We start from the raw sequence: 144,179 nt of genomic DNA on the forward strand, positions 1-144,179 counted from the left end.
GGGTCTGGCCAACAGAGGGCAGTAGAGGCCATATATCAAATCAGAGGGGCAGACTTGCTCCTAAATCCAACATGTCACAACACTGTTATCAAAATAATGGCAACTGTGCCCTTATTTGGGAGAGTGGAACCTGTGGTTTGTGTAAAACCCACATCGCTTCACTTACAGTTCATCAATTACATTTTGAAAACATAACAACCAGTTTATTTTGCTTAGCAGAGGGAAAATGCTTTGACCTAAACGATTACTTAAAATGCAACTGTATTTCAGTCCAGTGGTGACCAAACTTCATATTGCCTCAATAAAAATAAAATGCATCAGTAACTGTCACATGCTGAGTGAAAATCAGAGCATCAGTCAGAGTGAAATTAACCTTCCTTGTGTAAATGTAGAAAAGGACATCATGCTGATTCACACGCTGGACACGGGCCAGTTTTGTCTCAGTGGTTTGGGTTTCCCAGAATCGACTGGCAGACATTTCGGAAATAACTTCAGAGAACACAACAAGTACATACAAGCTGATACATAAAGAGAAGTTTTATTACATAATGTGAAACATATATGGATTGTCTTTAAGTGTACATAAACACAGGCAAATGTCTAATATGTTTACGACAGTGAGGTCTCTCATATTTTATATATATATATATTCTGCTTAAGGCCAAGAACATTTGCATTTTTATTCAGCTTTAGCAAAAGCAGCAGCACTGCTGTAAGTTTGTTGGTATAAAACAAAAGTAAAAAAAAAAAGTTTCTGTGACAAAATTCTGAAGGAGTGTGCTCTACGACAGAGTTTGAGAAAGCAATGTTCAGTACATCTGTTTCTTACATAACATTTTAAACCACCATGTTCAGCTCTTCAAAATGTTTACAAAATACTGTATAGTGCTCCTTTAAGACATTTTAGTCAGACCAAGGGTTATGGCAACACCACTTATTTCTCTTAATGACACATGGACCTTTGATTAGCGCGTGTAAGTAAGCAGCGGTTAAGCCCGGCTCACAAGCATCTCTTATTGGTTTATTATTTTAAGGTTTTCAACAGCATGGTTGGCATTCAGCAAATTTCCTGTGGAAATTTCTGGACTCCTTGCTGGAATGTAGCCACACATGTCCACTAACATGAGTGTGCAGCTTACGCAGAGCCAACTAGGTACGACATGAAAACAGCGCGCTGTGTGTATTTTTTTATGATGCATCTAATTCCGTGGTGTGTAGTGTACATGCATTACCATTCTACATATTGCTGATGTGTTTTTATGAATGTAACAGACCGGTGGGCGTCTGTCATCTGCTGTGTGTGTGGATTATCTCTCCTCTTGCAGTAGCTGAAGCCTGTCCTCTGCATAGTGAGGGCTGCTGTGTCCAGTGTCAATAGCCTCACAGTCATCGGTGAAAAACACCAGGTCCTGCCAACCAAACAAAGACACGTGGTCAAGAAACTCGAGCCTGAAAACAAGAGCGAACAAGAAAGAAGAAAAAACAACATTGCAGGCGTTTTAGATGCTCTTACCCGATAACAGACTCTGGTGATGATGGTGTGCAAGTTCTGGACTTTACGTTTGAGCAGCACCATTCTGGGACGCTCTCTACAGTACTGGTCAGGATGGTTCAGCACCACGTAGAGAAAGTCACGGAGCTTGGTTGTGACACATGAGTTCTAGAAAGATAAAACAGCTTTTTTTTTTTAATGAACAGTGTCCTCTCAAACTTTTTACAAATTTACACATCTTCTAGTGAATGATTCTCATTTTTTTAAATCAGAGATTTTGTTTTTGCATGAAAGATTAACAGTATTTACACTTTTTTAAATCTAGATTACTCTCATAAACCCTCAAACATACAAACAACAGGACCTGCTACCATATTAGGTAGGATTTGTCAGAGGATACATTGATTTGCATTGAATTAGCTTCCTGTTCAAAGTTAAAAGTTGGGCACTGAGTGAAAGCTACAGCTCCTATCTAACTGGGATGGTTATCAGTGGGGAAGGTGGTTGCTAGTAGAAAATAAAAACTGATATGCAAATTTCCCAATTTCCTTTTAAACACTTTCAGCAGCCTTGTGTCCCACATCACATGCATTCCTCCATTGTTTGAAACTTACATGCACATCAAGGAAGATCGTGGGTAGAATCTTGGCACACTTTATCTGCAACCCAACGAACATGATCGTTAGAGAGAACATAACACGGTGTACAAGTCTACACGGCCTTGTGTGCAGAACAGGACAATGCGATGGACGTCAAAGCGCTTACCGTGCGATGGTACGTGTGTATTTTATCCAGCAGAGACATGACTTCTTTGCTCAGGCCGAGCGCTCTGGAGTAGCAGGTCGGAGGCGCGCACTCCGACAGCCACACGAAGCTGAAGAAACACGCGAGGGCGGCGAGTCCCAGCCTCATGTCGGACAACGCTGCTGCTCCGGACTGCTTACAGCTGCCGTGACGGTCAACGGAGGTAAAATAGTAAAAGAGGAGTAGTTTTGCGGCAGTTTTAAGGATGGAGTGGTAGAGGGGACGACGACGACGACGACGAAGATGACGTGGACGTGGACACGCAGCAGTCTGAGGGGGGGAAACATTTGGGGTCGCAAACACACTCGTGCACGCTCCAAATACCGGGGATGATGGAGCTTCTGCTGCTGATAACACAGCCAAAACATTTCGCAACTTTTCCTCAACACATGTTGAGGCTTTGTCAATTCCTAAAATCAGGATATTAATGACAGCTATTAAGTGTCAATGTAGCCTACACGGTACATGCCAAAAAGAAGAAAGGCAAAATTCAGGGGCTTGATTTGTAATGATGACGTTCAACGATTTAAAAAATAAACATTAATTACAAAATAAATTTAAACTGTTGCACATGAAATAACTTGGAATTTTGATACATTTAATGTACCTGTGCATATTGAGTGTAGGGAGGTATACAATCCTCACATCAAACCACAAACACTAATATCTGGAGTTTTGAACATGAATAATAATAATAATACTCTTGATATTTAATGCAGTACACACCAATACTGCAAGAGTGGGGTTTTTAATCTGTTCTCTTCCCCAATAACACATTTCTAAAGTGAAAGCGAGTATGTACTTGAGTGGATATTTCCCAGCACTTAAAAGATTCAAGCCAACACCATTGGAAATGATGGAACTGTTTGTCAACCTCCTTAATGTACCCACCATGCAACATACGCCACTGAAAATGTTTTGCTACACACAGCAAACCTATTGGTTTATTTTGGATTCTAATATTATATATCATAATAAAGTACCATCATCATAAAACCTCGCAAAAGACAATGTCAGTCAGTCTCGAGAAAGGTTTGATGGAGCCACTGAGCCTTTCTTCAGATTGAGAAAGTTCTTTTTCTTTTTTCTTTTCGGAGCACCCACGCTGCCACTTGAATCAGGTGGATCCCGGAACACAAATAATCTCTCTCCGGTAGCAGGGACGCCCAGTACGCTGCTGGCAGAGGCTGGCATCATGTATTCCTCTGCCGTGCTTTGTAATGTTTCATTCACTGTGTCCACAAACCTTCCCTTTGCAGTGTCATTTTGCCGCTCTGTAACTGTGTTTTCTGTCAGGGTTGAGTCATGAATAGGCTGTTGGGCTTTAGTAAAACTGTCCTCCTTTCCTTTCTCTTTAACCAGCAGCAGTGCAACATCTCTGGAAACCAGGAGACGGCTTCTGGGGAGCAGTTTTTCCATCAAACATTGCCTCTTTTCCTGGAGTCTGCAATTTAGAGGACAAAGGAGCTGTTGTTAGTGGGCTTGGAGTGTTAAAGCGCTTACCTCATGCATGTGGTCACTGCAGCCCAGCTATGTTAACTGATGAAAGGCATATTACACATCAAATAAGGATTTGTCTATGAGGTTGGTGATCACTGAACTACGAATTAGTCTTGCAGAAAGCGTAACGTCAGGTCCATATATAGCAGCCAGTAGCCAGACACAGAAATGTGTTGAACTCACCTCTCTCTTTCCAAAGTGCAGCTTGGCATATTTTTATGCACCAGGTCTTCTCTCAGTTTGACAGAAAGAGGTCTGTTCACCCCGCCGGCACACCTGGTCAAAAGGTCATGAAATATATTATAAAGCCGTTAAGTGCGATACAATCTCTGCAGACAATGATTGGCTTTGATTAAAAAATGGTCAGGGATGCCTGGCTATCTGATACGCTGTCATAACTTTTCATTGGTTTAGAGGGAGAGCTTTGTGATCTTTTCCATTAAAGTAAAAGATTAGATATTTAAAGGGGTGATAGAATGCAAAACAGATTTTACCTTGTCATAGTTGAATAATGACAGTTTAGTGGGTAACTAGGACATACATAGAACCTCTAAATCCCACTGACACCTCTTTCCTCTGCAAATCTGATTTTTGAAATTTGAAACTGCCTCTGAAAACGGGCAAATCTCAACGAGCCCCATAGTTGACGTCAACTATTGCGGCTCCTCCTCATTTGGCTCTAGTCTGTGTTTGTCACGCCCCAACATGTGCATAGGCTACACAACTGACCTGAGATCAGTTAGTCTTCTGAATCTAGGTCGTGCAGATCTCAGAAATTGTATACATTGTTCATCTGCTATTTTACCATTAAATTCACTTCTGAGACTTTTTTATGCGAGAAATCAACTATGTAGAGGTCAAATACGGGCCGTTTTATGAAAATGTATGTCTAATTGCAAATTTTGTCCTACTGTGTCGGAGTTTAGCGGCCAGTGCTGCCTGGGTTGTGGCCTCGCCGCCCGGCCTGCCTGCCTTCACAGACCCCGGCCTGCTGTGAGCTCGATTGAGCTCCGTTACGTCTGGCAACCCACAGCACTCTATACCCGCGCAAAGTCACCGTTTTGGGCTAATGGACTACGAAACGCCGCTGCTCTGACAGAGCTCCAGGGCCTGCAACTCCCCTCTTCCTGCTAGCTAAATGCCCGGTGTATGTGAGTGAAAGCGCGGTCAGCGAGCTTGTTACGCCAGCATTCTCTTACCACAGGTTCCAGTTACTCTTTTGTGTGTAATTATAATGTGTTGAGTTATTTAAACAAACGATTGGGGAAATAAACGCCGCTTGTCCGTGAGTCTCATTGATAGAGCCTGCGGCTGGATGGAGCTCTATCAATGAGAGCTAGCTAGCCTCCTCTTAGAATTCCTCTGGAATTCACAAAAATTCATTAACTTGAAATCGGACACCGTTGTTAGCTTTATAAGACATTTAGTTAGATGTTGTATAAGTGGCGTGACATGTGTGTAACATGTGGTAAGAGATTGCTGGTGTAACAAGCTCGCTGACCGTGCTCTCACTCTCACACAACGGGCCATTTAGCTAGCAGGAAGAGAGGAGATGCAGGCCCTGGAGCTCTGTCAGGGCAGCGGCGTTTGGTAGCTAGTCCATTAGCCCAAACGGTGACTTTGCGCGGGTATGAGGTGCTGTGGGCTGCCTGAGCTCAAAGCAGGCCGGGGTCTGTGGAGGAAGTCAGGCCGGGCGGCGAGGCAGCGACACAGGCAGCACCGGCCGCTCAACTCAGACACACAGTTTTACCAAATTTGCAATTAGCCATCCATTTTCGTAAAACGGCCCATATTTGAGCTTTATATAGTTGATTTCTCGCATAAAAAAGTCTCAGAAGTGAATTTGGTAACGAAACATTGCAGTGTCTGGAATATGAGATTCTGTCGCGTCTCTAATGTGTGTGATAGAATGTATTGTGTATTGGGGATTCGCTCAACCAATCAGCATGCGTCTCTAATGCGTGTGTATGGCGATTCGCTCAACCAATCAGCGCGCGTCACTACGTGTGTGTACGGGGATAAGGCTCAACCAAGCAACACGCAGCTCATCTAAATATTCATGACCATACCATATTTGGAAGAAATTCTATCACCCCTTTAATCCCTTTCTTAGAAGGGTAAATCGTTTTAGGACCGTCAAATCAGTAACTAAGTATGGATAATTCTAACTGCAAAATCACACAAGGCTATTTTTCTTTAAGAGAATGAATATGTCTTATGAATATGTTTCATATCCTACTACTGAAATGAAAATATTACAAATTGTTCCAAAGAACGGCTAAACTCTGTTCTGCAAACAAAAAGCAGAAACTTAAGAGCTGAAAAAGAGAAGAAAAACACATGTTTTGCATATTGTTCCATTTTCATTCTCTTGTCCTTTGGCCAGACAGCTCCGGTCCTCATGCATGAGACATGATTCATCAGTAAAGTAATCCAAACTCAGCTGGGGCCAGTCATGAGTGTTCCAGTGTATCAGGAAGAGAGGGGAAATTAAATGATGGGTATAATCATTTATCTCTCCATCTTGGCTCAGGAAGAAGGACCCTTGTGGAATCGTGTACAAACAGTATTTAAATGTGAGACGATGCTTGGAGATGGGTTTGTTTCAGCCATGTTTAAACTTATGTTTTGTGTTTTTAATCAGTGGCTTCGGTCAAAAAACTACTTTCTTAAACCACATAACTTGAAATCGATGAGACTGTGGCTGCATACTTGGGACAAAAAGGTTTTCACTACGGTATATTCAAATTGTTCTATTCTTTTTTTTCCTTAAAGAAAGGAGGGTAAAGACATTAGAAAATGGGGAAAGTATTTAAGCTTTCTGGAGGGCTCCTAACATGGACTAGGAGACAAGTGCATGACACAAGCTTTTGATAGCTTATCCACATTGGTTGGTAACCAAACTCAAAACTTTGTTTGCAAGATGGAAGAGCCAGACAGATTTGGTATGTTGATGTGCAATCGTTCTGCCGCATGGGGCTTATTAGAAGACGAACAGAGAAAAGAAAAAAAATACACTACAATTCGAATATATATATAGAGAGATATATGTGTGTTATTGCACTACCAATAATGATCACCTCTCATGAGTCAAACACATTCACCTAATGTGATCCTACACTGTGTAAATTAGATGTGTAAAACTGGATATCTACACGAATGTTTGCCAGTGGACGGATCCAGAACCCTGGTTCTTACCCCGAGTGTTCCTGCTCTGCCGGTGATGAAACAGGGTGCTGTTTGGGGCAGAGGGCGTCAGTGATGGAAATGAGTTCGCTTTCAGGCAGGGTGGGGAGGAGGAGACGCAGGGCCTCCAGGAGAACCTCAGCAGATACCTGACTCTGCTTCACCAGCCGAGATGCAAACTCCAAATCCTGAGATGAAGAGCAGGGCACAGGGCCAACTTAAAGTACAGTTTATTCTCTACTTCCTCTGGCATGCACACAGAAGGGAGGATGCCCCTGTATTTTTCCATGCCGTTAATATGTTTGTGTTGAATAAAACATTGAAAAAAAAAAAAAAAAGTCTTAATAAATAAGTTCAGACCTGGTCACAGTTTGCATAAAGTCTCCTGAGCTCCATTTGCTCTTTTAAATCTTCCATGGCTTGATTGTTGCCAGTCATTTTCTGCCACCTGAAAACACCAGAGTTTCACTGTAAAATGTAACCGTGTCAATCCACAAAATGTCTAATTACTCCCGAGTTAGTCTATATCGGCAACATAAAATGTACGGGATTGTTCCGGTGCCGCCGCAGGTTCCCGCCGGATGTCCCTCACCTTCCGCTTTCTTTCTTTTTATAGCGCCGCCCAAGACGATTGTGATTGATTTAAAAGAAATGCCAATCAAGCAGAGCACGTTTTTCTCCCATCCCGGTATGTTGTGGAGATAGGTCTGGCAATGAGACACTAGCTAAGTTTCCATCCACTTGTCAATCGAATTATCTGAAGTTCGGTAAAAAAAACTCATGCGAATAAATCTGATGAAAGTGTGTTTCCATCCAACGGCTTTAAAGCGAATAAAAACCTGTGTGTAATGACGTCACATGCTGTTTTGCGATTAAATTAGTATATTGAATTGATTTGAGACATTTTAAGGTGTTTCCGTTCATTTTCGCACTGAATCGCACAACATTCAAGCAAACTTTTGCGAACAAAGTTTTGCTAGACAAAAGTAGTTGTTGTTGTTAATATTAGAAGCCAAGGAAGCTCCGATGGGCCTTTGGCCGAGGATTTGATCCAGCTCATCAAAAAGGTGGAACTTGCCTTTTATTTTCCATCCGGCACCGCTGCGAGACAACTCTCTTTTCTGAGACATGTATCGCTGTTTGAGCGCCTTCCATTTACTCCGGAGGACGTCCCGCGGCTTGTCGTAACCTTGTTGGTCATTTCCTTCGCGAGTTCCTGATAAATTATGGCATTTCTTAGATTTTTGCTATCTAAAATAGCCGTTATATTTTGCTCGTAAATTAAATTCAAAAGTCTCTTGCTTTTTTTTTTCACCTGTTCATGTGTGCAAACAGAGCGGAAATACTGGGCGGAAATGAACTAAAACTTCTTCTTCATCGTTTTGTGGCGGGTTGCAACCATAAAATGACCTAAAACTTAATCGCAATTCATTAATTTATTCGGCAAATAGCGTTTCCATCAGCGTTTATCGCATAAGCCGTATATTGATCAAGAGAAAATCCGATGAGACCGAACGTATTTCATTTGAGTCGATATTCATGAAATTCTATCGAATTTTACTATTTCCATAAGGCATTTTTCATTCGATATCACGTAATTCGGATAAAAACGTGTGGATGGAAACATCTATTTTCAAAGCTATTTACTCCTGAGTTAACACTGACATGACAGCTCACCTCTCAGCCAACAGTGTGATGACCTGATCCCTCTTGTAGAGTGCCTCCTGGAGGATGGACGTCATCCTGCAATCCTGCTGCAGCTGAAACAGTCTCTCCTCCTCACTCTCCCCCTCGCCCTCATCAGGGTCATCTCTCCGTGTTGGATTGGACCCGACTCTGGACCGAGACATTTGCAGGCCATCCAGCTTAGCCCTCTCCTTCTGAAGCTCTTGTTCTGCTTCCTCTAGGCCCTGTGGCGAGAGTCAAATTACACTCTGAGAAAAGTCTATAAGGTTTAATGAGAAACTAATAGTATCATTTTCTAAAAATTACACATTTGTTTGAACCTTATTATATGCCCATGAGCAGCCCTGCAACCATGCAGTGCTACAGCACAGAGGTTAACTTGGGAGTCGAGCATTGCCTACCAAGCAGTGGTTCTGTATACTCTGGGCCACGTCTTGTCTCTCCAGGCTCTTTCTCTCTCTGAGCTGCAGAATGAGCAGGCTGTGCAGAGTGAGCATTGCTCCGCAGGTCTGCAAGACTTTGGTCCTCCTCTCAGCCTTCTGGTAGTGGATGGTAGCCATCTGCATCGCCAGGCTGTCGCCCTGAGAGCGCAGACCGTCCTCTCTCTCCCTACGCATCTCCTCCATCACCTGCCAAAATACAGATGGATGTATTTCAGTCATCTCGTATGAACTCAAAACCACCTTGGTGTGCAAGCTAGACATTAAACTTTAACACAGACAGTCCTTCACTTGAAGGAGAATGGCTTCTGCTACTGAATGAGCTTAGGGTTTGATATTGTATAAAGTTAATACACCCTTCATACCCTTTTTGCCTCTCAGTAACTTACTGCACTTTAAAATGACTTATATTAAAAGGTCGTTTTACACCTTTACCTTGTTCATGACGCCGCTCTCCGTCTCCTTCTCCTTCTCAAACAGTTGGATGCTGTCCTCCAGCTTTTTCTGGAAAAGCAGCAGTTCCGACGTGTCCGTTTTCTGTCTTGACTCGCTGGTTATCCCCTTGGATTGCTTATTTGTCTGCAAAAACCACAACATCCATACGTTGGCTGGGAAATGACTCCAAGCATGCTGTTATGATGCGATTAGAAATGAAACCAGAATTATTTCTGAATCATAATGTGCACTTATCCAGCGGCCACACAATTGAGGCTGATCGCAGTGTGGTTTGCATTGGCGGTCGCCATTCTCCATTTCTTACTCATCTGAGAAAATATTAAATGTACCATTCTATCCTGCTGTAGTTTAATACATGTGGGCTTTAGAATAGTCTCAAGAGATTAGATTTAAAACAAAACGTGATCATCAAAGTTAGCACAGAGTAAAAGAAGTGGTCATAGAGACTTCCTTCCCAAGAAAGGGAAGAAGCATTTCAATCTGGTCAACTGAGCTCTAATGCTATTATACTACGAACATACATATTTGTGGATGTTGAAATGGGGGATTTCTGCTTGTTCCCCTCATCATGTTGATGTACACTCATAGTACACAGATACAATGGGGTGTGGTTTAGATCACTGTGTCTTTTGTTCCTTTTATCTAATATTCCCTATATTCTTATGTTCATAGTCTAACAATTTCAGTGCAAAAACTAAAGGGTACATTATTTTACAATTTGGTTTGGCTCATGTCGTGGACAAGTACTAACACTCATAATTTTGACTTTTCTGTTCATTAGCAATATAGAGTGTTCCACCTGCATTTTCAATCAAATAGATTGGATGCTATGAACTCTTTGACGGTAATGTAAATATTACACCAAAATAAGTGTGGAAGGGTGTATTGTTGTCTGCCACTGTGGCCTTTTGTTAGATACTAAAACTAGCAGTAGCCAAAGTCAGAAATGCTCTAATCAGTCCTTCCAGAAAAATGCGGAGTTTTTTTGTGATTGTTGCAGGCAAAAATCCTTGATTATGCATCACGTTTTCTTAAAAAATGCAATGGAATATGCGGGATATTTAAGAAATTTTATGCGATGAAATTGCGCAAACTTGCAAAAACTGCGGTTTGATGAAAAAGAGAAAAAAAATGATTCCCCCAACACCCTGCTTTTCGATGATGTGCACGTCACGTAATTACGTCACTTCATAACGTTCCCATGGCAACAGGGGAAAATGGCTGAACTTGTGTGAAGTTAACGCAACAGTTTTCAACTTTCTGCTAAGATATATGTGACGAAAATGCGGTGATTATGAAATCATGCAAGCACCGCATATTTTGCGCGAAAATAGGCAATTTATGTGGCGAAAGTGCGGCGTATTTGAAAAAATGCGGCCCCCGCATAAATATGCAGACTTATGCTTATGGCTGATTATGCATTGAATTATGCGATCGCATAATCACGTTTTTCTGGAGGGACTGTCTAATACTACACACACAGGTTTCAAGAACATAACTTCATTCAGTAATGTGTGATGATTGTGTGTTCACCATCTGTTGCTCGCGCTCCTTTCTCCAAGCTGCAAGAGCGGTGTGGAGTTTGGTTCTGGAGATGGCGTGGGGCAGCACCAGGCAGCGGTCCATCACAGACAGGCACTTCTGAAACTCCAGTTTCATCCTGAGCCGGTCATCTTCAGACAGGGTCAACTGGGACGAACACAAACACCTGGGACAGAAGGAGAAAAGGAAGACAGATCAACACACAGGAGTTCCACCATGAGACTTTACATGGCCGTTTGGAGAGTGGAATAACATTAACCCTGGACGGTGCAATTATTGTTTGTTGATGTTGTTTTTCAATCCACAAAAGTTCTTGTGGGGGGACAGTCTGGTATCTAACAATTTTTGCTGTAGAGAACACATCTGATGTCCTCAACCTATCCAGATAATGCTTCATTCTCTGTCCATCTCTCCCAGAAAAATACACAGCAAATAGGAACACACACACTTTGAATCCCCTGAAATGAAACGGCCGGTGTTATTATATCACTGACCTGAAGAAAGCTCTGCATTGCGCCCTGAGCTCTCTCTGCTCCTGCAGCTCTCTCTCAATGGCATCCCGCAGAGCCTCCCTGGTGCAGCTGAGGGTGCGTAAGGCTGCCTTGCCTTCCTGGTGCAACCTTTCCTGGCCCTGCAAGAGAGCGCTCACTCCTTGTCCCTGGGCATGTCCTGGTCCTGCCTCAGGTTCCACCTGCAGCACGGAGCGTTGTGCCCCTGGAGGCAGAAGGGTTAGCAAGGCCTGGGTTGCAGAAGGCTGGATGGCTTTGACTTCTATTAAGGCACCCTGGATCATACGCATGGTCACCTACAGAACAGACAGAGGATCAAGACAGAGAGTAAATCAAACTCAATCAAGCTCCGTGGGATTTTGTTGTTGTTGTGATTAACCATTTTTTTTTTTTTTTTTAACAAAATACCAAACATACAACTCGCAACATGAACAAATCCCCAATCAAGAAAAGATCACACAGTAACTACAATATTCCAGACCATTCAACACAGTAAGTTACAAAATAGACAATAAACCAAATTAACATATTTGTAAATGACAACACCATAAGCCCATCATACAAGTCTCTCCCCAGCAGAAAGCTTCTTAGGAGCCCTCCAGAAAGATCAGGTACTTTTACTACCCATTTTCTAGTATATACATCCAATCTGGCAAACCGTTTATGTGTAACATTTTCTCAAACACCGCCACCCCAGCCATCTCACAAGCCCACTCCTTGATTGACGATACCCCTTCATTCTTCCATCTATCCCCTTAAAACAATCTGTCTGGCTATCATCAAACTAGTCTGGACCCAGCTTCTTATGCTCCGTGGGATGTTTGTGTGTGGGTTTTTATGCATCTTTTAAAAGCGCCTTGCCACACAAAATTGGCATTTTTTACTTGTATTTTTTAGGGATGCACCGAATATTCGGCCACCGAAAACTTTCGGCCGAAAATGGCCCAAAAGGGCATTTTCGGTTTTCGGCCGAAATACTTTTATCATTATTGATCGTTCAATCTGCAAACAAAGTCCTCCTAAGCAACGAGGTTGAGACGGACCACGGAGTGAAAACAATGAAAAGTACGCTCTTAAGAGTCTGTCAGCACACGTTTCAGTGAGATCTATTCGGATCATCTGCACTTCATCGCGACTGTACTTGATCCGCGTTATAAAGACCATTACTTGGATGCGGAAATAAAGCAGGGCGCACGGGAAATGATCCAGGCCGATGGATGCAGAGAACCCGCGTGGAGAGCGGAGACAGAGCAGCGCCAGCGCAGGGAGGAGATCAGAGCGCAGAAAAAAAAAAAGACTTGTCTCTCTGCACCAGATAAGGGGCCCCTAGTAAATGCACCGCAAGAAAGTGCCTCAAAAAAAAAAAAAAAATATATAATAATAATAATAATAATAATAATAATAATAATAATAATAATAATAATAGGTAAGCTATTCTGTTCTTAGGCTACTATATACTGTATGTGACTATCAGATTGTAGCCATATTTCTGCTAGATATTTTTTTAATTAAACTTTAATATTAATTTATACAATTGCAATGCCTTGATTTTAGTAAAGTTAGTACACAGTCATAATTGCAATGGTACTAATAATTGGCATAATTTCTTTCGGTGTTTCGGTTTTCGGTCTCCTCTTTTTCGGTTTTCGGTTTCGGCCAAGAATTTTCATTTCGGTGCATCCCTAGTATTTTTTGAAATATATATTAGGTCCATATGTGTTTGTGTTATGTTGTGAATGTGAAAATGAACTGCTACCTCCTCTGTCAGCTCTAGCCACTGAAAAGAAATTAGCGGAGAAATCAGGCCAATTCCAAAAGCTGATCAGTCTGACGTGGTTCTGCCTGAGCTCATTACTATTCATGAGCTCGCCCAGTTGCGCTGGGTAAAGGATGCTGATAGCCAGGCTCTCATTGGCTAGCTGTTAGCCAATCAGAGTCAAGCAGCTTAGGTCGTTGAATATTAATGAGAACTGGCACAAATCGAGAAGAGTCTTCCTGCAGGCTTTCTATACCACGCTATAATGGCTTGAAACAAGGTAACCAAGGTATTTTTTCCACAAAACATTTTACAAAGTCCATGGTAGAACTTCAGACATTACCACAAAGTCATGAAATACGTGTGGCAGGGCATCTAAAAAGTGATTAGGTCATGAATAAGCCTGATGTGTACTGTTAGAGTGGCACCTTGCGAATGTCGGCAGCAGCCTCCTCATCCAGGTTGTTGATGAGCTCTGCTAGCTCCAAACTTTGAGTTGTCAGTAAGTTCTGCCAACAGTGCAGGTGCTGAGCTACATCTATCGTTTCCTCCAGACCCTTGGACAGAGCCGACAGATCCTTCTGTCTCTGTTTGTGGACCCGCAGCTGGAAAGAGCAGAAAGGTGGTGTATTAGTTACGGAATGAGATGAACGGGTTTTGTGGTATCAATCAACAATGGATATATAGGATAATGCAGCTGCTGGGAATAAAATCCTAAATGCGATTGATTTCCTCACCATGTCAGAGATGAGCTCCCGCCTCTTCTTAATCAGTCCACAGCGCATGGCTCTCCTCTCTTGGCTCAGTGCCTCATCCAGTCTTTGCCTCACCATCACCAACTCTTTCTGAGCCTTGTCCTGTAGCTGGTCGATCTGCTCTGCAGGCACAATGCTCCCTCTGGTGGAGAGATGAAAGCATGCCAGGTTAAAACAACTCCAGTCGAGCTTACTCAGATTGTGCAAGCTTAGTGCTGCCTATAAGGTTGAACTGACAACAAAGGCTGATATAATGTACATATTGTCTGTAAAATGCCAGGAAAATACTTTCTTTTATTTAAAAAAAATATATAATTAATTTGTAAAATATTTTGTAATGCAAAATGCACTTTCATTTTCTACAGTGTTTCTTTGCAAATCTATAATTTCTGTTATATATATTAGGATCACATTATAGAAGCACTTCAGATTAAATTCTAAAATTGTACATTAATACTGCAATACTGTAGAAGATTACTTGGCCACATGTATAGTGTAGTGTAATAATGCAACTAGATGTGAAATGGTCATCACACGATGCTATCACTGGTAATTACAACAGGCTCCAACCTCCTGATGTGAGTGAACCAGCTGTCCAGATTGCCGGAGGTGCTGGAGAAGCTGTCTGAAATCAGGCTGTTGAGGCTGTGAAGGCTGTGCACCAAGAATTTCCTCTGTGCATGGCGCTCAGCGAGCACATAGCGCTGGTTGGCAAGGACGACATCCAGCACCTCCTCTAGCTGATCCTGGACAGAAAAGAGAAGGAAAGGTCTCAAAATGTATTTTAAATGTTTGCTTCGTGTACTGATTACCGCAAATACAGTTAGCTGAGAAGAAGAAGAAAAGAATAGAGCAAATGCCTAAATGGCAAATGCTGTTGGCCATGCTTTGTAAGCCATGTTTGTAGACAAAATTGTCTAAATGCTAAAAAGATGTCTGAAGCTCAAATTATACATTCAGAATTATGTCATTTAAATGGTCAACTCTGATGTGTCACAACTTCGAAAGTAAATTCTTGTTGCTCACTTGACAGGCAAAGTAATCGTGCTGAAGACTCTTGGCTGTACTCCTCTCCAACTCGCCCATCCTGGTGGCCTCCTCCAGTTCTTCAGAGAAGATCTTGTGCAACTCCACCCGGCGCCACTCGATGATCTGCCTCTGGACCTTGCCTGAGGCTTCTTCGTGTCGGACCAACAGAATGCGCTGGAGCTGACTCTGGCTCAGCTTGTGCAGCTTCTCCAGGAGGACGCTGCAGTGGAGGAGCTCCTGGTAACATTACAAAATGAGGTTTTACAGTAGGGATGGTGTGTCATGAAAGCAATAAACTCTCGGAATGCTACTTCCCTAGCAAATTAAACAAAGGACTTTTGAGGACCTGTTGGTCTGCGTGTTGACACAGCAGCTCGGCCTGGGCCTTCTCAGCAGCTTCTCTGCGGTGCTCTGCTTCCATTTCTTCCCGAGTCTCCAGGTTACACTGACCAGCCAGAGCAGCCATGCGGGCCCCTCGCTCCTCCTTCAGCCGACCCTCCATGCCCAGCATCTGTCCGTGGAGCACACTGAGGAGTCTCTGCTGGGCCTGGGCGCTGCACTGGCCCCGGGAACGCAGGCCGCCCAGCAGGGAGGACATCACATCCTTGTAGATCTGAATTCGGGTTGCCTCCAGGTTGTTGGTGGCATGCAGCAGTGTGGACATTTCAAGGCTTGCAGGGATAAAATGCAGAGTAAGCAGGGTAAACCTGTACATTGAGAGTTTTCAATGAGATGCATTATAAAAAATAAAAAAAGCCAATAACAGTCACTGTCCCCTGGTGGATTTGATTATACTTTGAGACAATAAAAATGTTGAATTGGAACACACCATATTCTGTGATGGAATTAGATGTTATAATGATTAAGGATTTGGGTAAAACAGTGTAAGCAACATAAAGCGCCAGGAGTGAACAAAAAGCATTGATTTATAGTTGAAGCCAAGTGCAGTAATATTAAGTTCTTCATATAACTCCAAAATAAATGGACTACGGGGCGGCCTCCAGCTCACCCAGTAAGAGCGTTCGCCCCATGTTGGCCGAGTCCTGCAGCGGTGCAGGGTTCGAATCCGACCTGCTGCCCTTTGCTGCGTGTCATCCCCCATCTCTCTCCCCCTTTCATATCTATCCACTTTCAAATAAAGGGAAAAGCCCCCAAAAAATAATTTTTAAAATAAATAAATGGACTACATTGAATTAAAGGGGAAAACTCCCAACTTCAGTTTAATACATGATATTTATGTATATTAATACCTTTTTTCCACAAGCACTGAGTGTCTTCATTGCCAATTTCTTCCACTTGGCAGTTATTTTGATTACTTTTGTGTCATTAAAGGATATCTCTATATATTATCGAGAGATATTTAATTCCATCTTGACTTGTCTACTCACTTCTCCAAAGCCTGGTACATATTCTGGGGATCCTCCAACACCATGGTGTCCACCATCTTGTCTTCAAATGCAGCCTCATCTTTTACGGTCTCACTCATGTTGCAGTCTGCATACTCTGGGTCCGAATCCCTTCTGTTTCTCTGAAGCAATAAGATATATGCACGCACAGTGTATTAACATATATACCTGAAGTAAATCATAAAACCTAAAACAAGGAGCAAAATATACTGACATTAATTTGAGAAAACAGTTCTTTAAAATTACAATATTAGTTAACAAAAAAGAAAATAGGGTTGAAACATGGTTGGTCAACAAAACTGTCAAATACTATACACAGTTTGGTTGGACACAAATACCAAATTTTCTTTTTAACAGAAGTACAAGTATCAACAATATTTTTACAGAATTAACAAACACAAATAAATACCATCTGTAATTAACACATTAGCTTTTAACTAGAACAAAACACATTGGAATTTGTGATACCCTTTGCTGAAGAAGATTCAGCCTGGTTCGGAGGCCTATCAGGTTCACGGCTAGAAACCCCAGGGACAGCAGCACCAATGTGACAAAGAACCCAGCGACAAATCCAGCAAAATGGACCCCATGGTTAGGATAGATCTAAAATGGGGCGCAGAAACGTCAGACTTCTCATCAAATCAATTTTGTAAACGCTAATTTGAAAACTGTACAAGAACAAAGCATGCAATGCTTGAAGCTGCTGGAGTGTTTCCAGTTAAGTATCTGTCTACAACTTACCCTGTCGGTGGAATTCACCGTCAAGGTTAGATTAGCCGTCAATGGACCAAACATACTGACATCATTCTGTGGAGTCAAGAAAACAATACTCTGGGTAAGAAGAGAGAAATGTTCTTATAGTACTGCAAATACTGAGATGTGAAATGAAAAACATTTTAGAGATTGCTTTTCAAGTTTAAAAGACCAGAAATAGGGCAGAAGAAAAAAAAAAATACCTGTGAGGCGTTAGAGAAGGTAAGAAAAGCCGGAAGGTCCAGGACCTCACTCTTATGACTCTTTATGTGAGCGGTATAGTTGACAACTACTTGGGATCCAGCTAAAGAAATACAATCAATATAATGTTATTTATTGTGAAAGCAGTGTGCAGAAAATTTTTATATTTGACATTTTAAAGCTCAAACCAGACATGTTTGGTAGAATCATCTTTAAAAAAAAAAAAATAAAAGTCAACTCCCAGACATACCAGACAGTGAATCAATGGCAAACGTCTGGTAGCCTCTTTCCACAACCCTGCCTTCAGATTTTAGGGGTACTATTCCAGAGATGGAGTCCCGGATTGCCACCTGAGACAGGTTGGTGCCACCCACTGGGCCCTTGTTGTGAATCCGCAGGAAGAAAGTCAGCTGAGGAGGGTCAGTGTCCAGCTTCACCTGGGGGCCACACGAGCAGCAGAGAGTATATATATCACTTGATGGTCTTCAACATGTGCGTTTGCAGTTTAAAATTGGTCCAAAATTTAAATTAAATGTGTATAGATAATATGGGTGGTTTTTAAAACAATTGTGTTGATGTACCTGTGCACACTTGCAAAATGTGACCCCAAATGCAGATGAGGGTGCCGCACTCTGAACCTGTAGAAGCATTTAACACACAGTATATTAGTTTCTTCCAACATGACAATTCTTCTTTAAATCATCTTCTTCTTTGAATCATATCAAGTAATAAGTATGGGAATGGAGTGTAATATGTACAGTGGCTTGCATAAGTTTACACACCCATGCTAAAGTTGATAAAAAAAAAGAGGAATAAAAAAAAATTCCTCCCTTAATGCCTTAATTAACTAAATTAGGAAAAATCCAACCTTTAAAGACACCAATTTTCTTTGTGAATGAATAATGTATCGTAAATAAATAAATGTTCTTCCTTAAAATACGGGGGCATAAGTCAGTACACCCCTATGTTAAATTCCCATAGAGGTAAGCAGAGTTTTATTTTTAAAAGGCCAGTTATTTCATGGATCCTGATAAAGTTCCCTTGGCCTTTGGAATTAAAATAGCCCCACATCATCACATACCCTTCACCATACCTAGAGATTGGCATGGTTTTATTTCAGTTAGCCTAATAGCTAGTTTGATTTGCATTGAGAGATGATCTTATGGAAAGTACCCCATACCAATTTCTAGGTGGATCCATGAAATAACTGGCCTTTAAAAATAAAAATCTGCCTGCCTATATGGGAATTTAACATAAGGGTGTGTATACTTATGCCCCCTGTATTTTAAGGAATTTTTAATTTTTTAAGGACATTATTCATTCACAAAGAAAATTGGTGTCCTTAAAGGTTGGATTTTTCCTAATTTTTTTAATTAAGGCAATAAGATCAATTTCCAAAATATGTTTTTTTATTCCTCTTTTTAGTCAACTTTAGCATGGGTGTGTAAACTTATACAAGCCACCGTATGTATGTGGTAATCCATAAATTATTGGACAGCCAGTATCCAACAGGAATACCTGAGAAGAATCTATACCATAGAAGTATAGAAAACCATAGAAAAAAATCATCAAAAAGATTTTGCAACAGTGGAAAGAAATGGCTGATTGACAACTGATATGTCCAGTACAAAAGTACCAACACATGAAAGTTTGGACAATAAACAATCTCATGAATTACCACACAGATGAAAAGGTGCATTGCATACAACATGTACATACTCCATGAAAAGTCACTGTGTACAACAACTGAAGCGACCAAAACATCTCTTAAAAACACACCTGAGGTATCGCGAGGCCCGGGTTGTATCTGGTGAGCGTGCTTCTGCGGTTCCGGAGGTGCAAAATGTTTGACATGTAGGTAAGTGGCGTATAAAAAGAGTGTCCCCATGGACCAGCAGGAGCTGAAGAAGAAAGGGGGGCCTCTGCAAACAACACCATGCGTCCATTGATTTCCATTGTACCTGTCAGGTTACATATAAGGTGTTTGAACAGCCAGTTACAAAGGCTAAAATTGACAATAAATACATATAATCCATATATGCATTCATATTAAGGTTTTGTATTTAATGGTGAACTACATTGTTTTGTATAATAATATGCATATCATATATTTGCAACATATAACTATTATGGAATTGAATTATTACTGTATTGTTGATGTATAGAATTAAAAAAGAAGAAGAAACCCTCCATCCTAAGCAATGTCTGCTTTGCTGATTTCCCACCAGTGTCATGTTGCATTACATGGATACTTGAGAGGCTCTGGCAACGGAAAAAGAGGCATTTAGTTTTGCTCATTTAATATGTTACGTGTTTATTAACCAATCTTAAATAAATAATAAACCAAAGGCAGCCTACAGACATGCATAAACACGGGTAACTCTCAAAGCCAATACAATATCTGACCTGATTACATATGACCTGTAAATACTAGCGAATTTGGTTGCTAAGACTCAGGGATACAATAAAATAAATATTATCTCTATAATTTTCAGGATAGGTTGTAGGTTGATGTGATGTGTAGCTGTAAGAACATGTGGTGACTGAGACGCAACATCATCAAACTACAGATTGGCTGGAAAAAAAGATAGGCCACTCACCTCCTGTTTCTCCGAGAAAGGAGGTGGTTGTAGTGTTGTGTAGCATGATGCATCCTGAGCTGTCCCGTTATAACAAGACTGATGTGCAGCACTGTACTCCAATAAACGCCGAGTCTCACGCCGGGTTACACCGTGACACCAATGGGAGTATGAAGGAGGTAGACACAAACACGACACTTGGATATTCAAGATTAATGACCATATCGTGACCCTCTTCGCGGTAGGGTTTACCTGAAGCATTCGTAAGTTTGTGTGCCACTCTCACCAAGGAGAGCCGCTCGCTAACTGGCTGGATATTGCCATTGTTAAAATCCGCGATGAAAACATTTCCACCGCTTTTTCTTGACAAACATTAGCTAATTGTAGCAGCGTTTCTGGCGAACGTGAACATCTTACTTGTATGCAAATATTTCAGGAGAAACTATGGATGCCATTTCAAAGAGTTAACACGAACGAAAACAGTCCGTAATCACCGTTCGTTGCTGCACAACAAAACTATTTCCAAACTTGGGAAGAACGGGCAACTCCTCAAAGAAGCGGAATGAACAAAAGTACATAATCTGTTTCCGGCCCCGACTTTCAAAATAAAACAGCATAGCTGAGCCAGTGGGATGATTGGAACTGTGGATTCCTTAAAATATATAAAAAGTATGCCAAGACACCACAAAAAAGATAATGTTTATTCATATAATTCACCTGAATTTGCGTCAATAATATTATGATGGGGGCAGTTTTTAAAATGTTCTACCAGGAATCTTTTTTGTGCTTTAATATTGAAGGAAAATGTCAAAATCTAGCTAGCTAGCTCTCCTGAGCTCTCCTGTCTTGACGCAGCTCGCTTCTCATCTTAAATCTCCGTACACCCATTGGTTCCGAGCACCAATACATGTCGTTTTGGGGGAAAAAAAGTTTTGCTGGAAGAAGTCGTTTCAAATTGTAGGTTGCTTATCTATGTTTCAAAATGTAAAACCTTTTAGAGCGTAACACGTTGAAAATCATATGAGATTATTTTTACAGTCCGTGTTAAGTATGCGAGCAAGAAATTAAATCGTAAAGAGTAAGCTAACGTTACTTTCCTTGAGAAAAGTTGTTAGCTAACGTAAGATGTTACAAAATGCTAACATTCATAACGTTAGTTGTCATAACGTAGCTACATGAAAAATGACAGAGCAGTGCCTGTTGGAGAGATGTCGCACTGATGTGTTGGTCAGTTTCTCCGAGTCGCTGCACATCTACACAGGGCTGTTAACAGTGGCTACAGTGTGTGGAGGGCTTTCGGGAATATTAGCTGTTGCTCTTTTGTACGTCTTCTGTCTGAAGCCGTTGCTGTTGACGAGACAAGTAAGTTAACCAAATAACATGCAACCTGTGTTTCTCCTATCCACTGAGTCTCTTTCTTGACCACATCATTGATACATTATATTCAATCATTGGATGTAACGTTAACATATTCTCGTGTATCGTCCCATTAGGGTTACAATGCAAGGCGGCTGCTTGAACCTGACAACAACCAAAGTGACCATGTCAGTAACGGCAGAAAGGAGGCTCCAATAAGTGGCACATCACATGACAAAGTATTATTCTCTTAAACATCCAAGACAAGTCTGAGACTTATTGTAACTTTACACAGGTGGATGAAATAGTTCCATTACATACTGTATATACTAATTGATATAAAATATCTGGAAATGACTTTCAAACATTTATTGTATGGCACAGGATGCCATTCATGCTTCTGTCAGGGTTACCCATTGTTTATGTTTACTAATTAACTTCCCACTAACAGTTTAAGTCCGTTTACTCATTGTCCAGGAGAAGAAGCAGCCACCCATGAACAGTGATGTGGCTGCATTTGCATCCAGAGCAAAGGTGGTTTATCCCATCAACCAAAAATACAGAGTAAGTCTATCATAAATATACAGCATATCATTATTATAACATACACCTTCTGCCAGGTACACAAGGTAATAGACTCCTATCCAAACAACTAATATAAAGGCTTATATACTTGGCAACTGATTTTATAAGGTATTTTTGTTTTGTTTTTAAGCACAAACAATTGTATAATTTGTAGTTTGACTTTAGACTAAACAGTATTACATCAACAACAAAAAAAGTTTAGCAAAATGTGTGCTGTTTTAATAGAAGTGGTCGCCTAACAGAACAGTAACCGGTTGCAAACTAATTCATGGATGAGTAATAGGGGTGCACGATTCAGAATATGTCACGATTCGATATCGATTTTTTAGGCTCAAGATTCAATTCAAAATTGATTTTCGATTCAAAAACGATTCTCGATTCAAAAAACGATTCACAGTATGTAAATGTAGTTACTTTCCCCATGTGATTGCAGTAGCCATACAATTTAAAAGAAAAGAAACACACCAAATTAAATGTAGTTTGATATTACTTATATGTCTTCATACAAAAATAAAAACGTTTGCAACTAAAAACTGCAAAGGGCCAAGGTTTGGCCAGCTTTCAAATACATTTAATTCAAGTATAAAATAAAACTGTTAAATAAAAAGAGCTTTTCGTTCAGAGTTCGGTGGGAATTCAGAGCATTGAAAGAGTGCGTAGGTTGACTGGTATGTTAGGTTGTTGTTCGTCCACGTCTTTAATGTGAGTTCTCAAGTTTGTGGTGTTTCCAAAATACATAACTTTCGCTTTGCAAAGCCTGCATATAGCATGATTCCTATCAGGTTCCATCTTCCCCTCGAGGTTATAAAAGCTTAAATCTGCCCAAACTCTCGCCTTCAATGAAGATGGAGCAGGTTGAATAATTCTTTCTGTGAGGTTTACCATTGTTTGCGCCGACTAAACTACTTCTGCTGCACTCGTTCTTCTTTGTGCCCAAGCATCAGTTTGCATTTGACGCAGCGGCATCAAACTCATTCCAGGACAACCGTATACACGGCATTACAATACGAAAAAAATATTTATCGATTTTGAATCGGTAGAGCTTGAATCGCGATACGAATGTGAATCGATTTTTTTGCACACCCCTAATGAGTAAGGTATAATATACGTAGTATATTTCAATCAGTTGGTTTATGATTATACTTCACTTACCTGCAACCTTTCGTTGAATCTGTCAGCCTTTAGCAGACGGAGCGTCCAATCCATCACTGCATGAGCACTCCAAGTTGCCAGCAATGCCTAACGATGAGTCATCCTCCTCCATGGACGGAGAGTCTCTGAGCCAAGAGCAGGACAACGACGACAGCAGTCAGTTTATCTCCTCCTCGGTGGTCCCCAAGAGCCTGCAGAACCAGAGCTTCACCAGAGTCTCTCACTACCCTCGCTCACTGACACAACCAGAGTAGGAACCATTAATCTAACAGTAATCTCTAAATGACATAACCATAACCGTGCACCTTAACCTTAAAGCAAGTATGCACCAACCTGAGTTTGCTGGATGTGATGATGCTCTTTGTTATCTCTGCAGTTTTGGGGGCAGGATCAGCCTTTACTGTTTGGCCCTGCAGGATATACAACAACATTGCTCCCAGCTTCAGGAAGAAAAATGTCTGGTGAGTTTTTGTCATTTTTCTTTAATTAATACAGTTATGAAATAGTTATCAAGTATATTTCTTAAAGTGCAAAACAAAATTGTTGTATTATTTTTTTTAATTATTACTTTTATCCTGCTATAGATGTTTCTTCAAATGGTGAAAATAATATTCAGCTGTCATTTTCCAAAAGACAAATGTGCTGCTGACTTCTCCAAAAATATTCTTCAAATGCAAGAAAAGGTAGATCCAGATCAGATGTCTATAACACATACATACATAAATACATACATACATACATACATAGATTTTTAGATTCTTTATTGACTGTGCATAGAAACACTGACATAGAAAAGTATATGTTGTCATCTGTTATTTCAGGAACTGAATGAGCTGAAGAAACAGTTGCCAACAAGCCACACTGCCAGCGAGAAAAATTATGACACTCCCTGTACTCTGGAAGAAATAGAGAGAGCCCAAAAAGATTTTCTTGAACGTGGCCTTCAAGTGGTAAAAGCGAAAAGAAAACCTCATAGAGCAAATTATTTAAAAATTAAACTAATACTAATTATATACTAAGTCTATTAGACCACCTTTATTTACTCTGACAATTCTGAAGGGAAACTAATGTCCATGTCTCTTCACAGTCCAGACGTTTCAGCAAACAGGTGGAGGACTTGTGCCAGCATCTGCTGAAGAAGCCCAGCATTTTCTCTCCAGATGAAGCCCAGGGTGTGATTCTCTCTCTCATCCAGACTCTTCTGTTAGTAGAGAACCATCTGATGAACACACAAGAAGCTGATCTTAAGGTAAAGCAATGCTAGTTATTGGTTTGCAGACCATTCATTTAGCTTCTCATCCCTTGTGTCATTGTGTGAGGAACTGAAAATGCCAAAGGAAAATGTATTTTCCACTTCTTGTTAGAGGATCCAGCAAAAGTTGTTGTGGTGGGAGGAGCTGACGGGGCTTCTCCAATCCCAACCTGCCTTGCTAAGGCTGGAAGTGTCTCTGAGGCAGGGCTTGATAGCAACAACACTGGAGCAGCTGACGAGTGATGACGTCTTGACCTTTAGCCACATGGAAAAGATACTTTCAGAGGTCCAGGCAACTCTGACCGAAGGCCTTCAACAGTGCACAGAGGGTAAGACAGTCCTTCAAGAAAAATGCACAGTTTTCTTGTGATTGTTGCAGGCAAAAATCCTTGATTATGCGGCACGTTTTCTTTAAAAATGCGATTGAATATGCGGGAACTTGCAAAAACTGCGGTTTGATGAAAAAGAGAAAAAAAAAGTGATTCCCCAACACCCTGCTTTTCGATGATGTTCACGTCGGGTAATTAAGTCACTTCATAACGTTCCCATGGCAACAGAGGAAAATGGCTGCTCTTGTGTGAAGTAAACGCAACATTTTTCAACTTTCTGTTAAGATATGTGACTTCTTTGCAACGAAAATGCGGGGATTATGAAATCATGCAAGCCCCGGATATTTTGCGTGGAAATCGGCAATTTGTTTTTCTGGAGGGACTGATAAGACACGTGAAGGGAAAATTATTTCAGTTTCATGTAAGGAAATTCACTGCTGTCAATGTACTATCAGGTCAAAAGACAAGAGACAAAGGGCATTTAATAGTAAGCATTTTGTGGTTAAAGCAAGTTGACTGCAAAAGTAAAAAAATAAAATAAAAAATGAATGTAGCATGTGTGTAATTTTCTCACATACTGCACTAGTTTCTGGTGGCAGGTAGTAGTGGACAATGTATAGCCTACTTTCCACATTTAAATGATGTATTCTTTCAAAATAGACCATTTTCTAGGAATCCTCTTTAGCTCCTCAAATAAGGTCAGGTTCTTTTAGGACAGCAAAAAATATATTTTGCACTCTTACTGCACCCCAGACTCTCATGCAAAATCTTTTAGCATAACACTTGACAAAGATTGTTGCTGTTGATCTATTATGTAATAAAAAACATGCTATTAATGCTTAGATAAACAAGTGTTTACATTAGTTAGGCAAGGTCCTTTATCTTCTGGGCTTATTTTACTTGTCTTTATTTTCTGGGCTTATTTTACAATACAGTATATTACTCTTATGGGCAGCTTGCCTCTCCAAGTACAAATGGTGAGTGATAGTGAAAAGATATTTTGAACTATGTAACCGTTTAAAACAGTAATAAAGACAATATTTTAATGTCTGTCCCTCAAAATTAAAGACACAGGGATTCTTTCTAGACAACAGCGTTCAACAACCTTAAAAAAAAATCATCCATTATAGAACGTCATATAGGTTTTTCCACTGTCAGTAGCCTTGTTAGACCATATAGCAATGCAGCCACTGTTGTAAAGTGAGGTGCAGGGTAACTCAGTAAAACTTGAGGAAGACAAAGCCACAAGACCTCTTACTATTAGGTTGGAGGTGTTACTGCTCTTTATAGACCAGAAAGAAAATTGATCCAAATCCATTTATCCAAATCCACAATTCGATTCAATTTTCGATTTAAAGGGGTGATAGAATGCAAAACCGAGTTTACCTTGTTATAGTTGAATAACGACAGTTCGGTGGGTGAAATGGGCATACAGAGAACCTCAAAGTCCCATTGACACCTCTTTCCTCTGTAAATCTCACAATTTGAAACTGCCTCTGGAAACGGGCGAATCCCGACGAAGCTAATAGTTGACGTCAACTCGGTGGCTGTACCTTAATTGGCTCTGGTCTGCCCCAAAATTTACATAGCTACAGACCACTGGTCTGAGACCATCTGGTGTTCTGAATGTAGGTCGCGCAGATCTCACACACTAGTATAGCTGCGAGCTTTGCACTTCCAGGGGAATTACAGAGAAGAAAGTTTGGAAGTTTTTCAAGGATACTGAAAATGAACCACGGTCGTAAATGCAGTGTTCCAGGCTGTACAGGGAATGCTGACACTTTTCACATTTCATCGCGGGCTGCCACCGGTCGTGGTGGTCCAGGTAAGCGGTAGTTAGTGGTTCAGTTACCCCAGAAAAAAAGACTGTGCGCTGGGTACAGAGCACCATGCTGCCGGTCATGGAGCTCCGTCAGGTCAGCGGTAGTTGGTGGTCTAGTTACCGGGTAACTGCGAGTGTGGCAGGCATGTTCCCTGATATTAATAAATTAAGTTATGTTTTCATTTATATTGCAATGTAAATAATACACTTAACCAGTAGCGGAGTGGCAATCGGGAGAGTCTGGACTTTTTCCATTGCAAGGTAGTGTTTGCGAGGGCCGGGCTGATAATAGTTGTACACTCGCCTAAAGGATTATTAGGAACACCCTACTAATACCGTGTTTGACCACCTTTCACCTTCAGAACTGCCTTAATTCTTCGTGGCATTGATTCAACAAGGTGCTGGAAGCATTCTTTAGAAATGTTGGCCCATATTAATAGGATAGCATCTTGCAGTTGATGGAGATTTGTGGGATGCACATCCAGGGCACGAAACTCCCGTTCCACCATTGGGTTGAGATCTGGTGACTGTGGGGGCCATTTTAGTACAGTGAACTCATCTTCAAGAAACCGATTTGAAATGATTTGAGCTTTGTGACATGGTGCATTATCCTGCTGGAAGTAGCCATCAGAGGATGGGTACATGGTGGTCATAAAGGGATGGACATGGTCAGAAACAATGCTTAGGTAGGCTTGGCATTTAAACGATGCCCAGTTGGGGCCAAAGGGGCCTAAAGTGTGCCAAGAAAACATTCAACAAACCATTACGCCACCACCACCAGCATGCACAGCGGTAACAAGACATGACGGATCCATGTTCTCATTCTGTTTACGCCAAATTCTGACTCTACCATCTGAATGTCTTAACAGAAATCGAGACTCCTCAGACCAGGCAACATTTTTACAGTCTTCAACTGTCCAATTCTTGTGCGCTCATGCAAATTGTAGCCTCATTTTCCTATTTTTAGTGGAGATGAGTGGTACCTGGTGGGGTCTTCTGCTGGTGCCGCCTCAAGGTTGTTCGTGTTGTGGCTTCACAAATGCTTTACTGCATACCTCTATTGTAACGAGTGGTTATTTGAGTCAAAGTTGATCTTCTATCAGTTTGAATCACTCGGCCCATTCTCCTCTGACCTCTAGCATCAACAAGGCATTTTCACCCCCCAGGACTGCAGCATACTGGATGCTTTTCCTTCCATTCTTTGTAAACCCTAGAAATGGTTGTGTGAGAAAATCCCAGTAACTGAGCAGATTGTGAAATAATCTTACCAGCCCTTCTGGCACCAACAACCATACCACGCTCAAAGTTGCTTAGATCACCTTTCTTTCCCATTCTGACATTCGGTTTGGAGTTCAGGAGATTGTCTAGACCTGGACCACACCCCTAAATGCATTGAAGCAGCTGCCGTGTGATTGGTTGATTAGATAATTGCATTAACAAGAAATCGTACAGGTGTTCCTAATAATCCTTTAGGTGAGTGCACATTGCAAGTTCTTAGCAACACCATCTGGCGGCCTGGTGTGTGCAGCCTCTGCTCAATCCGTATGGCCACTGCCCGAACCACATGCAGTCGTAAATGCAGTGTTCCAGGCTGTACAACGGAATACTGGCCCATGTGTGTACATGTACACACAGAGAAAAGTTTTTAGAATTTAATTAAGGAGTAGATATTGGACAATGGAGCAGGAGTTGTGGATCTAACACAGCGGCACAGAGGACCTGCAATGGGCGGTGTGCTGCTGGAGCTGCTGCTGCTGTTGTGCTGCTGAAGAGACACTGAACTAGCTACAGCGCGAGTTGTGATTCCTTGTCTGGAAGTGGAGGTTTTTTATGTCCTAAGGGTAACGTTACAACAACACTAGTTGTAATGAAAGTGTTGAAACTTTGCATTTGTGTGTGTGCGCGACACACTGGAGGATGACTAAACTGTAACTAAACTGTGTCACTGGTGCTTTGTACAGTAACATTAGTTGATGAGTTTATGTATCAGAGCAGAAATGAAGTTGGAAGCCAGCCGGGGATATTTTCTCGGGCCTCGGCTGCTCCAGCCATTCCTGCTCCGACGTTTGGAAGTCTATCGGTAAAGTTAACAGACTGTGTGTGTGTGTGTGTGTGTGTGTGTGTGTGTGTGTGTGTGTGTGTGTGTGTGTGTGTGTGTGTGTGTGTGTGTGTGTGTGTGTGTGTGTGTGAGTCTAATGATGGAAAGCAGAAAAGGGAAAGGGGGCGCTGAGAAGGTCAGACTCAAAAGGAAAAAAAGGTATTGTGTTGCTGTGTCAGTGTGTTGTTCATTCCCCTCCTACTAAGAGCCATTAAATGGCTAGGTTACAACAACAGTTTAAGTTTCTCAGAGTTTACGAGGTGCAATTGAATGCACCACAAGTTTATTGAGGGGCACCTGAATTCACCATGATGTCCCGTCGGACCCACACGTTTGACTGTACATAAGGCTGCTTACTGAGGGTTGCTGATTTACACTGTGTAGCATGTAGGAAGTTACAGACTGATGTAGATCTAGAGGCAGGTTGACGAAAGTGGGTACGTAAAAAAAGCTCATCAAACCCGGTCTCATCAAATGCATTAAAATCACAGATTAATGTAACAGTATATCAGTCCCTCCAGAAAAACGTGATTATGCGATCGCATAATTCAATGCATAATCAGCCAAAGTCCGCATATTTATGCGGGGGCTGCATTTTTTCAAATATGCCGCACTTTCGCAGCATAAATTGCCGGTTTCCACGCAAAATATGTGGGGCTTGCATGATTTCATAATCCCCGCATTTTCGTTGCAAAAAAGTCACATATATCTTAGCAGAAAGTTGAAAAATGTTGCATTTACTTCACACAAGAGCAGCCATTTTCCCACGTTGCCATGGGAACGTTATGAAGTGACGTAATTACGCGACATGAACATCATCGAAAAGCAGGGTGTTGGGGGAATCACTTTTTTTTCTCTTTTTCATCAAACTGCAGTTTTTGCAAATTACCACAATTTTTGCAAGTTCCCGCAATTTCATCGCATAAATATCCCGCATATTCCATCGCATTTTTTAAGAAAACACATTTTATATACAATTTCTGCTTTAAAGAGTTGGTGTTTAGTTAATTCTGAATATATTGTCACTCACATACTAATTTATTACAAGAACAATTCATATTAATGAACATTTATACCATCAACTAGTCCAGCTCATCCCAAAGTTGATTGATCGTGTTGCAGAGTGTACAAGGAAGACGAAGGAGCTGGTGAATGACAAGTGCAGCAGAATGGAGTCCAAGAAGAAGAAGCTTTTGAGGAGCCAGACCAAGGAGAAGAGCTGCGCCCTGGAACTGAGACAGCCTCACGGTGACCTACAGCAGCTCACCAAGGTAAAAACATGTTGCTTCCCTTACCTCAATATGTAGATCTGGGATTACTCTTGTATAATAACTAGTCCACTGGTATCTAAATGCCGAGCTGTAACCTTTCCTGCAGGTGTACCAGGAGCTGCTGATGAAACACAGACAACAGATTTCTGACTCGGAGCAGCAGCAGGACAACAGGGTGGCTGAAGCCCTCTGTGACCATTGGAAGGTAAAAGAAATCAAATACTTCTTTTGTATTTTTGTGCATACTTGTGCGAGTGTATTTTTCCATTATTCTTATGTACGTTATTGTATCGTCAGAAACTCCGTGCCTCCTGGTCAAAGAGGCTTGGAGAGCTGGCCAAGGACATTTTCCTCACCGCTGTCCCTGCCCAGTCAAAGGTCTCTGCTGAGCGCTGCGAGAATCTGTGGTTGGATCTGGAGCAGGAGCTGGTTGCACAGCTGCAGCAGGCAGAGTGCACTACCAAGGTGCAACTGGAGGACATGAGGGCTCAGCTGGATAAAGATGGACAGGTAGACATCATCTGGTGGATCAGATACATACAGCCTCTCCATCAGTGCTTGGCACGTTGATTCTTTCATCAACGAGTTCATTTTTAACTGTCTCTGTCTCTTAAATCTTAAGTACATGAGATATTTCCAAGAGTTTAATTATACTAAAGGCTTTCCATTGTTTCTAACTGAGCCTCTTTTTCTGTAGCTGTGGAGTGAGGAGATGGCTCTGGTGCAGGCCTGTCTCAAACATCTGAGCGAACAGCAGATGACAATCCTGCGAGCCATGTTGGCCAGACAGAGCTACACACTCAACAGGTACGATTGGAAGACCTCTGTCAAAACGTATTTACGCCATGAAAGATTACCTGGTGTAAACAAAAATGAAATCTGCACTAACGCAGCTTTCTTCTATCCACTTATGGCCTCCACAGTATCAAAATCGATGTTTGCGAGTTACTTGGAAATAATGCAATACGATCTTCTTCTCAGCAACGTGTGGAAGTTGATAGAGAAGAAACATGAGCACCTGTTGGTGGCGGTGCAGAGGTACTTTGTGGTCAGGCACTTCTGTTTGCACATGCTGAAGGAAATGAGGCTGTCCAAGCTGAAAGCACTCTCTCAGACTGATTTCAGGGCTGTGCTAATGGAAGATCCCAGTAAAAGCCAGTCCTGTGTCAATTCAGCTCTCAAGGTGGGATAAATGTATTCTTTTGTATTAAAGCACCTCAGAAACCGCAAAATACATTATGTCTCATCCTATTCAGTTATCTAACGTAATAGCTCAAGTTCACAGCAGATTGTTGCTGTCCCATATCAATCACAGAATAGCAGTGCCAGCCTAGCAGAGAGGCATCTGGGTCCAGAGAGTCAGCTGGTGGGCCACAGCTTCCAGCAGGAGTTTCTGTCTGAACTGGAAACAGGGACGGAGCTTCTTCAGAGCCATGCACAGCTGGTGTTGGGCAACGCCCTCAGCCACGCCATCCAACAGATGATGGAGACCCCACCCACTGAACCGCAGACCTCTCCCAAACAGGACGATGGCTTGAAGGTAGGGCTTGGGTTATGAATTGGAATCAACTTTCTTTGGCATGTTGCTTTAGGTATGTTTGCTAAGCACATTAGAGTAAAAAAAATGTATCTCATTTAGCACTACCTGACAGAGGCTGCCTCGGAGAGTGTGTATGTGACCAAAGATTCTCTCACTGCACTGGTCCAAAGCTACTATTCCCACCTACAGGACATCATCAAGAAATTACAGCAGGATCAGTCAAACATAAACCACGGTGAGATGACAATCACAACACACATGCACATGTCCACATCTGTATAAACGCTGATTTAGATGCTGAAACGGCTGCGCCCTTACTCCTTATCTAGACCAAATGTATGTAATAGATGCTACATTTACAGTCTTTAATTAGGTCATAGGGAAAACTAGCCTAAAAATCTAGACGCACCCTAGCGGCAGCAAAATTATTTTGCAGCCAGGGGGGTCTAGGCACTCTTCATTGACTTGCGAGCTGGAAAAAAAAAACTTTGGTCAGGCCAATCACATCGTGTATAGAGTCAGTGGGCGGGCTTATGGCTGCTGCTGCTGGGAACAGCGGTCTTCTGGAAGACTTGGAGTTAAGCTTTTCTTTGAGAAAACAATGGCACTGAAGTCATTCTTAAAAAAGGAAGATGTGTTTGGAGTTTTGCCGACCGGATACGGCAAAAGTTTAATCTATCAACTAGCTTCGCTACCTTCTTCATTGCTCTGCCTGGTTGTAGCGCTATCCTATTGCGTGCAGAGGGAATTTGAAAGACAACCGTTTATCCCGCCCCTCGGATTGAGCTCCGTCAATGGTGAGTTCCCAGACCCAACATCTTGATGTGGGTCTAGCTTGTCAGGCTAAGGGAAAACATTTGCAATAGTACAATGGTTACCAGGATTGTGTTAGACTTGTTATCTTATCTAAAGTAGACAATAGTAGATACCGTTTTAAGTAGAAAAAACAAGGTGCAAAATCTACTGTGTGTTAATTTATTTTATTACATTTATTTTGTTATTTTATTTAATGAATGTATTTAATACTGTTCCTTCAGAGGTGAATGAGAACCATGAGAGGAGCAGTCAGCTGAACAGATCCTTGCTGAGGGAGCTGGTGAACTGGGGCAAAAAACCCAACTCGGCTGAGTTTCAACAGAGGTGCAACAACCGTGCACCACAGTACCCCTTCTGCACCACACCCGTTGTCTGCACTACACACTTTGGCCAGTCTTAAATACATGTAATAATGTAATAATGTTTTCTTGTGTGTCAGGGTTGAACTCCACAAAAGGAGGGTGTTGGAGCAGTGTGATCTGGACCAGGAAACGATATATGAGGAACTGAGGTGGAAGAAAGTAGCCCAGGATCAGAACATGGAAAAGATCAAAGCCCAGCTGCTGGTTAGTATGTTTTACATATTCTGTACTTCCTTGTCTGACTAAAGGTACAGTGCCTTGCGAAAGTATTCGGCCCCCTTGAACGTTTCGACCTTTTGCCACATTTCAGGCCTCAAACATAAAGATATAAAACTGTAATTTTTTGTGAAGAATCAACAACAAGTGGGTCCCAATTATGAAGTGGAACGAAATTCATTGGCTATTTCAAACTTTTTTAACTAATAAAAAACTGAAAAAGTGGGCGTGCAAAATTATTCAGCCCTTTACTTTCAGTGCAGCAAACTCTCTCGAGAAGTTCAGTGAGGATCTCTGAATGATCCAATGTTGACCTAAATGACTAATGATGATAAATAGAATCCAGCTGTGTGTAATCAAGTCTCCGTATAAATGCACCTGCTCTGTGATAGTCTCAGAGGTCCGTGTAAAACGCGCGAGAGCATCATGAAGAACAAGGAACACACCAGGCAGGTCCGAGATACTGTTGTGGAGAAGTTTAAAGCCGGATTTGGATACAAAAAGATTTCCCAGGCTTTAAACATCCCAAGGAGCGCACTGTGCAAGCGATAATATTGAAATGGAAGGAGTATCAGACCACTACAAATCTACGAAGACCCGGCCGTCCCTCTAAACTTTCAGCTCATACAATGAGAAGACTGATCAGAGATGCAGCCAAGAGGCCCATGATCACTCTGGATGAACTGCAGAGATCTACAGCTGAGGTGGGAGACTCTGTCCATAGGACAACAATCAGTCGTATACTGCACAAATCTGGCCTTTATGGAAGAGTGGCAAGAAGAAAGCCATTTCTTAAAGATATCCATAAAAAGTGTCGTTTAAAGTTTGCCAAAAGCCACCTGGGAGACACACCAAACATGTGGAAGAAGGTGCTCTGGTCAGATGAAACCAAAATCGAACTTTTGGCGGCAACAATGCAAAACGTTATGTTTGGCGTAAAAGCAACACAGCTCATCACCCTGAACACACCATCCCCACTGTCAAACATGGTGGTGGCAGCATCATGGTTTGGGCCTGCTTTTCTTCAGCAGGGACAGGGAAGATGGTTAAAATTGATGGGAAGATGGATGGAGCCAAATACAGGACCATTCTGGAAGAAAACCTGATGGAGTCTGCAAAAGAGACCCGAGACTGGGACGAGGAATTTGTCTTCCAACAAGACAATGATCCAAAACATAAAGCAAAATCTACAATGGAATGGTTCACAAATAAACATATCCAGGTGTTAGAATGGCCAAGTCAAAGTCCAGACCTGAATCCAATCGAGAATCTGTGGAAAGAACTGAAAACTGCTGTTCACAAACGCTCTCCATCCAACCTCACTGAGCTCGAGCTGTTTTGCAAGGAGGAATGGGCAAAAATGTCAGTCTCTCGATGTGCAAAACTGATAGAGACATACCCCAAGCGACTTACAGCTGTAATCGCAGCAAATGGTGGCGCTACAAAGTATTAACTTAAGGGGGCTGAATAATTTTGCACGCCCAATATTTCAGTTTTTTATTTGTTTAAAAGGTTTGAAATATCCAATAAATTCCGTTCCACTTCATGATTGTGTCCCACTTGTTGTTGATTCTTCACAAAAAATTACAGTTTTATATCTTTATGTTTGAGGCCTGAAATGTGGCAAAAGGTCGAAAAGTTCAAGGGGGCCGAATACTTTCGCAAGGCACTGTATATAACTTGATTTAAAAAAAATAAAATGTAAGCAATGTTTTTTTTGTGTCCATTAGGAGGCAGAAGAAAGCTTCATAACTGAGCTGGCAGCCTTGGCCCGGGTCTCTCTCCACAGCCCAGACCCAGAACCCAGCGGTGAGGAGGACAACACTGGTAAGCACCTTATTTTTTTTTATTTATTTTTTTTAGCTCCGATAGGAGATATATGTATTCGCCACTCCTCTGTCTCTGTCCTTCATGGTGTCATATTTTCAACAGGTAATGAGAGTGCTACTATATTGGACCTGTTGTCCCTGAACCCAGCATTAGATCCTGCCTTGAATCCTTCACTGACCCCAACGATTGTAACTCCAGTGGTGAAATCAAAACCAAAGAAGAAAAGAGAACGAGAATCTCATCTCAGCTGAAATCTTAACACAGTACTGTTCACATATTCATGCAGTCATGTCCTGTAAAAAAGTTTACTCTTATTATAGTTGGTGCATCAGGAAGTAATGCCACTACTGGTCTGCTGGTACCAATTGTGTTGTTAGGAAGGTACCTCAGCTTTGTTTGCATTAAGCCAGAGGGATCTGTCCTAATTTATGTATAAGTGGACTGTCTAGTCTAATTTAAAATTTTCTAGAAGTGTGCTTGAATTAGGTTACTGAAATATTGCAATGGTGACAAAAACAATGTATTTTTCTCAATTAGTTGGTATTTTTGTAAATTCCATGTACTGTCAAAAATCCAATAAAATAACAAAGCAGATTATCTTTTTAATGCATTATTCAACTTTTGTACTTTTTTCACCTGGTATACAGAAGTACCATGCTACAGGCCTGACAGTTATATATTATCATCCTATACCTACACATACCACGGCTCACTCACCGCATTGATTTCCAGTGATTCTTGAGTACATGGGATGATGGATGTGCTCCTCGTTGAGTTTTCAGATGAATTAGCGATGTCCATTGTGATTGTAGCCGAGTGCTACTACTCGCCGATGAAAGCCTTGCCCTTCTCTTGCGCTAATGGAGATTTAAGTACAACCATTTATGGATGATAATGCAGAGTAATGGTGAAAAGTCAGGGAGCGCTGAAGTCTGGCGGACAGCTCTGTGTGCAGCCAGCAATCTAGCAGGCGATATACCTTATGGCTTACTATCAGTGTGGAGTGTCAATTAGGAAACATACATTTTTAATCTGTCCTTAATTCCTATGCTCAATTTGCACACATAAACCAATCATTGCTATGGCACTCTAAGAAAATATGCTCCTGGACCTGACCCACTCATACAAACTGGAGTGTCCTGTCAACAGGGTGTTTCTCCTCCCAATGCATCGATCAGAAATGTGGGTGTGTTGTTGACTTCAACACTGGTGTCATCGCTGATCTTTGGTGAGGGTAAACCGTTAGAATGTATTTTGAGGTCCCTTAGGGGACTGCAAGGACTTGTGGGAAGATGACCTGATTTCTAATTTTCTCCTCTCCTGCCTGAGCTGTGGGCTAGTCGCTGTTACAAACGGAGAAGCCCATGAAAGGAGTGTGACAGTATGAGCCGCGCAGAATCTATATGGAATACGGCCTCGCTAACGGCGTAAAACTGGATTGTATTTGTCATTTTTCATGGACGCAGACGTGACTGTAATTCTCTTTCAGTAGATTCAGGTAAGTGGAAATAACTCCTAGGCTCACCTCCGCTTAAGCTGCACCAAAGCTGCTGAGAACCCAAATAGCATTTACAACACTGCCTTTGGTATTGGTATTGTCCCAGCTGGAACACAAACGGGGACTCGCGGTGAAGATTGTCCTGCCCTTTCTGCATGTTCAGATGGTTTTCAAAGGTGCCCGGACGGCAATTAAGTTACTGAATGCATATTCGTATATTCATCGACACGTCCCGCATTTGTTCAGTAAAGTGGCGACTATGCCCTGAGGCTGATATTAGAAATGAGAAGATTAAAAATGTCCAGTGAGAAAGATGTGCGCAGTGTGACGGCGTCACCAGGTCAGATGATCGGTTATTTTAGGGCCCAAAATTAAGGTCGCTTTCTAAAGGGCTTTTTTTTTTCCATTCGAGCTGGAAAAAAATCTACATTGATTGTCATATTTTCGACAAATTATATGATTATATGCTGCCTATGATACAGTATCAGATCTGAAACACTGTTAATATTTGAACTAAGTGAAACTTGTACTTTAAGTAATTTAAAAGTAGAACTGCTTCCCAATTCATTTTAATACAAAACGTCCGCTGTTATTACTACCATCGTTGTATTGCTATTATTAACATGTAATATTCTATAATAATATTTAGATAATAAAACAAATAGCATTTTATATAATAATACATCACAATATGTTGCTATGGCTTTATTGTTCATATAAACATGTAATATACAATACTATACAACATAGCCTACATGATATTGTTATTATTATTATATGTTCGTTAAATGTTGAATAAACATCTGTTTTCTTGCATTAAAGAAAGAGAGATGTTGTTTAAGATTACCATGCACTTGTGGCCGGTTGGCTCAGTGGGTAGAGCAGGCACACATATACTGAGAGGTTTATGCCTAAATGCAGAAGTCCAGCGTTCGAATCCGACTTGTGACGATTTCCTCCATGTCTTCCCCCTCTCTCTCCCCTTTCTCAACTGGCTGTCCTGTCAAAAATTAAAGGGGGAAAAGTCCAAAAAATAATCTTAAAAAAAAAAAAGATTACCATGCACTTAACAAATTGGATATGAGACTTAATTCCCCCTGCAATAATGTTTGTGTCTTTTTATATTGCCTTAATAGCTTTTTATGTGTTATGTAAATCACTTTGAATTACCTTGGTTTGAAAGTTGCTATACAAATAAACTTGCTTAGCCTTGGTAACTGCCTGGTTTTCCCTCTCAGGTGAGCAGCCATGGCTAACCTGCAGCAGGAATACCCTGGGGTCCTTCTGGAGATCCTGGAGGAACTGGCCAATATGCGCCAGTGGCTGACCTTCCAGGATCTTTGTCGCATGGTCAGCACCCGCTTTGACCTGGAGCACCTCATTGAGCTCAGGAGTTTGCTGTTTGCTGCTGCCAGCCATGACCCCTGTTTCCCAGCTACTCTCTTCAGAGACCGAGTTTCCACCAGAGGCCAGGGGCTATCACCCATAGGTGTCGCTGCTGACATCGTAACTATCTTCAATCTCATTCAGATGACGGCTGGGGCTCCTGATGGCAGCCATCCAATGAGAGCCCAGATGGTCCTCCCTGTCGACCAGTCCCCAGGCCCCAGTCTGTCTGGAATACACAAGCTGAAAATTTCTGGTCGAGAAAGAGCACGTGCCCACTCTGACTCCGGTGGCAGGCCTATCGATCAGCACTTGCTGTTTCCAAGATCTAATTACTCTGCCCGCAAGCGAGCAAGTCTTCCCCCCGATCCCATCTCACTTGTGTCCTCTCCTCCAATCAGGACGAGGGCTGTGTCTTTCGACTTGCCTCACACCACACTATTGTACCCCAGTGGTCAAATCCCCAACGAGGAAATGCAGAATATCTACCTGCCTTTGGAGACAGACAGTGAGTCTAGTGGAGATTCTGCGCCGATGGAGGTGTTTGAAGATGAACAGGGATCGTCTGTCGACCAGAAGAGAAACATCTTTAGGAAGGACTTCCATAACCAGCCGCCTCTAATACCCCAGGTGACTGTTAACAGTGAGTCTCCCAGTCCCAAACAGGGGAAGAAAGGCTTCGACAATCACAGCTTTGAAACAATCCCAAATCCTTACTCATCACCAGCAACAGTCAACCAATCGCCAGAGCAGCGGGCTAAACATGAGATCCTTGATGACCTACAGGACTCAACTTACTTCGGACCCCAGTCAATCCCAGAGTGGTCCCCCCAACACCTTCAACCTCCCAGGACCCAGAGGCCCATCTGGAGCAACAAGAGTCACAGTCTGGAGGACCGGATAGGCCTGGGCAGCATTGGAATGGGGATGGGATCACAAGGGGGGCAACTTCCAAGACGATCAACCCCTGCAATAAGCAATTTGGGGGGGTCCTCAGGAGCTGAGAGTGGGAATAGTGGATTGTCAAGTGGAGGTGATGGGGTCAAGGCTCAAGGAACCCAGACAGACCAACCGGACACCCGGCGCCTCCGTAGCCTGGTCCACGCTGATCGCCTCTCCTTTATGACCTCATTAGACGACCCTGAGTTTGGTGAGGATGACATCAGTGCCATCTTTCGTTTCTTAGATGACATAAGCATGTGCGGTTCCACGGGAGTCTTGCACCCTACTGATGGATCAGGGGCCATTAACCAGGACACCCCCGAGGCCAGACGTGGCCGCCTAGGTCAACTCCAAAGGCTTTTCCACTCTCTGGAAAGTAGCGATGATGGGCTCAAGGCCGGTGTCTGTAAACTGCTGCTCCGTATGAGCCAGATAGAAAGACAACTGGAGTCACTGAATGATGTAAAGGCTGAGATTTCCCAGGTACTGTCTGCACTGCAGCGGCTGGATGAAAAGATCCAGCAACCTATTGGTGGTGATGGACAAGGCACCGGTGGGCGATGGCTGGAGCCTCTCAGTGGTGTGTCCTCCTTTATGAGCCACCCAATAACTCCTTCTGAGTCATCTGAACCTCAGCCTCTGTCTGTGTCTGAGCATCTGTTTCCAGGGATCAGCACTAGTAGTCTGGACTGGAACCGGTGGAACACTCCCGGGGAGCAAGCAGAAAGCAGCAAGAGTCAGGCTGATTCAAAGGGGAGGAAAGAAGGGAAGAAGGATGCATCATCTCGTCGTGCCTCCAAAACCCAGCCTGAAGAAAAAAGTGTCTCTGATTCCAAACAGCTGAATGTCTCTAACTCGGCAAGAGACTGGACAGTGTCATTCTCGAAAAGTAAGGAGGGCAAAGCTTCACATGGAAAGGTAGAGTAATTTTACTGTGTACATTTTATTCTATATTTTCCATGATACATGAAGTAATAACTGTTAGATGAGAGATTAGTCAGCATATAAGCAGCAGTTTTTTAAGAGATTCAAAAGGTAGTACAATACTCACACCATCTGTACTGTACATCCATGCTGTGCGACCACAACATTTGTTAGGCCTGAGTAGTTGGCTCTGTTGTATGCTGGGTAGACACATGTGATTGTGTGGTCTGTTGACATGTTGCTATCACCAGACAAAGCTCAATCTTTTAAGATTGAACATTGTCTGGGGAGTCTGCTCTGTATATTCTACTGCACAAGAGGCGTGATCAACGGGTATAGTTCAAATGACTCTGTACGCAATTGGATAGTCCTTCAACCAATCAGACCAACGATCCGGGTGACGTAGCAGCGACAGCGGCATCAACGGGTTGCTGCGCTTCGGTGGCTGCTTGGTCGCTTCTCTATTGTCATTGTGTTAAACTTGCCAATAGTGCGCCAGGTGGATAAGCTGTGATTGGTCCCTGCAAAATTGTAACGGAAGCAGGATAGATAAACGTACAGGTTTCCAGCCTGAGCTGCAGGGCGAAATCAAATCGCCGGCAGCTCGGGCTGGGTTTACCCAGTCTAATTCATATGCACAACAATTACTGAGAAGCAGTCGCTGGCAATTAAAATCTCAGATCTTAGGCTCCTTCTAACAATGCTTATTAAATATGTATAAAAAGAAATCATAATATATATATATAGCACTGTTTGGTCAGTGCTGCAAAGAAACATTTCACAAATGTTTAAAGGTTTAAAATAGGTGTTGTATATAAAATCTGTGTTTGGCCCATTTTCCTTCTAGGCAGATCAATCAGGCAGCACCACTAACCTAATCTCCAAAAAGTCCTCCAACCTGGTGGACCAAGTGTTTAACTCATCCCTGTTCCGTCACAAAGACAGCAGTCTGAAAGGTGGACTAACTTCTGGGAATATCCTGGACCCCAGATTGTCTGAGGGGAGAGGGAGGCCCATATGGACCGTAGACGACAGAGAGGCACGTATTTCCCCTTTGGACTTACAGGTAAGATTTGTTGACTTTAAAAGGGCTACATTAGTTAAAACATTGAATAACATTCTATTTCCTGGCATATGAATGATTAAATATGATATGTTTTCTGGATTGTTTTAGTGCAATATATATCTTTATAAATACATCATGCAGGCTCAAGAAAAGTGGGGGTAGTTATACACAATTCAGTGTCATAAAATAGCACATCACAAATGAATGATGCATAGTAGGAAAGAGTATACAATGTTTGAATTCCTTTAACATCTCAGATTACATTAGGACTTGTATTTAATCTATATGAGTTTATATCTGCTCAGACAAATCTTTAAAAGACGTTGTGTTCCTCAGACCCAGGAGTCTCTGAACCCCAACAACATGGAGTTCTGGATGGATGACATCTACACTCCAGGCTATGACGCTCTACTAAGGCGTAAAGAGGCTGATCTCCGCAGGGCCAAGGTCTGCAAGCTGCTTGCACTCATTGCCACGGCAGTAACTATCATTCTTATCATCGTTATTCCTATTTGCACCATCGGGTCATGAAGAATCTTACAAAAGAGTCCACATTGTTGCCTGTTTTAATTTTAATTATTTATTTACGTATAAAAAATGTACGTGCTGTACACAGGAGAATGCACGGCATTCACATGGAGATAAGTAGATACGAGACATGTGACACTGGCTTGGTGATCAGTAAACATTCAGCAACTCCTTACACTTCTCTGCATGCAGCAACATTATAAAACAGCAGGATTCAAACTGTAGCTTACTAATCACACCGAGTCACTCCCTCATGCAGTTACAACAAATTGTAAGTAATCTCCCACGCCAACTTTTCTCTTCCATTTAACGTCATTTATGTGGCTGTGAAAGGAAGTATCTAAGGATGAATGTTTTAAATAATTTTTAAAATATATTTGAGAGGATATGTTGAAACTAGTAATACTGAGCCAATGCAAAAGTGTTTTTTTCTCATTTTGCCTGCTCTTTTCTGAGAAACAACACTATTACAAATGCATTGTGAAACAGCTTCAGCCTTGAACACTGCCTAAAGCATGATTTATGCTTCTGCGTTAAATCTACGCCGTGGCTACGTACGTAGGTACGTCGGACCCTATGCCGTAGCCTTATGTGCACCTCTTGAAAAATGTAACTACACGTCGCAGCCTCGGCCGTGGCTTGGTAGTGTTGCATTTCCCCCTACTCATTTCCTGATTCTCCTTCTCCATAACAAACATGAAATCAAGGAGAGAGTTAACTTTTCCTGCTACAGATTCACCCAGTGGTCAGAAAGCACAGAGGAGGAGACACTTTGTTTCTCTCACTATGACTGTAGAGTCACTACTCGCTCTGAAGCTAATCGCCGTCACTCTCTCACTCGCTCTACCACACACTCCCCACACACACACACACACACACACACATGCAGGCCCTGCTATTTTCTTAAAGAGATCGACGCACACACCAACGCACAAGTATAAACTTCAGGCCACTTACGTAGGCTACGGCGAAAGCTCTGCGTGGAGCCTCCGCAGGACCATAAATCACGCTTGACTCTATCTTGCTGTTTTCCTGAGAACATCACAGGGCTTATTTCACTTTTATGTAATATAATAGCTTTAAGAGTTTTACATCTACAGTTTTACATCTACAGTAACATATTCTGTTGACAGGACCATTTTTACTTTCTTTTAGTTTGAATGCTCTTGTCCTTTCTTTAAGCAACAAGATATAGGCTACTGCTCAAACAAGCTTAAAAATAATAAAAATTATAATATTTTTTAAAGAGTTCCCTCCCATTTTTCAAACTAAAAAAATAAGCTGTTTAGTCCACTTGTGAATGTGTTTGGGTTGGATGTTTACCAAGTGTCAGGTTTCAAAACCTGGAAGATTTGTTGTTGAAGCAGTGAAGGAAAGAGGGAGCCTTTTCCAGTAAACCCGCTCTGAGTGGAAGATTCCACTTGTAATTTAATTGATGGGATGTTTGGAGTGCACCTATGCACATTATCTAATTACTCTACTCACTTGGCTAGAGCATTTCCACACACCTGCAGACTCACTCACCAACAGATTCATCTGGCCTGCTTTTACAGACAATGAAAGTAGTCTTGCCAGTGGTGTGACATTCCAGTTTGTAAAAACATCCTGTCAACTCGGGAGACGTTACATTTCAATCGACTTTTTGTGCCAGACTGTAAAATCTAAGGGGGTTGACACAAAAACATGCACACTTTTAAAATATAATGAAATTCATTGATATGTCCGCAATTAAAAGTACCTTGGTCAAGCTTGTAGTGTTCACTTTATGTTGACACTGGTGTTAATAGGACTCTAAGGTGAGACTGTAATGCAGTGTACAATGTGCATGATAGTGTGGTCAAAAGAGGCATACTTTACAATACAACCCCATCAGTAACCAAATAGAGATGTTCAAAAAATGAAACGTTCTCAATACTTGTATTTATTGCAGAGCTAATGTATTGGATTGCATCACATTTTCTAGGTGTTCGTGTTTTTCTGTCCACTCCCTCTACATTTATATGGATGATTTGGTTTCTGTTCAACAATAGATAAGCACTTTTCTCAATTTTTACACAAAGTGGACAGAAACTACTGTGTATCAAAAAGCTTGTTTCCTTTATCTGAAAGCAAGTGAAGTTTAAGGGTCTGGATAGTATGCACAAATATGAACAGGATGTATAGCGGGTGTGTTCTGCTTCAATGCATCCTCCTAAGTAGATGTTTATCTGCCAAGTGTTCCCCATGAGGCAGTTTGTGGATCCATTACCCTTCCAATGGTGCCACTGAGGAAGCCTAACCAGTCAGCACAATCTGTGGTGCTTCCTCTGAAACTTTGGTGCATTAGAGCCTCCTGATACTGTTTTCACTTCTGAGATGCATTTACTGTATGAAATGTGGACCTTGTTGTTGTATTATCCATGCACATTTTAGACAGACAACTAAAAATCTGTGAACTCATTATTCAGGTAAACACTCTGTCTTAAAAACTGCTTGTAAAATATTGTCTGAATAAACTCGGCAATGTGGTAACGTGCCTTTTACAATATGTTGTCTCATCTGACAAATAATATATCTGCACTATGTTATAAAATCATGGTGAATGAAAGAAAATGGTCTGTTTTGCTAAATCAATTATTTCTCTTTTTTTCCTCTTGGTGATGCACTTGGTTGATGCCAGATTACAGATTAATGCAGATAGCAATACTAGTCAACTCAGTTTAAGAAAGGGCAGACAGTGATTGATGTAGCAAGAGAATTCTGGCAGTTAAATTATCTGTGACTGGAGGAAATGTACGTACAGAGATAAATAATTGACTAAGACAGAGCGCATATTGACTGACAGATCCTATTATCTCAAATCACCTCTAATGGACCTGCAGTATTCAGAACATACACACACACTCACACACACACACACACACACACACTCTGTTTTGAGTACAAGTGTGATACTAAATCAGGCTGCCAATGCTTTAGAAAAACAAAACAAACAAATCTGTTATAGTCTATTGTTGAGTTGTTAAAAAATGTCTGATGTGTTATGAACACATACATGTAAACGGTGTGTGTGTGTGTGTGTGTGTGTGCATGCGTGCGTGTTACCCTCATTACATGTTGCACAGAGCTGCTGCTGCCCCCAGATATGCCATCCGTGGCTGATTAATGATGCCGTTATGTGCATCCCATGTGCCAGGCCCATAGCAACAGGACACAATGTAGGATTTTACACAAAATGTCACCATGCTGAATTTGATAGTTTGTTACACAGTAAGGAGAACAGGAGGCACAGATACTGGACTGACTCTCCTCAGTCAAAACTACCCTTTTTATTTACTTAATTAGGTTATTGGTTACACTTAATGAGTTAGATCAGATATATGAAAGAAAGTGATTTCAAGCACAGATCTCCTTTCAAAAACTACGGGCCCAGCCCAAATTGACATAGATTTTGAGCCAGAGGTTGTCTTTCTAGTAGATAAAGAACCATACTGGTCATTATAAGGCAATATCTTGTTTTTTGTATGTCCACCATGTCCTCCTCAAATGGCACTAATCGCCATAGATATACATCTATGCTAATCGCCACCCTGCATTTACAACTGTGTGTGTGGGGGGGCGATAGAGCGCTGCGACTTCCGCCAAATCAGCCAACGAGGAAGAAAACCGGCGCTGATTTTGAACTTTGAAGAAGAATGTGCAAACTTTATCAGACAGGTGTGGCTCTGCTGTTGGTGGTGTGGGAATAAACCATCTAACATCTGCTTTTAACATCGGAACTTGTTACATTACATGCCAGCCCTACTCCTACTACAGGAAATCTATTGCACATGTAAGTGTTTTGTTCTTTCTTTTGACCAACGTAAAGATAGTTAGCTAGCGTTAAGTCAACACAAACGTGCTAGCTAATGTTATGTAACGTTAACACAGTGCTGTAACGTTAACGTTAAACATGGCGCAACATTAATTTATCTAACAAGCTTGAGAGTTGTTTTAAATACAGTGGAGATATAAAGTCATGGCGAACGCTTGAACATAAGTAACGTTAGCTGACATAATGAGTGACGTTGTTTTTCTTTAGCATTAACGTTAATGTTGTGGCTAACGTAGCTATGTAACGTTAACGATATTTGTTAACGTTACATTTCACATGTTTGATGTTAACGTAACACTGACATTAAATGTAGCGTTAGACCTAACGGGCTAATTCAACGTTAACAAAGTGAAACGTCAACAAAATATAATAATGTAAACATACTAGCTAGCTTTAACCATTCTCCTGCCCACCCATTTCTACCTACTGAAAGTAGCTGCAGTAAGACACGATGGAGTCGTCTGTTATGAACCTGTACAACCAGTTCCAGAATCTGAGAGCCCAGGTGGACGGTCTGAATGAGGGTATTGAACCACGTAAGTTATTTCCACACTTTGTCTTAGTATTTGCCACCTCTTTAGAAGCAACATACGATGAATGCAGAAGCAGTAATGAGTATAGAGCCTTTTGCTTTAGCTAACAAAGGCTGACAGGGCCCGGACTACAGACATGCTGTGAAAACTGATGGTGCAGCCCATGACACAAATGGGGGTTGAAACCGCAATTCGGATATACATGAAAATAGTCTGGATGATGCAATTCATTTCAATTTTAACTAACAGGAAAGCACCATTACTCATTTGTTCACTTTACAGCAGAGCACTCAGTCTTTTTGTCCTCTATCTTGAGGTAATTCAGCAAGGGCAATAAGCCACTGCAAACCAATGGAATTTTGGAGGTCTAATACACAAAGCCACCACAGAAGAATAGTATATTGTGCACAGCAGCAATACAGCAATCTCCTGTTCTGTTGTGGTATTCAGAGTTCCTCAAGATGGCAGTGAACTTTGAGGAGTGCCGTAAGAAGTGGCTGCGGGCAGGTGAGGAGCTGGTTTCCTGTAAAGAGGTGCTGGCTAAAGCAGAGACTGAAAGGGGAGCCCTGGAGGTCAGACTGAAGCATGCCCGCAACCAGGTGGATGTGGAGATCCGCCGACGGCAGAAGGCTGAGGCTGTCTATGAGAAGCTGGTTGGTGCAACACTACTTATAAGTCTTGTATTTGGGTGGTTGCTGATGGGATAAATGGGAAATTAGAAAAATGAAAAATCTAGATGTTCATCTTCAAATAATGCTATTGGTCACTGCACTTGGTAAAGCTTCCTGTGTACGTCACTAGATCTATCTGGTGATTGTTCATTATAATAATACATTGTTCTGCCTTTGTCTATGTTTTTTATATATTGACCTGTCCCTGTCAACCTGCTGGTTTTTGGGTATAACAGGAACGACAGCTACAGCTGATACGGGAGTTGCTGATATCCGAGAACAATGGTAACAGTGTTCACCTGAGTGAGGAGCAGCGCTCCGCCCTGGCCTTCCTCAGTGCCCACTCACAGGCAGCACAGGCTGCTAAGAGCAACCTCGACTCCAGTCGAAGGTTAGATCCTCATTGTCTGGTTCTGAAACGGCTAGAAGTGCACCATTAATTATTTTTTTTACAAGACACTATTGATAAGAAAACAAGGACTTTATGCCTGATCCTTTCTTGAGCTTTCACGACTTGTATTAAGGTTACTTTACCGCTGCACTTTATGTAGTTAGTGAATACACTGTCTGCTATAAACTGTATAGAGTTGCAGCATACATACTGTACATTGTAGGGAATAGAATTACATATGTAAAATATGAGTTCCTATATTAAAGCTGGTATGATTCACCAGAATATTGTCATTTTCAACTAGCCTTGGGCACAGGAAGTACTTAAGACAGTAGGATTATATGCTGACTTTAATCTATTTTACAGGTTAACCACCATTGATGAATCAGCTTCTATGCTGTCAGACATCAGCTATGACCAAACGGACGACTCTCTGGTATATTGACCCGTTTTCTTAAGTTTTTCTGTATATTTTAGGAGAACTGCTGATTTGATGATCAGATTGTGGGACAACTGTGTTTATTAAGTTTAGTTAATTAAGTACTATGCTCTATCTCTCCCCTTTTCCTGTAGGACTGGGATTCCTCTGTGATGAAGACTGTAAGACTGCGGAAACGCCAGAAACGAGTGAGTCATGTCTTTACTCACATTTGGAATATATGCCTCCTTGCATGCATTATTGATGAAGTAATCTTGATAAAACATTTTTTCTTGTGTTTCTATACATCAGCCCAACTTTGTCTTGCTATTTGGTGTACAGTTTTCAGCAGCCAATCCATAAAACGTTTTTTATTTTTTAACGTTCCTGTACATTTCAATCCACAGCGCTCCTCCAGAAAACTCCTTGAGGTTCCTCCACAGGCAATGAAGAAACCACGCTCCACTGGTCGCACATCAGATAGGGTAATGCAATGCTCTGCAGCTGAATGCACCACTAACATTTGTGTATAACACTAACACAGCTTGGTGTGATTATGTCTCTTTATTAAATTAGCAGACAAATAAAATGGCTATCAAGAGAAAGTAAACCTCAATATTGTCAATCAATAATTGTGACTCAAATGTTATTCAGTTTGGTTGGACAGAGCCTTAAATGTATTTACAATGTAGTTTTTTTTTTTTATATGATTCAGGTGAATGAGTCTATAGTGGCCAAAACCACCGTCACTGTGAATGGTGGTGCTGTCGAGGCTGTCTCCACCATTGAAACTGTGCCTTACTGGACACGCAGCAGAAAGAGCGGTGAGGATTTTGTAGAGCTTCTGTATGGTTCTCTTTACTAGGCCTGGCAAACTCGATTCCTTTTATGGATTCGGGTTATTCTGAGTCACTCACTAAACTGATCTGGGTTGTGCGAGTCACTGGAGTCAGTATTGCTAAACTCAGTCTTAGCCTATTGTCTCTAACCAACGTAGTAGGAAGTTCTGTGGATTCACTTGGCGCAGACTCACTATTTCATATCTGGTATTTTTGAGTCTTGCCATGTTACCGGCTTTATTATTTCAGAAGGGAAAGTATGACTTTTGTTGTGGATTTGCTTTTCATCCTGACTCGAGGAGAAACTACTTGCTCGTCTGCTAAAGATCCACTCATGACAACGTAGCCGGCTGATTCGACTGACTAGAGGACTCAAGAGCTCATGAGTCCCATAGTCTACCGAGCTTGCGATGTTTTGGACTGTCTGCTCAACCTAATCGCATGTTAATATACTACTTTTATACACCAAACCTACAGTAGGCCTAGGCTACGTGCAGAACATTGTATGTTATTTCAGAAGTGAAAGAATGGCTTTTGTTGTTTATTTGCTTTTCACCCTGACTCGAGTAGAGACTTCACTCGCTCTACAGATGCACTCATTACAACGTAGCCGGCTGATTCGCGCGACTGACTCAAGGACTCAAGAGCTCATGACTCATGAGTCTGCGGGAAGTTCCTAATCTCAGACTGTCTCTACTCACTCAGTCGCTTGAGTTGACTTGTGGAGTTGTGGTTGCCTATGAAATTGTAAGTTATAAAGCTTTTGGCAGCTAAGATGGCTAGGACTAGTAGTAGCTAATGTTGCAAGAGGTTTGTGTGTGGCGCTGTTATCATTTTAGATTGAATTGTAGTAGGACTCAACTGATCCGAGTTAATCTCTCTTAAGACTCACGACTTATGGGTTAATTTAAAAACACGGGTGAAAGATCCGAGTGAGTCACGACTCAAACAGGTTTACTCTTTACAGGACCTTATAACAAAATAAAACAAAACTAATTTGACTATAAAAACCAGTGTATGTTTGAAATTAATGCATTTTTTAATTTCTGTTTTTGAAAATTTTTACCAACATGTGATTGCACCTACAGTTGCTCCAGCATGGGGTGATGCAACCACTACTGACCAATCCGAGACTGCCAGTGAGACTCCCAGCACACCAGTCTCTGATTTCCCTGCCCAGCTCCGAACCCCCAGAGCTAATAGAGGAGAAAAGAAGCATCAGTTCATCCCCAAAACCGTAAGACCATATACTTTTTGTTCTGTCTGCATCAACATTACAAGCTGGTTCACCTTGTTTAGGTACTACTACTTGAAGTATCTACTTACCTTGGGCACTGTGGTCCCTCTTATCACTAAGGTGATCAAGTCTGAGTTTTGCGTACCATGTGGAAGAAGAACAAAGTTTGGCAAGATGTACCTCCGCTGCCAGGATTGCAAGATTGTGACCCACCCAGAGTGTCGTGACTGCTGTCCCCTGCCCTGTAATCCCACAGCTGTTGGCACTCCCATCAAGAACACAGAGGTACATGAATAGCATGTTTACACCATTTTTCGTTATTTTCTATTACTTTCATGTTTAGATTAATTGTGTGTTTGTATGCAGAGCACCCTGGCTGACTTTGCTCCAGTCACCTCCCCAAAGATCCCGGCTTTGGTTATCTACTGCATTAGGGAGATTGAACAAAGAGGTCTACATGAGGTGAGACAGACTTTATTAAAGTCCTTCTTAATTTGTCACCCTCATGTTATGCTCTGATCCTTTTCTCTTGAGCGATTACAATAGATAATTTCTCTCTAATTGGTTATCTCATTCAGTAGTACCGTATCACAGGCAGCCAGACAATGAGAGCTGGTTTCTTTTATATTTTCCTTGCCTCAGGTTGGCCTGTACAGAGTCTCTGGCCAAGAGCGCATGGTGAAAGAGCTGAAGGAGAAGCTGATTAGAGGAAAGACTCTGCCTCCACTTCACAAAGTGGACGACATTAACGTCATTACAGGTGTCCTCAAAGACTTCCTCAGAAACCTGCCAGAGCCGCTGCTCACCTTCCACCTCAACAAAGCCTTCATAGAAGCAGCCGGTGAGTTTCCGAGGCTTGTAGAATCACTTACAGAAGTTTGCTGTAACCGCAGTGGTCTCTATCTGTCTGAATGTTTACGTAACATTATTATTTTTATTGAGTGTATCAAGGGTCTCCATGGGAAATGGGTAACATGCACGTACATGAATATGAAAAGACTGGTGTTAATGTTTTTGTAGAAATCCAGGATGACGGCAACAGTCTTGCCATGCTGTATCAGACCATCGGCGAGCTGCCTCAACCAAACCGAGACACTCTGGCCTGCCTGATGATCCATCTGCAGAAGTAATTTTCATTACATTTCAGCAGTGCTAAGAAGCCTTTTTGTTTTATCCTTTTCATCCTCCCATCTGCTCCCATTACCTTCCATCCATTTAGACAGGAGTTATTTTTTTTTTTGTGGAAAAAAAGAAAACAACCTGGCCAGAGTGTTTGGCCCTACTCTTGTGGGTCATGCTGTTCCCGACCCAGACCCTATGACTATCCTGCATGACACTAACAGGCAACCAAGGGTAAAGTGAATGAGAATAAACTGCTCTGACTATACATTACGTTAAGTGCCCTAGCCCAGTGTTTATAAAGTAGCACATAGTTGAAGTATATGGGTGCATGTGCTTTGTTTACTTCAAGATCAGTGTTTCTGTTCTTAAGAATGGTTTTGACTACAAATACTGGATTTAATTGATGTCTTTGTAGGTTGTAGAGCGCCTGCTCAGCATTCCGGGAAAGTACTGGGACCAGTTTGCTTATCCAGACAATACAGGCATGGACAATGCTTGCCACACTGATACTCCAGACCACCAAGGTAAATCATCAAAATACCAAGATTACTCCATTTTTTTTTTTTTAAAAAGCATTTATTCTATGCATCTTTGGTTGACACATAACACAATCAGTTGTGTAAAACTGAGGATTTGTTGATCTGTAATTAATTGTAGTGAGCATATTGGGACCACTGACCACTCCAGAGCACCAGATGATGTCCAAAACACCCTCCTCCAGCTCGCTGTCCCAGCGCATGAGACAGACCCTCTCCAGCACCACCATGTAAGCTCACTCACACACTCTCTCACAGTCTGTTAAAACAAACCAGAGGAAAAAAAAGCACTAAACCCTAATCCAAGCTACAACTAGCCATAACAAATGATCTTGTTAATTATCATCTACGTAGCTGTCTTTTTTTTTTTCTCCAGAAAAAGCCAGTTGGGAATTAATTTGTTAACCTTTGATAAAGTTACCTTGGATAACTGTCTGCTGTGTGGACAGTAAACACTATGATCAGCACTCATATGACTGGCAACTTGTTAAAGGGGTGATAGAATGATTGATTATATAGGGTTTTTCACACTGTTCCTTAAGGTCTCCTAATAGGGTATGTAACATTGGTTGGGCTGAAAATGGCCCGGGTGCTATTCTATGGGTCCTAAATGCATCCCTGTGTTTCGGCCCTATTTGGAGCTTTTCTTCCAAATATGGTATGCTCATGAATATTTAGATGAGCTGCGCGCTGATTGGTTGAGCGAACCACATACACATACAGTGGAGACGAGAGAGCAGGTCTCATATTTCAGACACTTCTGAGACTTTTTTTATGCGAGAAATCAACAATGTAAAGGTCAAATATGTGCCATTTTAGGAAAATTTATAACTTATTGCTAATTTTGTTCATGAACTCCGTGACAGCGACCGGTGCTGCCCGGGTACACTTTCGGCATAACTATAGTATATTTACAGTTTGAATTTCGTCATGGCATGTATATCACAGCTACCCTAAGGTCTTACAAAGCTAACACTTTTGTCCAATTTCAAGTCAAGGCATTTTTGTGAATTTGAGGGGTCTCGTTAGGAGGAGCTGCTAGCTAGGCTATGTTTCCAATTTAATCCTATGGGAAAAGATCGCCGCTACACTTTCGGCATAACTATAGTATATTTACACTTTGAATTTCGTCACAGCATGTATGTCTTACAAAGCTTAGCTAACAAATAGCAGAACAATGTATACAATTTATGAGATCTGCGCGACCTATTCAGAAGTCTAACTGATCTCAGCTCAGTGGTGTAGCCTATGTAAATGTTGGGACATGACAAAAGTAGAGACTAGAGCGAATTATTTTTTGAGATTCGCCTGTTTTCAGAGGCAGTTTCAAATTGTGAGATTTGCAGAGGAAAGATGTGTCAATGGGATTTCGAGGTTCTGTGTATATCCTGTTTACCCAACAAACTGCCGTTATTCAACTATGACAGGGTAAAATCGGTTTTGCATTCTATCACCCCTTTAGTGGAAGAGCAAGTAAACCCAAAAAAGTAGGCCTATTGGTCAAGATCCAGTTTTGATAAGGTTTGAACATTTGCAGATTTGAGTGTAGGCATTGTGTCACAAACGGCAGATCCAGATACTGTACATTTTAAGATTTGAACAAAAAAAAATCCAAGCTCATGTGAAATGATTAATGAAATTAAGCTAACTTAGTTGTCCACATATTAAGATTGGATTCTTGTTTTTACCCTACTGTCTCCCCGCACCCCCCTCCCCCCCCCTTAGATTTGGGAGCAAAAGCAAAGCATCAGCTGCCTCTAACCGCCAGGGCACCTTCTTCGCCTCTCCACAGCTGAAGTAATGGCAAAGGAGAAATAAAAAATAGCCATATTGTACTTACTGCAATAACTGAATATATATTCACATAATCATGTGGGAAAACTACTGTGCAATTTTAACATGTTTTATCACTGAGTTTTTTGTATTCAAGTATTTTATTCAAGACTTTCTTACAAGAGTTTTCCTCTGAAAAGATTCCTGCATGAGTGTCTCAGTTTGTTTTTATATCTTTGATTACTAATGATTTATTATTGACCAAAACTGTGGTGCCATCTATGTGATTGTAAGAGGTTTGAAGGCTTTGACCAAGCAACCATTCTATACCAATTCAAGGATCATTATCTTCTGATTTGTGTTAAACACGTTGGTTTGATGTTAAAAATCTATGCATTCACTGGTGTAGGTCCGTCTTTGAACCTGTGGTTGTAACCACAGCGACGGGGGTGCTCAAGCACACGTGAAATGCACAGCTGCATTGGACAAAGAGGGAATAAATTGTATTATTGGCCAGTGTCTCTTTGTCTTTTGGCATTGGTTGCCTTGTCATTGTCCTGAAGACATTGTTTTGTTTTCATGATTTGACTTTTTTTTATATATATATATATTTATGTTGATTGTGTGCTATGATGTATACCAATTATGACAATTTATATATCTTAACAATACTGCAATTTAAACACTGATACTGAATGGGAATTATGTTGCATATTGCACTATGTAACAATCTGAGTCAATGTGTATTCTACCTGGGAATACACGCCACTAGAGGTTGCTGTTGCACCACTTTTGATATGCAAGCCTTCGCCAATGAAGAGGATCTACTGTATGTTATGCACACAACCAGTCAGTAATGCTGACACTGAAAACAATTAACAGGTCATTGGGAAAACTGTTATTCATGTGACCAAGGACACTTTAAGTTAATATTTCTGTGGGGTCATCACAAAATAAAACCTGGAACTAATTTAAGTTATGAACGAATATAGATTTGCATGCACACACTATTTTAAATATTGGTATTAACAGTGGCTTTCTTGTACAGTTGCATCACCAGTAATGCACAAGAAGGAACGCTTCCACTGAGGAAATTTCCTCTCTGCTGCTCTCACTGTCACCCTTTAGACACTCCAGATTTGAGAGTGATGATGACATTATTTACTAAGTATTAATTATTGAGGAGAAATGTTTGTTGACAAAAAATGGATTAGTCATTAGAACCATGTTTTGCCTGCCAATTAAGAAATGTGTATCATTTTGAGGTTGTAAAACTCCAGTAATACTACATTATGTTTTATATATTCTTCTACATGTATTCCATTATGTGGTTCTAGTTCTCTAATGAAATATTGTCTAACTGATGTTACTTTCACCAAAGATTTTGTGGACTGAATGTAAAACTTAATTTCTTTGTCTTAGCTCAAAAAGGATTTACACAAAAGTCCATCATTGAGTTTAAAATAAAACATCAAAAGACTGGTTCTTTTGTCCTGGTGGGTATTGTTCATGCATGAGCTAGACATGTGGGGTGAGAAACCCTGCTGAAATGAGGCCCTAGAGCAGTGGTTCCCAACCTGGGGTCCGGGCACCCCTTAGGGAGGCGGCAAAGATCACAGTGGGTGCGCAAGTCTTTATCTGGTTTAAGGTTGAGGTAAAAAAAAAAAAAATATTTGCACATGTTAAACAAATTATGATAATGTGCTAGAATATATAATGTATACAAAAGTCTGTATAAAAACTATATATTTTTGTTCTTGCTTAAAATTGTAGGCAGGCTACTTAGTAGGCCAAACCTCCAGGACCTCTTAACCTGGGACCCTTTCTGTCATCAGGTCAGCTGGTAGCTGGTAGCTGCTATCATCCTCGTTTTTCCTGTCGCCACGGCATCACTATTTTATGAATGAAACATGGCGGAGAAACGTAAAAGTACTGATAACTCCTTTGTATCAAAAAAGAAAGTAAGGCTCTATCTCGAGAGTTACCTCAACTTCGGTTACGGGGGCTCAGCTTTTCTTAGACATAAGTAGGGCGCCAAGGAAAAAAGGTTGGGAACCACTGCCCTAGAGCATGGGAGGCATACATGATGTGTGGATTGTGTTACCAGCAATTCAACCTAAAAAAGAAAACTCCTTAACACCTGGACGTGGTTTAGTGTTAACCTTATTAACGGAGTATGTTATTAAGGCCTAATTCACACAGCCTAAAACCTTCACGTTTACACTTGATCTTCATTTTCCTGTTGGAAATTGAATGTTGGCCATTGTTATTCAAGACCTACAGTGAAAGAGCAAAAGCACAGCGTCCGTTATTCCAAAGCCGATGTGGCACTGAATGATAATGTGATTTGGTTCATTGTTCCAATAGTCATTACAGCTATTTCCATAATCTGTTGGGCTGAGTGGGCAGGCGATGAGGTCCAACATTATTATGAATTAAAGCAGGGATCATTTATACATCTTATAGTTATTCCATTAACTGTTACTGTGGAGAGTGCTAAGCCAGGCTGAACTCATTGACATACATTTTGTATGGCCTCATTCAATACAGAGCTTCAACAACACATGAGGCCCTTTGAGATCTGAGCCCAGCTGTTTGGTCATATGAAAATATGCTGTGCAGAGTTCATCCAAATGAGTTTGTTCTCTCTTCTATCATTTCTTTGTCTCACACACACACACACACACACACACACACACACACACAAAGAGCCATGCATGACTGCAGAGAAGGCCCTCGGAAAATGTTTGAATTTCAAATCAACATTAATAGTTCATTAGCCTGAAATAAGGTCTCCTGTGTGTCGATGTGTCCTCTCATTGGGGGATTGTGTGTTTATTTATGCTGTATGGTGCAGCGTGCGCTCGGCAGTTGCAGACATCAAACAGCTGGCTGTGTACAGTGAGTCTCTGTAGCTCCATATTCCAGCATGCCCCAGTGTGCAGTGATAGAGCTCCACTCTGCTGTGGGACCAACGAGGACCAAATGAGTAACTAGTCCAATTAAGAGCTCTTAAATAAATTAGAATGTAAGCTGGTAAACGCACAACAACAGCAACAGCACTATTTAATTCTTCAATTTCTAGAGTGACCTCCAGGCAGTGATGCCAAAAGGAACCAACACAACTATTACTATCTCTGGAAGCCAAATACAATCAACACATTATTCAATACATAAGGTTTATTTTAGTTATTGACATTCAGTGTATGCGTGTCAAGCTCTTGCTGTGTAGCATGAAGTGGGTTTCTGCAGCGTTGCCTGTTTGAGGTCAGGGTCAATAATGCCAGCACCTCAGAGATGTCAACTCAATAACTGCCAGTCAAAATCCACCGATGTGATCATGTATCTAATCAATATGTTAAAGCAAAAAGCCATGTCAACCACAAGACAAATAGTTCTTGCATGTCTTGTATTTGACTACTTGTCTATGTACATTTGTTACATAAAACATTGTTTTACACATGTTGCTTGCTGGGGGTCATTTCTATGTTCCTTCTTGGAAGATTTACTGCTGGATCAGGATAGGCATCATGCAGATCTGCTTTTGAAATTACATCATAATGGGCGGGGGAGAAGTAGCAGTTAATCAGGTTTAGAGAATGCTGCATATGTATAAACATGTGGACCAGGACCAATATACTGCTTCCTTAGCAGGCTAAGCATGTGCTTGAAAAGTGGTCCTCCAGATTTGTTTCTGACACTGTTTTCAGTGAATTGGGTGACAGATTGTGTGATCAATATGTTTTCCATTTGGTGAATTAAACATACAACACTGAAATACCACACTGTTCTGCACTAGGTCTATAAAAGCACTGAAAGACGAGACAAGAGGCATTGTCCAATCTACACCCACCTAAAGCCAGTGAGTTTTTTAACTGCAAATAATTGTATGGCTTGTTGGCTTTCAATGCTCTTGCTCTCTCACTCTATCTCTTCTTCCCTCGTTCCTTCTGTTTTTCATCTCCTATCTCCACCCCTCCTCTGAATCGAACCGCCGTCTTAGCCGGCTACCCTGCATGGTCGATACCTTGTTACCACAGAGAAATCAATTATCTCGACCAAGCAGCAGGGGAAAGAGGCAATAATGAAAGAATGCTCCTCCTTCCCAGACGACGGCCATGGTCATTAAATATGAATTTATCATTGGCTGAGATTTATGGAGCGAGATGTGGGCCCCGAGTCCACGCTCTCTTTACAGCATAAGTTCATAGTCTAGTTACAAATTTGTGTAAACTAAATGGTTAACAGGTTGTCAGGCTCATGGTGTTATTAAGTGTCCCTAAGCTTAAACAGGGATGTGGTTATTTCAGTCACTGTTATCTGGATACAACCGATACAAATATGTAACATTAAACTGCCCTTTCAAAAAATAGCCACATACTTTTCATACTTGTGATGACACACCTTTATGACTTGTCTCTGAGGGGGAATGGAAGACAATGAAACCTAAAATGGTTCAGTGTAGGGTGTGTGGTGTACACTGTAGTGTATAGTGACTTCATGAGATGCCACCACATTCATGGACGGTGCAGGCTCTTTTCAATTTGATGTCTGAGTGCCACTCACTCAGGTGACAGTGGAGATGGCAGAGAGGCCTGACAGGTAGCTGAGTATGCCAACCATACTTGCCCGTTTGGGTCTGTAATGAGCCGATCTGACGACTTGTCTGACAGCTGCTGCTAGATGTGAAAAAAAGAAAACCCACACCACTACCATCACCACAGCAGGAGAAAAAGGAAAGGTGCAAATGAGTGAGAAAGAGGGTGAGGATGGAACGTAGAGGGAAAAATGTGTAATTCGGGCTTGCTCTTAAGGCAGCAATAAATTCCATTTTAATGGGGCACCACAAGCAGGAGAAGGCACTCAGCAGTCTGTTGTGTTTGATGCCAAATTGTGCAGAATAAACAGATTTGCTGTGCAGCTGGTCCAAACACACTTTCTCTCTGTCTGTCTCTCTCTCTTCTCATCCCCCAACACACACACACACACACACACACACACACACACACACACACACACACACACACACACACACACACACACCCACCATCTCTCCTCATTCCATAACACCCTCTTCATCTCCTGCCCCCTCCCTTGGACATTCCAGACAAGAATTAGACAAATCATCACAAAAAGATGGCAAGTGCTTTGATTTATTTTCTTCCACTTAACTGAGTACTCATCTCCAGCTGTCATACAAAAAGTCAAGGCAGAGTATTTGTTTTAACAAGGAAAAGAGTGAGCTGCATGTCACTAATGAGAAACAACATGCCACATCTGGCTCATTTCCTCAGATAAGATGATTCGTTGGTCATCCAAGTTCATCGTAGAAAACACTGCACACAATTTCTGTAGCATCTGTATTTAGAAACAGCAGTGCACACTGACCACACCGTAGGTGATGTGATGCAAAAATGATGTTGCTGGTCCGTCAAGATTAAACTAGTATTAAACTGTGACAATACAAAGGCAATTTTGACTATATGTGAGGACAAGTAAAGTTCAAAATGTAGTGTAAAATAAACAGGTTTAAGTCCTTTAAGTTGGTATCAGAGCAACAGTATCAGCATATTAACAAGACTTTACAAATTCTACAACCGCTCTGTGATGCTGTGCTTATGCATAGCGATGCTTTGAGCAAAATACTAACATTATACTAATATGCTCAGAATGACAACTCTTACACACTAATGTTCACCATGTTTAACCATGTCATGTTAACATTTGCTAATTAGCACTAAACAGATAGTACAGCTGAGGATGTTAGGAATCTCACAAGTATTATAATATGCCTATAGTGTGAAATGTTGACCTGGCGTTTAAAAAAAATGAAGGGATCGCCAAAGTTATTTCAACTCATCCTGAAGGGAACGTGAATGTGTGTATTAAATTTCGTGGCAATCCATCCAATAATTCTCAAATCGAAAATGTCTACCTGCTAATGGCACTAGAGGAAAAGTCAGGGGATCACCCAGTCAGTAGAATTAACCCTCTTGGGACCATGAATCTTCTTCTGTAAAAAAAAAAAAGTTGTGTAAATCCATTTGATAGTTGTTGGTATATTTCGGTCTGGATCAAAGTGATGGACCGACCGACCAACAGTCAGACATTGCCATACCTATCCGAGCCATGCTGCTAGCTTTGCTAGAAATAATTCTTTAAAGAATAAAGATCTTCAGTGATAGGTTTCCTGCCAGCAGAGTGACAGCATGGCCTGTTTGGCAGCATTGTAAACATTTCAATCAGGAGAGACATTGTTGCAAATATGCAAAGGTTTATTTGTACATAATGCATAATATGAAATGTACAGAGGCTTTGGAGATTAGACTCCATCGTTATAAAAATAATTTTAAAGGGGCAGAGAAGCCAAGGCATATCCCCCCGATGGAGTCTAGACACTGGTGGTGGTGGTGGTGGTGAAGGAGCCCGAAGACCGGACGGACGGGAGCGGTCTGCCAGAGGACCCAGGGTGCTGTGGGTGACGATGACTGGAGGTGGAAGGGGAGGAGGGGTGTTGCACGCTTTGCCTGAAATGACAACTGACAGCAGCAGAAAGAATAACAGAAGTAAAGCAGGGATGCCGTGCTGTGATTGGCTCGTGAAATTCGTGGCCAATTCTGGTTGGTTTAACTGAAAAGTGAATGCCTCGAAACAGCTGATCAGTTTTAGGAAGAGAGAGAGAGAGAGAGGTGGATGAAGTTTAGAAGTCTTCCTGAAAGAATTTACGCTGCAGCTTCATTAGTGGGTGCATCCACACACCAGCCTGCCATTGTTTCCATGATGTATGTTTTGTTTTTAATAACCGAGCTCTCACATGTGGATGCACACACAAACACACAGCTAAAATACCTGTATGCATGCAGCTGGGTGTTTGTGTGTGGTCCCTCCTGCATGAGTGCATCTGAATTCATGTAATTGAATGGGAATCTGTGTGCAAGGGTGCATGATATGGAATAGTGTGAGAGGGTCTATGGGCATGAATGGCTGAGTGTTTTCTAGTGAATGTGTGCATCGACCATGTGTGCAGGTAGAGTTTGGGATTGTTTTTTTCTGCATGGATGGACTCAGCTATAAATACTGTATATATACCATATATGATATACTCATATCTTCTAAACCACACAGCTCCAAATCTCATCTCTTTTGTAGTCTCTTTTCATGAGCTTCATGTGTAGCTTACCACTACACCATTACCACTACACCACTTGCATTATCAATTAGTTTTGTCAGTTTAGCTGAAGTTGAACGTTAGCAGCATTGGTCAAGGATTATTAAGTCATCCGGTTGTAATAACCTACTGACCTACAAAGCTCTTAATGGTCAGGCGCCATCATATCTTAAAGAGCTCATAGTACGCTACTGCCCCACTAGAACACTGCTCCCAGAATGCAGAGTAAGCTTAAAACTCTTTTGATAAAGCTTATACTGTAGTTAGGGCTGACTCAGGTTTGCCTTGGACTAGCTCTTAAGTTGTGCTGGTATATAGGTTTAGACTGCTGGGAGACTTTCTATGACAACTGAGCTCCTCTTTTCTCCTCCTCTCTCTCTCCATCTGTGTGCATTCATGTCCCATTAATGCATGTTACTAACTTAGCTTCTTCTCCGGAGTCCTTGTGCTTTCTCACCTCGCAGATTTCTTTGGATTGTGGTGGCACCTGGAGCTACTGCCTTGGTCCTGCTTGTCGCCCACTGCTACTACTAGTATTAATAATGGTTATGTATAATATATGTGTTACTATAATTGCCATTGTGTCATTCCATTATACCTATTGCTATAATTATTATGAGTCACAATTCTGTATTTATTTATTTAAATGCTCGCTCTTGGGGGATTTGTTGGGTTTCTGTAAATTATAGAGTGTGGTCTAGACCTGCTCTATCTGTAAAGTGTCCTGAGATAACATCTGTTATGATTTGACACTATGAATAAAATTGAATTGAATTAATCATCTGGACCTCCTCCAATAGTGGTTCCCCACAGCAAATCGGCAATAAGCACCCTTAAACAAGTTTTACCTAAACCTGTAGCATCAGAAATGAAAAGGCCTCTGTCACTGTGCTGTCAGTTAAAAATATTTCTTTTTCTTTTGGCCACTAGAATGCACTGTTGCACCCTGTAATCCACCTCAGTGTCATGAAGCAGCTCTTCTCTAGCTGAACACACCCATTAATTTCACCTATCACCACAACTCTATCATGTACAGGTTGTAGTACAATTTTGTCAGTATTTGTATCATTTGCACCACTAAAGCTTTAATTTGAACTGATAAAATTTGGCTTCTACTGTGTCTGCCTGCTCAGGTGACAGGTATTAACATCTTCTTCCCCTGGATTTCATCTCTAGGGAAAATATTATATTGGGTGGATCAGAGTTCATACATAAATGTAAGGTGAACAGGGACCAGTGTATGTTGGAGCCTTATCACATGTAGCCTGGCTCCCCCCTCCTACGTACTTCCGCTCAATTTTCATTTTCCTTCAGTACATCGTCTGGGTTTGTGGTATATCCGTGTGTTTTTTCCGGCCAAATCTTTACCGGTCCAATCAGCGAACAGAGGGAGTGGCTGAGAACGATGACGTTGAGGTCGTGCGCTAGTTTGAGTTGTAGTTCTGTAATGGTGGCGGAGAAAGATGCGAGCGAAGCCATTCGGTCCGTTGTGGCTACGCTGCCGAATATCCAGAAGTTAAAGCCCGAGCAAGAACAATCTTTGCTGAGTTTTGTTGGTGGTCATGATGTTGTGGCCCTCCTCCCCACGGGGTTTGGGAAAAGTTTGATTTTCCGCTCCGTTAGTGGTGAAGGAGTTGGCTAAGACGAACGCTAGTGATGCTAAGTCAACGTCACGACCAAACGTTAGCGATTGGTTATGGCAGATCCAGAGTGGCTCTGGGCAGATCCAATAGTTTTAAACTTCAACAGAGTACCCGCCTTCAAGGAAGTTAACACTTGTCAATGGAGAGTGGCCAGACTCTCTGTACAAATGAAATGTCCCAGAGTCTGGTAGGACCAGGCTATATCACATGTGTAATCCACAAGTTCCTGGTTTCATCTTAACTGTAAGGTTGACAGCAATTGACTTTGCATACATATGCATTCACCTTTTATCACACCTTGTATGTTAGTTGATACCTGTCAACAAATGTTTGACAGCCAGCTGTCGCTAGTGTCAATTGTCTTGTGAATTCCTGATTTTGCTGAAAATGCAGGGCAAAGTGAGTGTGCATGTAAAACAATTGTGTATTGGCTCTGAATGTGCTGTACTGTGTTCTAACATTCAACAAATTCAATAATTCCATTTAGTTAAATTGTATCTATAAATTGTGTTTCCAGTGTTAGTGTCATATCAGCTTGTTGTGATACATATGGTGTCAGCGAGGTCCTGTGATCAAATAAGAACAAATTAGCTCATTTAAAAACATACAGTACCAATTTGCAACAGGTGAATGTTTATTGGAAAAAAATACAAAAGATTGAAAAGATTGAACACATCAGAGTTCAGTTGATTATTGCCAATCAATTTATCACAAGATTTGACAAACCTGGTTCAAGACCTTAATAAATTGGTTTTGTTTTCAGTTTGTGACAATTTGAAACTGCATAAAGATTAGCTGTAGTTTTCTATGAAAATTATGTCAATCAATTGACCCATAATTAGTTTTTATATACCATACAGTGAAACGTGACTGATTAAATATGTGTACAGAAATCTGGCTAAATTTAGCATTTGAAGAGGCTGAGTCATAATTAGAACTTACTCAAACCAAAGACCAACTTCCTTCCTTTGAAATACATGAGGAAACCCTCAAAGCAGTGACATATCAGACAGTGTGCGACTCTTGGCATTGTCAGAATAGCAGTGTATGTAAGACAACATCTTCTCATAGTAGCTCACAATGGCGCAAGAATTGGAGCTTTCTGACTACACCACTTCACATGAGCTTCAGGGAACTAAAACAAACAGTGGTGGCACTGAGCAGTCAGGTAAGAGCACAAGTAAATACAGTATAATTTATTAAGAGATTAAATTGAAGGATACTGCAAAACGTCATTGTTAATCAGGGATTATCTGGTGTTTTCTGTTTACTTTACTACCTGAATGTTTAAAAAATTTCATCACAAAGATGAATCCTCAGGAACACTCAACAATGATCGGATATGTTGCTCAGATCATCAACCTTTAAAGGAAATTTGATTTAAAAAAAAGGTTTGCAAGAAACATTAGAAGACGATTCATCACATCAAAGTGTTATAAAATATTGGAGAGGGTCAGATAGCAGTGTCATTAACCCGAATTACAGAATGATTGCCTTTAGTGTGTGTTTTTGTGTGTGTGTGTGTGTGTGTGTGTGTGCGTGCTTGTGGAGTTTAACTCTGAAAAGACAGTTAACCACAGGTTCCCGTTAATCTTATGATGGACATGTGATATTTAAACAAACGATCCGTCAACGGCGAAATAAAAGCCTCTTATTTACGGGACCGGTCTAAAAGACCTCCGGCTTACAGCGGGGTCTCCGAGTGTGACTGTCCGAGTGCCGAGCTAGCGGCCCGGCAGGCGCAAGCTGGTGGCCGCGTCACTTTATGGAGCTCCGAAAACTCTTTGGAGCAAATTGTCAATTTGGCAAAGATTTTTGCAAGACTGCCTATATTCGAAATTTTTATAAAAAATAAAATATTGGAGAGGGTCAGATAGCAGTGTCATTATCCCGAATTACAGAATGATTGCCTTTAGTGTGTGTTTTTTTGTGTGTGTGTGTGTGTGTGCGTGTGTACAGGTGCAACACCCACAAAGAGAAGACTTCTCAGAATTGGGATTTTAACTTTAGGAGTGTTGTTGATCGTACAAGCTACTCTCAATATCTCCCTGCGCCTTTTCTGTAAGTTGTGAACAACAATATTTTGTCTTACATATGCAAAATAAGTCACAGCATATGTTTCCGTTTTGCAATCATAACCCGCAATTTCTGTTTTTTGCTAGTTCATTCAAAAGAAGATACCGATCAGTTTCCTTTCAACAGCTCCGTAATAGCAGACATGTGCCAGATTGACCAGTCTCAACAGAATTCAACCCAGTCATGTTCCTGCTGCAAGAACCTACTGAGAAGACTAGTAAGGAATTATCAGGCCTTGGAAACAGAGAGAGACACCCTACGCAACAAGGTCATTCAACTGACTAGAGACCAAACTAGAGATGGTGACTATTCCCAGGAGTCTGGGTCTGGCATCATAGAGTACAGCTGATGTTAAGTGCAGACCACAGCCAAGTATAGACGTCAACTATTTTCACAGTGTGGAACCTCAGGTGGCCAATATCTACCATATTGTGATGTGATGTCATATATTTTTGGCTTGTCAAGTAGCTATTAACAATTTAACAAACTTTTTACATTTCATTTTATTGCTAAAACCTTTTTTTTTTAGCAGTTACAACTTCAACCTGTAAATGTAAATGTACCTTAAAATATTGTATATTAAAACACTGGTATTGAGATGGAGCTCGGGCAGCCTGTTCGTGAAGCTCCACAGGCATCAGGCGGGCAACCCAACCACCTTGCAGAGCTCCACAAAGGTTTCTTTTCCAGCTTTTGCATATTAGACAGTAACTGGCTTTCGAATCTATGACATAGCTAATCAAGCAAGTTTGAATCTGATATTTCAGGGAAGTGCACAGACATCTTCCCCTTCTGGAAAGGAATGTGAAAACACCTCTCTAGTGACACACTTTGTACAGATACAAGTCAATATAGTTAAGGTCAGAGATTTTAGAGGACATAAACATAAGTTTATACGTTTTTATTATAAAATCTTTTGTAAGGGGACTTTAACAATGAATCAAATGACTATGTGTATGTGAAAGAGGTCGCTTTTATTATCAAACCCATAGGGAATTATCACACAACTCTGCAGTTCTCCTCTGCACTATGCAGCTTTGTAGGGTCTTTCAGCTAATTGTTTTGGTTTTACGGGCGCAAATTTACTGTTTTGGTTCACTCTCCCAGGTCTTAGTCTAGTTTTTAGCCACAGGTGTCAGCTAATAAAGCTTTGACACATGCTCTGTACACTGCCTGCCAAGCACCAAATGGAAGACAGAAAAAAATTAGGAGCTGGATAACAGCTAAAAAGACAACATATTTCCCTCAGTAGTTGGTGGAGACCAAAACCGAGCTAAAAGGAGAGTGAATATTGGACTCAAACACAACTCCAAATAAATGCTAATGTTGTTCCACTTCAGCTGAATGTGTAAATAAGCAATTGTTTGATAACACATTTATCACATCAACTTTAAAAGGTGATATGTCAAAGTTTTGTTCAAAGCTTGTTGTGCTGCCACCAAGAGGCCAACAAAAATCAATGAATGCAGGTTTCAATAAACATTTTACTCAAGGTTGTAATATTGCTGTTGTTGATGTTTACTATTGATGTTTTATTTTTATTTTTTTTATTGAAACCTTACAATATAAATGATAAATGTTTCCTCTTAGTGTGTGTGTAATGTGCAATCTGGACTTTCTTATTTAAAACAATAATAGTTCCTGGCTGTTGTGACATCAATCTTTACTGCAGAAGAGAGAAGTGAAAGACTAAATCCTGGCTGAGACATTTTCCTGTGGTTTTGACTGGACTCACATCCTCTTAAGAAATGTCCACTTAATTCTGCTGGTTAACCAACCTGCTCTATTTCCAACCTGATCTCACAGAATTCCGTGAAATGAACACGGCCCCTTAAGTTAAGGAAAAGGTCATGGGTGGGCTTACCGTGACACGCGGGAATAACGGGACGGTTGGGTTCAGGAAAAGGTCGTGGGTGGGCTTACGGTTCCATGACACGCGAGAACAACGGGACGGAAAAGACGTCATCTTCTCATTGACTTTACATTGGCATTGTTTTCCGTGGTAGCCACACAGATTTTTCACACATTCCGTGCCACCACCACGTAATGCGCTGTTAACAATTTGTGATCATTTCACGGAATTCTGTGCGACCAGGATGTCTATTTCGTATAGGCTTCGCCCATCATTGTCTCACCCAGTAGGCCTATAGCATTGTCAGTCACACAGCATATTGTAAAAAAAATAATCGCATCAACTTCTGTATTTGATGGGCCTCCTCTGGTCCCTCTCAATTGAATGTAAGGGTGTGACCCATGATTGTTTCTAGACCAAGCATTTCTCAAAGAGAGCCACTGCATACTTAAATCCAGAAAGGTTGTTGTTGAGCTAACCTTAATTGTTTAATTTAAATTATAATATGAGGTTTTGCTATTCTCTTCCTATATCAAAGGGAACCTGCATCATAGAGCTGGGCAATATATCGATATTATATTGATATTGTGATATGAGACTAGATATCGTCTTCGATTTTAGATATCGTAATATTGTAATATGGCATAAGTGTCTTTTCTTGGTTTTAAAGGCTGCATTACAGTAAAGTGATGTCATTTTCTGAACTTACCAGACTGTTGTAACTGTTCTATTATTTGCCTTTACCCACTTAGTCATTATATCCACATTACTGATGATTATTTATCTAAAATCTCTTTGTGTAAATATTTTGTGAAAGCACAGATAGTCAACACTACAATATCGTTGCGATATTGATATCGAGGTATTTGGTCGAAAATATTGTGATATTTGATTTTCTCCATATCGCCCAGCCCTACTGCATCAGAATGCAGAGGAGCTTCTGCTCAGAGTTATTTAGTATGTTCTTTGTTGTCCTCCAAGTGTTCCTGCATATATATATATATATATATATATATATATATATATATATATATATATATATATATATATATATATATATATATATATACCCATACTATGACTTTTCTTCTTTTTTTAAACTTAAAATATTCCCCTTGTTTAATACATTATTGGTATAATTCAAATATATATGCATATAATATATGAGTAGGAAAAATAAAATATGTTTTTTTTTTTTTTTTTTTTTCCAAGTATAAAGTAATAAAAGTAGGAGAATGAGGAGAGGGCTTTTCTGAGTCAATTAAGTCTCCTTTGTCTACAAACTTTCTAGAGATCACCAAGTCTTTCTTTGCTGATAAGTTTGTCAAAGGTAAACTGACAGAAATGAGAGCTGCAGCACATTCACTCATCATTTCTCATTAACACTCCTGGCTTTGTTTTAATTAGCGGTTTTGACTGACACCTGTGCTCCTGTGACACTGTGGCTTCTGTTATCCTCCTTCCCAGCTGTTGCTTGTCAATCATCCCAAAGTTGTCTCTTGTCTCTGGCTGTGTTCGAATAGTCATTTTTGCTTAGGAAGGTTCTTAACTGAGGGAAAGGACCTGGATGTATGTAAGTGGCAGCCATGAATTCTCTTAATGCTAAAGAAAGGGGCTTCAATGCTTCCTTTCTTTGTTTAGCATAAGGTACACAGGACCATCCTTTACAAAAGGAAAATAGATAATGCAGTCCCACAATTCCTAGCAGCAGCAACATTTAAAGCTACGCACCATTCGGCTGTTCACGGAAACTAACAATATGCCTATCTTAGGTAAATTTAACAATTATTTTCATATAATCATACTAATTAGGATTCATGTCGATAAATACAAGTGGATAGGAGGGTGAGTGTTAGCAACTGTTCTCAGATAACCATTTTATTTCACTTTTGTGACTGGTATCTTATATTTCTTTCTTTTTTTTTCAATTCCAACCTTGGTAATACTTTTCAACTAGAAAATGTATTTCCAGAAGAAAAAGCTTGTGAATGCTGAAAAGCTAAATTGCTAAAGCTAAATTGGATGAAGGTGGCTCAGGAAAGTTGTGAGAATAGTTGGAAAAGTGTGAATGGTTTTAATTAGTACAAATTTCAATAAAATGTTTTGAATTATACCAATAATGTATTAAACAAGGGGAATATTTTAAGTTTAAAAAAAGAAGAAAAGTCATAGTATGGGTATATATATATATATATATATATATATATATATATATATATATATATATATATATATATATATATATATAGCATGTCATAAAAAGTGCTGAAAAAGTCATAGTATAGTTTATTGAAAAATAGTGCTAAAAAGTCATAGTATAGTGTAACCCTTTAGAGGTGGGGAACAGAAATGGATTACTCTATAAAAATGATTAATTATGGCCAGTGGAATCAGAAGTTCTATGTTCGACTACGGAGCCCAGGATTAACCAAACAATACGCCAGGAATGACTCAAACAAAGTTATACTTTCTTGAGAAACAAAATCGCTTCCCTTTTATTACATGGGTGGGAAGGATAGCCAAAAACATATGAAAATTACACACTTTAAAATTGCACAAATCTTACCCGGGTAAGTAGAAAAATAAAAAATGTAAACAAAACTCACAGCTGTGATTTAAAGTTTGGAATTTCCCCCCCGTTCTCAGTCACTTCAATTCTGTTTCAGTTTCAGTTCGGTCCACTGTGGAAGTGGAGAGAGTTTGTCCTACCGCACAGTTGGTGGTGGGTGTGTGTGTATGTAATGAAGTGTTGAATTCTGCAGGCGCCCGTATCTCTAGTTCTCCTCTGGCCGCGCGCTCGCCATCAATATCTCGATCCAGGCTCCAACATCCAGGTAGATCAAAGGTTCAAAGGGTCCAACAAAAAAACCTGACCGATGCGTTTTCTTCGTGAGGGACACGTCCGTTCTCTCCGGCTGCACTCTCACAGGTCCAGGGCTCCACACTGGATTGTTTTAAGAGTTTTTAATCCGAGTTTTAACAACTTTTATTGGAATGTCTTGACGAGGTAGGTATCGTTCGACGCGGGGTTTGCTCTCTGTTCTTCCAACAGCTCAAGGGGAAGTGAACTCTGCTCCGTGCAGGTCAACAGTCCGAGCTTCTTCCTGATTGGCTGACAGCACGTCCCCAACCCACCTCCTTCAAAATAAACTTCCTATTTATTTTCTCTCACATTTGAATTGGTTTTTAGACAAATATGTTTTTAATCTTTAACATTAATAACATACTGAATGAATTGACTTTTTAATATAAACTTAGCTCTTAATATAGATTTTTAACCTTGGTTACACCCTCCCCTCTTGAATTCATGCACGCCTCTGTGCATGGGAGCGGCTGTTTAGTAACAGGTCTGAAGGATGAGTTCAGGTTTGTTCTTGAATCCTCAACTTCCAACAAAGCATCAGTAAGAGCCGTAGTGAGGCCTTGAAACAGAGACTGGACAATGGATATAAGTGGGCTTCCAAGATGTGAATACTGCAGTCGTTCAGGTCTTTCTCTGTTTCTGGTTGAACGTCTTACAGTGCTGCTTTGTCCATCAGTGTCAATACTTTCAGATGGCACTGTATCACTGGTAACTTGTGCACCATCATCCATCTCTCTCTCTTTTCTTTCAACAGGGACATCCTTTTCAGGAGTTTGTATAGTTTTCTCAGTAAGGTCATCTCCAGCAGATCCAGGGACACTGAAAGGTAAGTATACACTTGTCGATTCTTTAGCCCTCGTTTCTTTTCAGGTGTTGTAATGAAGTAGGGGCAGGCGAACATCCACTCCCGACAGCAGCTGGCAGAGCATCAGGTAGGTCTCCTGTATCCCGCTACATGAGTCGCCAGATGAATTAACGGGTTAGCGGATCTTCACCCACTGGAGCATCGACAGGTTTGGATATGTTTCTTCCCTCGTTCTCTGAGAAGGTGGACTCAGGATTGATGTTTGATCTGGGAATTTCATAGACAGTTGTAAATCTTCCAATTTCTTTGTCTGGCTGTTCTCTGAACCACTCGTATGGAATGTCATCCTCGGAGTCACACTGGTCATTGACATCATCAGACTGTTCAACTGACTTGCGTGTTCGTGGCCTGCGTGCTTTTGGAAAATCTGGCTTTTCAACACTCAGTGGGAGAGAACCACAGGGAAGTAGGAGGTCTCTGTGAAGAGTCCGCAAAGGGCCTTCCTTGCTCTCTGGTCTGAGGATGTAGACTGGAAGATCCCCAGCTTGCTTCACCACCACATAAACATCCGACTCCCACTTGTCAGCAAGCTTATGTTCGCACGCGCAGACGGACAGCTCTCACTAACACTCTGTCGCCAGCCTCTAACTTGGCGATATGGACGTGTTTGTCGAATCTTGCCTTGTTCTTTGCTGCTATCTTTGTGGTGTTTTGGGTGGCTATCTTGTAGCTCTCTTCCAGATGAGACTTGAGCTTTTGTACATACTGTGAGTGAGACTTGTACTCACCATCCCTCAAGGGTAACCCAAGTGCCAGATCGATGGGCAGCCTTGGTTGGCGACCAAACATGAGTTCATAAGGTGTGAACCCTGTTACATCATTCTTCGTACAGTTGTACGCATGTACTAAGGGTTTCACAAAGTTTCGCCCACGTGTATTTGTCTTTATTGTCAAGTGTTCCCAGCATGTTCAGCAATGTTCTATTGAATCGTTCGACTGGATTCCCTCTGGGATGATAGGGAGTCGTACGGATTTTGTGGATTCCAGCAATTTTGCATAGCTCTTTGATTGTCCGTGACTCAAAGTCAGGTCCTTGGTCACTGTGCAAGCGCTCAGGGATTCCATAGTGGACCATGAAGTTGTCCCAAAGGCACCTGGCGACGGTCTGAGCTTTCTGATTTGGCGTCGGGATGGCAACTGCATACTTTGTAAAATGATCGGTGATCACCAAGATGTCTTTTGCACCACTTCTGTCAGGCTCTAAAGACAAGAAGTCCATACAAACAAGTTCCAGAGGCCTGGTGGACTTTATGTTCACCAACGGTGCTGCCTTTTCTGGCTGTGCTTTTCTGCGGATGCACCGATCACAGGTCTTAACTTTTCTTTCCACATCAGCTGCCATCTTTGGCCAGAAGAATCTGGTCTGTACCAAATCCAAGGTTCGTTCAATGCCTAGGTGGCCCATATCATTGTGAAGGCTCTGCAGAACTACAGTCCGGAGCTCCTCAGGTAAGACAAGTTGATATGTGACTCTGCCATTGTCTTGACGTTTCCTGTACAGCACTTCGTCATGCATTTCAAGACGATTCCACTCCCTTAGAAGGAAGGGGATACCAGAGAGTTCTTTTCTGACTGTTGGAGGTACTTTTTCTCCACTCTCCATTTGAGCTATTACCTCCCGGAGACAGGGGTCAGCTCGCTGTTTGTCTCCAATCTCTCTCTCGGACAGATGGAGAAGACCAGGTAAATCACCATGCTGCTGTTCGTTCACAAAGCTGTCCGGTAAGGCCTTAGGAGAGATTGCCAGAGATTGCACCAGCGTCATGCCTCCATCTCTGTCTCCACATTCATCAGGTACACCACAAACAAGATGCCTCTCACAGATGGCGTGCACAATGTCTTGGCTCACAACACTCCCAAGATCGGCCAAATGTGTTTGTGTGAACTGACTGATGCGCTCCTGTTCTTTCTGGGACTTTAGGTCATTTGAAAGCTCTCCGTGTGGTCTTCTAGAGAGACCGTCTGCATCAGAGTTCAGTTTGCCGGGTCTATACTGGAGCTTGAAGGTAAAGGCTGACAAGGCTGCTAGCCATCTGTAACTGGTGGCGTCCAGTTTGGCACTGGTGAGAATGTACGTCAAGGGGTTACTGTCTGTCACGACAATGAACTGGTTTCCGTACAGGTAATCATTAAATTTTTCAACGACAGCCCACTTTAAAGCTAGAAATTCTAACTTGTGGGCAGGGTAACGTGATTCACTGCGTGATAGCCCTCTGCTGGCGAGATCACTCCGCATGTGACCGTCCTGCTCTTGATATAGGACTGCCCCAAGGCCCAGGGTACTGGCGTCTGTGTGGAGGACGTAGGGCAACTTGGGATCAGCGAACCCAAGAACAGGAGCTGTGGTGAGCTTTTCAATGATGGTGTTGAATGCTAGCTCACATCGGTCAGTCCAGCGATCACCGAAGGGCCTCTTTGGATCATGGTATTGGTTAGTCTGGGTCTTGTTTTTGATGTTCTTGTGCAGTGGGGGATAGCCAGATGTCAAGTTGGTGAGGGGTTTGACAATGGCGGAATAGTCTTTTATGAATCGTCTGTAATAGCCTGAAAATCCGAGGAAAGACCTTAGCTGTTTCAGGTCTTGGGGCCTTGGCCACGTTTTCAGGGCTTCCACTTTTCCAGGGTCAGTCCCCACTCCATCCTGTGATACGATATGCCCCAGGTACTTGACAGATGTTTGAAAGAACTTGCATTTCTCGGGGAGAGCTAAGGCGAAATTCTCTGAGACGGTTCAGGACTTTCATCAGCCTCACCTCATGTTCTTCCAAAGTCTTGGAAAAGACAATGATGTCGTCAAGAAATACAAGAACCTCCTTCAAATTCATATCTCCCACACATCTCTCCATCAACCGCTGGAACGTACTCGGAGCATTTGTGACTCCTTGAGGCATCCGGTTAAATTCCCAAAATCCCATGGGACAGACGAAGGCGGTTTTGGGTTTGTCTTTTTCCTCAACCTGGATCTGATAATAGCCGGACTTTAGGTCAAGGACGGAAAACCACTTTGACCCAGTGAGTGAGGAGAACGCCTCTTCCATATTCGGGAGGGCGTAAGCATCTTTCACAGTCTGGAGATTGAGTTTCCTATAATCAATACAGAGACGGACCTCTCCGTTCTTCTTCCTCACTACCACTATGGGCGACGAGAATGGAGACTCAGATTCTCTGATCACTCCAGCTTGAAGCAGTTCTTGTAAATGCTTACGGACAGCCTCCACGTCATGGGGATGTATGGGGCGGGTTCTGTGCTTGAATGGCGTCTCGTCTGAGAGCTTGATTTGGTGTTTAACCCGATCAGTTTTGCCGAAGTCAAGATCATGCTGTGCGAAAACTTCAGGCATGCTGTTCAGTTTCCAGGTGATATGCTCTTTCCATTCAGCAGGAACTGGAGAATCACTGAAGTTGAATGTGATGTCTGACTTCTGGAGAGAGTCTGATTTTGAGGTAAGTACACTATGCTCTTGTGAGAGAACTTTCTGAAAGACACTGATCTCACCAATAATACATCTTTGGGGGACAATAACATCGTGGTCTGACTCATTAGTAAGTACTACTGGGACTTTGCATGGCTTTGTAGTGGGCAAATCAACAAGGCAGGTTTTCACCAGTAGACCACCTGGCAACGAAGATGAGGAAGGGTGCTCCAGAACTACTGATTTCTCCGTAATGAATCCACTGACTGCAACACAACCTTCCAAGACCACGGTCTGGCCAGCTGGGACCAACTGGGGGTCTTTGCCATGCATCTTCACCAACCCAAGGTTACCATCCTTACTCTGTTGCTGCCTGAGCTCAAGGACTTTGAGCACTGCCTTGTAGCCATGTGCTGTTGGCTGTTGTGCCTCAGGAGAAGTTTCACAGTACATCTCATATAGTACATCAAGCGTGTTGGTACCGATCAGCATGAGTGAGTCAGAAGCAGCGTGAACATCTGGAACCACCAAGGCGAGTGTTGGCACCTCGATCTCCGCTCCCACGAACTCTTTAGGGAAAGTGACACTCAGCTCAATGTATCCAAGATAAGGTACACACTGACCATTGGCTCCTTGAACTTCCAGTAAGTCGAACAGTGGTTTGATTTCATGTCCAGAAAGGTGTTGCTGATAGAAAGACTGAGGGACCGTGGTGACTTGGGAGCCCGTGTCCAGTAAGGAGATTGTGGAGCTCCCCTCCACTTCCACTCGTGCTGTGCTCTTTGTGCCTACTAAGCCTTTAGGTAGCTTGAAGGGACGACCTCTTGTATAAGACTGTTTTAGCATGACACGTTGCTTGGGTTCAGTGGGACATGGTTGACTAATATCAGTTCTTGTCTGTCCCTCGACAGGAACTGAACTCAGTTTAAAGGGAAAGTAGGGGTGTTCTGTGCTTCCCACAACTGCTGTCGTTGTCTCAGTTCTTTCCGTTTTGCTGCTACCAGAGCAGGGTTGGCATCAGACTCACAGGTGGCAACACGCTGCCCATCCTCCCCACAACGAAAGCAGTACCAAGGCTTTGGCTTGGAAGTTGTACCCTTGTGAGAAGGTAAGTTGGTTCCTGTGGTTGCATGGTCAGGTTTTTGTGTGTTCACCGTTGTTGAAGTTTCTCTTTTGGGAGACACGGTCTTTTTCTTTTTCATGAAGGATGTTAGCTGACTTTTCAAGTCTGCAACTTGTTTCCTTAGCTCATTTATGCTGCTAGTGTCAGGCTCAGCTTGGGTCTCACCGCAGTTACACACAGTTTGCACGTGGGACACAGCTTTCTGCTTCGTGGTGCCCAAGTGTTGTTTCATTCTCATGGCCTTGGCTTCTTGCCTATCTTCCTCAGTACGTAAAAGCATTAAGAGTGCAGCGAATGATGGGGGTTCTGTTTTTTTTTTTTGGCCCGGGGCTTTTTAAGAAAAAACGGTGTCCCGCCAGCCCCTGCAGAACTGTCGAAGTAGGTGACCGTCCACGTCCTGTGCTGGGACGCGCCTCCTCTGTGCACAGCTTTACACAGGGAAACTTGAAGACGCTGCAGGTAGGAAGACGGGTTTTCTCCAGAGTCCTGGAACGTGTTCATGAACCGAACAAACAGTTCCTCCCCATCTTCAACGGTGGCAAATGCAGAGTCTAACATTTGCAGATATGCTGTAGGGGATGCTTCAGGACCAAGATGTCTAACAACATCAGAAGCTGGGACAAGAAGACTCTCAAGGATTTTCCTTGTTTTCTCAAGATCAGAAACAGAAACATCTTTCATCATTAAATCAACATGAGACCGCCAAGTGTCGTAATCAACCTCACTGTATGGTCTAGGGATTTTCCCAGAGAAAGCTCTCAACCTCAGAGTGGAATGAGAGTGTGATGGTTTGTCTTCGCTCCTTACAATGTGCTCCACCACTATCTTTTGCACCTCAGGTGGGTTGAGTTCACTGGGGCTCAGAGTCATGGGTGTCTTTGAGTTAAATGAGGGAGCAGTTGTTCTCTTATTAACATCCAAGAGATCAAGTTCGATGAGAGGGGAAACATCAACCAGCTGTTGTGATGGAACGTCATGCTGGCTGGTCTCTGCAGCCTGCTCAACTTCCTGTAGGTGTTGGAGGGAAGTAGGATCCTCACTGGGTCCAGCACCCCCAATAGACTGCTCTATTTGGGACATTACCTCCTTTAACACCTGCTCAAAATCCTTTCCACTGAGCTTGGCTATTTCCTTGAGCTTGTCAAGGTAAGTTTGTGTGACATTACTGCCTGCTTGTTGTGTGTAGACACTTGCAAGGGCTCGAACATAGTAGGTGATATCAGGACTGTCTGGTAATGGGTGAGTGTAAGGCAAAAGAGGTTCTAATGCTTGTACAGCAGTGCCGTGGTTATACTCTACTATCATGTTTGTATGAAACTCTGTAGTTGGGTCATCTATCTTTACAGTCCTACTGATTGAACCATATTTTTTCAAAAAGTCAAAAATGTTTTCATCTTTCTCGGATCCTGTCAACCCACTCACTAGAACTGCATTTGGGACCTTGATGCTCAATTTATCAATAATATCCATTTTCTAGTGGTGTGTCGAATTATCATGCAGTAAACAAAAGCAGTTAGTTCCAGGTAATTGTTTGGCAATGAACTGGGCTCCTGGCTGGCTCGCCAAATTTTATGTAACCCTTTAGAGGTGGGGAACAGAAATGGATTACTTTTAAAAAATGATTAATTATGGCCAGTGGAATCAGAAGTTCTATGTTCGACTACGGAGCCCAGGATTAACCAAACAATACGCCAGGAATGACTCAAACAAAGTTATACTTTCTTGAGAAACAAAATCGCTTCCCTTTTATTACATGGGTGGGAAGGATAGCCAAAAACATATGAAAATTACACACTTTAAAATTGCACAAATCTTACCCGGGTAAGTAGAAAAATAAAAAATGTAAACAAAACTCACAGCTGTGATTTAAAGTTTGGAATTTCCCCCCCGTTCTCAGTCACTTCAATTCTGTTTCAGTTTCAGTTCGGTCCACTGTGGAAGTGGAGAGAGTTTGTCCTACCGCACAGTTGGTGGTGGGTGTGTGTGTATGTAATGAAGTGTTGAATTCTGCAGGCGCCGTATCTCTAGTTCTCCTCTGGGCTGCGGCTCGCCATCAATATCTCGATCCAGGCTCCAACATCCAGGTAGATCAAAGGTTCAAAGGGTCCAACAAAAAAACCTGACCGATGCGTTTTCTTCGTGAGGGACACGTCCGTTCTCTCCGGCTGCACTCTCACAGGTCCAGGGCTCCACACTGGATTGTTTTAAGAGTTTTTAATCCGAGTTTTAACAACTTTTATTGGAATGTCTTGACGAGGTAGGTATCGTTCGACGCGGGGTTTGCTCTCTGTTCTTCCAACAGCTCAAGGGGAAGTGAACTCTGCTCCGTGCAGGTCAACAGTCCGAGCTTCTTCCTGATTGGCTGACAGCACGTCCCCAACCCACCTCCTTCAAAATAAACTTCCTATTTATTTTCTCTCACATTTGAATTGGTTTTTAGACAAATATGTTTTAAATCTTTAACATTAATAACATACTGAATGAATTGACTTTTTAATATAAACTTAGCTCTTAATATAGATTTTTAACCTTGGTTACAATAGTCTGTACAAAGTAGAAAAGTCATATAAAAGTCATAGTATAGTATATTGGAAAGAATGATAAAAAAAAGTAATAGTATAGTATGTTGAGTGTCGTAGTCATAGTATCGTGTCGGAAAAAGGTCATAGAAAATGATGTCCAAAAATTGTTAAAAAAGTCATAGTATAGAATATTGAAAGAATGTCAAATTATAGTATGTCAAAAAATTGATAAAAAAATCATGGTATAGTATGTCAAAAAGCTCATGAAAAAGACATAGTATAGTATAGTATAGTATGTCAAAAAAAGTCATAATATAGTATGTCGAAAAGTCATATAAAAGTCATGTTGAAAAATGGTGATTAAAAAAGTCATAGAAAATGATGTCCAAAAATGTATACAAAAAGTCATAGTATAGAATATTGAAAAAAAATCATAGTATAGTATGTCAAAAAAGTGATAAAAAAAGTCATGAAAAAGACATAGTATAGTTTTTCAAAAAATGTCAGAATATAGTATGTTGAAAAGTCATATAAAAGTCATAGTATAGTGTATTGAAAAAAGTGATAAAAAGTCATAGTATAGCATGTCGAAAAAAGTCATGAAAAAGTCATAGTGAATTATTTCCCAAAAAGTGATAAGTAAGTAATAGTATAGAATATTGAAAAAAGTAATAGTATAGTATGTCGAAAAAGGTGATTCAAGAAGTCATAGAATAGTATGTCGAAAAAAGTGATTAAAAAAACTCATGGTATAGTATGTTGAAAAAAAGTCATAGCATAGAATATCGTAAAAAGTCAAAGTATAGTATGTCAAAAAAAGTGATAAAAAAGTCCTAGTATAGTATGTTGAAAAGTCATATAAAAGTCATAGTATAGTGTATCAAAAAAAGTGATAAAAAGTCATAGTATAGAATGTCAGAAAAAAGTCATTAAAAAGTCATGGTAAATTATTTCCAAAAAGTGATAAAAAGTAATAGTATAGTATGCCGAAAAAAGTGATAAAAAAGTAATAGTATAGTATGTCGGAAAAAATTCATAATAAATTATGTCCAAAAAAGTCATAAAAAAGTCATAGTATAGTATATCGTAAAAAGTCAAAGTATGTAGAAAAGATGTGATAAAAAAGTAATAGTATAGTATGTCGAAAAAAGTAATTGTATAGAAAGTAAAAAAAAATCATATTATATTATATCCGAAAAAGTCAAAGTATAGTATGTCAAAAAAGTGATAAAAAAGTCATAGTATAGTATATCCATCTGACTGAAAGAGCCCTGGTAAACTTCGCATTGAAGAAGCCTGAAAAACCTCCAATAATGCCTAAACAATATGTGGTATCAATATAATGATCTCACCATAAGCACCAGAAAGCATTTGCGAACATAATGATATATCATTTGTGTGGATAAAGTTAAAACGTGTGGGCATTTCAGCGATTTGAACAACTGGTATTCTGTGCTTTCATCCAGAAATGTCAAGAATGTTTAACAAGGGCTGTCAATGCTGAATGCTTGTGGCTCCTTTTTGGAGGCTCACTGAGCCAAATGTATAAGTCCTATTGCTTAAATGAGCACATTGGCTGAAAGTAGTAGTAAACACAATTACAAAACCAATACAGAACATGCTCTTGTATTGGTTTGTATACAGTATGTGTGCTAAAACAGTATTTATCAACCGGATTTCTAAGCAGATTTTAAACTTTCTGTTACCTGCACCTGCCAACTGGATGGTTAGGGAGGATGGTGGTCATCATTATAAAGAAACAAAAATGTCAACACTGATGACCTTCGAAGTCACTGTTCCATTATCTTTAATGTGACTATTATGTGCCACTGTTCATCACACCCCCAACCGGCCCGTCAGACACCGCCTATCAAGAGTCTGGGTCTGCCGAGGTTTCTTCCTAAAAGGGAGTTTTTTCTCGCCACTGTCGCAATAGCCACTGCTAATGCTTGCTCTTGAGGGAATTACTGTAATTGTTGGGGTTTTGGAATTTATAGAGTGTGGTCTAGACCTACTCTATCTGTAAAGTGTCTCGAGATAACTCTGTTATGATTTGATACTATAAATAAAATTGAATTGAATTGAAATTGATGTCCAGTCTAAAAATAGAAGCAGACCAACCACTACTCTGATCTCACTCCTTAAAAAAAACCGTTTTGGCTTTCTTATCCTCTCAACTGACTTAACAACATAGTATAAAAAAAACTCCACACAAAAGGAGCAGGCCCACTCCAGACTGAGACCCACGCTCGTCAGCAGGGTGAGACACGAAGCAGTGCCTAAGTATAAACAGAGGCCATGACAGATTTCACACTGTGTTCCTGTACTAACACAGTGGGCTCACTGTTAGCCACCGCCATGCTGTTAAAGTCCCTCTGAGGGTGGAGAGAACGACTGCAGATGGTCAAGCATTTTGAAATGACGCAAGAGAGACCTCATTTAAATAGCGATGACAGGACTGTGCATATCCTTGTGTGCTCAGTACATGCACATGCAAACACATAGCCACACGTGTGCTGTGCAAACAAGTAAGACTCTGCTGCATATCTGAGATGTAACATGCCAAATCAAGCACACAGTGGAGCTATATGTTGTAAAGACAAGGTGTAGGGGGAGGACAACTCTCATAATTATAGACTAGCTAATGAAAAGAATGTCATGTATGATAATAACTCTTTAATGTCAGTTATCTTTATACGATAACATAATACCGTACCTCAGAGCTAAGGATCAGGATCTAATTGACTGTTTCGCTAAACCCCGCCCCTGAGGATCGACTGTCCATCACAGCTTACCAAACCTACAAGGCACGGCAGGCCTGTACAACTTTGGATTTCTCCACATGCAAAAACGATGTGCATGAGGCTCAAATAAGATATGCATCACTTGGGACTGCAAGAATTTGGAGGACAAAGTTTTTTTTTTATCAACTTTTCAAAACCAAAACACAAGAGCAAAGGTGTGAGGAATGGATTAAACTGTGTGTTTGTTTGCTCTGACGTAAGCTGCAGACATTAGCATGCCCGGCTAACTACCTTACCACCTAGAGTGGAAATCTAGCATTATTTCGAAGGGACATCCTTAAAACCTTTTCTCTTGTAAAAGTGAAGCATATATTTTCTCTGAAAATATGAACAATAAAAAATAAATCTATCCACTGTTACTTGTCCAAACTATGTTTTTCTATATTCAGATTTAGGATTAACCAGGTCTGTAATACAAAGCCATGCTGCATATTGCTGCTATATTTTGTCTCAGAGGGGAATACAAGAGAAAAAGTAAGTCCCACACAAATCACACTGTGCTTTGTATTGTGTTACATAAAATTTTTCATAGAAAGAACTCAACCCAATCAACTGAGAGATTCTCAAACTGCAATTTGGGGATGGAGATAATTAAAATTTCAAGCGGCTTGTACTGGAATTTGCCTCAGCATGTTTATTTACTAAACACCAGCAGTTATTTATGATGGGAGGTAGTGCTTTGATTTTGATTTTCTTGGTAGGAGAAAAGGCATACAGCTTTGGGTTTTCAGGTTTTCTTAATTGACACACATACACAATAATATCCCTCCAAAAAAGGATACCATTAAAAGGAAGCTGATGAACAGCAGATGCTGAATTCTGTCAGGGTTTAATCATAAATGAGGGCTGGCTGTTTGTGTCTTTGGATTAAAAGTTTTGGTAAAGCCTTTACAAACTATTCCCTAATTAGACACTAGAAAATCACATATCCTGTGTAGACTTAAAATCATACAATCCACAACATGTCAATATGATAATAATTTTGGAGCACAGAGGGAAAAAGTTTACAAGAAGGTCAGAGAGTTGTCTGGATTTGTATCTCTCTAAGAGAACATACAACTACATTTGTTCTTCCACATAACCCCTCTTTTCTCTCTCTCTTCTAAATGTCAAAATACTGAAGAGGAATTGTAATTGGACCATTTGTGGCCTTGCCCTACCTCTGATGCTTGTGTAATAGTACAGGGCTGTAGACAGCAGAGAATACCACACCGGGCTTAATGAACAAAATCAAATCTCTCTGTTGAATGAAAGTACAACAGGCAGGGTTGAAGTTCAAAACACCAGCCTTTCAGCAGCTAATTGGCTGGGCTTGTGATCTCTCCCAAAAGGGCCCATCATCAGAGCCTTCAACATTCTGCTTTTAGCCTTCTTCCTGTGACAGCTTAGAGCCAGCAACTGTACCAAATCTACTGTACAACTGGTCATAACTGAGCTTTGAACAGAACATATTTCCCTGTATTTTTATTAGAGCCTGGCATCAGGAATATCTAAGAAATATACATTAGGGATGGTCTGAGCTTCAACTGAAGAGAAAGGAATTCTAAGTGTCATATACAGGGGTCTATAAGGAAGTACCGTATGTTCCCAAGTGAACTTTTTTCCTACTCTTCCCTGTGTAATTACTTTGTAAAAGTGAAAGCTTAAACTAAACAGGTTTGACCTTTACCCTAGCCACCACAGCTCGAGAAGACCTCCAGAAAAACATGGTTAGCACACCCACAGTACTAGTTTAATCTTGGCTTATGTTGGGCTCTTTTCTGTCTTCACTGAAAGAAAAATCAGGAGGTGACAAGAGGTGCAGAGCTAATCTTCCTGCAGTCAGGTTGCAGGGACAAGCTAGAGATAAGACGGGGCTACAGATAAGGCTGGAGACCCCTACAGCAGAACCACGAGCTTCGTGGGGGGAGATTCTTGGACCTGATATCAAATGAAAGGAAGAGGCTCTGAAGATCTGGGGCCAAAGCTCCCAGGAAATTAATTACACCGAAAACCCCACGCCACCATCTTCAGCACCCACTGACATTCTGCTCGCCTTCATCGAGTGCCTCGATTGTAGACCACAAAAAGCTGTTGTGGAGGTTTGTGTGTCAACAGAAAGGGCTTTGTTGAAATCTCATGTTGGAGAAATCAAGTGGCAGGAACTTGCACAACATAAATGTGAAAAAGGAAACTGCACCTTAAAGGGGTGATAGAATGATTATATAGGGTATTTTACACTGTTCCTTAAGGTCTCCTAATGGGGTATGTAACATTGGTTGGGCTGAAAATTGCCCGAATGATATTTTATTAGGCCCTTAACTACCCTGTGAATATGGCTCTATTTGGAACAAGAGCTTTTCTTCCAAATATGGTATGCTGATGAATATTCAGAATGAGCTACGCGCTGATTGGTTTGAGCAAACTACATAGAAACACATGGGAGACTCTCATATTTCAGACACTGCAAAGTTATACATTGTTTATCGGGCTATTTCGTTATTATATTCACTTCTGATACTTTTTTAAGCAAGAAATCAACTATATAAAGCTCAAATATGGGCCGTTTTACGAAAATTGATGGCTAATTGCAAATTTGGTAAGACTGTGTGTCGGAGTTCAGCCGCCGGTGCTGCCTCTTCGCCCGGCCTGCCTTCCTTCACAGACCCCGGCCTGCTATGAGGTACTTGGAGTCGGTTCCCGGCTGCAGCCCACAGCAGGGACTACCAACACCGCTGCCCTGACAGAGCTCCAGGGCCTTCAACTCCCCTCTTCCTGCTAGCTAAATGGCCCGTTGTGTGAGAGTGCCGTCAGCGAGCTTGTTACACCAGCAATCTGTTACCACATGTTACACACATGTCACGCCACTTATACAAAATCTAACTAAAGGTCTTATAAAGCTAACAATGGTGTCTGATTTCAAGTTAATGAATATTTGTGAAGACAAAGTGTTTTGTTAGCTGTGACTGTCCCTTCAATCCTAGCTGTGTGTAGCTACAAACCACGGATAGTTAGCTTCCTTTTCGCCTTAATTCGATTATATTTAGAGTTTGAATTTCGTCACGCCACTTACACAACATCTAAATATATGTCTTATAAACCTAACAACGGTGTCCGATTTCAATTTAATGAATATTTGTGAAAACTAGGTGTTTCGTTAGCTGCGACTGTCCCTTCAATCTTAGCAAGGTGTAGCTACAAACCACGGATAGTTAGCTAGCTTCCTTTTCGCCTTAATTCGATTATATTTACAGTTTGAATTTCGTCACGCCACTTACACAAAATCTAACTATATGTCTTATAAAGCTAACAACGGTGTCCGATTTCAAGTTAATGAATATTTGTGAAGACAAAGTGTTTCGTTAGCTGCGACTGTCCCTTCAATCCTAGCTATGTGTAGCTACAAACCACGGATAGTTAGCTTCCTTTTCGCCTTAATTCGATTATATTTACAGTTTGAATTTCATCACGCCACTTACACAAAATCTAACCATATGTTTTATAAAGCTAACAACGGTGTCCGATTTCAAGTTAATGAATATTTGTGAAGACTAGGTGTTTCGTTAGCTGTGACTGTCCCTTCAATCCTAGCTACAAATCACGGATAGTTAGCTAGCTAGCTTCCTTTTCGCCTTAATTCGATTATATTTACAGTTTGAATTTCGTCACGCCACTTATACAACATCTCCCTAAAGGTTTTATAAAGCTAACAACGGTGTCCGATTTCAAGATAATGAATATTTGTGAATTCCAGAGGAATTCTAAGAGGAGGCTAGCTAGCTCTCATTGATAGAGCTACATCCAGCCGCAGGCTCTATCAATGAGCTTCGCGGACGCAGCGTTTATTTCCCCAATAGTTTGTTTAAATAACTCAACACATTATAATTACACACATTAAAAGATTAACTGGAACCTGTGGTAACAGATTGCTGGCGTAACAAGCTCGCTGACCGTGCTCTCACTCACACACACCGGCATTTAGCTAGCAGGAAGAGGGGAGCTGCAAGCCCTGGAGCTCTGTCAGAGCACCAGCGTTTAGTAGTCCATTATCCAAAAACCGGTGACTTTGCGCGGGTATGGAGTGCTGTGGGCTGCCAGTCGTGACGGAGCTCCAAGTACCTCAGAGCAGGCCGGGGTGTGTGAAGGAAGGCAGGTCGGGCGGCGACGAGGCACCGGCAGCTGAATTCGACACACAGTTGGACAAAATTTGCAATTAGCCCATCTATTTTCGTAAAGTGGCCCATATTTGAGCCTTACATAGTTGATTTCTCGCATAAAAAAGTTTCAGAAGTGAATTTTGTAATGGAATAGCAGAGATATGCGCGACCTAGATTCTGAAGACTACCTGATCTCAGGTCAGTTGTGTAGCCTATGTAAATGTTGGGGCGTGACCGTTCTCTTAATACACCCATGGGCTGACAAAGGTTCCGGTTTTTGGGAGGTTGACGTCAACTTCCAGCTTTGTTGGGATTCGCCCGTTTTCAGCGGCAGTTTCAAAATATGAAATTTTCATAGTAAAGGGGTGTCAGTGGGACTTTGAGCTTCTATGTATGTCCTATTTACCCACCGAACTGTCGTTATTCAACTATGACAGGGTAAAATCGGTTTTGCATTCTATCACCCCTTTAATGAATTTCTCATTTTCTTTCCATCTCTTCTCTTAATCACATCACTTTGTTCATTTGCTCTAGATGAGTATATGTAATTTATGAAATATACCTTAGGGAAAAGTCTTTTTTAATCTCAACAATACACACACATACACTGCATACTGTAGGTTTGTAATTGAATGACGTACCCTTAGAAATCCCAGCAGCTGAAAGAAGTTGTACAAGACCAGCATCTCTACCAATATCCTTACATCACACAAATTGACACACAAAATCTCACTAGTCAAGTTCTTGTACAAGGAAGCATTTTGTGCTGCACTGAGCGTCGAACCATGATTGATTCCGACATCGTTTTTGTAACCCAGTCAGGTGTCACAGAGCGGAGTGGGATATTAGGTCATTATTCTATAACTGTGAATGTTCACACTTTCACTTTTCGCCTTGTTAAGCTAGCGCTCTCACTTTGCAGACGGCTTGCATGTACTTGCAGCAGTGTTCATGCAGGTCCCACAGGGGCTTATTAGAGGGAATGGTAGGGATTTTCTCAACCCTAGCACACGCTCCCTTCACAACAGCCAGCGGAGAAAGGGGAGAGAGGTTCACAATTACCAAGCTCACGTCACCCGGACTTCAGACACATTCTCACTGCAGTTGCTCTGCAGCATTGAGCAGAAAGGTCATAAGCTTGTTTGAAATTCTGTTTTCAAAGATCTTTATCATAAAGTGGAATCCACATTCATGGCCATCATCCCTTACAATATAAAGAGACAGCAACCTGTCAGGATCTTGTTAGCCTTAGCTGATGGCAAAATCTGTGGATGTCTGTCATAGTTGACAAAGGAAATTATTATTATTATGTAACTAAACTAATGGAATTAATTGACAAATGATGGTAAATATTGACAGGAAAGGAATGACAAGTGGGATGGCATACAAGAAAGGTCCTGAGGCAACAGAGATACCCAAAAGTAATGACTGAAACTGTGGGGTGTTGATGCCGTTCCACACATGTTGAAAGCACATCATTTGGCTATTCTCAGGTGTAAATCTTCTTAGTTACATAGTATGTACAAGAGAGATATTGGAAAGGAACAAGTGATTTCCAGCTAAAGCTTATCCTGAGTTAGCCAAGCTAATCTCGGGGGCCGGTCCTAAACATAGGCTATATAGGCGGTTGCAGAGGGCACCATCTGATATATTTAAAAAAAAAAATGAAATAATAATAATAAGGTTTTTGGTTTTGTCTTGTGGCCGCTGATGCACATTTTTATGGCATACTATACTATGACTTTTTTCATGACTTTATTATGACATATATTATTACATACTATACTAAGACTTTTTATGACTTCTTTGCATGACTTTTTAAAGATGTTTTGTAAGACATACTATACTATGACCTTTTAATGATATTCTATCCCATGACTTTTATTACTTTTTAATTACTTTTTTATGCCATACTAATTACTTTTTTTTAATGATACCCACAAAATGCTGAGGGCCACCATTGGCCGTACTTTGAGAAACAGTATGGTTTAACAAGATTATATTTCTGACGTCACAAGATCAGGAATATGAAAATAAGTGTTCCATTTTAAACAGAATCATGTCCTGGTTGCATTTGGTTTCTGATTAATTAAATCTGAATATGGACCCCCATTTATTTTGCACTTACAGTATAATACCTCTGGTGCACTCACAATGCCTCTGATGCACCAAGTAGGCCTAGCCATATTCCAGGTGGTGTCTCTTTCCCAAGAGAGCCAAACTGCACATCAAAAAGATGCAATCAACTGAAAAAAGATTAAATATTTTACTGAAGTAGAACATTCAGATTTTGATATATATCAATATACAGTATTTGGTCAACTTTAGCTAGATACTGGAATCCAGCCTAGCTTGCAGCTAACTAGCTAGAGTACACATTAAGGCGTTCCCGTTACCTATCAAATTCAAGTATTTGGAGTTGCTGGATAATTGAAATCCACACATATATGTTGATTTATAGGGGTCAGTCTATGCCAATCTGCTGCAAGTGGTCCTGTCTGCATTCTCGAGGATGCAACATGAAAACTTGTTGGGGCACAGTCAGTGTTAAACCACAGCTATATTATATATAAATATATATATATATATATATATATATATATATATATATATATATATATATATATATATATAAAGCATGAGGTTGCTTCTTATCTGTTTTGTAGAATTTTCCATCATATGTTTGATATTAATTCAAGGTACAATGAGAACAAAAAACAGTTGATGCCTGTTCTTATAGGACTCTTACACAGCATCTGTTATTATTATCATCATCATCATTAAGTAGTGTTCATTGACTTTAATTTGGCCTGTCTGATACAGTATATTGGTTAGTGCCCATATTATGAAAAAAACACTTTTTATGGTATTTGGGGTGTTCTTTTGTGTTTCTGGTGCTTCCACACACATACAAACTTTGAAAAAAATCCATCCATGCGGTTTTGAGTGAGATACGGTTTCTGAATGTGTCCTGCCTTCAGTCTCCTAGTAAGCTGTTCAAAATCGGCCTCGGACTGTGACGTCACTATCCGAAACGAGGTGGCTAACCGCAACCGTTAACGCTAATGCTAACACTAGCATGGTACCTCGTTCTCAATAGCAAAGCACTGCTACAACACACACAAGTTCACCATAATCTAAAAAAGAACTACTTACATGTGCTCCCTCATTTAGAAGTCTCCCAGCTAATCCTATCTTGTAACTGACTGAAGTTGGAGAAACAGCCTGTCTTTTACTTCTATGGAGCTAGCTAGCTGACATGATCTACATTTGAGCTACTGAGCATGTGCGAGTGCAATCAAAGATAGTACAGAAGAAGTAGAAGAAAAGAGGTCTCACTCTGTAGCTAAAACAGAAACCAGGTGAAAAGAGGATCTACAGCAGTGAGAGAGAGCTGTGCAGTACAACTAAAATATGGTGTTTTTTGAAAATTAAACCATGTAAACCTATTCTGGTACAACCTTAAAATACAATTATGAACCTGAAAATGAGTATAATATGGGCGCTTTAAAGCCCTGTGAACCCGAAATTTAGTTTGTTTGTACTCTTACAATGCCAGCATTATTTTCTCTCCTTACTATGGTGTAATGTTAACAGTTTGGCATTTAACTTTGTTGATGATGACATGGGGCGGGCTCAGTATTATATCTGGGGTGACAGGCTCTGTTGTAGGCAATTACTGTATATATCAATCTGCATTTCCAATAATGCCAGCTATTTCCAGACTTGGGGTTCTTTTTTACAGTCTATGGTTATAGGTGAAGTGTAACTTTGAGTCAAGCATGTAATACTTAACTGCCGATAATGTTCAAGTAAAGAGTCTATACACACTAACTCAAAGCACTCTTTATTGTCTGTGAAAGAACCCAACACAACACTCACCAATCCCCCTTATCTCTTCTCCAAGTCTGGAAATAGGTGGCATTATTGGAAATGCAGATCATGGGTATTTTGACAGGAAACTCTGAGGTAGCTGTGAACATTTCCCTTGTCTAGATAATGGGGTTTAAATGGGATATTCAGTTGTGTGCATTCTGGTTAATTGGACATCAAACACTGCATGTACGTGAGAGATTAGACTTCTGAGGATATGTCAGAATAGAGGAGACTACCGTATTTGCTCTCTATCAGATACTTTGTTCTAAATCTGTATTATTGGACAAGAAAAGCTTCTAATTCAATTTCTCACTTTAATTTACTAGGGGAGGATTAAAAGTAACTCATGAGAGATGTTGCAGGATTATGCTATGGCTGGTAAATTTTTACTTGCTCTACGAATGGGCCATGCTGATAGCTCTTACAGCTTGAGGAAGGTGTAGGGGAGACTGACACCCAGAGAATGTCTATGCTTTTAATTTATATACTGGTATATAACTTTACAAATACCAAACATGAGCAAACATATTTATGAATAAAGGATAATGGATAATTATGATATTTATTTTATATATATATTTAAATTGGTAATAAGTGCATATATTTTGACTTTTTAGCCTAACTAGCGGCATTGCCTTTATGTCTGGCAATGTTGGTCTGTCGGTTGGTCAGTCCATTACTTTGGTCGAGACCAAAATATCTCATGAATGTCTATGACTTTTCTGCTGGTGCCACCTGCAGGTTGACATTTGTTGGCTTTGGTTTTGAGTGAAATGTCTCAACAGCCATTCAATTTGGAAATGTGTCCAATACGTTGGCTTATAACTAAATACTTGCAAAACTTATGACATTCCTATCAGCCTCAGCTGTACTTTGTGTGTACTAACCCAAATGTTAGCATGCTGACGCCTGCCCAGCACATATACACAGTCCCTTACTGCTACAGTATATTGTTCAGTTTTCCATATCAAGCAGCCACAATTTTGTGCACGGACATGGACACACACACACACACACACACACACACACACTTTTCTTTGCTGATCCTTCCTAGAAAAGTGTCTAAACTTTCCCTATTCCCATTTCCACAGGGCCCCATATCTCACTGTTGGAAGGGAGAGAAATAAGCAGCAGCGTGCTGCCTCTGCCAGCCTGTCGGATTTGAAGTTTATTAAGTATATCAAACCAGGGCCGGCCCCCTCGGGGAACATTTGCAATCCAAAGCTCTGCTTGCTGTTGCTTCCGCCAGCATCAAGCTGTCACAAACACTCCACTTAATTTGCAAAGCAGTGCACATGGGGGGGGGGGGAAGGTAAGAAAATAGGAAACAAGTGTCATTTTCCACCATGTGTGAGTACACCATTTGCATCTAAATCAATCGGATGAGAGATGTTGGTTTTTGCTCTTGGGGAGAGGTGATGCATTGGGTTGTAAACAGCACTAGGTTTTACAGCTTGTTGTGCTGTAGTATCAATATGAGGACTTTCTAAAAGAGCTACATTTACTTTTAGGTTACATTTACCAGCAAAAATGCACAATTTAATGCTTACCTGCACTGTATAGCAGACACGATATATGTCCAATATCTGTTACTGATACCTAGTCATAAAAAAGCTTACCTTAGTGGTCAGGGTGTGCATAATTTGCGATACTGTGTTGAGCTTTATGAATTTATTGATTTTGAGCCGCTCATGGCCAGCCAAGCAAACATCAGCTGCAAGCGAATCAGTGAATTTTGAGCTGACATCCCCACAGCCACCAATAACTTCCCTACCATCCTATACACTCACAAGCTGAGTGCCTCTCAACTCAAAAAACTGACGGGCCGTCCCCGCTCCACACTCCCAGACCAGATATGCAATTTATCAGCTGGAAAACATGCAGGAGGGCTAAAGGTGGAAGAGCCTTCTATCTGGTCTCGCTACATCAGCCACTGCTCAGTATGCTCTACCTGGGCTCATTTCACCCTCCAGCGGACAGAAGAGTCTATATGGGCCCCGCTGTAAAAGACCTGAGGCACTCCCACCCAGAGTCGCTCCACCTCTGCTCCCGTCATTGCCTGAGGGGGAGATCAGACTGACAGGGCCAACAGGACAGGGAGTTATGATGCTCCTAGCCTGTGTGCATGTGCATGATTGTGTGACTGTTATTACCACTGTGCGTTCATGTGTTAATGCAAGATTTGCCCATCATACTGTGCGCTACGTAAACGTACAATGTTCAACAAGCAAGTGCAACATCTCCTCTCAGAGAGGATGTGTTACAATGAGATAATCAAACTTTTAAGCAGGAAAACGGATTACTCTCGCTCCAGAATTAAACAATTCATTACTGCCTTTCTTTTTATAACTATAGACTAATTACATTAGCCACGATGGTTATGTCATAAGACCGCCGTGCTGCTTGCACAGTGCAAATGGATGGACTTACTGGGGAATATTTTAGCCATTTTTTAATTTGTTCTGGGAACCTATAAGGCAAATGTATAAGCCTATAGAGCATAAATTATGCTATGGCTCGATGTAATGACACTGACATAAGCAATGATCATACATGCTGGTCCCACAAGACAATAGTCATGTGAAGGAATAAATGTCTTCAAACTCATTTCTGGAATCTTTTATCAAATGCCAATTCAACCGCTGTCTCTCCAGTTTTTTTCTTTACTGATTTTGCCATCCTTTCATTAAAGGGACAATTCAGTGATTTTTAGGGATATGTTGTGAATGAAGCCTGCCGTTCTTTCCAGTGTTCTCTGGGTCTCTGGGGCTTAGACGGTCTCAGCTGCAAAATCTGCTTTTACAAAAAACTACAGTGCTACTTCAGTGCTGCTCCACAAACTTCCCTGTTCTCGTCTTCTCTTGTACTGCAAACTAGCTATGTTTCTATCAGTGAGAGGATGTTATGGACAATATTTTTTTTTTGTACATTGTACAGTGTTTTGGCTGACTCGCATGTTCAGCTGCATTCGTATTCAGCCTGCAGTTGCAGCGGGGAGGATATGGCCAGCGGCGGGGAGCCTCCAGAACCAGAGCTGCAGAGAGCAAACACCTACTGGTGGTGCCTTTGCTCAAATTGCCCTCCAATACCAACAGAATCAGAATAATTCTTGTGCAATAAATGTCAGCATGGGCAGTTTTTACTGGATATTGTTTTACTGCTCACTTGGACAGAGGCGTGGTGAAAACCTTCAGTTACACTTTACTTGAAAGTATCTACATAAGAATGACATGACACTGTCATGAACGTGTCATAAACATTATAAACAAGTCATAAACGTTTATGACATAACGCTTCTTTTAGTAAGTGTCATTCGGTTTTTGTCATGACAAGTTATGATTATGGTTATGGTTATGGTTAGGGTTAGGGTTATGGTTAGGGTTAGCGTGACAGTGTCATGTCACTCTTATGTAGATACCTTCAGGTAAAGTGTTACCAAACCTTCTTCAGGATCCCAAAGATAAACTGGAAAAGACAACCAAGACCAACAGGGCAATATTAGGACTTTGTTTTTTTTCTGAAGAAGGAAGAGCTGCCATCGAGCAGCAGGGACAGCAGAGACAGACACGGGGAAATACAGCATGTGGAGCTGATATATTTTCACATCTTACTCTGTAAATTAAGGATTTATTTTGAACTACTTTATTTGAAATACTGAGTTGGTGATTGTTGGAAGAGTGGAAAGACCTAATTCAGATTTGGGGAGTTTTATTTAGTTTCTGTCCCGGTTAAATGAATTGTGTTTTATGATGAGTTAACCAGGTAATTAATCTAGTCTTGGTTCGTGAAAGAGACAAACTTGAATCCAGAAGGTGAACAGTCATATTTTTCTGTTTAGGTACAAGAATATTTCCTTTCTTGACATTGTGTGAGTTTATTTTGTTAAAGTGGCTATATATAAGTTTCAATTTGTGTTGATTCCAGCGGCCGCTTTGGACAAAAGTGGTAGTGTTTCTACCACACCTACTGTCATAAAGTAAATTTCCTACTGTATTACAGAGTTAGCGTTATGGGAAGTTGCGATGAATGTTTTGCTCAGACAGATAATTATACATTTACAATAAGAGAATGGATTATAGATGCATCGTTGCATTTCAAGTGTTGCATACGGTAACTTAGCCTGGATGTATCGTGAGCTAAACCGGGTAACAACGTCATCACTGTCACTGTGTCACGAGCCAAAGCATTAGGAGTTTGTTGTAGCAACCAATTTAACAATAACTTGGATTAATATAGCGTATTTCATGAAACCCACGGACGCTTTACACAAGTAACGTTACGGGGGACACGAGAAAAGAAAATAGTAAGCCAACACAAACACGGACTAAAAGGAATAAAACGTCTGCGCTAAATGGAAGGGGGACATCATTTAATGTCAGCTACTGACGTACAACCACATCGCACATTGTAAAGTTGTTTTATTAATGAAATAGACATTAAATACCTGAGGGCCAATTCGGGGACGTTTTGGAATAATTTACAATCCCGTAATTGTCTCCATCTGTTAAAAGCCCGACCGAAGTTGACTCGGTTATCGCCCGTTTACTTTCCCTTTCCCTTTTAGCTTTTAGTTCTTGGTTTAATTTCCTTCTTTTCTGTGATGGTCCTGCCCCTGTATCAGCCATAACTACAACAGATAACTTCTAAAATAACATTAAAATACAATTAGGCCTATATAAAGAAATGTCATGCTTCCTTTTACCTGGCACAGCTGGCTGGATACAATAACACAGGTTTTTCCGGTGTTACAAAGAAATCTGTGACCCTTCAGAATAGGTTACTGTAGCGCCGTCTACCTGCCGCAAATCATTCTGTGACTTCGCGGGAAAAATCGGACCCAGGCAGAGGCCTTACTTAAAACTATATAAAAATAGCGTTCTTTTGACTGTAAGTCTCATTTGCTGTTACAGGTCTTTTAAAACCCTTGTATAAAAAATAACAGAGCTTCAGAAACATTAAAAAGTTACACATAGTCACTTTAACTAAAAAAGCTAAGAGAGCTTAGCAAACTCGTCGCTCACATGCAATGCATCCTGGTACATGTAGTAGGCACTGCTGCCACGGCTACGTGAGCAGGATAACTTGCTTTCTAAGTCAATATAGCACACACTGAGGAATGTATTTCTTTAATGGACTACATATACCATCAGTACTGATTGGACATCCACATTAAAGGTGGCAAACTTTCCCTGTTCAGATAGTGTGTTTTTAGTGGAGTTGACGTTGTCTTTAGCTGCTACAGCCTCCATCTCCAGGAGTGACAAATTGTGTGTTCTGACTCAAATGCAGTAGCACACTTATACGTAGCATTATTCTTTTCTCCCGTATGTTCTCATATAATCCTTTTTTGACCAACACAAACGTAGTTCTAGTAAGAAGAGGTAAGATTCATTTTTGTGAACCAGGTGGTAGAAAGATGGAACTGGGCAATAAATACAAAACAATGCTTTTTGGAAGCTCCTGTTGATGATTCCTGCTTCTCTCTCTCTCTCTCTCTCTCTCTCTCTCTCTCTCTCTCTCTCTCTCTCTCTCTTTCTCTCTCTCTCTCTCTCTCTCTCTCTCTGTCTCTCTTACACATACAAAACATACTTTCTTGCAAAACTCAAAGTATCATTCAATAGATCAGTATCAGTCTGCCTATTGGCTTCAATAGCAGAGATGTAAGAATCCAACCAGACATACTTCCCTTTGATCTCTCAATAACAAAAGTGTATTCTCCTTGCCATACAAAGTCAAGAGGTAATGAAGAGGGAGTGTGTGTGCCTGAAGCCAATGCCAGTACTGGATAAAAAATAAAAAAATGTAAAAAAGGAAACTGTCAACATCACTGTGTATTACTTTGGTTTTATTTTTTCAGAAATGTTGAATGGAGGATGACAATGTGGAATACATAGGCATTATTTACCCTTTACACGTGACGTCACGCTCTAGTCGCGCAAATTATGAACGCCATGACGGACGGCGGAAGACCTATGCTGTAGACGGACGGCAAGCCAAACGCGTACGTGTTCGTTCGTGTTCAATGTTCGTGTTCTCACATACACAATCTGCAGAGTAATCCTCACCAACATAAGCATGTGTATGTATTGCCTTTCTGTTTTAAATGGTTAGCCGACCAGCTAGCTGCACCTAGTTTTGGACTGCTCGCTAGCTGCTGCCCATCGCGTCGTAATATCCACCGGTCAAATCTTAACATAGGCTACAGCGAATATAATCACAGATAAGAAGATGGCTAGATGTTACAATTATGTGTGGTTACTACTGATCATATACACTCCGTGATTTACTGCATGGATTAATGTGTGATAGATAATTAATGACTGCACTTCCCAGAGCTGGGATGCGTTCCGGCATCCATTAGAAAGATGCATTGGCACACCAAGTGAACATCGGTGGGTAGCCACGACCGACCACGTCCTCTAAAAACATAGGCTACGTGTTATATAAATCTTTACTTAAGTAAAGAATAGATGTTAATACAAAACAAAACCCTGGATTGATGTCTTATCTTTGCCATTATGAGGTACCTCCCCCCCGCTGTGAGCGTAGCATCGCATACCTGTAACCCAGCCATGGGGATACCCCGTTTACCACATAGTGGTACAGATCGTGTAGACTGAAGTCGGGCAGACTCGGCGATTTAATGAGGTCCGTGAAAATGGAGGGAGGAAGAAGGCAATCCTGCGATCTCCAACTTCTCCAAATACCGCTCTTTGTGAGCACCTACCAGAAAAGAGCAATCTTAGGTTGCACAATGCCAATAAATGTTTCATACATAATACATTTCTCATATAATGTGATGTGCAAATTTTTTAAATTCATGTACATAGCTGCCAACACTCCCGTTTTTTCCCGGGTTTCTCCTGTTTTTTAGCCCTATCTCCCGGACTCCCCCGGATTGTTATTTCTCCCGGGAAACTCCCGTAATTTGCATGGCCCAAACTCCTTATATCAACCCGATCTCACTTGAAAGCTTACAAATAACACGGGTTTCTACCGTGCAATGTGTACGCGAAAGTGAAATTCTACGTGCATTACATACGCGGAGCGCTCCAATTGAAGTCATGGGGACCGGTGCGTTTTATATGCACGCAGCTCGCGTCACCACGTTGTGTGTTATCGCGAGAACAGCATCACACACAAAAACATAGATATGGTTGGGTTTAGAGAAAGAATGCAGGGAAAGGCTTTAATAACACAAGAAAATCACAAAAAACACACTAATAAACGGTTGGGTTTAGGGAAGAAACATTGGGAAAGGCTTAACAAAAAAACACTACAAAGTCGCAAAAACGCGCCACATAAACACGCTAAAAAACGGCATAAAATCGCCAAACACGGGACGCGAAACCCGGTCTCCTGGGTGAAAGTCCTGTGTTTTACCCATCCACCACCACAAACAACCTCCTTACGCGGGCACATGTCCTTTCATACTATAAACGCAGTGGTTTCCATTACTGTAATTGGAGCGCTCCGCGTATCTGCTGTACGCACTATTTCAATTTCGCGTACACATTGCACGTATTTCACAGGTAGAAACCCGTGGTATTTGTACGCTTTTCAGTGAGACTGGGCTGCCTTATATATATAATATATAATAATCAGACCAATATGTTTGTTTAATGTTGACCAGTTGCCAGATCTTGTATGAAACGCATCCTATTCACACAACCCACACCATATACAATTTTCAACCCGTTTGTCACCTCAACCTGGCAGCCTATAACCCAGTTGCGCAGTTTATCTCTGTGCAAGCTTCGCGAAGAGTTCAGAACCGAAAGCGAGCAGATAAAAATGGCAGGTGAAGGTGGTGTACCCGCAAAGAAATCGAAATATAGTTGTAAATTTCAACATGTTGGGCGCAACAATTTACATGCATCTTACCTAGTCATATCGACAACCTCCACGCTTTTTGGTGTGTCATATTGATTTTAATGTAACGCACAGCGGGGAAAATGACATTACCCAGCACATTAAAACACAGCGGCAACATCGCGCAGAAGAAGCACATAAGGGCACATGGGCGATTTCATCCTTCATCATGAAAGAAAAGACAGAGGAAGAAAACGTGACGCAAGCTGAACTCAAGATGGAAATGTTGGTAGCACAGACTTACAGTACACTTAAAAGTAAAACCCCCACGGTCGTGCCGCCATGCCCCCGCACAAATCTCACGGATTTTGAAAACCAAATGTTGGCAGGTATGTTCACGTATCGTGGCCGGGTTAGCTCAGTGGGTAGAGCAGGCGCACATGTACTTGGAGGTTTATGCCTCAACGCAGAGGTCCAGGTTTGGAATCCAACCTGTGACAATTTCCTGCATGTCTTCCCCCTCTCTCTCTCCCCTTTCTCACCTAGCTGTCCTGTCAAATTAAAGGCGGAAAAGCCCCAAAAAATAATCTTTAAAATAAAGAAATATCACGTATCAACGGCGCTGTTGCAATTGATCTACACAGCAAGATGGGAGGGGCTATTTGCATAAGGCAAAATGTGTACAGCACTCAGGAGTAAGTGTATGCTGTGTCTGCTGCTTTTATTTTAGTTAGTCAAGTCAAGTCAATTTATTTATAGAGCACATTTAAGTCAAGTCAAGTCAAGTCATTTTATTTGTATAGCACATTTAAAAGAACAACTGTTGACCCAAAGTGCTTTACAGGTAAAACAGGGAAGGCAGAGACAATATGCCTTAAAAATACATAATCGCATGTGCGAGGCACCATGAATACAAATAGGCAAAGAAAGAATTAACAATGCAACATAGAATAAAATAACAAAGGAACAATGTTTGTAAAAAAAAAAAAAAAAAAAAACAGGAATCAAGGAGAGTTAAAAGCAAGAGAGTAAAAATGCGTCTTCAGATTTGATTTAAAACTAGCAATTGTATTACATGATTTGATATGGGGTAGGAGGGAATTCCAGAGTTTGGGGGCTACTACAGAGAAGGCTCGGTCCCCTTTGGTTTTTAGGCGTGTCCGGGGGATGACGAGGAGTTGTTGGGTTGTGGACCTGAGTGCCCTGGCGGCAGAGTAAGTAGACAGGAGATCGGAAATATATGGAGGCGCTTGACCATGGAGTGCTTTAAAAACAAAAAGTAAAACTTTAAAATCGATTCTGAATTTCACTGGTAACCAATGAAGCTCAGCTAAAACGGGAGTTATGTGGTCATACTTTTTGGTGCCAGAGAGGAGTCTTAAAACAAACCTAGGCTGAACAAAGTGCTGTACAAAGTTATAAAAACAAAGGAAGACAATACAAATATAGACACAAATGAACATCATACAAACAACACACTTCTATACAAATGTCCCTAAACTAAATCATACACCAAAGAAAAAAAATGTGTTTTAAGACGAGACTTAAAGATCTCGGCAGTAGAGGAGGACTTAATATGAATGGGAAGTTTGTTCCAGAGTCTTGGGGCCAAAACGGAGAAGACACAATCACCCTTTGTTTTCATCTGAGACTGTGGAACAGTTAAAAGGAACTGATTAAACAATCTTAGGTTCCTGGAGGAGTGATGTAGGGTAAGGAGATCAGCAATATATAAAGGGGCCAATCCATGTAATGCCTTAAAAAGAAGTAACATTACCTTAAAATCGATTCTATATTTGACGGGTAACCAGTGAAGAGAAGCCAATATCGGGGAGATATGATCCCTCCTTCTGGTATCAGTCAACAATCTAGCAGCCGCATTCTGGACAAGCTGCAGGCGTGATAAAGATGATTGGCAAATCTCCTTATGCCCTCATAAGGAGCAAGATTCCAGATTGGCCCATCTGAGCTTTCATTTTCTCAAAGGCAGAGCAAGATACCCAGGGCTCGGTTTATACCCGTCACCATTTCTAACCACTGGGGAACCATAGGCAGGCTGGGGGAACGCATATTAATGTTAAAAAAAACTCAGAAAGTGAAATTTTCATGCCATTGGACCTTTAAGGAGTAGGCTACTATAAAATACACTGCCTCTCACATATCATGGCAATAAAGCTGCACAAATTAAACCAGGTGACATCCTTTACTGTCAAACTGGGAAAACAACAAATACAATGGGATTAAAAAGGCTAGTCTAAACATAACTGTTGCATGTAATAAATCTCTTCTTATTTTATGTTTGTTAGGCTACTTATTATCTACAGGGCCCTACAATGTAATGTAGGATAACCAGAGCTTTTCACATCCTGACTTTTGCAGATACAGATATTAGCTGAAGCCTAAAAGTGGGGATATTGCCAGCCAAGAACATTCTGAGTAGTGCACAGGAGGAAGAGAAGGAGTGAAATGAAGAAGGAGAAGGCAGTAAACTAGAGAGACCAGGTGGGTCAGAGCAGGAGAAAGCCACAGAAAGAGATGAAGAAATAAGTGAAAGAGAAGAGGGAAAGGAAGAATTGACTAAAGATTAAAGGTGCTATATGTGACATTCTGAACATTAATATAGCAGTAAACAACTATTTGCCATGTAAAAATATAGTGGAATATTGACATCCTGAGCAAATAATGAAATCACACTACCTCTGTGTGCTGTAATCTAAGCTTCTCTGTTCTTTGTTTTGATAGCTGGTCCGGCCGCGCGTTCATGTGAGTGAGTCCCTCTCTTTGAAATTGTTGGCAGACATTATACATGTACAGAAATGATAGAATCTGGAAGAGTCATTTCATGTGGAATTCAATATTTAGCTGAGGTGACCGTCATTACTATGAAGGCATGTATTCTTAGAAACAAAGCATTATTTTTACATAAATTTATATGTTAAGCTGTTGTGCACAAAATCATTCTTATCAGCTCATATCAACATCGTTACAATCTTGCTCATCATTACACTATTGGCAATATCACAATGTTTTGACCTGTACATGTTAGTCCAGGACCTTGATTCCAGGATGCCATTATCATCTCATCTGATGTCAACAAATGCTCTCAACCATCATGCACCACTGGAAAACCCTTGACCCCTCCGCGGGAAAAAAAAACTGTGTTGACTTGAGAGGCGAGACATCTGTCACCACCATGCTGCTTGGTGTGGCAGGCTGAGCTGGCTGCTTGGAGCCGAGGCTTGCATTGGCAACACCACCACTTGTATTAATGCGCAACCATCACTCTCCCCTGCATCTAAATGTTTCATTACAGGCTAGACGCAGACACAATTTCGCGGCCTATATGGGGCCACTCACCAGCAAGCGTGCTCTCTTAAGGGAAAAGTAAAGCATGACAAATTGAAATAAATGAGAGAGGAAAGAGATGTGGAGGAGGAGGAGGAGGAGGAGGAGGCCTTTTCTCCATATTTTCTCGCAGGGAGGAAAACTCATGAATTTTTCTCTGTTTCTGTTTTGTGGCAGTCAAAAGTCTTCCACTCTTCTTCTCTTTCCTTTATCTATCTATACTAGTAGTGACCAGACTATTGTCATCGATTGTCCTTCTATTGATAAAATGATACTTTTGACAAGATTGGAGGTGCAAAACTGAAAATGGTTTCAGAGAATGAAATGTACAGTATGTGCAGCCAAGATCCTTCAAAGACCCTTAAGATTTCAAAATATGACCATTTTCTATCATACATGGAAGCAGTCCACCAATGTTATCTTCCACCATACAGTCAGTATAATACATTTCTGTAACGGGTGATTTTATCTTTTCATACAGTACATATGATGCTAGTGTGCTGAGAAATTGAAAAATGGCAGCGGTAAAAAGCCAAACAAATATATAATTTCCTTATCTGTTGTAAACCACGTGAGATTTACTGTATGATAAGTTGCATTATACATCCCTGATCAGTGCTATCTGTGTTTCTTTATCAGCTAAAGGGCTCCAACCCTTGGAGCATCAAGGAAATGACAACTCAAATCTGATAATCTGATCAATCATTTAGCAGACTCAGGACTGTGTGAGGACAATCTGTTCAGTCCTCAGGTCTGTCTTTAGAGACGGCCTGATAAAAGTGGACTTGTGAAACTGTATGAGCATCTGCAATGTTTTTATGTAGTTTCATCAATTTTAATACAATGTCATATAATAAGTATGATGATATTCTAGGATTAAAAATAATAATGCCAGATATTTTATTGTCAGATATATGGATTTATGAAAACAAAGATAGAGATATAAAAAACTAAACATAGTTCTAAATGCTTGCTTGGTAACTTCAGGAGCAAAGAGGTTGCAAAGGAATTGATAGAGGCAGTTTTAACAGGTGCATTTCAAGTCAGTATGTGGCAGGTTGTTTGCACACATGCAAGTACAGACGTATGTGATCAACACACACACAAATGTGTGTGAGCTCTTCACCCAACCTCACTCAAACCCTCATGGCCTAAAACCCTGAAGCCCTCATATCAACGAACTGATATTACACCACAGCAGGTGTGTTGCCGTAGCAACAAGGCCCTTTCATCTCCTGATTCCTCATTGGGTATGCATATTCAGTTTGGTGCCTTTATCCCCCCTTGGGCACTCCCCAGCCAGTCAATCACACTTTCGTCTCATCTCCCCTCTGATTGGCTTGTTCCTCTCATGCCCTCTTTCAAGGTATTGACCTTCATACACGGCTGACTGCCGAATAGCAATGAGGAGAGAATCACCTGTACCGCTCTCAGTGCATGAGAAAGACACTGTGAGAGAGGGAAGGAGTGGAAGAGAAAGCACACCTGTTGCATGTTTGAGTACCAAACCACCGTGGCTCAGGAGGCGCTTGAAGCAGCTCTTCTTGAAAATAATGCCTTGGTTGAGAATGGGGATCAGAGACAGAAAGGCTTATGGATTTTTCTCTATGCCTCTCCTTCCATTCTCACTTAAAAAAAATACTGCTTTTTCTGCACCTGAAAGCCATGGTATAGAGATAAGACAGTCACGACACAAAAGGACAGAACAGAAATGGCCCAAGTGATAGTTTGTTTGAATACTTCCACACTGGAGACTGTTGCCTGAAAGCATGTTAAGAAGGATGCATTGCATGCAACTGATGTAGATTTCTTATTCTGTTTTTTTTTTTTCCTGCTCATTTCTTTGGGGGTTCCCAAGGCAGTCAGAGGTATTGACTTTCTCTTCTCCCAACCTGTGAACTCAGGTTGTCTGCTCTGCTGAGCTCCAAAGGCCGACTGCTACAGTGTGGGAGGGGAAATGCGGAAAAACTAAGTCCTGATTATCTGGTCAGTTAGTTCGGTCAGTTAGCTCGGCCACTCGCCTTATCACTGACAGCAACGTTGGTGTGTGAATAGTCAGACAAAAGGTCTTTTAGCAGCTTCTATTGGAAATCCTTCTGCTGAAAACTATGTGCTCTGAAGGCAGCAGGTTGGTTAGAGAGGCTGCTTATTAGTTCAATAACTATTTGTCTAAACTGCTGTATGACAGTGCTTGACATTACTTGCACAGTGGTAGCAATTTGATTGGTCAAAGATGCAGAGTAAATCTTTTTTTTAGATTCTTTTTTTCGGGCTTTTCCCTTTATTATAGTGACAGTGGATAGACATGAAAGGGGGAGAGAGATGGGGGATGACATGCAGCAAAGGGCAGCAGGTTGGATTTGAACCCGCGCCGCTGCAGGACTCAGCCAACATGGGGCGAATGCTCGTATTGGGTGAGCTAGAGGCCACCCCCAGAGTAAATCTAATAACTAAAAAGCTACAGCAGGTTGTAAACAGTTTTTTCCCCCAACTTTTTGAGGCAATTTCCTCTGGAGGCACTCATCAAACACTTATCTATTGGGCTATATGCGTCGAAAATTATACAGTAGGTTTGTTTTAAGGCTCAAATTTGTGAAATACTGCAACAGCTGCTTTGCTCTGTCTTCAATGAACTGGTGCTTTAATCTAATGCATTTCTTCCTGTGCATGCAGTCTTCTGCAGTAGGTTTTTGTTTTTGTCATTAATACACCTCAATTTAACCACAAGCCACAGATGGCAACCATGTAACTTCCACAGGGTTGTTTTTATTCTTATGTGTGCATAGGACCTTTGCTCCTAACTGGTTATTGTTTCCATTAATGACCAACATTCAATTCGGGTTAAAGCTGCTGTAAACAATATATCTATGTTAACAAGGGTTGTTGTTTTGATTTTACAGCCTGATACTATACTGTTTTACTTTATTGACTCCATTGCTCTCATCTGACTCATTTTCAGCCGCAGCAGGCAGCTGTCAAATGACAAACAAATTTAGCAACTAGCTGATGAACCCATTAGAGCCTTTAGCAAGTAAAAAAGTCAAATATTCCGCTCAGGAGTTGGTGTAGAACAAAGCAGAGCTAAAACGAGAATAAATATTGGACACAAACTCAACTCCAAATTAATGCTAATGTTGCTCTGTGTCTGCTGGATGTGTAAATCAGTCACTGTCAGCTAACACTCTTGCCATCAGAGCATGTAAGCGGACTGTGAGAATTTCTGCTCCTTGCTCACAAAGCTGTTTGTTCCCTTCGCTCCTGCGCTCAACTCAGAATTTCATCCAGCTCTACTCAAATTGCTCAACTCTTGCGTTGTATTTATCAGATGAATGGCGCTCACCCTCCCTTCATGCCCAGAGCTCCGCAGCAAAAAGTCCACCGGATGACAGGCACAGGCAGCATGGAGAGGGAGGGTGGGTGCCTCTCATCTGCGTGTACCGTACTGTGCTGCAGTAACAGAGATGGGCTCGAGCATGCTTCGAACTCTTGGTGCGAGCGGTACCGGAGCGAAATTGGACAGCATGTTTTTCTCCCATCCTGGAATGCTGTGTGAACTTGCCAAACCCTCTTCCGCAGTGCTGCGGAGGAAGGTCTGGCAAAGCGAGACTACAACAAGTCGCATTCGGCAGCTCAGCTTTCTCAAGTGTGGCTATCAGACAGTGGAATAAGTTGCCAACAGAGCTGATAACGTGTAAATTGTAATAGTTTTTCATATCGGGCCAAAAAATGGCTTCTTTTAAAACAAACGTGTTCACATAATGTATGGTAATTGATGTGTATGTGGGAGCGTACTTGTAAATTAATGCTGATGAATGAATGAAGGGTGTGATCATTTTAATATTGGTTTTGGGATAAATGTATTTTTAAATGTATTTGTTGACATCAGCCTGCCCAGGGACTACAGGTGGAAACTAGCACAATTGCTACAACCTGGTATAATGCATCTCTCCTGTCTAAGGTTAATGTATATTGTCCCTGTTTAAATAAATAAATTAAAAAAATTAAAAAGTGTGGAAAAAAATTAATGCAGGTTAAAGTGCTATGGGTTTTAATAGTTACTGTCAAAAGCAAAGTATATATTTACATACTGGCTGACAACTAAATACATTAGCTTTCATTTGGTTCAATGGGTTTTAGTTTGTTTTAATCATTTTTATCCGGTTAAAATGGCTATTAAAGGGTTATTTCAGGTTTGATAGCTTGTATGTTGGTGTGGGAGTAATATTGGCTATGTAAAGGGACACCCCCTCTTTCTCTTTGGTTATTTTGCTTGACTATGTCAATTTGTTGTTGTTCTACTCCTTCATTAACTAGCACAATATATATATTTATGCAATAACACTGGGACAGTACGCATGAGGTATCAGGTATGGGTGAGTACAAAGTCACAGGCACTGTGGGCAGCTATGAGGGGTCCTGCACAATTCAGTAAATCATGAGTTAGTGCAGTCTTGAATGAGGCTGATATGCGTATGTTCTGTGTTTACAGGTGAGCGTCGTAGTTGCTGAGGTGTTATATTGTACTAATACAGATGTGAAACAAATACATAGTGGATATCAATAATGACATGTGAGTTAATGTGACCAGAAAAGTTAATTAGTACATCTCTGAAAAGGGCACTCGGCTCAAGTTAGCTAAGCAGCTAAGTGGAATTCTTTGTAGTTGCTGGCGGCTTTGTGTGTATGGACTGTGGGAATATGTGTATTGTGCTAGATTGTATATGAGTGTGGGTAGCCTAGTAATAGTATTGTATGCACTTACTGCGTTATTTGAAGAAAAGTTACACTAGTATGGTGAAACAATATAGTAAACACTGTAGTAAATCCTGAGATAGTGCAGTCGTGAATGAGGCTGATATGTTTGTGTTCTGAAAAAAAGAAAAAAAAGAATAAACGTTCTAAAAAATCATGCACGCCTGGAAAATCCTGCCATACATCCAAGTGTGTAACATTGGCTGCTATCTGTCTTCATAAAACTTCAACAACAGTGCTGTTATCTCTGTCCACATTCCCTTTATCTTCCCCCAATTCATTACCAAAAGAGAAAGGAACCTCAAACACCTCTCTCTATCCACAGTTCCTTAATCTCACTGATCTGACTACAGTTGCATCTGGTTTGAATAAAAATGGATTTGTTGACACACAGTCTCTGGCATTTTGAGACAACAAGAGACAAAGATACATAGATGGGAAGAAGTGCTTTGTTCCATCCATCTCTGGTCCAAATAATCTGATCAAAAGCGAAACAGAAAGGAGCCTGTTGGTTCTGTCATAGATGAGCTAAATTTGATTCACAGCAGGATTTCTGAGAGCAACAAACTAACGAGGAGCTTTTAGACAGTGGCGGGTCTAGAAAAGTTTACATGGGGTGGCAAAGGGGTGGCATGGGAAGACAGTACATGGGAATCCCCATATGGGTTAGGGTTACCTTGTTTGATCATAATTACTGATAAAATAAGACTCATTTGTAAATCTCTAACCCTATAACATATACAACAAAAATTGCCGATAACTAAAAACATGTTATTTTGTTACGTTATGCTGCTGTACTAGCCTGAGAAAACCTTGACAAACTTCCGGCAAATTTGAGATTTGCTCTGCAAGTCAGTCTGGCCAAGAGCCCATTCAAACACATTTCCATTTTTTCCAAATCGAGGAAAATCACAACCGTTGAGGCGGGCTTTACATGATGACAATAGCGCAGCAATGGCAAGCAGCTTTTTGTTTACATTCAACATGACGGCTACCGAAGCACAGCAACCCGTTGATGCCGCTGTCGCTCCTAAGTCACCCTGATCTTTGGTCTGACGCCCCTTTGGAAATGGGTTATGGATAAACCTTGCCCAGACCCACTCTCAGTTACAACCGAGAAGGGTCGGGTGTCAACCAGGCTATTACTGTACTGCAATCAATATGGAAGTCTATGACTGCAGGCCTACCCGCTTCCTCCCCGTCATCTTCATCTGCCTCCTCCTAGTGATCACTCCCTGCCTCTGTCCCTCTTTCTGAATCTGCAGCCTCCTCTTCATCCATCACATTCAATTCTTCCTTTTCCTCTTCCTTCACTTATTTCTTCATCTCCTTCTGTGGCCTTCTCCTGCTCTGACCCTCCTGATCTCTCCAGTTTACTGCCATTTCCTTCTTCATTTCCCTCATTCTCTTCCTCCTGTGCACTTCTCTCTTTTTTTGTAAAAAAGCTGGCAATATCCCCACTCCTTGTCACTTTTAGGCTTCAGCTAATCTCTCTAGCTACTCTGGCCTGTAAGAGTCCAGATGTGAAAAGCTCTGGTTATCCTTGTATTACATTACACTGTAAGGCCATGTAGCTAATAAGTATAACAATAATGTAATAATTATCACATGCTTACAACAGTTATGTAAACAGTTCTTAATGCCATTGCATTTGTTATTTTCCCAGTTTGACAGTAAAGGATGTAACCTGGTTTAATTTATGCAGCCTCATTGCTGTGATATGTGAGAGGAAGTGGTTTTTATAGTAACTTTACGGCTCAGCTAATCAAATACAATTGTTTTTTTAATACTTTGCATTACTGTAAGCTGTTCTTGTCTTTACTAAAATCAAAACTAATCAAAGGAAAAAATGCTCTTACAAATCACAAGGGAGTGATTTCACTTTTGGCTAATTAATGGATGGTTATTGCTGATGCTGAATCGCCTTTAGCATCCATCACATTCATTACAAATGTCACTTTAGGTTAAATTGGTGTGTTTAAACTTCACCCGGGGAAACTGACTTTACCTTCAGATGCTCGGGGCAGCTCAGTGACTTCAGTATTTGCCCAGATGTGTGGCCACCGCAGCAGACTCGCTGTGTGTGAGCCAAACTGTGTGAATGCCGCTCGGCACGTTTGATGTAGGGACATAGCTAAGTATTTGAGAGGCAGGGGGCTAAGATTACATTTACAAGTATTAACTTATGGTCAATTTATTGTTATTTCAATGCTTTGAGAAGCTTGTGGGCATAGTGGCAGTTTGCACAAGTACAGTTTTAAGAACACCAAAGTTAGGGGGCAGCTGCTGGGGCAAAGCTCTACAATTGGGGGACAGCTGTCCCCCCTTGCCCCCCTGTAGATCCACCCCTGTTTGTAGAGCTTTGGAGGTAAGGGTGTGTATGTAAAATGTACACATACAGTGAAACTGTATTAAAGGTTCAAAAGTCATATTTTTCTGTTTCATGTTTAAATTTGAACTTTGCATTTATGCACGTCCTTACAACCATCTCTTGTTTTACACCTCTTTCCTTGTCACTCCCCCCACACCTCACTCTCTCCCTGTCTCTCTCTCTCTGCACCATTTGGCTGCTTGTTGTTGATGGATGGGTCAATTTGGCCAAAACCGTGTAGATCATAACATGTTAGTCCATGTCATCTCTTTATGAGACATCCAGTATCACCCATCCACACACGCACGCACACACACACACATATTTGCTGGTTTGCTCAATAATCTGTTAGGTGCAAAAACTAATGAGGATAAAAACTGTCTTTCTCTCCCCAACCTTTCCCTTTCTCCTACCTTGAATGGTATTTAGGTCTCAACTAATAGGGCAGTTCTCTAAACTGCTGCACCATGCATTTTCAGACTGAAATATTCATACATTTTAAAATCTTTTCTGTTTGATGCAGCATGTAAATCTGTGTCCAGAGGCAAAGAAAAATTGGTTTTGGTGTCATCTTCCGATTTGCTGGGAGAGATGTGGAATTATTCCTTGTCCCCTATGCATACAATCACTTCCGATGGACTAAAGAAACATTGACCAAATGTGAAACAACATGTCTTCCTATCCTACCACAGTGTTTCCACAGTAGTGATACATACATCCATTAAAGGAGTTTTCAGATATTTTAGTCTTTTTGTCGTAGCTGTGGCTAATGAAGCTTGAAGTGGACAGAGTCCAATGGAGACATTTTTTTTAAATTACATTTTGAGAAACATGCTTATTCACTTTCTTAAGTGGAATGAGAAGACCCCACATGTCAGGGTGTTATGTATGGAGCTAGAGCCAGGAGCTTAGCAAGATGATTGAATGCAAGGGGAAAACAGCTTTGCTCTGTCCAAAGTTAAAAGAAATGCACCTCTAACCTTATAGGGTTCAAGCTACTAATTAACATGTTGTACCTCATTTTTTATTATATATACAAATATAAAGTAAAAAAGACAAGCAGTGGTTTTACAGAAAGTTACTTTCTATAACTAGGTAGGAAGTCTCTGTGCCCAGTCTCTGTTCCTCAATAAATAGTTGCAGCATGTAATTCCCCAAACCATTTTCATTTCTGTTTTTGGATAACAAATGATTTACAACATGTTAATTAGTGAGCTAGAGGCCGTGTTTCAATTCTTTATGTTAAGCTAGGCTAATCACTTCCTGGCTCTAGATAATAGTGCAATGCCGTGGTAATAACTTATATTCTGACTGTCTTATAGGCTATATTAGCCCTCCTACACAATCTGGACTCTGGTCATAACATATACATCTTATAACTTATTCCCTGTTATATATTGTTCTTAACGTATATTATTTATTTTCTGTCAAGCTATTCTAATTCTATTAGATTTACATTCTTGTCTTTTCATAGTCATAGTTAATATTTAATAATAAGCTATTGCACTGTTCAATCCCTGCACTGTTCTCTTTTGCACTACCACCATTGCACACAGTCTACCTTTAACTCTTTAATTTTCTATGAGTGATTTTTATGTATGTGAGATATATGTGTGTATGTGTTTGTTGTGTTATGGTTGTCTAAGCTACTGGATGCCTAAAATTTCCCTCGGGATGAATAAAGTATCTATCTATCTATCTATCTATCTATCTATCTATCTATCTATCCATCCATCTATTCACCTTTATTTAGTTCTACAATTACCTGCTTGTTGTGTTGTTGAGGTTCAGGTTGGAGTTCTTTTAAAGCTTCCATGGTTCTTCCAGTCTTTCTAAGGCAAATGTTAAAATAATGTATTACTCCACTTGTCCACTACATTTTAAGTATCTACACTGCATGATATTGCAGTTGAGAATGTCATTCAAAGTGTCCATTTATGTTATTTTTGCAGAAAAAAAGTTTGTTCTGTCTCTTTAACCACTGCCACATTTGATCCTTTCTCTTCATCTCTGGTTGCAATTATTATGATGCTCCCTAAAAAAAAGCCTTAGAGATGCAAAGAAAGAGAAGAGAGATTTGAAACATTTACTCACATGGGGTGCCATGGTAACCATTTGGTTATAATTGAATGTCTCTTTGTTGTGCAGCTGCTGAACAGAAAGAGGAACTCGCCACTGAAAGGCCATACATTGCGCCGCTGGATGAATTCTCATAATCTGTTGTCTCTTATTCTTTGTTCTTTATCTTGTATCCTTCAAACCACCAAACACTCGGCTCTTCCTCGTTCACTCAAAGAGCATCCTCATCAAAGGGTCATTTGTGAGTCTCAATGGGGAAGTAGGTTTGCTCCTTTCCTTAATGGGGCCCAGCTCAACAGAAGCATGTTGGAGGGACCATGGAAAAGGTTTTGTTCCCAAATGGAGCTTTATGAAAGGATACAATGAAATTAAGGAGTTTTGTTTCCTATTGGTGGTTGGTGCCTGTAGAGGTGATTGAATGGAGTCACTAAAAGTGGCTAAGAGGTACTTCAGCGCCGTGATGTGTTCAATCACAAATGAAAATTAAAGAAATGTGAAGAGGAAGGGTGGCTCTTACAAGTATAATGTACTGGAAATATTTACCACAAAGTGGGAAAATACTAGCCTGACAAGCCAGACCCACATCAAGATGTTGGGTCTGGGAACTCACCATTGGCAGGACTCAATCCGAGGGGCGGGATAAACGGTTGTCTTTCAAATTCCCACTGCACGCAATAGGATAGTGCTACAATCAGGCAGAACAACGAATAAGGTAGCGAAGCTAGTTGATAGATTAAACTTTTGATTCGGCAAAACTCCGAACACATCTATCTTTTTTAAGAATGACTTCACTGCCGTTCTTTGTTCTTTTCCGATTCGAAACACCGCTGTTCGCCAGCAGCAGCAGCAGCAGCAGCCATCGTCTTTGTTCTCAAGTAGCAGGGAATTCACGCGTAGCCGTCGTAACTCTGCCATCATTATGTTAAGCCCGCCCACCAACTCTATACACGATGTGATTGTTTCCGGCTGGAGTTTGGCTTTTCCAGCTCACAAGCCAACGGAGAGTGCCTAGACCCCCCTGGCTGCAAATTACATTTGCTGCCGCTATGGTGCATCTAGATTTCTAAGCTAGGAAAATACTGGTTTAATAGCACATACGTATTAAAAAGAGAAACTGAGTAGTAGGCTGGTTTTACATTGTTGTACATGGATACATGAACATTGCAATCACCACAGTGATAAAGTTTCTTTCCATATATCATTACCACAAAGTAATTTACTCATTTGCAAGAATACACACTCACACACAGGCACATCCACACATGCCAACAGCACCTCAGGCAAAAATAATCAATTAGAATATCCTGGCAAAGGCTGGCTGCACCATGTAAATGATTTGATACAAATGAGCTTTTACTAATTAAACGGTCTAATTTGCTAAAAGGGGTGTGAGAGGGAGGTTGGCGCCGGAGCCAGATGAAATGCACAGCAACAACAAAATGCCCCAGGTGCAGTTGAAGATGATAAATGTGAGTAAAGCTGTGTTTTTGAAATGAGCTGTTACAGGGAACATGACACGTGCATTTTTGTTTTATAGGAATGATTTATTTCGCTTTGATTATCGTGTACAAAACCAGCAACATAGTTCAAACATTGTTTGTGTTTGAGGTCAGCAAGATTTACAGTGGTATGTGCTCAGCAAAAACATCAAATTCTAAATGATTTACTTCTGACATAGCAATTTAATATATATTTTATTTTACAAATGCTAATAGTATAGTTGGAATTGTTTTAGTTGTTGGAAGAGTATCTTTAATTTTTGACTGTGCAAGAAGAAAAGTACTGTATGCCCTAGACCATCACACAGCAAATAAATATGTCCAAATAAAGTGTTTTTTGTATTTTCATATAGTACAAATAGTACCATAAAATGTTTGCTTACCTTGGAGTTTCAGATTTTCCAACAGGGAATACAAGCACCTGTTGCATGTACCTCTTCATCATACCAATTCACTTGTTGCTTCTTCTCTTTCTTTTCTTCTTTTCATTCCTCAAAAAAAGTCCAATGATGTTATACTTTGTTTAAAAATGTCATACAGGTTATGGTGTATTTTGAAGAAAACCTAGCACCTGTTAAAAAATAAAAATAAAATAAATAATAATAACAATACTAATAATAATAATGACAAAGAAATATCCTCATCATACTCGAGAGAGCCCCTCATGTTCTGTGACAACAAGAGATGATTAGTCATTAGCAGTTAGTCGACATGCGCGGCTCAATTTGTGTAATTTCCTTCTTAACTTTGTTGTTTGTACATATACATAATACACAGTAATAGCAAACCATACCACAAACAATATTCTTTTTCTCATTGACATTTTTACATGTCACAGTACAGGTCCTGGTGCTGTGCATCTGGCTCACTGTCACCCTTTCACGGTTTTCTTGAAGAGAACAGAGCACAAAAATCAAGAACCCAGTCAGTAAGAAATTACACTTTTAACAGTAGAAAAATATAATAAGCAGTTATGAGGATGTAAATATTACTTGCTTTGCAATCTGTGTTTTGGTAGAAACAGGCATATCACATTTAATGCCAGATACATCAGTTCAAAACACAACCCATATACCAGATCCATACCAGGTGTAAAGCTGGTCTCTTGAAGGTAATTAATGTTCTGCCAGTGAAATTATAGCAGCAGGATGTTTTAGCATATCAATCAGCAGGAGACACACAGCACCAATGGAGCAAAGGCTTTTCACACTATGTCCAGTTGCCCAATAGAGAGAGAGAGAGAGAGAGAGAGAGAGAGAGAGAGAGAGAGAGAGAGAGAGAGAGAGAGAGAGAAGTAGAGAGGTATATTAGTACAACTAATGAGGACTAGTCGTAGCATCCGGGGAGTGAGGGTGTGGGCTGCCAGGTGATGTGATGGAGAAGGGCCTAGAGGGCACTGCTAGACATTTTAATAATAAAGAGATCCCCACTGAGAATGATGTGTGTGTGTGTGTGTGTGTGTGTGTGTGTGTGTGTGTGTGTGTGTGTGTGTGTGTGTGTGTGTGTGTGTGTGTGTGTGTGTGTGTGTGTGTGTGTGTGTGTGTGTGTGTGTGTATAGAGCCTGGAATAAATTCTATATTAGGTAGTGTTAGTGCACAGGGCTCCTGCTTATGCTTATTCCTCATTCCTCCTTCCATCTGTCCTGCATCCCTTCTTCCTTCACCCCCTTTTTTTGTCTCCTTCAAGTCCAGAGGATGGACAGAAATTAGAAAAATAGGGGGATAAAAAAATAATCAAGATAGAAAGACAGATAAACAGCACATGGCAAATGGGGCAGTGCACATATATTTCATAGACTTCTTAAGGATCATGCTAACAAATGCATGTGCCCCTTGTGTGTATGTGTGTGGTTTCCTGGGAGCTACAATGATGCAGTATCAGCATGTGACAAAATAATCCTTCAGAGACATAAATAACACTGGCGACATAATTACAGGATCGCTGTCTGATAATTTCCTTTCCTCCATCTCTTATTAATCAATGTCTGCAATGTCTGTCCCACACTACTGTAACGCTAGTTATTGTTAGTGTTAACTATTAACTCGTCGTTATTACATACAAGTACTTTGGGACGTGGATAGAGTAAGAGCACGGAGACAGCTTTGACTGTGTAACTTGGTCCATTTTTTAATGACACTCCAAGCGTAGGACAACTCAAGCCTCATAACAAAACGTGCTTCATCATCTCATCATCATATCCCTCCGCCAACCTAACTGTTACTGAATTACAAGCAGGGTACAACATGTTAGATAGCTCCCTTGTTAACTCAAGGAACAGAATACACTATGAAGCTACAATTAATGGAAATATATTACTTATTTCAGTAACCCTAAAAAAGTAATCTGTTAACTAAATATTCACAAAATAAATCTCATTTTACACTACCATCAATGTTTTGTAAGTAGCCAAATAAACATTCAAACACTTCACGGGAGAAAGGAGGAGACCACAGATCTTTTTTTAAAGCGCTCATATTATGGTCATTTTCAGGTTCATAATTGTATTTTATGGTTATACCAGAATAGGTTTACATGGTTTCATTTTCAAAAAACACCATATTTTTGTTATACTGCACAGCTCTCTCTCACTGCTGCAGCTTCTCTTTTCACCTTGTGTTCAGGTCTCTGTTTTAATTACAGAGTGAGACATCTTTTCTTCTGTACTATCTTTGATTGCACTCGCACGTGCGCAGTAGCTCAGATGTAGATCATGTCAGCTAGCTAGCTCCATAGACAGTAAAAGAAAGGCTGTTTCTCCAACTTCGGTCAGTTACAAGGCAGGATTAGCCGGGAGACTTCTAAACGAGAGCGCACATGTAAGTAGTTCTTTTGTAGATTATTATTATGAACTTGTGTGTGTTGTAGCAGTGCTTTGCCATTGAGAACGAGGTAGCATGCTAGCGTTAGCATGCTAGCGTTAGCATGCTAGCGCTAGCATGCAGTTAGCCAGCTCGTTTCGGCTAGTGATGTAGAAAGCCGTGCCGATTTTGACCAGCTCACCCAAAACAGCATGGATGGATGAAGTTTGTATGCGTGTGGAAAACAAAATAACACCCCAAATCCCAGAAAAGGTGTTTTTTTCATAATATGGGCACTTTAATCCTTCACAGAAAATTAATGACTTAAATTCTGGTTTACACCTGTGGGGACATTCTGAAATATTTAGTGTGTTTGGCCCTAGCAAAGCAAAACCAAAACTACTGTCTCCAAATTTAGAGAGCAATACCTGATTTTATATTCCACTGACATGACAAATGCAATGCAATACAACCACATTGCAGTAACATAATGTTGGATTATTTTCAGCACATTCTCCCAGGTACATCCACTATATAACCACCTTTCGAATGTAACTCTAACATTCACCATCTTTTAGAGGGTGAGGTACTCTCTTTTCACTCTGGGCCCAAAGTTATGGGCACACACCTGCCTCTGAAGAATGAGTTTCTGGATCATCCCTCTATTCAACATGCTTTAAAAGTCAACTTTTTACTACACTCCACATTCCTTCAATTGCCCTACATTTTACCAAGCAATTGTCTCAGATTCTCGGTCTGACATGCTCACAATGAAGTCAGTTGACAGAAGTCAGAATGAGGATGAGGCCCTGAAAGGTATGAGCACCTTGTTTTGCTCCATTCATCCTCCCCCATCATCCCTCTCCTGCTCTGTTCACCCCAAAGGTGCACTGAATGATGGGTGATACCATTATGACAGATCTGGGTTGACTTCTTCCAGTCACCTCCTCTGGAGCCCCTATGTCTCCTGCTGCAGAAAAGTAAGGAGCGGCCTCTTTATGCTTACATGCACCAATAAATGTATATATCTGTCCTCTGACGTTAATATATAGTTATTATTTTTGAGCAACTGACAAAAACAAGTAATACAAAAATCACACATTTTTGGACCACCCTTCCCCATTTGAGTTGGTTCAGCTGAACCTGTCCTGATTCTTTGCCACATTTGGCTATCAATCACAGTCTGTCAATCCACACAGGAGTCTGACTGTTTACAAAGGTAAGAAACATGCCATTTAGCTTAAATGCGATCATGAACTAAAAATAGAACATAGGAAAGATAGGCTAGTGCATGTTGAGCTAACCTGACTCCAGCCAAACTTTAAATTAGCTAAAAGTATGATTGTACTGTCGCCGAACTGCTGAATCGATTTGCGAGTTAAAGGTAGCTAACTTTGCCAGACAGCCCACTTACATTAGCTCGCTGATCAGACAGGATTCGGCTGTGGAGATGAGACGTTCGCAAAGGAGTCGAATCAAAGAGTCAGCTTCATTACGTGTAAGATGGCTAATAATATAATATCATAACATTTTGTAGGCCTAGCAGGATCTAATCTTAAGGATTTTGGTCACATGTGAAAAAATTTATTGAGTTCTGAGTTTGAAGTTAGAAGTCTGATAATAAAGTCAGAATTCTGACTTTTTTCTCAGAATTCTGAGATTAAACTCAGAACTCAAACATATTTTTCACATGTGGCCCTAATCCTCTTCTGTAGGCTAGTGCAGATGGCTGTTTGTTGACTTAATCCAAGAGGTTAGGGGGGTGTAGAAATGCAGCAAATCTGTTGTAAATTACAAATTTCTTTCTGGACCACCACCCGTCAATTATTTGTCTTTCCAAGTTTACTCCTCCATTTTAAAACATAACCAGGCACCCATGTTTTGAGTTATGTATGAAACCACAGACTGCAGACATGCTCTTTCAGCTGTTTTACAAGATCTTCCTCCTTCTGTCTCTCACACACAGATACACCTAAATTTCCCTTCTTTCTCTCTCTGTGTCTCTCTATATCCGCTACATCACACTTTCTAATACTCTTGCCATCTCCCCTCAGTATCAATAAATCATTCCTGGGCAGCTCCAGCAGACTAAATCAACCACTATGTAAATATGGCTGCTAATCCATCGGCAGCCATTCTAACTCCCACTCCCTTATATGCTCCTCTTCACTTTATCTAGCAGCATCCACCAGGGAGCTTCTGATCAGTCAAGCTGGGAGAAGAGCAATCTCTACGTGTTTTCAGTGTCTGCAGTCTTCAGTAACCCGCTACACACAGAGAGACATGTGAGACACACAAGCACAGAGGAAGACACAGACACAGATGCATGTCTCTAAACGTGTATGCAAGCCTTTGCTATTTTACATATATGAGTGATGTCTATCTAACGATGGAAGAAGAGCCTGGGTGAGACAATTGATAACTATAGGGAATAAAAGAACACCTACACAGCACAGCAGGACGCCACAGTGAACAGAGTTTAAGGGCTCAGTTGCACCAGAAAACAGTGGTGGAAAGTAACTTATTTTACATAAGGACGGTATTTACAGTATGTGCATTCTGAGATACTTTTAGTTTAGTTAAGTATTTCAATTTAAGGCTATACTTTATAATTCTACTTCACTACATTTCACAGGCAGGGGCACTTTACATTTTATTCCATTTATCTGACACCAGTTGTTACTGTAGTCGCTTTGTAGATTAAGTTAACTTAGCTGAACCTCAACCAGCTACAACATTAAAATGCTTCTAACACATAAATGCATCAGTATTAATAATCCTAAAATATAACATACGTAATAAGTACTTTTTGCCAAAAATACGCATGAACTGACTTTTATTCTAGTAGAAATAGAGTTTTACATGTGATGGGGTATTTTTACACACTGCTATTTTTGCTTAAGTAAATTATCTGAATACTTCCTCCACCACTGCCAGAAAGTGGAAGAGCCAAATTTCTTTACTTGTACAGTAGGGCAGTACATGACATAAATGCAAGGCACAGAACATATAGTAATATACTTGATAGCATGTCATGTCTGAGTAGACACCCTGGGACCTTTGCACTGTAATTTTTATTTTACCAGTGAAGACAGCCAAAACACTAGTTTACTCCATTTTGGACTAAATGACTAAAGTTAAGATGGTTGAAATTCACGCCAAAGTTCTCCTGAAGTTTAAGTCTATTCTCCTGCTGTGAATGAACCAGCTTTATCACAGCGATTCCATTCACATTAATTGAATTAGGTGTGAAATTGTGCATGTAAATGCTGATGTGACTGCCAGTGAGTTGCTCTGCTGAAATGTATTTGAGCAGGACACCGAATCAATTCCAGCTTCAGTGGTGTTGTTTAGTAGTGACCCTGACTTCAATACATTTCTGGGATTGATTGAAGTTCTGAAGTGCGTTGTCAAAGTGGAAGTGTTTTATTTAGAAAAATGCTAAATTTGTAGCAAAAATATGAATTCCTCCCAATGTCCATACAAAGTCCTACATTAACATCTGATCCGCTACATTTGAGACTTATTGAATGACAACCGGACATACTGTATTTTGAGCAACAGATACTGCAGTGCTGCAACAACCGAATTTCCCCACTGGGGATCAATAAAGGTGTATCTTATCTAATCTTATAAGATATCAACTGAGTAGCATACCATGTGTCTGCACACAGACAGCTACCAATGAAATGATTCTTGTTTCCCAATTTTTCGCGCTTCTATCCCTAGACTGCAACATTTTCCCTGTAGGGTTTCCCAAGGCTTGTATTGATTTTCCACAGGCTTTAGCTTAACCAGGCCCACTGGACAGCACAAATAGACCAACAGGACATAAAGTTTAAAATAGATGATCCCACAGAAGCTGAGCTAACAACACTTTGGATTTATCTTAGCTAAAACAAATTGTACCATGCCCATGGACACATACACATGCAGACTGAGCCTATAATGTCATGGTGAATCAAACCTATTAAACTGCATTAGTTGCAGTGAGGAAAGGACAGAGGAAAGAGGGTCAAAGTACACTGCTTTCATTTTTTTGTTGCATCTATTCGTCCTCTTTATTAAGAGGGAGGTGAAAAGGAGAGGAGTAGGTGCTAGAGCAGATTTGCTCAATTTTCAGGGGACTCATCTTCAGTAGCCGCCTTCGTTCAAAACATGTTTTTGTCTAAAGAAACAGTAACAATTGCATATCTGATTGCACAGTGGGATCAGCAGAGAGATGAAGTGAAAAGAAAAGAAATGTAAGTAGAGATACATGCTGAGAAACAAAACCGAGCTCTACTCACATGGCAATATGCTCTTCAGAGAGATGGGGAGCTTTGCAAATATGATACAATGATACTATAATATTATCTGTTCCATTTGCTGTTCTGTTTCTTCCAACTTATTTTTTCTGATGCTGTGTGAGCACACATTTTGTGTATGACTTTATACATTATTCAGGGGTATTCCACAGCAGTGTTGGGAACGTTAAAATGTAACCTTTTCCACTTATTTCTCATTTAATGATTCCTGCGGTTGGAAATGTCGAGATCTAAGCAAGCAAAAATCCTGCATTTTGTATGCCTACCATCCCTGACTATAGCACTTGGTTACCTGGAAAGCATTTTTGAGACAGGGTTGAAGTAATTTACTGTACATCACAGATGAGAGATAGTTATCTGAAATCAACACATCATAATCTACAGGGTAATACATAAGAAATACCTAATGTATATTACATTGGTAGCTGAGCTCTAAATGACACTGTAAAGTGGCTGCAATTGTTAGTGGTGCATATTTTATGCATATTGAGAATCCAAGCTTCCAAGTTGTTTAAAATGAGTGAGTCAGGTGCAATGGAAATAGAAGCCTGGTTTATAGGAAAGTGTGCGTGGTGCATGCGTGTGTGTGTGTGTGTGTGTGTGTGTGTGTGTGTGTGTGTGTGTGTGTGTGTGTGTGTGTGTGTGTGTGTGTGTGTGTGTGTGTGTGTGTATGTGGTGAAGAAAGAGAGAGTGTGTGCGCTTAAAGCAACATGGCCCATTCCTGAGTTATGAAATTCAAACGAGAGGGCAGAGGAATATGTCTCTTTTTCATTAGCAGACTGTTTTGGAGCTCTCATATCCTCCGGCATGGAGCCAGTCCAGAATCTCCCTCTGTCTTTAACTCTAAATAACCAAATGCATTATTCAAAAACTCCCCACACTCTCTCTTCTCTTAAATATTAAACTTTGAAAATTGATTTATCTTTCAAAATTCATCACAATCACAAAAGTCATTGCTGTGCAAACACTTGATTACTCACACAGATGAATGGGCCTCAGAGGAGGTGAGGGGGTAAGGGGGGGGGGGCAGATGTAGGGCATTTCTCTGGTCTGGCATTAAAACAGAAAGACTGCAGTGGTGGCTATGGACGTAAACTGACAGGTGTTGGAAATACATATTCACATCAATGATTGGAGAGGGAGCATGCATTATAATTTCAAATGTCTTGGAGTAGAGAGGGAGATCTGGAGAGAAATACAAAATGTTTCACTTTGATCCAGATCCAAGTCTGATTTTTCTACTGCTGGCATAAATAATATGGTGGAGAACCCACCAGGCCTGGAGCACTTAACCTGCCTGTTGCTGCAGAAGTCTGTTTAATGAAAGGTGTAATGCGAATGCTGCGTTTTTGCCTTCTCATCTTGAGTATAGGCTGTCTGTCCGTGTTGCCACATTGGCTCTAACTGGCCATTTTCTTGTTTACAACTTGTTTATGTTTACATGATAATCAATTTGCCAAATGCTGCTGTTGAATATAGATTTTTTAATATCATTACCTTGTAGGTGGATAACTTAAGGTGGCTATTTTTAACCCACTGACAAATAATTACAGTTTTTATGGAGCCTAACTGTTCTTATGTAATCAAAGAGAGTGGGTCAAATTTTCACTAAAGCTATCGATGCTAAGGTGCCATTTCACTAAAGGGTAAAATAAGAGACAAAAAAGATAATTTGATTAACTGTTATTTTGGAATTTAAAGGGAAATAACACATTGTTCTAATGATGAACTTCTTAGCAAACTGCATATTTATGGATCCAGCAGATGCAAAGCAACATTAGCATTCATTTGGAGTTGGTCTCTGTTTCTGTTTTTTTTTTTATTTTGGTGAGAATGTACAACAAAACAGAGAAGTAGAGGTCTAAAAAGAGAGCATCAGTACAGTCTTATTTTTGTCTCTCTCTGCAGCATAGCAATGACTTTGTTATTTCCCATCTGCAACCACTGCCTCAACATTTGACACAACAGTTTTCATCTGTTAGATTTGTCAATTAATGCTTGTGTAGCCAGGTAGTCTGAGCATTCATTTTAAGAGTAAAGTCATCTTACAGTGATGATAATATTATTTTTTAAAACTTTTATTATTATTAAACTACCCACATCTTATCAGACAGTTGTGACAGTTTTAGAATAATTACTCCCTCAGTTATTGTGGCTCATTGGCTCCCACTAGTGGTGTAATTGAGAGAGGGTAGTAAGAGCGTTTTTTTTAGAACGAGCTTGGAAAAAAAGAGTGACACGAGAGAGAACGTGAACCCAATAGTAGCGCCAGCAGGTGGCCCCTGCATAGTTGAAATGGTCTAACCATTTTGATTAAAGTAGAAAACTAGCAACGATAAACAAGGAGAGAATCTTGAAAGTGTGAAAGAGAAGTTATACAACACCGTGGAGCTCCCGACCCCGTCCAAACGTCGTGTGAAGTGAATATTCCGGTGAGTTAGCTTAGCTGCTAGCTAACAGCAAGTTAGCACTACAAAGGGTATGGTTAATATTGAAATTGTTGTCATTGTACATTTAGGAAAATGTTAACTTAGCTGTTAATTGTGTCTGTAGCTGTTAATTCAGCTACACGTGTATTTTCCATCCTTTTGTCGTGACTGCTATGTTTTCTGTAAGCTAGTCAGTTAAGATGGACAAATAAGATTGAGTTTAAACTGTTTAAGTAAAATGTGTAGTATGTAAGAATATTTTGTATTCTAAGGAGAAATGTTTTTTTTTGTTAGGACTGCTAGAGACAGAACTGTGCTGCTCAAGTCACCGTCGTCATACTGCTTCCTGGGTTTCATCCATAGACAGTATATAATGGAACAACAGATCCTGTTACTCTGGACGGAGACCAGTGAAGGATATTAGAAGCACTTTTCCGGTGATTTCTTGCTTTACTGCGCAACCTCCAACTGAGAGAGACAACGTAAATGTGACGTGAGCAACTGTCTGAAAGTTGTAAGTCTTCTGGTAGCTGTGCCAAAGAAATCTCAATCATTCCCAATCTTGCAGAGACGGAGAGCGTAGGTATATGTAAGGTGATAACATAGGCACAGGCTAATTATTGCTAAATAAAATGCTAGTTAACATTAGTAATTAAACCTAAACAGCTCATGTAAGTCGAAATTGCCTGCGAGCTTCTCCTGTACTATACAGTAATTCCTCTACTATGTGACACAATCGTTAGCCTACTTTTACAAAAATGTCTGCTACGCCTTTTATATATTGTCGTGTTTCTTTAGAACTTAACATCGTCTTTAAACGCTTCAGATGTAAAGTTATTTGCTGTCAAGTGGCGTCAAAATGAATGCTAGTCAGTGGAATGCTAACGGGAGGTGATACCTTTGTAGCATCAAAATGGCGCCATAGGAGGTTTGAGTTCTGAAGCGAAGCTTATCCCCTGGTTTCATCCAAGGGGGTAAGCCAACTTCCACACTGTGTACCTCCTATGGCGCCATTTTGATGCTAACAAGCGATCACCCACCGTTAGCATTCCATTGACTGCCATTCATTTTGACGTCACTTTGACAGCAAATAACTTTACATCTGAAGCGTTTAAAGACTTTATTTGTCCGTTGTTTATTTCTAAAGAAACACGACAATGTATAAAAGGCTCCATTACCTTGTACCTCACGTTATGGCTCCGTAGCATTTTCATATATATTTAACATATACCTACGCTCTCCGTCTCTGCAAGATTCGGAATGATTGAGATTTCTCTTGGCACAGCTACCAGACGCCTTACAACTTTCAGACAGGTTGCTCACGTCACATCTACGTCTTCAAGCTCAGTTGAAGGCTGCGCAGTAATGCTCAGCCCTCACCAGAAAATTGCTTCTAATAGCTGCTTCACTGGTCTCCGTCCAGAGCAACGGGATCTGTTGGTCCATTTATTTTTCTGTCTATTGTTTAATCTTCATCATCACCATTCTTCTTACTGGATCTTCGCCATCATCATATCCACTACTCACAGGATTTTCCCGTCATCTACTCCATTCTCTGAGGACCCAGGATGGACAGTTTTACCTGCTAAGGGTGGTGGTAGGAACTTGAGTGCACTCAAACTAATGAAACAGGGTTGAACAAACAAAGACTGATTTAGTATTCCCCTGGTTATCTCTGCGAAAACCTGTTTCATTCTGAGATCTCAGTTTTTGGTTAATTTGGTCTTATATGTTTCTTATTTTCTTTGTCAGGTTTTTTGATATTTAAGTTGTGGTTTGAGTGCATTAGGTTTGAACCTAATTGGCCTATCTAAATGTGATTACCATACTGAATCATTTAGTTTAGCCATGCTAGACTTCTGGTAAAAGATTATTTTGCATAATCTCAAATTGAAACTAGTACTGGTTGTGGGTGCAATCTGTTTAATGCCCAGGGTACGAGTTAAATGATTTCTGTGAGCAAAATGGAAGGCGTAGTGCTGTAAATTAACATACATATGCAAGGTTATTGTTCTAACTGAGACAAAAGACGGGAAAAAGAACCAATAATACACATAATACACAGTTAAACGCAAAGTTACTCTGTTGTTGGTGTGAGTTATTAAGGGAAAGTTTAAGATGCTCTATTATGTACTTCACTGCTTCAACGTATGCCAGTCTCCTCTTAGAACCTAGACTCTTAGGGCGTTTTCACACATACCTCGTTTGGTCCGGACTTTCGGACTTTTTAGTTTGATCAGAACCAAAATTAAGGGTGTGAAACCTCCCCCGGACCACGGTCCGGATCAAAAGACCAAATTTTGGTCCAACAAAAAGAGGTGGTCTCGGTCCGGACCAAACTGAACCATGGTCCGGTTCGTTGATAGTGTGAAAGCATTTTTAGGATCGTTCGGAATTTCGGACCAAATACAGGAATCTCTGGCAGGCTCTCCTCGTGTTACAAGACCGGGAAGCTCCTTTAAGGAATAGCTCGGTGCTTAGTGAGAGAGAGAGAGAGAGAGAGAGAGAGAGAAAAAAAAAAAAAAAAAAAAAAAAAAGGGTAAATGCGCTCAGAGCAGACAGCTGTCGGCTATCAGAGCAGAGAATACATCAGCAGTTTATTTGTTAAGTGGTAGTAAATGTACAGTGTAGGTTTCAGTTTGTCTCTGAATAAATGCTCCAGAAAGAAAGTTCCCGTGTCTTGCTTCTCTACATCACAACAAAACAAAAAGAGCCGCGGCAGTAGGGGAGATCAGCGGTCAGTTGAATAGCCTAAACTCGGACCCAGAGAGAGGATACGAGAGGACGGGGAAGCCGTCAACAAACCAATCAGTTCTAAGTATCTGGAGACGCAGCTCACGTATGTGATGACGGCAGGACGTAGTTTTGTCACCTTGGTACGGACCTTGGTTCGGACTTTCATGTGTGAAAACGCCCTTAGATATACCTGCTAAAACTTACCCACAAATGCGCTAAGTAGGGTTACACTTTCATATGTTTGCAGAAAAATCATTTGAAGTCTGGTTTACGTAAAGTTCGTTAACGCAAACCTTACTAAACAGAGACAAATTATCTGAAACTGAAAAGCTAAAATGTTATGATGTTAGTATGCACCCTCAGGGATATAATTCACCTAGATTATAGAGCTGCTGCTTTTGGCTGAGTCAGATTTTTGGCCAATCTTCAAACAAATTACACTGATGTTACCTTAGAGAGCCTTAAAGACAGACTGGAGATATGGTAAATTTTCATATGAACATTTACTAAGAATATATTATCTTTACAATGTCTTTGTAGTATATCTCTGCTGTCATGCCTGAACATGAAAAGAAAATGTATTATCTATGGTCACTCTACCATGGCAGCGTTCATCTCTCTTTCTTTATTTGGAGTTGGTGTAAATAATGATCAAAATACCCATGGTCTTTTTTCTTCATTTCCTCTGTCTCTCTCTGCCTCTCTCACTCGCTTTCTCTATCTGATTCCACGCACTGATGATGATAGTGTGATTAGCTTTTCCCTTTGTCTGCCTCGTCACTCTGACAAATGCACTCATCAGCTTAGACCTTGAGGTCAGACTCTGTAAAATGCTATTTATTAAGCACATTGATTCCAGAGCAGCTGGTATTAACGATACTTGGGCAAACTGAAAGATGCACATCCATGTTTCTATGAAATACTGCAAGGGTAAATATTGTATCCCTTAGCATGCTTAAGTCAAACTAAAGTCAATACTATCCTCAAGATGTGTCTCTAATAAAGGTTCTGTCATTTACAATGTAGGTTGGGCAGTTTGTAATAGTTATCTTCTAGTAGCTGGGTTTGGGAATTATTTTAAATTATGAATCTCTGTACACATTAGCAAATGACAGGTTATGGATTTTCAATATTAAAGTTTTTTGTTTTTATATTTAAATTTTTTATGTTCAAGCAAAACAGGTCAAATTAGGATCTGACTGTAGATTCCGAGCTTAATATAACACTCAGATATCTCTACCTTTGCTATCTCATCTCACTTTTCCATTTTCTCTCTGTGTGACTGGAAACACTCTTTCAGAATCTTAATTAAAAGCAAAACCACCTAGATGATTGTCCTTGATTCATGTACCAAAGAATATCAGTGAGTCATCATTGCATTTTGTTATAGCGGGTGACTCAGAAGGGTATTGATGAGCACATTTGTGTCTGGCCATCACAGAGACCACACCTCAGTAAAGGGCTGTTGAAACACCCATTTACCTTTTTATTACTCCATCACACTCAAAGAGCAAAACTTCCCAAACTTTCACTTCCTGTGGATGTTTTCAAAAATGCTGCTTACATAACACATGCACGCACACACACACACACACACACACACACAGACAGTATCTCTCTGTTGCTCCCTCTCTCTCTCTGGAGCACCAGTGTATTTTCTCTTTGATAAAAGCACCTAAATGATGAATCATACAGCATTCCTGCATCTCACAGCACCACTCCAACTGACAAAACATCAAGTGCCTTGTCCTTCTTCATTCTGTCACATCTTTTGATTAGTACACACAGCTAGACACCTGAGTGCATAAAGGATTTTTGCCTTTTCCATAAATTACACATCAGGGGTTGAGACACCAGTTTTGTGTGTCACCCAATCATAGCGAGCCAGGATTTCAGCTCAGGAAGGTGTCATGTTTGAAACGGCATTGCTGTGCTTTTCAATAGGAAAAAAGTGGCACAGACAGGCGTGCATTCTGTGGAGACAGAGAGATGGTTATCACAAAACTCATTATTGCATTTTTAATCTTAAATCACTCGAACACTCAGCGGGAGTTGACATGTTTTCATTATAAAATGTTTTCATTATGCAATTCTTTCAGGAGTTGGTTAGGCAACATAAACCTCTGAGAGGTTTGACTTTTCACTTTGTTCCACTTTTTCATAATGTTAACACGACAGCGTGGAAAAACTGGAAAAAGCTGATGACAACTATACGTTTAAATTGACAATTTAAACTGCTTTGTCCTTGGAGGAAATTGTGTTCTGCAACAGACACATAGGATTAAATGATTATGATGAACCAATAAATAAATGTACAGTATCTGAAATCGATGTTTGTGTGATATGTGTGGCCATGATATACAATGTCAGATTTAGTGTGACACCAGATCTAGTTAGAGGGGAAACTTGTGAGATAAGATAGCAAGGAAGGAATGTGGGATTTACTCCTTTAATTTCTCCCTGAGGGCCAGGTTGTTGAAATGTGTCTCCTCCTCTGATATTTCCTTTTGACATTGGCACCTCAATGCTGCTTTTTCTCAGGCAACATAATGCAATGTAGTTACAGTAACTATGACTTTGAAGGGGCTTAATCACAATTAAAAACTGTAGCTGTCAGCTGTAAAGGAGGTCTGACATTCTAGCTAGTTGATATATGAGTTTTTAAGGCAACCGGTGACAAACAGTAGTCCAAAAAAGCCAAATTATGTGTGAACAAAATGCAGAACCATTGTAGCTTTGCTTTGCAAGTTGTGGTCTGGCAAGGCTCAAACGGCATTTGCTTGGGGTAGACGTCATTTCAAGCATTAAATGACTGGCAGTGCTTGTCCTCCCTGAAACACTGAGTTTAATTTTAATCCTTTGCAGGAAATTCTCGTGCAGCAAGAAAACACATGGCCTCTGTTCTAGAAATGTTGTCAACCCTCTCATAAAACTGTCCATCCAAGCAAATCTGAAGTAGACACATGAATCTTGCAGTTTAAAAAAAAAAAAAAAAGGAAAAGTCCGCACAACAAAAAATATTTAATAGTGCAGAATCAGGCACACATTTGTTCGGCCCCAAATTTGGCCTTCCTCCTGTATTTGAAAAAACTTGCAGTTTTGAAATCATGTTCATTTTAAATTTGCATTCCTACTTTAAATAGTTGTCAGGAGGACCAGGGGTTTTGAGAGGCTGCGAGTCATGTCATCAACTATACCACTCTGTCAGGGACCAAGCAGCATAGGCAAGGGAACACGGTTGTTGTTCAGAAAAAAAGTAGGCTTTATTTTTGCCAGCTATAGCCATTTTCAACAAAAATACTTAGAAGTGGGTCTTTAACAAAACTGAGGTCAACATAACAATAATACCAGGTACCTTTAACATAAACAAACCTGACCTCCAGAGACACTGGAGAGAGGGGTATATATACCCCAAGACTAGCCCACCCCAAACACAAAGGGAAAAACATGTAACTTACTACAATTACCAAGACCCAAATTAAACCCCACAACCAACCATAAGAGATTACTAAAGAAACAAACACTACCAAAACCCAATATTAGTCTAACACAAACAAATTATCCACATGCTGCTGTGTTGTTAACTTTTTTGTAGTTCAGAGTCCCCCTGCCCACTGCCAAAACAAAGGACACAGTATAAAGGACAGTTTCAAACTCTAGCTCTCCCTTTGGCAGATGGCTCAGCAGCAGCAGCATGTGGAGAAACCAAAAACAGGTACAAATCAACAATTTATGAAACAAACAATTTATGAAAAGAATAAACATATCTAAAAAAAATGTGTTTGTAGTCATTTGTAAAAATTAAACCCATTACCCCACATTACCCCACGGTCCCGGCTTAAGCAAAAAGGTGACAGAGCCTTTTCTGTTGCTGGTCCTCAGCTGTGGAATCAGAAATGCCCCTTCAATTGTGATATTCAAAGCCAGGCTCAAAACTCATCTTTTTACATTGGCCTTCCCGGCATCTTAATTGTCTTATCCTGCTAGGTTTGTAATTAAGTGTTTGTCTTTCGATGTACTTTTTAGCCTAAATCACTGATTTGTTCGTGTTTTATTTTTCTTATTTTATTTTATCACCCTGTGGCTAATGCGCTATGTACAGCACTTTGGTCAGCGCGAGCTGTTTTTAAATGTGCTATAGAAATAAACTTTACTTACTTACTTACTTACTTACATGCTGGCGGTGGATAGGGCCGTCACACACTCCCAATAGTTCGCTGATTAGACCAGCTTTCAGCTGCCAGACTCAATCTATTCTCAGAGGATGTTTTCCAGACTACAATCTTGTAGGGAAACTAAGCGTGTGGGATTAATTCAGGCTGATTTTGCCAGGCTTGTGCTCTGGTCGAAAAACTGCAGGATAATTGAATACATCATCTCAAAATTCATGACAAGATATAACAAATATCGCTAAATTGAGTTGTCAAAGCAGCAGTCACAATTTGAATTCAACAAACAGGAACTATATTAATATAAAAAATATACCCACCTTTGTCACCATGTTTGTAATACTAATTTTATATAGTTAAAACTGATGTAATCAATATGTGTATACCAACAATGGATCAAATGATGTGTATGTGAGTGTGAGTAGTGACAAACCCACAGATTATGATCACCCAACTCTGCAGTTCACCTCAGCTCTGTGGAGCGTTTTAAGTGTATTTTAGCTCATTGTTTTGATTCACCATGCTCTCATCATTACCTTTCCTGATGTAGCAGTCAGCTGTTTTCAGTGAAAAGCTCTACAGACCTACGGCACACTACCTTCCCAGCACCAAATGGCAGCGTAAGAACCAGATGGTCCCTCAGGAGTTGGTTGCGGCCAAAATCAGAGAAGTAGTACAGAGTAAATATTGGACTTACATTCACCAGGTGGACACAATCATGACTCCAAAGAAATGCCAACGTTGCTGCACACAGTTTAAGTTAATATTAACCTAAAATCTGATATTACGTGTTAATAGCTTGTATCTGATGCATCCAAGTGCCCTAAAATCAGTTAATGCAGGGTTAAAGCCATTATTTCAAGGCATGTGTATCTTATTTATCCCTATGTACTGACACACACACACACACACACACACACTCAGTTTTGCGCTTCTATATTTTATCAATTATACAATCCACATCGCATGCTGCTGAACTGAACAGCTGGTATCCTCCACCATTAACACAGACATAAATAACAGTATAATCATAAATGAATATTAATGTATATCTATTAGCATTAGCTTTGTTGCTAAGGTCCCTGTGGGTAGCCTATTAGCTTCAGCCACACACTGGGCATTAGTATCAAGTCTCCTCATTGCATCTTCAGCAGACGCAGGTGAATTGTGGGTTTTCCTCTGAGAAAACAGTCTTTTCTGCCTGATTTATGAGAACAGCTTGCTAGTCTTGACGGAACAGCTTGTGTGAGACTGTTTTCAACACTTTGTAGATGTTTTTTTGTGTATGTTGCCACCTTTCCTAAAGACTACGGATGAAAAGCAAGCCAACATCAGCACTTGTTGGCATGTACTTCAAATGCTTAGGTGATACAAAGCTTGGTATTTTGTGCTGCTGCAGAAGTCAAAGCATTGAATTATTGACGATCCACACAGTACTAACAAAGTTTGACCACTTGTATTATAATGCATCTGAGTTTTCATGAGATGATAGGACACGGTGAAATCAGGCAGAAGAGATCGATTTATTGCTTTTTAATTTTGCTACATTGTTTTGTTTCTTGGATTACACCAGCCAAATTAATCCTCATAACATCACCCAAACTGTTCTTCACTGCACTCAGTCATTTGTGGTAAGTTTCCTTAAATGCCTTGTGATTAATTCAAATCATTATGAGTACACGATTTGATTGAAACATGCATTGCATTTGCATAATTAAAGCGCCGTAGAGTAGGGCTTATTGTTGCGATCCAATCTAAACCACTCAGACTTGGAGCTTTGTGTATTCAAGGGGACTAATATGAAATCACACAAATGCATTGTGTACAGTGTTCTCAATTATGCACAATTACAAACTGGTCTTTCAGAGGCACAAAAGCCTATTTTAGGCTAACATTGTTCAGCAGAAATGGTTTGCGTTTTTTTTATAGACCTAACCAGGAGAATAATGGTGAGGATACAGTGAATGATGAGGCCGAGAAGATAAACAAGGATGAAAAAATATAGAAAAAGTCTTGCTACAAGAAAACCTATCATCATAAGTTTAGTTAAGACTGTTTTTAGTGTATATTTGAGTTGAGTTGAGAAGGAAAAAATACCAGCAGTTTTACATGCTAAAGCACTATAAAAAATGTATACTTTGTATCACAGCTAACCAATGTGCAAACCATATTTCTGAGTTTTAGATGTGAAAGAACTTTCTCGGTCATTCTATGCAGCAGTTGGTTTCCATTATTTCCATACAGTATGCAAATCAATCAGCAGACTTTTGAAACACTTGTGTAATCCTTAACAGTTAACTCTAAGCAAATCAAAAGTACTTTTGTGATGTTACTTCACTTCTGTGCGTACGTATATGATGTAATTATGCAGTTGATGTAGAATGTGATGTAGTTCCGTTTGTTACATAAAGGTAAAATAACTTGCCGTTTAGTTTAATTTTCAAATGGAAAACGGACAACTGTCTCCTGGGTGAAAGTCCTTTGTTTGACTGTAGGTTTCACATTGCCAGAACAAGCAGTGTAAATAGTATTCTTAATGTACCTACATACTAAATAACTATCTACAGGAATCTCAAATAGTAAAAGATTAAAAATCCTTAAATCCTTAAAGGAAATGTAATGGTTCCAATCTGCGCTGGCACCTTACCTACCTACCAGCCGCAAGTCTGTTTTCAGTCCTCTGATCGACTAACGACAGATGCAGCATGCGCTGATAACGTGTTTTTGAAGACCTTATCTAGCTTCCACACCATCAAAGTAATGTCTGGTTCTGTGTGAGCTGCAGCTCACGAATCGCAGAGTCCCATACTCAGGGAGCAACAACCAGCCTGCCATAACACTCCCCATCCTGAACACTGGAGGGGAACCTAGCATTGTGCTCTTGCATGGGTAGATGAAAAGGTAGAATGTCCATAGAATAGTACACTCCAAGGCATTATCAGGCCTACTAGTGTAACATGGATTTCCCCCTATGTGATAATCAGTGACAATACTTGAGAAGCTACAGGAGACAACACTTGACTGGTGCAGGGAGGAGGTCTTGATGATTGTAAATACTCTTACAGATTTCTAAACAGCGACTCTGACAATTGATTAAATGACGCTTCTTTGTGACTGCCAAAGCTCTTTCCTTTGCTTAAGGGTAGCATGGGATGGGATAGGATGAACTATGATAGGCAACATAATACGTTGAAGAAGACATAGACACAATACTCCTAAACGAAGATTAGAGCAATGGTTGTAAAAACACAGACAATGTTGCCCCCAAGATGGAAATGTAAAGGTTTATCTACAGACACCTGATCAAAAACAACCTTTTAATCATCCAGATCAGCAGCAGAGGAGGATATCAGCCCAGTTTATCTTTCATTTGAGACAGGATATCAGATGAAGCTGATATAGAGCCTATTCTCATCATACACAATGTCCCTAGGTCTCTTCTCCAATCCGAAATATATCCTAAATTGAGGTCAGAGATAATTTAAACTCTCCAGAGACACATCAAGATTGATAATTGGATAATTATGTTTTGTGGCAAATTCAGTTAAACGCACATGTTCAGCCAATGCTTTTTCTTTTTAATTCTTACCAGACCTTCCTAACCCTAATATCCACATGAATTGTAATTTGTGACTGATACTGCTCCTCTTTTTAAATTGTTTTGTTCTGTCTGTTTATTTTACTCTTACTTTTTATCATTGTCTGACCTTGCTTGTAATGCTCCGTTTCTCATTTGTCTCTTCTTTTGTTTGCAAAGCAAATGGCATCTTCATTTTACGTTTCTTGAAATGCTGCTGAATAATGGAGAGACTGCATGCAGTAGCCATGCTGTCACTCAGCCAGTGAGAGGCAAGGTGCCTGCAGTGAATACATATGTGTGTGTGTGTGTGTGTGTGTGTGTGTGTGTGTGTGTGTGTGTGTGTGTGTGTGTGTGTGTGTGTGTGTGTGTGTGTGTGTGTGTGTGTGTGTGTGTGTGTGTGTGTGTGTGTGTGTCAGCCTATCCGTCTGCATGCTGAAGATTAGCCTTGAGGGCAAAGCCATCCCCCCTTCAGCCACACACACACACACACACACACACACACACACACACACACACACACACACACACACACATATCATGCAATCAGCTGTAACAAAACTGCCTTTTTGTATCTTCGGAATCTAAGTGTCTTGTTTTCTCCCTTCTATTTCTAAAATGTTAGAGTGAGCCACAGAGAGCACTCTTCAATGCAATAAAAACTTGCTGCCTGATGGACAAACCTCATTTAATAGTAATGTAAGTATTGCATATGGTAGCATTACATAATATATGATTGTCTTCCTATAGCTAGAACACAAAGATCACAAAGCAGGGTCAGAAAAGAAGATGAGAGAAAGAGAGCCACAACCAGCTAACAGGATGATGAAATCCATGGTACTGCAGGGCAATTATTTTGCATCCGATACTGGGCCATCCTTGTGGCAAGGCTAGGGGGCCCCCTGCTGCTAAAACAGCTGGTAGGTGGACTTGAGACATCCAATCCCTATCTTCAAATTGATAGACTGGCAGAAATACACGCTGCAATAACCAGTGCAGGCCTCTCTACACGGTGCTCCTATTTAGGTGGCCAGATTGCCTGGTTGTTGATAGTCTCTAGACATCACTTTTAACTCAGAGAGAGCAACCAGGCGAATGCAACATCTGGGGTTCCCTACCAGCTGAGCCAATAAAAAAGGTTGTGCATACGGAATGGAGAGAATGTCAAAAAAAAGGGAAGAACACAAAATGGTATTGATCCGACGGGGGGTTCATGTAAATGGATGGAGAGAAAGTAATCTCCCTCTGTCTCCCTTGCTCTCTTCTTCCTTTTCTCCATCCCTCTCTTTTCCCAGTCCACTGCCTGTCACAGCTGGGAAGGGGCTTTTGCTTGCCTTTGGCCCAATTAGCCAGGGCTTAAAACGCAAAGCATGTTGAGCGGTGTAGGTCCAAGCTTGGTTTAGTCTAGTTTAGCATGGCTTGGCTTGGGCTTGGCTCGAGGTTCCTGCTTTGAGCTGCTATGCAATTATAATTAAGGCTGTCCTCTGACACATACACACAAAGAGGAATTTTTCTCCCCTCAAACATTTCTGCATCTTACATTTTAGCATAGACTTTCTCTCTTGCCATCTTTTCCACGTACACACACACACACACACACACTCGCCCCCACAGCACATGGTTCAGGCTCAGCGATCTGGCATAGCTTCACAAAGATACAAAAACTCCCAAAAGGGAAGGGGGAACAATACCATTTCATCCCTCTCTTTAATAGCCTCATCCTTTATGCTCCCATAAACCTCCCCGACTCATTCCCCTCATCTCTCTCTCCATTTTTTTCTCTCTCTTACTGTCTCTCTGTTTCTCTCTCTTTTGCTCTCTAATCTCAATCACTTTGTTCTGTGAATTCATTAAACCCTATTCTATATCGCCGGTGTCAAGGATCAATGGTTTCCATCGGAACAGCTCCCAGCATGCACTGCCACTCTTGGCCATTATTAATGAGGCCCGGTTCCATCTGTCCTGTATAAAGAACAGGAAAACTAATTTTTCAGTACCAAAGTCTCACAAAGATGTTAATCCTAAGGGTCCTTTATCTGTCTATAACTGTAATACATTTAATTAAATACCCAAAGCATGCACTTATTATCAAATATTATCTGCTTTGGGGTGAACCTGTATAACTCCTGGTGTTTCATACCTTTATTTGTACCTTTAATCCATCATAAATGTGGAAGCAAACTGCTCTAGGCATATCTAATATGTTTTTTATGATATAAAAGCCAAACCAGAGTATTGGTTGGATTATGGGATTGGGCTAAAGGGGTTATTGTGCATCAGGATTTAACCAAGCAAGCATGCCAAAAAATATGACCTCAAACTAACTAACCAGAAGCAGTAATTTAAGATGTGACACTGTGCTTCAAAACACCAAATATCCATCCATTAGCTGACTGTGTGGAGCTGCCACCCTAGTTTACATACTGTAGAGGAAAGCAGCAAATAAAAATAGAGGAGGAGAGATGAGAATATTACACCTGCATAGATGCATGGTTACCACGTCCAGGTCATCATGGCTGACCCAGTAGAGATGTATGAGATCAATTGTCACCACTGCACAGTAAGGTCCACATACAGATAGGCCTCTAATGGCTTGGCTAAATTTTGCACATAGACATAGATAAACACACACATGGACACACAGAAAGACACATGCAGAGACAAATTCAACCACACACACACACACACACACACACACAACCAACAGATAATTGGGCAGAAAACCTTCATCTAAATCAAAGATTCTGTGCCAGCTGAATTCAAGCCTAGTCCACCAATGAGCCTCCGGATTGTGAAAAATGTATGAAAGAAAACGGGGGAAAAAGCCACAATGACAAATCACCAATGTTCGGTCCAAGGAGAGAAAAAGATTTGTTGGAGACGCAACGTGATGCATAATGAAAATAGATGCCTGTGCCGAGGCTTTCCGGGCACGCTGTTGGTCTCCATTTAAAATCAATCCTGTCAAAGCATCATAACTTATTTTGACAGGGAGCAAGAGGCACTTCAGGAAACACCAGTTTAATGATGTCTTTAACCTGCCTGTAATTGACCTCCGAATTGAAAGGGAGAAACAGTATTAAAAGCCCGGGGCAGGCGATTATAGTTCTCTGCTAGTTGCACCTGCTATACATCATTTCTGATCAGACCTGGGTCAGCATAAACCACAGCGTTTTTCTTCCCCTTGTAAAAAGACTGAGGTCTGTGTACAGTAGAGAATGGCTCCGCTGCTGGATGGAGCAATGGGCTCTGTGCTAGATCGGATTCATGTACAGTGTATACTGCTGCCTTGGGTTTTCATACACATCAGAAAGCCACAGTGTTTGCCAAGTTGAGTTTCTTCTTTAGATATAAAGAAAGAAAAAAAGAATAAGGATAAGAAGCCAGAATATTTTGTACATTTTGAGATAGCTGGATCTTTGGGATGTGTTAGAATTCTTGTAGCATACTATCCAAACTACATCCTTTGCATAAAGGAGCACAGTATACTGCACCTGTAGATGCTTTCAAAGTATAACTTACTGTACTATCACTTTATTTCTTTCAGTTAAACACAGGAAAACACACACATGCTTACAATCACAATCAGATGGCAGAACACTGACTTAAACACACACCATCTGGCTGCATTATGGAATCCAAATGACATCTGATTTATGCCTGAGCTCAGGGAGCAAGTCATTACCCTGCGATCAATTTACTATCAATTTGTCAAGTTGTTCAAATTTTCCACATAAATCTAATCATATTCATTCACATTTGTGTTGCGAGTAACCACCAGAGCTCCACATACAGTCAATTACACCAGCACCGTGCAGCCCTGCACAGCCAGCACCATACAGACATCAGCTGCTCACGAACACTGACCACCAGCCAGCAGCAGCTTGCAGCAGCATCAGTGTTAGCTAATGTTCACAGATACTGCTCCAGTTTAATTAATACTGGAGCGATACATCCAGTCATCCTGAGCCACCTCTCTCTCGTCTCCAGGTGCCCTAAACCCCACATCCCTGCTCAATTCTGCCGCCCGCTATGGCAGAATCAGGCACGGGTGGATGTGAGCATGTCATTGAGTTTATAATATGTTGCAGGAGGGGATTAATCTAGGGCAAACAACAAGTAAATGGAGACGGGAGTGCGCAGGGACTTAAGCGCTCAGGCTAGGGTGGCCTGTGACAGAGCAAAGGGTGCGTGTTTGATTGTAATTACCGTCGTGCTTTGAGCCTTCCTCAAGAGTCAGAGGGTTGAGGTAGGAGGGGTGTGGGGTTTGATTGAGGATGGGATGGAATGAGGGATGATGGGAGAGGTGGAGTGTAAGCATGTGTCCATATGCTGCTGGGATGGTGGGAATCTCCAAAAGGAATTTTCACCTTGGCCAAGTCTCCCCGATGCCTCAGGATGTTGTCCAAGGTTGAGCGGAGTGACGAAGACCGACACACAGACACAGAGGAATAGTAGGAGAGGCATCACGGATGCCCGACTCTGTTTGCCAGAAAATAAATCAGAAATGAAGCAGTTATGAGCACTGACACAATTATGACATCCTAATCAACCACCCAATGATACAGACTGTTGGGTGGTGATGGTGTAACTTTTTCCTCTACATCCTCTTCCTCCCACGAGTGAAAATGGAGTCAGTATTTTGACACTGCACCACTCAATGATGCTAAAGCTACTGATAATAACAACATCAAAGTAATGACATTCAGATATATCGAGAGTAGGGATTTAAGCCTCTTGACATTCAAAAACACACTTGACATTTTCTTCAATGTGCCGGGTGACAAGCTGCTTTATGTAATGAATCAATGCCATTTCAGAGACATTAGAGATAGATAAAAGATAAAAAAGGGTATTTGACCATACACACACATGAGTTAATCATCAACACTCAATACAACACTTTCAGAATAACAACTCAATCGGAGATATTATGGTGCAGCTTCTGACTTTCTTCAGTTTGGGTTCTAAAGCCCAACTCGCAAAGGACCAGGGGACCTCATGTGATTTCAAAATTACCCCCTAATGTCTGTGTTTCATGTGGCGCATTGGCACAGGTTTGCCCCACAATCTCTGTGTTTGGTGAAATACGGTACGTAATTTGCGGTGGAAGTTTTACTTGACAAATTACAGACATGGCAGATTCGCACAGGATTAAGATCACAGATGATCTCTGCAATTATTACAAATTACTAGGTCCTCAGGTAATACTAGTCCAGGTCGAATAAGGCTTAAGTGAGTTAAGTCTGTTGCTTGTTTTGTTGAGTTAAGTACAAAACTATGTCTATACAAGCACTGTCTCTAACATTAAAGGCCCACACCCACACAGGTGGTTTAACTTATCATGGCTATTTAGACCTGTGCTCTGGTTGAAGTTGGGTGGAGCTAGTCACCGAAATCCCTATCCTAATAAAACTGGTAAAGGTGTTGTGCCGGAAAGGTGCAGGAAAACTAATGGGGGAATGAGGGAGCTATCACGCACAATAAGTGAAAACACTTGTGTGGGTGGACCAAGGGTGTGTAGCGCCTGTAATAGCTGAGCAACCAGCTGTCTGCAACGCGTTATGAATCCCACTGCTGTTTTTGGCAAAATGGTGTAGCTTTCAAGCTGTAGGATTGGCCAGGCCTTCATGCTTGTGCGAGGTACCGGAAACCTGATTTGTTCAGGTCCTATCCCCTGACCAATGGCCTGACCCTAACCACTTGAGGTCAATGACTAACTTCAACCATCTGCCTAACCACTCAGCTGCTGCGCAGGGCGTGTCTTGTCAAAAGATTCATAATAACGCATCTGCAACAGTTGTGGCATCATGAGGAACATAAAGTATATCACATTAGTGCTGATCATGACACTCACCAGTAAGGGGATCTTCAATGTAAAAAATAATTTTGCCAGTCAGATTGATTATTCTCTTTGGGTGCATTGTTACAAGCGACCCCTTTCACATACCAGCCTACTGGTATCCTAAGTGCACCATTAAAGGTCCCATGGCATGAAAATGTCACTTTATGAGTTTTTTTTAACATAAATATGAGTTCCCCCAGCCTGCCTATGGTCCCCCAGTGGCTAGAAATGGCGATAGGTGTAAACCAAGCCCTGGGTATCCTGAGAATTTGGCACGCCCATGAGAGCTACATCATGGCTTTCAAACAAGCAAAGTGGCAGTTGGTCAAGGCCACACCCCCAACCTCCACCTTGCCCCCCCAAAAAAAAGAGCACCATGTCATGGGGCTTTTAAGGTTTCTTTTGTCCATGTTATAAACACAGCCACACTGAGCTCTGTTTAATCTTTGTGAACTGAACATAGAATTACTGTAAACGTCTTTGTGAATCATCATTTGTCCAGCCCATCACCTGAAACCAGTGTGGCTTGGGGTGACCTCACAGGAAGAAAAAAAACAACTCCACTATAATAAGGTTACAACACAGTCAAACACAATCAGTCAAACACAAAGGTCCCCCCATTTGCCCTTTTTTATTTTTTATTTTTTTTAATGTTTATTTGGCAGGGACAAATGCATAGAACATTGCTTTATAAAGAATACAAAGTAGATGCCATGCATACAGGTTTATAGCCATGACTAATTTGCAACCCCCCTTCCACGGATGAAGATGTTATTTTATCATTACACATCATTTATGAATAGCAACTGTAGTCAAAAGTAGTACAAAGATAAGTAGGAGTGAAAAAGTGTTGCTTGGGAACTCTACATAAATAGATGGAGCTCTTCTACATAAATTCCGATAATAACAGAAAAAGTAAATACAGACATTGTTCTGCCAATGGTTGTCCAATCTGTTATTAATGCCTAATGCCCAGTGAAAGGCATTCTAGCCAATACCAACACGGCTGGCTCGATACTGTACAAACACAGTCATCCTGTCGGCAATGCTGAGAGCAACAGAAGGGACAACACAGGACAGGTGGTGGCTACATGTGATTCATTGTTCCTGTAAGAAAGCACAAGTCCCACTGGTGGCCAATCTCTCCTCCCTCTCTTTTCTCTCCTTCACTCTCTCTCTTCTTCCTCTCTCATCTGTCTCTCCTCCTTCTCAGATTAGGTGTGAAGAATAATTAGCGGGTACTGAAGAGCCCCGGGTGGACTGGATACTCATGGGAGCCTGGTCACTTTCTCCATCACCAAATGTCCCTGGCAACACAGCTAACAGTGGGCCATGTTGTATTGTTAATGAAAGTGCTGCTGCAGTCACGTATGTGTGTCTCTGTCACTGATGTGACTGTGTGTGTGTGTGTGTGTGTGTGTGTGTGTGTGTGTGTGTGTGTGTGTGTGTGTGTGTGTGTGTGTGTGTGTGTGTGTGTGTGTGTGTGTGTGTGTGTGTGTGTGTGTGTGTTGTGTGTGGTCACCTTATGGAACAGGTTTTTGGCCTAGCTTAAGATCTGTTTGTTCCTTGCCACTGTGTAGAAATATAAAAAGCTCTATTGGAAAAGCATTAGATGACTGATAAAGACACATAAATGGTTTGACACAAAGGGGCTCGCAGATTCAATCGCTGTCTCCTCAAAGGTAAACACGCTCAATAAGAGGAGTCAATTAGTGCTATGAAAAAAGACAGACACTTCATAATAGTGGCAATTAGTTTGCTCATATTATTTTAGCTTCTTTCAACTTTCTTCTGTTCGACATAATTACATCTGACATGGCTGTTATAACAATTTGATGACAAACATGCCAGCAAGAGATGATGGGAAGAACTAACACTGCCTCATAATTTGGTGAGAAACCTTTAATTTTCCTTGTTTGAACTGGACACGTTATGTAAAAACCAAAGAGGAATACGGACAAATTATAATCTTTACTTGATTGGTGTATTCCTTATTCTAGCAGTTATGCACTAACTTTTAATGAAGTGAGCTACTTCTCTAAAACAAAATTAAACTAATTTCATAATGTCAATCTACAGTATTTTAGGTAGAGTTAGTGATATTGGAGGAACACAATGAGATGGTGGAATTAAATGTTTCCTATGCTTGAAGGCTTTCTTTAAGAAATCCATCTAGCACAAGTATGCATGTCTATTGCCAGCGAAGATCCTGGCAACAGACATGCTTACTGCCTACATGCATAGTTAGGGCTTAGTCTTGTGCTGGAATCAGACATTTGTCTTTCAAGATGGTCATTATGTCAGATTAGGTGATAATGGTTCATTAAATTATTGTGTTAAATGGCCAAGAGGAATGTCAGACTACATGTTGAACCCCTACCAATCATAGCTTGAGGTCTTTTACAACTTGCATGATTTGCAAAGTTGATAGAGATAGAGATACATTTTTGGGATCAGAATAGCCGACATCCACGCCAGCAGCTCTGTGAGACTACACTTTGTCACAATAATGCTTTAAGCTACTGTAATGTCAGCATTGTTGGTAGGACCCACACAACCTAATGTACATTTCCCCAAGCATTGTAAAGCTCTAGCACAGTGGAGCTTTCTGCTGTGGTCTGAAATAAAACAGCTGAGGATCACTGATGCCGGTGCAAAACACGGACAAGTCGTGTACATGGATGTATAAAAACAACAGCTCCGATGTAATGTTAGTAAACTACTTTTGCCATGTTGCTGTACCTCACTGCTACATTTATTTGGGGGCTAACATTAGCTTCAGTGTACAGTAAGCTATAGCATTATTTAATGTGGAGTAACTCGTAGTTTAGCTCTCCACACTTTCCAAGTAGCTTGCCTTACACTGGTAATAAGCAATATGACAATGTGACAATGTGATGTTTATAAAGGAACTGGCTTGTTTACTAGAAAGTTCAGGAGTTTTTTGGGGTGACAAGATGATATCAGAGTTAGTCTCAAAGAAAACTAACTAAAAATAAAACTGCGCTGCTAATATGGAAACATTTCGGATTTCAAGCCAAGGAAAGAGATGAGCTGAAAAAGACGAGGCAAAGTGTAAACACCTAATCAAAGAGGTTATTAGAGAGAGGCGAAGTTCCTCCCCTTCCGGTGGACCGCCATGGGCAAGTCAAGAAAGTCTGTAGCATAAGTATAAGACTGTGAAAATACGTAATTAGAAAGACACACTTCAAAGTCACATGGATGACGTCTCGCTAAAGCTACGATGTCTGTGTATATCGTACCGGGATGTAACGTTACTCATACGAGCAGAGGTTCTTGCTTGTTCTTTCGCTTCTCTGCTGATAAAACTTCACTGGATAAAATACATCAGGTAAAATAATGTTACATGTGTCGTGGAACAGCGCTACGCTAGCTAGCTAGCAAGCCAGCCGAGCATCAAGCAAGGTGACGTAAATTGTGTGTGACGAGAGATGCTAGTTCACTGAGCGGTTTCACACAAAACTAAGTGGTCATACGACAAACTGAAACTTGCTTCAGCTGAAAAATTATCTTTTAAACTGACGAACATCATATTTGTAATCCATGGCTCAAGTCAATAATTTGTCTCTCCCCGTTCACTACCATGCATATTTTTTCCAAGTGAGGTCCCATGAGGTCCACTGGAAGGGGAGGGACTTCGCCTCTCTATAAGCTCACTGCAGGTAAAAAGTCATGGCTTAGAGGTGCATTACCACCACTATATGGTCTGGGGTCCCTACACTCTCATTTAGAATTTTCTCATCAGTCTCGGGAGCGTTGAAGACAAGTGAGACACCTAGTGGTAACTTTCGGTACACTGGTCCGGTGTTTGGCTTGATATCAAACTGGTTTGAATGTTTTTACGCCAGCTCAAGCCCAGTCGATATGCTAGCATGGTCACAATGACAATGTTAACATGCTGATGTTTAGCAGGTAGCCTATAATGTTTACCATGCCCATTATCTTAGTTTAGCTTGTTAGCATGCTAACATTTGCTAATTAGCACTAAACACAAAGTCCAGTTTAGGTTGATGGCAATGTTTTTTGTTTTGCAAGTATTTAGTCATAGAAAAAAGTATTGGACAAAGTGAAATTTTGTCTAGATCATGACGCTAAATGAGTAGGTCAGGGGATGACAACATAGTAAACCATCCAATATTTGTATTGATTTCACTCCACTGCAAATGTCAATCTACTGGTGGTGCTAGATGAAAAGTCGGGATCAACTATGTCAGTAGGATGGATCCACTGCGGGCCATAGATATTTGTACCTAATGTCATAGCAATCAATCCAACAGTTATTGAGATATTTCACTCAAAACCCAAACTGTCACTAGAGGCAAAGTCAGAGGATCACCAAAGTCTGTAGGATTCATCCTCAGGGAATCACCAATTTCAATACATAGTTGGCAATCCATGATATTTGGTGAGATATTTCAGTCTGGACTAAAGTGGTAGATTCACTGACTGACCCTGCAAATCTTAGATCCACACTAATCCTGATTTTAGTCAACCCAATTTCAGCTTCATTCATTCAAACAAATAGCCAACAAAAATTGGTAAACCAGGCTAAAAAAATATGAGGGCAACAACCATCTAATTTCATATCAAGCTGAGGAGGAAGCACTTGGCCTGTTCTCCAGATGGCACGAGGAAACAGAGGAGACGGAGCTTTGCAGTTGCAACCATACAGATGAGTGGAAAGCTGTGAGTCTGTATAACGTTGGTGGGGGGTGTTCCTGACACCCTGGCACGACCCATAATCGGCTTTCCTCAGTGACAGCATGGTGCCCATAGGAGAGTCCTGTCTGTCTGTTTCTTTTACACACACACACACACACACACACACACACACACACACACACACACACACACACACACACACACACCTGGCTAGAAGCGCAGGGGGTCTTACACCGCCAGCTGTAGAGCAGGATACACACTGAGCTGGAGAGGAATCCACAAACACATGTGCATGCAAAATATGAACACATGAAGCAGCATCTAATCTACATGAGATGCATTTCACGTGTGTGTGTGTGTGTGTGTTGTGTGTGTGTGTGTGTGTGTGTGTGTGTGTGTGTGTGTGTGTGTGATGATAATCATCATACACGTGTTTGAGAACTGAAGCATTGAAAAACAAAAACATATATTTCGAGTCTCACACTGTGAGGCTTCATCACACCACCTGCACACAGCAGCAATTGTTATTAAGGGGACGGACGCACATACACATGCTCACATTTACCTCACTCACACACTGTCATACACAAAGTAATCTGGGCATCACATAGAGGTGTAGACAGTTGCAGCAGACAGTGGGGCCTGCCATTCATACAGCCATGGGGAGTGTGGCTGGGCAGAGACCTGGAGCCATGCAGGGAAAAGCTATTGAACAGAACAGCAAGGAGCGATAGGCTCCCAGACGCCGCTGCAGCCCCTGACCTTTCTCACCAGTTTACATCGGCAGAGGCTCTCTAACCTGCAATTGCAGGATTAGTTCCTCAATGTCAAAATGTTATTATATAACTGAAAATAAACACATATAGACGTTGTTACTGAGGATAACATAAAGAAATTGTATGATGTTAAAAAGTTATGTCATTTACATTATGTCACAGGGAAACTGTCTCTTGTTTTTAGACAATAATTAGGATTTCCTCAGCTTTCCATTACCTGCCTGAATCAACCTGCACTGTGAAAGTTATTTCCTTTGGCGACCTGTGGAAGTCACCAGTCTCTGTGTCCGACAGCCCCATGAATAACTGAGGACTGTTATCTGTCCCAACTCACCCGGGGACACCGCAGGGAGGAAACAAATGTGACGGCCAGCATGCATCAATAAAGGCCAAAAACTTGAAAGATTTTTAAGGGGAGGCAGGGGTGAAACTACCTTGGCCTTTTAACATCCAAAGCAAGTACTGAAGGAGACAATGATGGTCTGAGAAACATGATAAATGATTTTTGAATGCTGTGTTGTAAGAAACAGCCTTTCTTAATCTTTATTAGTCCCCATTTGATGAATAATGACTCTATCAGCTTTCAAGTTTCTTTTCATCATTTACAACAATATATTTTTAATCTTCTACTCAGATAAAAAATACAGGCAACCAGGTTTCTGGGAGTAATCAGGTTTAAGCAACAGACGATTGGGGAAATATATGTGTTTGCTTTTTTTCAAAGAGTTAGATGAGAAGATTGATTCCACTCTCTAAACTAAAGTAAATATGAAGCTAGCATAGCATTAATACTTGAACAACCAGCAGAGATTTCAGGAAGTTAGCGCTCCCCACCGTCTGGCACACAATCCACGTAAAACTGCAACTTGTTATTAACTTCAGGTTTTGTACGGATTACACAAACTAGATGTTAATTAGTAACTAATTAATTAGTTTTTTTTAAACATTGAGCAAAGCCAGGCTAGCTGTTTTACCCTTTTTCGGTCTTTATGCTAAGCTAAGCTAACCTGCTACTGGCATTAGGTATCCATCCTTACATTTCACTCTCAACAAGAGAGCAAATAAGCGTGTCAAAAAAAGTTCAACGATTTCTTTAAGGCAGGAAACCCTCACTTTATTTTCTAATTATTCATGACAGGATATACTGCTGCTAAGTTATGCTGCTGCATTGATTTCACAGCCACACTTTCCCAGTCTGAAGCCCATAGATCATTCATTGAGTGCATGTTAAAACCCTATTAGAACTCCAGTTACATTTTCATGGCAAAGAATCCAGGTTTCTCCAGCAGCAATCTAGTGACTTGGTTTCTTTCATCCTTTACCCCAATTAAGAAAAACACCAAGTGCTCTAAATTTTCTGACTGTGTAAAATGACCAAGACATTACAGTGAACTGAAAATACACTATTGAATGTGTGTAAACTGTTGGACTGAGCAATTGACATAGTCTACAAGGTGTGATTGTCTGTCATACTTTGAATATACCTTGTTCTGAAATCCTAAATAACATCAACATCTAAGACAGTGACATTAACTAACTGCACATGTAAACTGTCTGCCCTTTGCAGCCAAACCCCAGCCTTAACATGTTTTTTTTTCATTAGAGAAGCTCACTTGAAAGCAAAATATATATTAAAAAAAATTCAATAGTCATGGCGGGTGTATGTGTTGTGCGTTTGTGTGTATATGTGTGTTAAGCTTATCCATCCTGAATGAGTTTGCTCTGTCAGGTCTGTATACTTAATGAACCGTAGGGGAACCACATCACTCGCTCGCACCCCAGTCACCACTGTGCAAATGTCCTCTTGCTGCTGCTGCCAAAGTAGAACCAACCACACAATGACTCTTATTCATACCTGCTCCACATGACGTGTGTATGTGTTTCTGCATCTGTGTTACGATTGGCCCACCTAGCAGTCGGTAGATACACATGTACACTCTCTAGCGCTCAAGAGGTAATTGCCTGCCTGGTGGTGACACTCGTATCCCTCAATCCTTGAGGTGATGAATCTTAAAGAAATAGGTAAACAAACCCATGTCTCTGTCTTTTAAAGCTGTCTATATGTCCTTGTTAAGAAGCACAGTTCTTTTAAATGGACAAACGAGGAAAAAAAAAAAAATGCGGCTGACATGGGAATAGATTCCTATTGACCAAAAGCAGAACGGTCTTTTCCTTTTTGCTTTGCTGTGGAGTAGCCATCCACAGCTAACTAATGTGTCATACATCAAGCCTATCATGTCTGACTGGAGATCGCTTGTTACAGATATGATGAAGAGTTGCAGCGTAGCCACATTAATTAGGAACGCATCACTGGCAGACACTGAGGATTGAATCAGTGAGGTGCTTTTTTGTGCCTGTTTGTGTGTGTGTGTGTGTGTGTGTGTGTGTGCATTTGCATTTGCATTTCACACATGAGCTATTAATATATAGATATGTGTGTGCACGGCTGTTGAAGAGAGTGTGTGTATGTGTGTACAAGCGCTGCATGGAGGGGGAGACACTCCGAGAGTAAAGCCATGACTTTGGTTAACACTAAACACACCACTGAGAGCTCATTAGAGCTCTCTCGTCTCCTCGCTGCACTGCTCCGGTGACGGGGCTTTAGCTCCAGCCATATCTGGCATCCAGTAACAAGCTAATTAGCGGCTAGCACTCATTACAGTCAGGCTAGTAGTAGCTTTCCAACACATCATCTGTATCCTGTCAGAAACACAGCATGCACGTTACAGTTCCAAACTGACTCAGATTGGAAGAGGCTAAGTAAAGCATTTGATAAATAGACAGTGTTAGCCACCCATTTATTCCAAGCTCATCAAAATGGCATCCACGGGTTGTCATGGTTCTTGTTGCATCAGTTATTAAAGTTGTCTGACATCCTGAGAGGGTCAGGAGCTTTTTTTATTGGGTTAGTATCAACTTAGTCACTTGAAAAATACTTTGAATTAAAGCTTGCACTATTGTCGCATCAACTGGGAATACCTGGGGTACACCTTCAATTAGAGTGTGTTTTAACCACTAGACAGCTTCTTGTGCTCTCCAGAAAAATTACAGGATTGGTAATTTGTTCAGAAATGTAAAAAACAATGATGTATGCATTCAGAGCCAAAGTCAGATAGTGTGAGATTAAACGCCAGGGTATAAATACTTGCTATCATTTTCTGTCTTCTATCAACAGCCAATATTTTTTTTTCTTTAAACCGTGACAGTGATCTTTCATCAACCTTAAAGGAGACCTATTATGGTTTTTCCGTATTTACTGTCATATTTATATATAATGTTACAATGTCGGATGTTCATATTAAACGAGGCCAAAGCTTCACATAATGAGGTAAACATATTTAAAAGATTCTTTTTTTTCCGGTTTTATATATATGGTAAGAAACAGGTGCTCCAACAGAGCATTTTACACAGATCTAAATGCATGTGTAGCAGCCATTGGCATTATGAGGAAAATAGCATGTAAACTTGTTCTAGTAGAAACACATAATACAAGTATATGAACCTGAAAACAGTATATAATAGGTATCCATTAATCGAGTAGTTTTGTCTCAATTTAACTCACCTAACTGAACTATATTTTAACTATGGTGACAGTAGATCAGAAATCTGCCTTGAGAATGCTACATCACTACAGAGTTTGTGCTGGAGACTGCATGTTATACAATCAGAGATACTTGTTTTATTAGATGATCACGCTCGTATTAGATGATCCATATTTCCAGTGGGCACATTTCTCTCTGTACAACATCCATTTTAATCCGGCCATTGTACTTTTAATATGGTCTTCCAACAGCTAAGCTCATGTTACTTTTGTTGCATCGCCTCGTTGTTCTTTGTGTAGTATGAAGTACAGTCCAAAAGGAATGCTTCAGCACAATTTGTAAATGAGGGTTGATCAACTTACTCTGTATTAGCTTAAAGGACAATTCCGGCGCAAAATGAACCTAGGGGTTAATAACACATGTACCTAGTTGACCGTTCTCTGGGATATGTTTTCATGGTAATCGAATATTTCTCTAGCTTGAAACAAGCTAGCGCGAACCGCTGATTAGCTTAATGCTAGGCATTCAGGGCACTGGTAGAGTAAAAATAAATTGCTATTTTATACCACTAACAAGGCTCAAAATAGCACCACACTTCCACAGTAGCATAATGAGGGTCCCTACATGTAAACCGAAGCATTGAGAACTTTGTAAGTGTACATACAGTTTATTAAAAAG

General features: G+C 40.9%; 5 protein-coding genes across 6 annotated transcripts; 3 read left to right on the plus strand and 2 right to left on the minus strand.

The window, feature by feature from the left end:
* Positions 1-516: 516 nt before the first annotated feature.
* LOC120557334 (cytokine-like protein 1) lies at positions 517-2,677 on the minus strand. The gene is made up of 4 exons (XM_039797568.1): positions 2,258-2,677; positions 2,107-2,151; positions 1,514-1,660; positions 517-1,409 (listed from the first exon to the last, which is right to left on the minus strand). Exons 1-4 carry the CDS (start codon positions 2,402-2,404, stop codon positions 1,308-1,310), a joined length of 441 nt encoding a protein of 146 aa, XP_039653502.1. The 5' UTR covers positions 2,405-2,677; the 3' UTR covers positions 517-1,307.
* A 322-nt stretch (positions 2,678-2,999) lies between these two features.
* LOC120557331 (limbin-like) lies at positions 3,000-20,664 on the minus strand. Of its 2 annotated transcripts, none has more exons than XM_039797565.1 (23): positions 20,116-20,664; positions 19,702-19,777; positions 19,295-19,476; positions 18,097-18,153; positions 17,766-17,952; positions 17,518-17,618; positions 17,303-17,368; positions 17,030-17,164; positions 16,544-16,683; positions 15,502-15,826; positions 15,153-15,392; positions 14,697-14,872; positions 14,109-14,268; positions 13,800-13,976; positions 11,601-11,911; positions 11,098-11,272; positions 9,544-9,687; positions 9,070-9,297; positions 8,660-8,892; positions 7,343-7,430; positions 6,995-7,170; positions 3,980-4,072; positions 3,000-3,740 (listed from the first exon to the last, which is right to left on the minus strand). In XM_039797565.1, exons 1-23 carry the CDS (start codon positions 20,353-20,355, stop codon positions 3,314-3,316), a joined length of 4,137 nt encoding a protein of 1,378 aa, XP_039653499.1. In that variant the 5' UTR covers positions 20,356-20,664; the 3' UTR covers positions 3,000-3,313. The 2 variants fall into 2 exon arrangements, with proteins under 2 accessions (XP_039653499.1, XP_039653498.1); XM_039797564.1 differs by having other exon boundaries at positions 19,663-19,777.
* A 265-nt stretch (positions 20,665-20,929) lies between these two features.
* Positions 20,930-35,336, plus strand: LOC120557333 (ellis-van Creveld syndrome protein). Its single transcript, XM_039797567.1, has 20 exons — positions 20,930-21,456; positions 21,588-21,689; positions 21,928-22,014; positions 23,214-23,437; positions 23,564-23,648; positions 23,772-23,870; positions 24,009-24,137; positions 24,275-24,436; positions 24,552-24,768; positions 29,811-29,959; positions 30,066-30,164; positions 30,257-30,469; positions 30,657-30,766; positions 30,941-31,142; positions 31,275-31,499; positions 31,599-31,734; positions 32,537-32,639; positions 32,755-32,881; positions 34,624-34,720; positions 34,826-35,336. The coding sequence occupies exons 1-20, from the start codon at positions 21,277-21,279 to the stop codon at positions 34,972-34,974; spliced, it is 2,895 nt and encodes a 964-aa protein (XP_039653501.1). The 5' UTR covers positions 20,930-21,276; the 3' UTR covers positions 34,975-35,336.
* A 722-nt stretch (positions 35,337-36,058) lies between these two features.
* LOC120557335 (major intrinsically disordered Notch2-binding receptor 1-like) lies at positions 36,059-41,704 on the plus strand. The gene is made up of 4 exons (XM_039797569.1): positions 36,059-36,221; positions 37,460-39,467; positions 40,321-40,539; positions 40,876-41,704. The coding sequence occupies exons 2-4, from the start codon at positions 37,470-37,472 to the stop codon at positions 41,068-41,070; spliced, it is 2,412 nt and encodes an 803-aa protein (XP_039653503.1). The 5' UTR covers positions 36,059-36,221; positions 37,460-37,469; the 3' UTR covers positions 41,071-41,704.
* A 3,003-nt stretch (positions 41,705-44,707) lies between these two features.
* LOC120557336 (rac GTPase-activating protein 1-like) lies at positions 44,708-53,922 on the plus strand. The gene is made up of 17 exons (XM_039797570.1): positions 44,708-44,878; positions 45,354-45,456; positions 45,904-46,106; positions 46,361-46,515; positions 46,882-46,951; positions 47,089-47,142; positions 47,341-47,418; positions 47,649-47,757; positions 48,861-49,009; positions 49,130-49,294; positions 49,376-49,471; positions 49,652-49,850; positions 50,030-50,135; positions 50,233-50,362; positions 50,547-50,655; positions 50,789-50,897; positions 52,393-53,922. The coding sequence occupies exons 2-17, from the start codon at positions 45,372-45,374 to the stop codon at positions 52,466-52,468; spliced, it is 1,893 nt and encodes a 630-aa protein (XP_039653504.1). The 5' UTR covers positions 44,708-44,878; positions 45,354-45,371; the 3' UTR covers positions 52,469-53,922.
* Positions 53,923-144,179: the final 90,257 nt, after the last annotated feature.

The sequence above is a fragment of the Perca fluviatilis genome, chromosome 4 (genome assembly GCF_010015445.1).
Source record: "Perca fluviatilis chromosome 4, GENO_Pfluv_1.0, whole genome shotgun sequence".
NCBI lineage: Eukaryota > Metazoa > Chordata > Actinopteri > Perciformes > Percidae > Perca > Perca fluviatilis.

Bases quoted from the DNA above. Each gene is read 5' to 3' on its own strand.
- LOC120557334 (XM_039797568.1), bottom strand. From the start codon at position 2,404: ATGAGGCTGGGACTCGCCGCCCTCGCGTGTTTCTTCAGCTTCGTGTGG. The intron at 2,152-2,257 runs GTAAGCGCTTTG...GTTGGGTTGCAG, and splicing joins TACACACGTACCATCGCACG to ATAAAGTGTGCCAAGATTCT. The intron at 1,661-2,106 runs GTAAGTTTCAAA...TTATCTTTCTAG, and splicing joins CGATCTTCCTTGATGTGCAT to AACTCATGTGTCACAACCAA.
- LOC120557331 (XM_039797564.1), bottom strand. From the start codon at position 20,355: ATGCTTCAGGTAAACCCTACCGCGAAGAGGGTCACGATATGGTCATTA. The intron at 18,154-19,294 runs GTGTGTTTTTAA...ATGCTTCTACAG, and splicing joins CGGGCCTCGCGATACCTCAG to GTTCAGAGTGCGGCACCCTC. The intron at 17,369-17,517 runs GTATTTTTTTTT...TTGACTCCACAG, and splicing joins CCTTCTCTAACGCCTCACAG to AATGATGTCAGTATGTTTGG.
- LOC120557333 (XM_039797567.1), top strand. From the start codon at position 21,277: ATGACAGAGCAGTGCCTGTTGGAGAGATGTCGCACTGATGTGTTGGTC. The intron at 29,960-30,065 runs GTAAAAACATGT...CCTTTCCTGCAG, and splicing joins ACCTACAGCAGCTCACCAAG to GTGTACCAGGAGCTGCTGAT. The intron at 30,470-30,656 runs GTAGACATCATC...CTTTTTCTGTAG, and splicing joins AGCTGGATAAAGATGGACAG to CTGTGGAGTGAGGAGATGGC.
- LOC120557335 (XM_039797569.1), top strand. From the start codon at position 37,470: ATGGCTAACCTGCAGCAGGAATACCCTGGGGTCCTTCTGGAGATCCTG. The intron at 39,468-40,320 runs GTAGAGTAATTT...TTTTCCTTCTAG, and splicing joins GCAAAGCTTCACATGGAAAG to GCAGATCAATCAGGCAGCAC. The intron at 40,540-40,875 runs GTAAGATTTGTT...TGTGTTCCTCAG, and splicing joins TTTCCCCTTTGGACTTACAG to ACCCAGGAGTCTCTGAACCC.
- LOC120557336 (XM_039797570.1), top strand. From the start codon at position 45,372: ATGGAGTCGTCTGTTATGAACCTGTACAACCAGTTCCAGAATCTGAGA. The intron at 47,419-47,648 runs GTAATGCAATGC...TATATGATTCAG, and splicing joins CTGGTCGCACATCAGATAGG to GTGAATGAGTCTATAGTGGC. The intron at 50,898-52,392 runs GTAAGCTCACTC...CCCCCCCCTTAG, and splicing joins ACCCTCTCCAGCACCACCAT to ATTTGGGAGCAAAAGCAAAG.